At 41.7% G+C, this 108,955-nt stretch overlaps 6 protein-coding genes and 1 long non-coding RNA gene across 33 annotated transcripts; 3 read left to right on the plus strand and 4 right to left on the minus strand.

The window, feature by feature from the left end:
• Positions 1–650: 650 nt before the first annotated feature.
• On the minus strand, positions 651–9,081 carry LOC117202465 (uncharacterized). Of its 2 annotated transcripts, XR_004484822.2 has the most exons (3): positions 8,771–9,080; positions 7,370–7,445; positions 651–3,403 (listed from the first exon to the last, which is right to left on the minus strand). It is a non-coding gene; the product is annotated as an uncharacterized LOC117202465 (long non-coding RNA). The 2 variants fall into 2 exon arrangements; XR_004484821.2 differs by lacking the exon at positions 651–3,403 and having other exon boundaries at positions 7,320–7,445; positions 8,771–9,081.
• A 162-nt stretch (positions 9,082–9,243) lies between these two features.
• On the plus strand, positions 9,244–39,889 carry RBM39 (RNA binding motif protein 39). 14 transcript variants are annotated; one of them, XM_049698899.1, is made up of 19 exons: positions 9,444–9,742; positions 10,363–10,426; positions 10,653–10,725; positions 11,643–12,217; positions 15,526–15,601; positions 16,875–17,066; positions 19,672–19,737; positions 19,833–19,886; positions 23,195–23,312; positions 23,835–23,987; positions 26,368–26,505; positions 28,786–28,851; positions 30,987–31,191; positions 31,733–31,810; positions 35,532–35,582; positions 37,646–37,727; positions 38,207–38,312; positions 38,749–38,827; positions 38,916–39,889. In XM_049698899.1, the coding sequence occupies exons 4-19, from the start codon at positions 12,199–12,201 to the stop codon at positions 39,014–39,016; spliced, it is 1,584 nt and encodes a 527-aa protein (XP_049554856.1). In that variant the 5' UTR covers positions 9,444–9,742; positions 10,363–10,426; positions 10,653–10,725; positions 11,643–12,198; the 3' UTR covers positions 39,017–39,889. The 14 variants fall into 14 exon arrangements, with proteins under 14 accessions (XP_033289511.1, XP_033289512.1, XP_004272835.1 ...); XM_049698900.1 differs by having other exon boundaries at positions 12,168–12,217; XM_049698903.1 differs by lacking the exon at positions 15,526–15,601 and having other exon boundaries at positions 9,445–9,742; positions 12,168–12,221.
• Positions 26,950–27,680, minus strand: LOC105748134 (60S acidic ribosomal protein P1-like). The gene is made up of 2 exons (XM_049699164.1): positions 27,674–27,680; positions 26,950–27,377 (listed from the first exon to the last, which is right to left on the minus strand). Exons 1-2 carry the CDS (start codon positions 27,678–27,680, stop codon positions 26,965–26,967), a joined length of 420 nt encoding a protein of 139 aa, XP_049555121.1. The 3' UTR covers positions 26,950–26,964.
• Positions 39,890–41,986: 2,097 nt separating the features above from the next.
• Positions 41,987–43,616, minus strand: ROMO1 (reactive oxygen species modulator 1). 2 transcript variants are annotated; one of them, XM_004272786.4, is made up of 3 exons: positions 43,483–43,616; positions 43,165–43,295; positions 41,987–42,174 (listed from the first exon to the last, which is right to left on the minus strand). In XM_004272786.4, exons 2-3 carry the CDS (start codon positions 43,293–43,295, stop codon positions 42,066–42,068), a joined length of 240 nt encoding a protein of 79 aa, XP_004272834.1. In that variant the 5' UTR covers positions 43,483–43,616; the 3' UTR covers positions 41,987–42,065. The 2 variants fall into 2 exon arrangements, with proteins under 2 accessions (XP_004272834.1, XP_049554871.1); XM_049698914.1 differs by having other exon boundaries at positions 43,165–43,311; positions 43,483–43,614.
• Positions 43,606–59,433, plus strand: NFS1 (NFS1 cysteine desulfurase). Its single transcript, XM_004272784.4, has 13 exons — positions 43,606–43,740; positions 44,357–44,466; positions 45,182–45,298; positions 46,286–46,369; positions 49,441–49,593; positions 51,788–51,881; positions 52,569–52,703; positions 55,222–55,379; positions 55,787–55,892; positions 55,972–56,053; positions 56,694–56,777; positions 57,192–57,281; positions 58,687–59,433. Exons 1-13 carry the CDS (start codon positions 43,641–43,643, stop codon positions 58,748–58,750), a joined length of 1,377 nt encoding a protein of 458 aa, XP_004272832.2. The 5' UTR covers positions 43,606–43,640; the 3' UTR covers positions 58,751–59,433.
• Positions 59,434–64,140: 4,707 nt separating this feature from the next.
• LOC101287059 (RNA-binding protein 12) lies at positions 64,141–102,573 on the plus strand. 12 transcript variants are annotated; one of them, XM_033433615.2, is made up of 18 exons: positions 64,165–64,322; positions 69,684–69,736; positions 72,372–72,514; positions 93,502–93,630; positions 93,729–93,908; positions 94,062–94,136; positions 94,235–94,306; positions 94,445–94,525; positions 94,695–94,784; positions 94,906–94,992; positions 95,124–95,210; positions 95,304–95,363; positions 95,443–95,576; positions 95,682–95,736; positions 95,977–96,028; positions 100,132–100,265; positions 100,409–100,645; positions 100,857–102,573. In XM_033433615.2, exons 4-18 carry the CDS (start codon positions 93,502–93,504, stop codon positions 100,995–100,997), a joined length of 1,614 nt encoding a protein of 537 aa, XP_033289506.1. In that variant the 5' UTR covers positions 64,165–64,322; positions 69,684–69,736; positions 72,372–72,514; the 3' UTR covers positions 100,998–102,573. The 12 variants fall into 12 exon arrangements, with proteins under 12 accessions (XP_033289503.1, XP_049554846.1, XP_033289504.1 ...); XM_012534166.3 differs by lacking the exon at positions 72,372–72,514 and having other exon boundaries at positions 64,164–64,322; positions 69,652–69,736; XM_012534165.3 differs by lacking the exon at positions 72,372–72,514.
• Positions 102,574–103,598: 1,025 nt separating this feature from the next.
• On the minus strand, positions 103,599–108,649 carry SPAG4 (sperm associated antigen 4). The gene is given in 13 exon segments (XM_004272778.3): positions 103,599–104,138; positions 104,226–104,315; positions 104,753–104,920; positions 105,255–105,370; positions 105,498–105,573; positions 105,839–105,947; positions 106,050–106,075; positions 106,409–106,452; positions 106,704–106,765; positions 106,950–107,016; positions 107,359–107,460; positions 107,961–108,005; positions 108,008–108,649. Coding segments are annotated over 13 exon segments (1,317 nt in total). The 5' UTR covers positions 108,270–108,649; the 3' UTR covers positions 103,599–103,988.
• Between the last annotated feature and the right edge of the window lie 306 nt (positions 108,650–108,955).

A 108,955-nucleotide genomic window follows, 5' to 3' on the forward strand; every position in this document is an offset into this window, starting at 1 on the left:
ACCTAGAGGGTATTATGTTAAGTGAAATAAGTCAGCCAGAGAAAGACAAATCCTGTATGATTTCACTTATATGTGGAATCTAAAAAACAAATGAACAAACATAACAAAGTAGAAACAGAGTCATAGATTCTGAGAACAAACAGGAGGTTGCCAGAGGGGAGGGAGATCAGAGGTAGAGAGAAATAAGTGAAGGAGGTTGAGAGGTACAAACTTTCAGTTGCAAAATAAATGTCATGGGTATGAAATACACAGTGTGGGGAATATAGTCAATAATTATGTAATATCTTTGTATGGTAACAAGTAATAACTAGACTTATCATGGTGAACATTTTGAAATGCATTGAAATATTGAATCATTATATTGTGTAACAGGAGCTAACATAGTGTTGTAGGTCAATTATACATCAACAACAAGCAAGCAAACATAGGAAATGAGATCAAATTTGTGGTTACCAGAGGTGAGGGGTTCCGGGGAAGAGGAATTGGATGAAAGCAGTCAAAAGGTACAAACCTCCAGTTGAAAGATAAGTACTGGGGATGTAATGTATAACATGATAAATATAATTAACACTGTTGTGTGTTATATATGAAAGTTGTTAGGAGAGCAAATCCTAGGAGTTCCTCTCACAAGGAAAAAATTTTTTTTATTTCTTTAATTTTGTATCTATATGAGATGATAGGTGTTCACTCAACTTATTGTGGTAATCATTTCATGATGTATGTAAGTCAAATCGTTATGTTGTATACCTTAAACTTACACAGTGCTGTATGTCAGTTATATCTCAATACAACTGAAAGAAAAATAAAAAGGTGGCTTTGCATGGTCTGGATCTTCACAAGCTTCTTTCCTATAGCCACATGGCCTCTGGCAGGTCCTTAAAGACACCATACTCCCTGTTGCTACAAGGACTTCTGCAGATTTTATTCTTTGACTAGAATGTTCCACCTATTAAATACTCTTTCTCGCACTAAATATACTTTCATAACACCAGAAATCTCTCTTGTAGCACTTGTCACAGTTGTACATCTTCATTTACTGATACAGTCTTTTGATCAAAGCCTGCCTCCTCCAGCTAGATTGTAAGGTTCAGGAGGACAGGGACCATGACAGTTTTTGCACTCCATTGTTTGTTTCCCAGTGTCTACTTCAGTGACTGCCACATAAAAGAAATTCAATATACATTTGTTTAAAATTATTTCAATATCCTGAAAATAGTGAAACATTAGATGTGTTCTAGAAAGCAGGGATTTGGGGGGCTTTTATCTCCCTGTAGCATCTTGCTCTAGATTCTGGAGGTCCTTAGAAGACCCCTATCTTTCTTCTTTCCCCTTCCTTCCTTCCTTCCTTCCTTCTCTTTTTTTTGAAACTGAGGTAAAATTCATGTAACACAAAAGAAAATTAACAATTAGCCATGCTAAACTATCCAATTTTTGTCATTTCCTGCATTCACAATGTGTGTAACCATCGCCACTAGCTAGTTCCAGAACATTTTCATTATCCCAAAAGGAAATCTCATACTCATTAAGTAGTCATTTCCCATTGCTCCCTCCCCCTAACCCCTGGAAACCACTAGTCTGCTTTCTGTCTCTATGGATTTATCTATTCTGAATATTTCATATACATGGAATTATATATGACATTTTGTGTCTGGCTTCTTTCATTTAGTATAATGCTTTTGAGGTTCATCTATTTTGTAGCATATATCAGTACTTCATTCTTTTTCATGCCTGACTAATATTCTATTGTATGGATATACCACATTCAGCTCATATATTTATCACTTGATGGACATTTGGGTTGTGTTCATTTTTGGTTATCATAAATAGTACTGCTATGAACATTTGTTTACAGATATTTGTTTGAAAATATATTTTCAATTCTTTTGTGTTTATACCTAGGAGTGGAATTGCTGGGTCGTATGGTTAATTCTATACTTATTTTTTTTAATTTTTAATTTTATTTTTGGCTGTGTTGGGTCTTTGTTGCTGTCTGCGGGCTTTCTCTAGTTGCGGCGAGCAGGGGCTACTCTTCATTGTGGTGCAATGGCTTCTCATTGCGGTGGCTTCTCTTGTTGTGGAGAATGGGCTCTAGGCGCGTGGGCTTCAGTAGTTGTGGTGCATGGGCTCAGTAGTTGTGGCTGCAGGCTCTAGAGCACAGGCTCAGTAGTTGTGTGGCACATGGGCTTAGTTGCTCCACGGCATGTGGGATCTTCCTGGACCAGGGCCCAAACCAGTGTCCCCTGCATTTGCAGGCAGATTCTTAACAACTGCTCCACCAGGGAAGACCCCACACTTAACTTTTTGAGGAACTGCCAAACTATTTTCCACAATAGTTGTACCATTTTACATTCCCACTAGCAATGTCTAAGGGTTCCACTTTCTCCATATTCTTACCAAAATCTCTTGCTTCTTTTACAACCACTGCACGCAAGTCATGTTCATATTGCACATATTCCAACTCTGATGCTTCATTTCTATCTTGAGTTAGGACCTGGTTATTTGGAGATGTTTGTGCAAGTCATGTCTCTTTGGGCCTCCTCCAGAAAATGATTGTTAAGGAACATTTTTTCCTGCTCCAAAACAAAAAATTCTTTTTGAGTCTGTTAGAAACACACTTTCAGAGATGCTGCCTTTCTGGGCTATTCATTTTCATTCACTCGTATCACAGAATCACATGCTTTTCATTCAAAATCACTGTGGGTTGATGCTTCTTTTGTTTTTCATCCGTCATTTTCAAGGTATATCTCCATCTTGTGATGCCTTGTCAGCAGGATCTTCCTCTCCATTGCTAAATTTGCTTAAATTCGAAAACTTTTGCAATGTTATGTTTGATTACATTTCTTTTTGCTTCCGTTAGCAGATGTTTTAAAACAATACTCTGCCTCCTAATTTGCAGTGCTTTATCCACGTCTCTTGTTGTCAAATCAGAATATTTTGGAATAAAATATATTGCTTTCTCTGGTCCTCTAAGCTTGCTTATGCCATTCGTTCACTTTAAGTAAAATTAATATTACCCAATTTGTATGCATTTGTCAAAACTCATATATTGGTAAAATTAAGATTTTTGCATTTCACTGTATGTAAAATTTACCTCATTAAAGAAAAAAAAAGAATTGTGAACTAGTAAACTCAGTTTAAAATATGCAATGCTGAAGAGTTTAGGGATGATGTGTACTGATGTCTGTAATTTTTAAAAGAATTAAAAAATTAAGCTGGGGCTTCCCTGGTGGCGCAGTGGTTGAGGGTCTGCCTGCCGATGCAGGGGACGTGGGTTCGTGCCCCGGTCCGGGAGGACCCTGCGTGCTGCGGAGTGGCTGGGCCCGTGAGCCATGGCTGCTGAGCCTGCGCGTCCGGAGCCTGTGCTCCGCGGCGGGAGAGGCCATGACGGTGAGAGGCCCGCGCACTGCAAAAAAAAAAAAAAAAACAATTAAGCTGGATAGAAGGATGGAAAGAGGGATAGGTAGATGAATAGATACGTGGTAAAGCAAATATTGAAAAATGTTAAATTTAAAATAATTGGTAGGCATACATTCTATTCTCTCAAGCTCTCTGTTTTATAATTTTCATAGTAAAATGTAAAAAAAAAGCAAACCTCAACTGCTCTGATGACCTATGTCAATCAGCTCTTTGCAGAAAATTCTGTGATCACTTCCACCAGTCTGATCCCATCGATTTATTTCATCCAATTCAAGTAAACAAACAAAATTTAGAGGAATAAATGGGATAATGTATAAAAATGGTTTATACACTGTGAAGAGCTATATAAACATGCTATTATTAGTTCTATGACAGTCAAGGCACTGAGCTTGCATAAAATCTTAATACAAAACACTATCTTGAACATAATTTTGTTCCTTCAAGAGTTCTCTAACTAATCTAGAAACTTTTGAAGGAAAGAGACTGTTTTTTATTTATTTGGTACTCGCAAATTGTCCACTGAGTGCCAAAAATTCAGAGGGTACTAAATAAACAGAGAATGAATCAGTAAATGGTACATTTCACAGATCGAACTTTAAAAGAAGAGGGGAGGGGCAAGATAGGATTAGGGTATTAAGAGGTACAAACTATTATGTATAAAATAAATAAGCTACAAGGATATATTGTACAGAACAGGAAATATAGCCAACATGTTATAATAACTGTAAATGGAGTATAATCTATAAAAATTTTGAATCAATATGTAGAACATGTGGAACTAATATAATACTATCAATCAACTATACCTCAATCCAAAAAAACCCCACAAACCTCTAAAAGAGTATTTTATTTATTTATTTTTATTTTAATATTTTAAAAATATTTTCTAATTTTAATTATGCTTTATTATTTGACCTACATGCTATTTATGATTGTATTAATTTTAAATTCTTTTTTTTTTAAACCCCACATTTATTTATTTTTTTGGCTGTGTTGGGTCTTCGTTTCTGTGCGAGGGCTTTCTCTAGCTGTGGCAAGCAGGGGCCACTCTTCATCGCAGTACGCGGGCCTCTCACTGCCCTCTCACGCGGGCAGATAAAAGAGTACTTTAAATTTTAAGTCATATTTTATTGAATTTCTGTCATTTTTATTTTCAATCTAAAATAGTGTTTTGCGGGACTTCCCTGGTGGCGCAGTGGTTAAGAATCCGCCTGCCAATGCATGGGACACGAGTTCTATCCCTGGTCCGGGAAGATTCCACATGTCGCGGAACAACTAAGCCCGTGCACCACAACTACTGAGCCCACGAGCCACAACTACTGAAGCCCGCACGCCTACAGCCCATGCTCCACAAGAGAAGCCACTGCAACGAAAAGGCCACACACCGCAACAAAGAGTAGCCCCTGCTTGCCACAACGAGAGAAAGCCCATGCTCATCAACAAAGACCCAATGCAGCCAAAAATAAATGAATAAATAAATAAACAAATAAATAAATACATTTTGCAGGAGTTCCCTGGTGGCCTAGTAGTTAGGATTCCAGGCTTTCACTGCCATGGCCCAGGTTCAGTCCCTGGTTGGGAGACAGATCCTGCAAGCCACATGGCACAGCCAAAAAATAAATAAAATAGTGTTTATTTATTTATTTATTTTTGGCTGCGTTGGGTCTTCGTTGCTCCGTTATTTCTCTAGATGCGGTGAGTGGGGGCTATGGTGCGCGGGCTTTATTATGGTGCGCGGGCTTCTCGTTGCGGTGGCTTCTCTTGTTGCGGAGCACAGGCTCTAGGCGCGGGCTTCAGTGGTTGCGGCACACGCGCTCGTAGTTGTGGCTTGCGGGCTCTAGAGCACAGGCTCAGTAGTTGCGGCACACGGGCTTAGTTGCTCCGCAGCATGTGGCATCTTCCCAGACCGGTGCTCAAACTCGTGTCCCCTGCATTGGCAGGCAGATTCTTAGCCACTGAGCCACCAGGGAAGCCCCTTGCACAATCCTTCTGTTCATCGGATGGACGGGGGGACAAATAAGTGGCTGGTGATGTAACCCTGCAACGGCTCATCTTTTAATGACTAACCATTTACAAATTTATGCAAATTCCTTTTGGATATGTCACTACAATGACACTGACATTATGGCCAGTAGACAGGCAAGTATTTGAAACAAATGCCAAATTCAATCTCTAAGTAGATTTATTAGAAAATCAAGCACAAAGTGGGGGTGGGGGGAGGGGCATGATTTGATCTGCTCAAATCAGGCAAAAGTCATATGGGTGGCAAAATTACCTCCATCAGTATGAAACGGGATTGAGTTTCTCATTGTTATGGAAACTTAAGGCGGGGCGGGGTGGGGGGAAATCTCATTGTGCCCTCAGTGGCTCAAGAATTGCTGGAATCTGTCTGGGAAACCATGCAAACACAGTGTTTGGTCCAGGTCAGAAACTCTGGCCCATCAGGAACCTTGGTCCGCTAAGATAATATCTGAATTCTCTTGGAATGTTAAACTCAAAAATAGTAAAACCCTTCTATGTCCTTTTTATACAGGTAAGTTTAAAGTCTTAAAACTTTCATATTAAGGTTAAGAATAGTTTGTATGTATCTGTATTTAAATTGTAATGTTTAGGGCTTCCCTGGTGGCACAGTGGTTGAGAGTCCGCCTGCCGATGCAGGGGGCACGGGTTCGTGCCCCGGTCCGGGAGGATCCCGCGTGCTGCGGAGCGGCTGGGCCAGTGAGCCATGGCTGCTGAGCCTGCGCGTCCGGAGCCTGTACTCCGCAGCGGGAGGGGCCACAACGGTGAGAGGCCCGTGTACCGCAAAAAAAAAAAAAAAAAAAAAAAAAAAATTGTAATGTTTAGGAGCTTCCCTGGTGGCGCAGTGGTTAGGAATCCACCTGCCCATTCAGGGAACACGGGTTCGATCCCTGGTCCTGGAAGATCCCACATGTCGCGGAGCAGCTAAGCCCGTGTGCCACAACTGCTGAGCCTGCACTCTAGAGCCCATGCTCTGCAGCAAGAGTAGCCACCGCAATGAAGAGTAGCCACCGCAGTAAGAGTAGCTCCTGCTCACTGCAACTAGAGAAAGCCCGCACACAGCAACGAAGACCCAACCCAGCCAAAAATAAATAAATTAAATAAATAAATTTAAAAAAATTGTAATGTTTAAGGGAACTTGGCATACTAGAAATTCAAATAAAAAATGTGTGATTGAGTAATTGACTTGAGATTTGTGATTTTAATTGGAAAGGCATGAGACTACATTAGAATAGTTTAAGAAGTTTTAAAACTCACTTTGTGATTTTAATTTTTTAGATTTAGAAGAATTGTTTACATACTTCGGAAAGTTTTAAAATACTAAAAAATAATACATCATGTTAAATTGATAGCATACTAAATTTGAAGAAACTTGCCTAACATAAATGGGACTGAGTTTTTGAAGGGAGTTTAGTCCATTCAACTGGAATTTAACTCAATATTAACAGAAAAAGTGAAGATGATTCTAAAATTTTATTTAGTTAGATTCATAAATAAAACAAATTTTCTAAGTCAGTCTTAAAGACTCAAGGAAAACTGGATAAAATGCACTTACTATATAAGTTGAATATTAGTTTTTAAAATGCAAGTGTGAAAAATAGCATCCCCTGTCCATAAAAATCATACGTGGACATTAAAAAACTCACATTGGCAAAGTATATTTAATTTTCAGCCAAATTCTCAAAATTATCTGTTACCTCCCTTATCCCTGGCACTTAGTTATGCTGTGGTCTCCTCTTCATAAGTTTTAAGATAGAATGATATTCTTGGTGCTGGTGATGATTTAACCCAATGACCTTCACTGCAAATGACTCGAGAACAAAATGATGAAAGGGCAATGAGTCCATGAGCCAGACAGAGCGAGAGAGGTTTTGCAAAGAGAATGAAAAGCATATTATGTTTTTAATATTTTCTTTTAAATATATAAAAATACTTTTGTTTTAGAGACTGAGTTTTCCAGCAGATGTTTCTTGATTGTGTGCTCACTTGCCAGGTTCACTCTGATATTCCTGGAACAGAAAACAATTTAAGGGATATTCAATACTCAAGTGACTTAGAGCTTAAATCCTTTCTCTTCTCAAATAAGAAGTCTAGAGGTTAAGGTCGAATTCTGTCATGTTCCCAAACAAAGAAAAAAATTAAGAAGGGGCTACCACCTATGCTTTAATATTGGCACAATTAACAAGTCACAACACTTAAAGGGAAAAGAAAGGCAAAGGCTAGTTTGTCTTTTCTGATATATTATGCGTCAATATAATGTGGTGATTTTCAACATTTAAAAAACGGACTTTCCTGGTGGCGCAGTGGTTAAGACTGTGCTCCCAATGCAGGGGGCCCGGGTTTGATCTCTGGCCCAGGAACTAGATCCCACATGCATGCCGCAACTAAGAAGCCCACGTGCCTCAACTAAGAAGCCGGCAAGCTGCAACTAAGCAGCCCGCCTGCCGCAACTAAGACCCGATGCAACTAACTAAATAAATATTAAAAATAATAAAATAAAAAATGAAAAGAGGATCTGAGTTCTTAGGAAAAGAAGGGAATATTACTAATTATGCAAAATCTATTAACCCTCTTAAAGAAACACCTGAGTGGAAAGTTAATCCGAAATGGAAAGCCTCTCTATACTTTCCTCTAAATAATTTTGTTTAGAAATAACAGAAGTTAACTGTTTTGAGGATTAAATATTTGCCAGGCATTTTACAGCTATTACCTCATTCAATCCTCACTATACTATTAGGCTTTCATTCATTCATTCATTTATTACGTGTCCACCCGGCTGGGTATGTGGCTAAGCGCTGAGAATTCACTAGTGAGCATTATCGGCCTATGTCAAGATCAAGAAGTTAAGTAATTATACTATACTCTTCACAGGAGAAAAGGGAGGGTAGGCTCTGAGAGGTTAATTTACTTGCCCACGGTCACACAGTGCTGAAGCAGTTACAAACTCATTTCAAATCTTTGCCCTCAATCATTAAGCTGTCAACAGACTTCAAGATTTTCTCCCTTAAAAAAAAAAAAAAAGATTTTCTTCCTCAAGATTTGTTGCTTTTAAGTTATCTTTCCAAATTTTTTCAAGCATTTTTATCTTAGAATTAAAAGTCTTATAGTCAATGATCTCTCTGCCCTCCGCTTTTTCACCGTGTAGACCAAAGAACAAGCGGTGAATGTACACTCTAACTGCCAGGCATCTGGGAGACTTCAGGGGCGAGAAGCCAAGTTCCAGGGGGATGGGGGACATTTTTGAAGAAACAATAGCAACCCCGACACAAGGCCAGACTATAAATTCGAGGGTCACAAAGCTGGTCCACTGCCAAGAGAAGCAGTGTTTTTTCACCTTCACTTTGCCTTTTTCCACTACTTCCAAGGCTGTTTTGAAGCTCGACAGTCGCCGCAGTGCCTAGTCCACCGGCTCCACAAGGCCGAGAAATCTAATTTTTTATTCTACACCCTTAGCTCCCTACGCCTGTACGTCTCTTTTCGACTTCTCTCTCACATGTTTTTCACTCCATCTTCACCCCGGCGGATAATCTATACATGAGCGTCTTCGTTTTATTCTATCGCCATATGGACTAGGTTGCTTTATGGCGACCTTGACAGACATCTAGATGGGAGGCTCGCGGGAGGGGTAGAAAGCCGTCAACGCTGAGGGAGAAACCTTCTGATAGTCGCTGGGAGGTGCCACGAGGGGGCGGTGACCACCATGCTCCACTCAACGGTGAGTTTTCTAGAAGATTGACAGGAAACGTACCAACCGTCTTTGCGCTAGCAACTTGAGCGATCTCGCGAGATGTAGACGCCAATCTGGAGGGGGGAGTCAAAAGCGCCTCTCTGAGTGGGGGATGGGAATATCCGTGGCGCAATCATTGCGCGAGATTAGGCCACGGTCGCTGGGCCCTACGGCTAGATCTCGCGATATTTCCGCTGCTCCGGACTGAAACTAAGAGCAGCTTCTCGCGAGAGCCCGTGCTGAGGGCTCTGTGAGGCCCCGTGTGTTTGTGTGTGTGTATCTCTGTTGGTGAATGTTAGTACAGGGAAGCCGCGGCCGCCATTTCAGAGAGCTTGCCGACGCTGTCGCCGGGGTGGATCCTCCGCTGCCGAAGCCGCCTTCCTGAACTCCCGCGCGGGCTCCTCTAATCCCATTGTTTCTTTTAGATTCTCTTGGGCCTATCCGCCCTCGGAGCCCGAAATTTGGGCTGGGTGGTACTGCGGCCTGGGCCTAGCGGCTTAACAGTAGCAACAGCGGCGGCAGTAGCAACCCCCCTCTTTCCGAATACGAGCACCGCTGGGGCCCCGAAAGCCCGCACAGGTAAGGAGGCGTCGCGGACCCCCGTATTTGCAGGGCTTTTCTGAGGTGTGGTTCTTTTCTGGGTTGAGGGGCACTCGTTAGGCGGTCTTAAGCGACGGGGTGGGGGGGGCAGTCTTTCGAGAAATGGGCTTCATTTCGAAGACCGCGCCCTTCTTTTTCGGTCGGGTAGATTTCAGGGTTTTCGGGTGGCATGGGCTCCAGAGAGGCCTCGGGCAGATGGCGACCTGTCCCTTCGAGGCCTGCGACGACCGCGACCTCCCAACATGGCGCCAGCCGAATGCTGTCTTGGCACCGAACTCCTCCCAACCGAGGGAGTTTCCCTTTGCCCCTAAAATGGCAGCGCGGGTTTTTGCGCGGAAAGAGGAGCTTTCGTTCGATGCTCTCGGGTTGTTTTTTGAGGCATTACAGGCTTTTTGAAAATCGGATGCTTAATCTGCTTTAGCGTGTTCGGTCTTGGGGACATTTCAGGTTTAATTGTCAAGCCTACTAAAGTGCGTCGTCCCACCTTAGTCGTTTTGTGGGGCGTCTCGGAAGTTTTGGAATATGTCCGGTAAGAAGGAAATTTAGCAAAATTTAAAATTGTTTACTCATTGAATTTTTCATTCTTATTCTTTACCTAGGCGTTCAGAGAAAATGGCAGACGATATTGATATTGAAGCAATGCTTGAGGCTCCTTACAAGAAGGTGAGAAAAAACAAGTCGGTGAGGTTTATCTATTTCTTAATTTAGCATTATTCACGAAACTACTGCTGAAATGTAAACTAACCTCCCCGGAGCCCTCTTGATTTATCTTATCAGAGATGCATTAAGTGTAACTTACAAAAGTAAATATATGCTATTGATGTAATAATATTGTGCAGTAGTTTCACTTCAGCGTGATGAATAAATGCCCATCTATCTCTCTTTGTAGACTTGCCTAACGATATCTCACCTCTACTCCCATGAATTCACCTTTGATTCCAGTGTGAACTGTCAATCATAAGGTAGTAATTGAGTGACTTATCGCTGTACCGTGGTCCCCTAGGTAAAATGACTCAACTAAGAATTACCAGCTCCAGTTTGGTATAGCAAAAAGGTGAATGTAGTGGTTTGGGAAAGCAGCAGGGGTCCAAGAATAACACAGCATAACCAGTCTGTGGCAAGCAAATCTTTAAATAAGACAAGTCTTACAAGAAGAAATGGGTGAGATTTAAAAATTTATCCTATACATGAGACTGGTAATAGTCAATATTAAAACAGGCAGGTGATGATCTGCTCAGTTAAAAATTACCAAAATTCTTGGATCCCTGAATAAAACAAATTCTTAAAGCAAAAGAGGCAATATCACAACTTGAGTCACTTGATGACTGTTTTAACTGTTCTCCATATTGTTTTATTTTTAATTAGTCCCTGTCATATTTCACACACAAAACTACAAAGGAGTTATTTTGACTAATAATACAGTCTTTGACCCATTTCAGTATCACAGTAAAAGTGTCTTTTCATTCTTTCACCAGTTGGTGGTGAAAATAGCAGTATGCATGCGTTATCACTGATGTCACAAACTGTAAGCTTTGTAAATTAGCACTTATACTCCTATAACTGATGTGATCAAACTTTAAAATAAACATTGCGCTAAACCTTTTAAAAATAATACATTTGTTTTTGGAGTGTATAGCTCGACCATGTGGTACCAATTTGGATGAATTCTTTAAAGCTTTGAATAGTGTATGTAGTTTTGCAATGCTTAGACTCTTGAAGCGCTACTTTCTATTTTAATGTTAAGATTCTGTCTTAGTTTAACATGGATGTAATTCCATGTAAACAGGTATGGAAGTAGGACTGGTCGATTATTAATTGACTTTCTTGGGTTCTTGGGAGTCAACATTACTAAAGCAGTGTGAATCCCTGTTTGCTTCAGGGCGAGATGTGTGACAGAGGTGGCATCAAGCTCTTACAGTCCCAACCCTCCAACGGAAATGGGCGAAGATCTCAGGAATGGCATCGGTCACAGGAAATCGATAGTGGCTGGCTGCTAGCATGGCCACATGGGGCTTAGGCAGAAATAGAGCCATGGTACTGACCAAAGGGGCCATAGCACATGGAATAAAACTCAACAGGACTTCATTCATGTTTTATAGAAATTCTATTTAACCACTTCAACACTGTAAATCTGGATAACTTACTATCTAACTATGTAAGAAAATAAAATTTGACGTGTTAATATGCATTTTTATTTTTGTATCTTGATGACTTAATTTGTAAGCAACAAAGTGGTTAAACACATATCCATCTAAATTTTTTTATAGCCTTCCATGTTAAACTGTAAATAAGTAATTAGTTTTAAAATTGTTTTGTATTTTCTTATTCCTATTCCCTTTACCCTTTGACAACTTGAAATGTTACCACTTCGTCCTCATGATGTTCTTCTATCAACCCTGCTTAGGATGAGAACAAGTTGAGCAGTGCCAACGGCCATGAAGAACGTAGCAAAAAGTAAGTTTTAAGAAGGGACTTGGGTTGGGGGGAGCTATATGTGATTGATTTTTTAAGTTGTATTCCTGTGGCTAAAGCATCAAACCCAAGGTTCTCTCCTGAAGGGTTTCTTTGCCTTTTTTAGAAAAGTAGGTTCTTTACTTTCTGGGATGAGACACTATTTGAGGATATAAAACTGTGGACTCTTCCCTTAATTTCAGGAATTGGTGTCAGGAACTTTTTGGACACCTTCCCCTCCAAGTCCATCCATGACAATCTGCATAAGAGTTCTAGTGTTAGAGCTCGTCTTTTGTCTTAAATTTATTAACTTTGGTTTAATATTATTTTATCAATGTTATCAGTAAAACTGTTATATCCACTGAAGATAGTTAGAAAGAAGAAGGTAATAACCAGGCTGTGGAGAAGTATTGTTTGTCCTAAATTACTGAAAGAGTCAGAGCTGTGAATTATTTATGCTCCTTGATGCTCCTAAAGGTTCTTTTTGTAGTAATGTTGTAGCACACTTAAGTACTTCTTAATGTTCCTCTTACATGGCTTTCGTCCTCTTAAGCTTTTTAAACTCTGACAGACTTAATAGTGAGAATGGAGTTTCAAAAAGCTATGAATATTTATGCGTGTCATTTAGGTTAAAGAAGTAACCCTTAATAGGAACTCTGATACAGCCTAGTACAGAGTATGGTATACAAGAAGTCTAAATAGGTGTGCTTTATAAAATTTGATCCTGTTCTTGGAGTTTTCCTTCAGCTCTAAAATCATTTGAGTCTTAACATCACATGCTCTGTATTATAAGCATTAAGACGTTTTATTAGCCTTCGTGATGTCATATTCAAACGTTCTGTCATGTTTATGACCCCATAATGCATAATGAAAAGTGATGTAGAATAAGCCACTTATTTGGTTCTTTTTGGTGCTTCCTTCTAAGAGCTCTAAGTGCTTCATAATATACTACCTCAATATCCTCACAAGGTAGGATAGGTTTGTAAGGTAGGTTAATATAATTTCATAAAATAGATGAGGACATAGACTGGATTGTCCAGGTTTTGCTACACCGATATTCTTACCCCTAGAATATTGTAATGGATCAAAATGATGCAATTTGTAGGACATGTCCTATATTTATTCTGTTTGGGTGGGAGTCTGTTATAGCTCCTCACTAATCATGTTAGGGGTATTGGGTTGGGTTTAGTCTTGAATTGTTATGATTTGAGGCAGTCAACCAATCTTTGCGTGGTGTAATGTCCTCTGATTTTAGACCTTTTACCAAAGTAAGTTTCCTAATAAATCGTTGTGATTTGCAATTCTGTAATCAAAAGAAAACCCAGGAAGGGGTAACCATATAAATTGAAATTATTCAGTCTCTAGATATCAGGCCAAGTGGATGGATAAAGATCTCACTCTAAGTGCCAAAAGAATGAGGACCTACACTATAGGGCACATGCCTTCTTTGTTGTACCATTCTTACATGTCATTTCTTGCTACTAATACCATCTCCAGTTTATATTTGTTAATCATCCTACAACTAAGCTCATTAAGACTACCAGTCTTTTACAAGGAAATTTAGCATTAAGCTCTCAATGACTGGTGCTTACTTAGTGGTGTTTATATATATGATGTAAAGAGTCCAATGGGACTAAATAGAAGAATGGACAATTTAATTGGCCATAGGATTCTTTGTTTAAGGGAAGAACCTTTTCAAAACTACAGCTATCATCTAGTTTCTTTTTAAATGTACATATTATTTCTCTTGTCAGACTTCTCATTCTCCTCATTCTCAGTTAAAGCTGATTAAATAAATGACTCCCTTGGTCAGTCAGTAACTGTTCACCCATTTTTTTTCTGAAGGGAATTAATCTTTCAAATTAATTTAAAAGTTACCTAGAAAAAAATTTTTGTATTTAGGCATAAATTATAAAACAAGCAGAATGTTCTTGTGTATTAGTTTTTAGTATAAATTAGGTCTCTTAACCAAAGGAACGTGCCATGTGCATTTTTCATCCTAAAACTTCATTGTTTTTTTAAAAGCCATTGAGTATTGGGATGTAGTTTTAAGGTAGTAAGAAAATGCACATTATGAGAAATTGAGAGTTGACTAGTACATGTTTTCTTTTAAAAAATAGTAATTCTCAGTACATACACTCAATTGATTTCAGGTAATAGTAAAAGGAACTGAGTTTAATATTAACGCAAATTGGTTGTCTATTAGCCTTCTTTCTGAAAAGCTATACTCCTGAGCTTGGCAAGACCTCAAAGTATGCCTTTTTAAGTACCCGCGCTTGCCTTCATGGGAGTATTATTTGTTAGTATAACCAGTTTTGCAAAGTCGCAACCAGCATCCATTCAGTTAAGCTCTTTTGGAATTTCTCAAAAAAGGATAAAAAACAATAAATGACACAGTTGAAATATATTGGCTACTGTGGTGTGGATTATCTATAAATTTTGGAATAAATGACTTTTCTATTTTTTTTTCTTATTTTCCAGAGTACTTTGCATTTAAAATTTAGATCTTCTTACATGGAAGAGGTCAAATCCAGTTATAGCAAAACACCTTTACAGCAGAGGCCATATAACCAAAAAGTCCAAAGGCCCAGCCCAGTGGACCATTTACTTCAATGATGTTCAGTACAAAATTCCACTGCCACTAAAGACTTTGGAAAGTCCCTTTTAAGTTGTAACAGGATTTGACTATTAGTGTGGATTTTGATAACCCTTCTTTAGTTAACTTAATAAATGTTCTTTGAAGCTTCATCTTGTTATAGAGAAGTACACTGCTTTCTTGCACCCTTAAATTTTTGTCTGGGCTTTATAAAGAGGATTATATTTCTGAATGTCTTAGTATGTTGCTGTCTTTTTACCTGTCTGGGGTTGCCTTCAGATGTGGGTGGGGACTCATTTATAAAAAGTCCTAGGAAGACCTTAAGTTGAAATTAGCTCTCCAATTTTCGAGTCCTTTCCTTTGGCGCAATAAACTTTGGGCCTAAAAAGAGGTAATTTGGGAGGTTGGCTGCCTCTCTGCAATGGGCCATTATAAGCAGAGCAAAATTTTATTTGTCCTTTTTGTGGGGGATGGAGTTTTTACTTTGTCCCCTAATTGATAATATTTAGGATTTTTGATTATAGCTATCTCAGAATTCTTTAGTCTAAGAGATAGTTTCAGGTTTTTAGGCAACAAAGTTGGAATGTTATCTGTTGCCCTTCTGGGCATTGCTTTGATGACTTCTGTATAAGTAATGAGTGTAGCCTAATTTTCTGTCATGTGCTACCTAGCATATACATTTCTGACAGTCAGGTGGATTATCTTGAAATTTTAGACAAAGTTTCTGCCTCCTTGGAAAGCTCTACATCTCCTTGTGATTGGAGTGTGGGTTTCAAGATTCCAGAAGGTGGGTGTCTTCATTTTCTATTTTCAATGCACTCTAAGATGACCTGCTTACAGGTTCTCTGAGGCAGACTTCAATTGCTCTTGTGCTAACTTTGCTTTGATAAGGACTAAACAGTTAATTCAATTTCCAAATGATGTAGTTGTCAAAATGTTTCATAATCTTTTAGCCACTACAAAATGACATTTAAGTGGATAAGTTTAATTTGAAATGTCTTTCAATTTATATTGAAATATCTGAAGGCACCTCTAAAATTTGGGTGATGACAGAGGTACAGATTATAAAAATTATGGAATTGAGTGGGTGGTATGCTGTGAGGAATACAGAAATGAACAGGAAGATACACGACTGACTGGCTTTTTTACCTTTCAGAGCTTGAGAATTTATAAAGATTTATAAAGGTGTTGATTCTTCCTTTTGGTTGTACCCTACAGGCTTGTATAAACTGGCATAAAGATGGCATATTTCAATATCTGGTGTACTCATTGTAACTTGAAAAAGAAAGTATCTGAAGTGGTCACATTGAAGTCTGGGAGTGTCAGATTGCATTTTACGGCATTAGTTTTATTGTCCTTTGTCATTATTTGCAATAATTTTGCCCATAAAAACCGAAATAGTGATGCCTGTATGGCCCTTTGAAAGTATATAATATTAATATGTGCAAATTGGGTCAAAATTGGCTTACTTAAGAGAAATTAGTGTATTTAATGGCAACTTTTTAATATGATCCAACACTAATACTTAAAGTATTCTATTGTAACTTTGAATCTATTACTGTATGTTTTGGATTACATTTATACTTAGTTGGCCAGATATGATAGAACTTTTAAATAAAGTTCACGGGACTTCCCTGGTACTCCAGTGGTTTGTGACTCTGTGCTGCCACTGCAGGGGGCATGGGGTTCGATCCTTGGTCAGGGTTAAGATATATCCTGCATGCTGTGCAGCATGGCCAAAAAAAAAAAAAAATTTAAAAGTTCAGGTTTTGATTTATACCTACCAATAAGTTCTCTCCTTGTTAAAGCTTTAGCTGACTCTCAAGAAAGGTCATTATAGTCCCTCTCACTCAAATGATTCATTGTCAACTGGCTGCTGATTTTCAGTAGTAGAAGGCAAAGGTGGGGTGTTGTTTGCCTTACCTAGGAATTATTTTTCCATAAGTGATTATGTATCATTGTATGATAGTAAAAATAGCAAAATATATCTGACTATAAAAGGAAGTATATTTTTTGCATATTCTTAAATCAGCAAGATAATGGTGACTTTTTTCTTCTCAGGAGGAAAAAAAGCAAGAGCAGAAGTCGTAGTCATGAACGAAAAAGAAGCAAAAGTAAGGAACGGAAGCGAAGTAGAGATAGAGAAAGGAAAAAGAGCAAAAGCCGTGAAAGGAAGCGGAGTAGAAGCAAAGAAAGGAGACGGAGCCGTTCAAGAAGTCGAGATCGCAGATTCAGAGGCCGTTACAGAAGTCCTTAGTATGTAACTATAATTATGATCATATTGGTTTGAGAGATTTTTCTGGGTCTACAGATAGCAGCGTAACAGGAGTGACTTGAATTGTGGAATTTTATTTTTCAATATGATTAGTTAAAAAGTATTAAATAAGGATTTTGGCATTGAAAAGTCCAGTAGAAATGCATTGTGTGGACAGATACATGTTTGTTTCACTAGGCATGCAGAACATTTTCTGTTACTCCATCTAAAAATATTACTGTGTGCCAATTCAAACTAAAGCACTAAAGTGCTTTTAAAAAAAAGATTTGATATTGTAGTGCCAAATATGTGAAAGCTTAAAGGTTTGTGAGCTATCACAGTATCCTTTACTGAACATAAAGTTTTTAAAGCTCAGATGGATACAAATTGCAAATATGTATAGTCAGTCAAATACATAGTTAACAATCTTGTCTGTGTGGCTGTTTTCAGCTGAAATGACAGACCAGTTGTGAATTTAGTGCATGCTTCTTGATAATGATCACACATCTTTGTATTTAAGGTGTTTTAATAGTAAGAACGCACTAAAACTGCTTTTGAAGGTTGAATCACTATGGAAATTCTGATGTGGTTAAACATGTTGGAAATGTTTTCGTTAATAGTAATTTTTAAAAAGCTAAAATGTATTAATGACTTTGGAAAGAGCTTTCTTGCAACTCTTCAAGCAGTTCAGTCTAACAATCCCTAGTGATTTATGATGGTCTTTCCTGTTAGTAAATATACTGTTGTAAACTGTGGGATACGTTAAAATTAACAGTTTTAACGTTAAAACTTGAATGGATTAAGATTGAATTCAAAGACAACAGTCCTGAATCAGAGCCTTGGCTCTTTAAATTGGTTAAACACTCTAAGAAACATTCTTAAGCTTTAGTTTTCTCATCTTTTAAGAAGGAGGTAACCACTGACAGGCTATTGAGTCTTGAATGAGAAGAGAATGTAAATTAGAGCACCCACAATACTGTTATTGATGAAATGTTTTGTTATTATTTGAAGCCAATAAAGTTAGTAATACTTGGAGTTCTGATTCAGGTTTTTCAATAAAAAGGATTCCACTCCTTGTTCTCTAAGGTCCTCTTAGCTGACTATTTTATAAACTTTTTAACAGCTTAAAAAGGACCACAATGTTATTTTACGTCTGAGTGCTTTATTAGAAAATATTTTGCTTTTTGTCCAATTGATCAAAATTTACTGCATTCTTTTTTACCAGAATGAACTAAATAGGGGGGAAGGATTGCTTTAATAAATTCTGAATATTATTATCTCTGATCAGTGATGAATACTTCAAGTCAGCCTGTGATTCTGGTCTGACTTAAACTCACTTGGTTCTTATGTTTGGTTTCAGGTGATTTTTAACTACCAAGGCAGTAACTGAAACTTTTATAATTGAAGGGGAAAGGAAATAGCTTATAGACTCTTATTTGTCCAGTAAATATATATTCTTAATGATCACTTTTAGTGTGCTTTGCAAAGGACCCATTTAATACAGTTTTATTTGGAACTGCTTGGGTGTTATACGTGCACGTAGAGTCCATGAAAACAAATCCAAATGTGGATTGAAGACCACTATATATTTTCATTTTGCTACCCATCTGGTAAAGGATAGCAGGATGAGCACTAAGGGACATCTGATCTGACCTTTTAACTTAGTTTGGTCTTTCAAAATAAAAGGGCCATAAACTACTGGGCCATTTTAGAATATTGTAGACTACAGAATAAAGCTTTTTAAAAAGTTACTGTTGTGATCTTTTTCGAAAACACTCCTTTAATAATATCAAGTCCCGAAAAAAGAATTTTCCTGAGGGATTGATGAACTTCCTTCCTTCACATCTTTACCATGGACTATTTTGTCGAAAAGAACTGAGGTGTGTGACATGCTACATATGCTTATATGCAGTCTTGGAGACTTACTGTTAAATGAAAAAGTTGGGAGTTTCATGATTATGGAAAGACTTAGTTCCTTTATATTTTAAAAGAAACTCCTCAAGGGAATTCCCTGGTTAGCACTCTGCGTTTTCACTGCCTGGGGCCTGGGTTCAGTCCCTGGTTGAGGAACTAAGATCCCACAAGCCATGCGGTGTGGCCTGAAAAAATAAAAATAAAAAAAGAGTTCCTCAAACAAGAAGATATACATGAATATTGTATATGTATGTATATATGAGCACATGTATATTCCTTAGGAAGGATCTGCAAAGATGCACACCAAATTGTTAATTATAGTTAGTCCTGGTGTGAGGGAAGTTCAGGATAATTTTCACTTTGTGTCTTTTTTTTCCCCCTAAATCTCAGGAACGTATTCATAAATATGTAGTTCAAGAGAACTAGACTGAAAATTGAGCATTTTCAGAATATTAAAAATCTTGAGGCTGTAACCTTTGGTCTTGGCACCTCTCAGTGGTCCAGGATGGATAACTGTAAGAGCAGTTTGCCTGGGATAGAGTTAAGAGAAGAAAAAGTCTCTTTATTTCCTCTTCATAATTGAGGTGGAAAACAAGCAGCCTAAACAATGTTAAACTTGCTGGAGAGCGCATGAACGCGATCTTAGCAAGACCCTAACCCTGTAACTAGTGTAATTTTGTGTTTCCTTTTTAGCTCCGGACCAAAATTTAACAGTGCCATCCGAGGAAAGATTGGGTTGCCTCATAGCATCAAATTAAGGTTTTTAAACATACTTCTGAATTGTTTAAATTGTTTTTCAAGGAACTAACGTGGTGTACTTGTTTGGGTAACTTTTGAAACTTTTTAACTTGCAGCAGACGACGCTCCCGAAGCAAAAGTCCATTCAGAAAAGACAAGAGCCCAGTGAGGTAACTGTTGTCCCTATTTCTTTTGTTTTGTACTTTTAGCTTTTATAAAGTTTTTACAACTTATGTTACTGCTAAATTTAATGACAAATAGTAATTTGGATCATATTAAATCTTGATTCATTTTGCAGTTATAGTATTATTAATTTTTAAAAGATTTATTTATTTTTGGCTGCGTTGGGTCTTCATTGCTGCACGCGGGCTTTCTCTGGTGGGGGCAAGCGGGGGCTACTCTTCGTTGTGGTGCACGGGCTTCTCATCACGGTGGCCTCTCGTTGCGGAGCACGGCCTCTAGGCGTGAGGGCTTCAGTAGTTGTGGCTCACGGGCTCTAGAGCGCAGGCTCAGTAGTTGTGGCGCACGGGCTTAGTTGCTCTGCAGCACGTGGGATCTTCCCAGACCAGGGCTCGAACCCATGTCCCCTGCATTGGCAGGCGGATTCTTAACCACTGCGCCACCAGGGAAGTCCAATTCTAGTGTTATTATTACTATTTTTCTTTTTTTTTTTTTTTTTTTTTTTTTTTTTTTGCGGTACGCGGGCCTCTCACTGTTGTGGCCTCTCCCGTTGCGGAGCACAGGCTCCGGATGCGCAGGCTCAGCGGCCATGGCTCACGGGCCTGGCCGCTCCGCGGCATGTGGGATCTTCCCGGACCAGGGCACGAACCCGTGTCCCCTGCACCGGCAGGCGGACTCTCAACCACTGCGCCACTAGGGAAGCCCCCAATTCTAGTATTATTAATGTGAATTTCTAAGTTTTCAATAACTTGCATGTGAGAAGAACAGAGCAGAAATTCCCACTTTAATGTGTAGATGTTACATGTGCTTTTATTTCCCTTTTATAGTAGCTAAAAATTTTTTTTAACATCTTTATTGGAGTATAATTGCTTTACAGTGGTGTGTTAGTTTCTGCTTTATAACAAAGTGAATCAGTTATGCGTATACATACGTTCCCATATCTCTTCCCTTTTGCGTCTCCCACACTCCCTATCCCACCCCTCTATGTGGTCACAAAGCACCGAGCTGAACTCCCTGTGCCATGCAGCTGCTTCCCACTAGCTAGCTATTTTATGTTTGGTAGTGTATATATGTCCATGCCACTCTCTCACTTTGTCACAGCTTACCCTTCCCCCTCCCCATATCCTCAAGTCCATTCTTTAGTAGGTCTGTGTCTTTATTCCCGTCTTACCCTTAGGTTCTTTGTGACCTTTTTTTTTTTTTCCTTAGATTCCATATATATGTGTTAGCATACGGTATTTGTTTTTCTTTTTCTGACTTCACTCTGTATGACAGACTCTAGGTCCATCCACCTCACTACAAATAACTCAATTTCGTTTCTTTTTATGGCTGAGTATATTCTCTTGTATATATGTGCCACATCTTCTTTATCCATTAATCTGATGATGGACGCTTAGGTTGTTTCCATCTCCTGGCTATTGTAAATAGAGCTGCAATGAACATTGTGGTACATGACTCTTTTTGAATTACGGTTTTCTCAAGGTATATGCCCAGTAGTGGGATTGTTGGGTCGTATGGTAGTTATATTTGTAGTTTTTTAAGGAACATCCATACTGTTTTTCAATAGTGGCTGTATCAATTTACGTTCCCACCAGCAGTGCAAGAGTGTTCCCTTTTCTCCACACCCTCTCCAGCATTTATTGTTTCTAGATTTTTTGATGATGGCCATTCTGACTGGTGTGAGGTGATATCTCATTGTAGTTTTGATTTGCATTTCTCTAATGATTAATGATGTTGAGCATTCTTTCATGTGTTGGCAGTGTGTCTAAAATTTTTTAATGGTAGCTGTAGAAAACTTTAGCCTTGACTCACCTTTGGAGTTAATAAATTTTAAGTTATTGAAATAACTTCTTGTGGGAAAGTAGTTGAAATAGTCATGAGTTTTATCATTTGGCTCCATTACTTGAGAAAAGTATTTAATTTCCAAAATCGTAACCGAGTTGACTTGATTTCAAGTAGTAATATTATGTTTTTGAGTGTTTCTGCGAGATATTTTACTCTTAAACAAAGATAAGACTGATCTATCCAGTCTACCATTTTGGTTCAAGGAATGTTTTGTTAACATGATAGCATTGTTTTTTTGTTCTGGCTTCCCTTAAAAGGTACCTTTTAACTTTTGAGTCTATCTTCTTGTTTGACGTATTCTAACCCTAGGATTTAGTGATAGCCTTAATGTTCTTAAAGGCGCTCTTCGTAACAGATACTGAGTTTTTGTTTAATATTTAGTTTTCTTTCATGGGAAAACTCCCGTTTAGTTCTCATTCTTTGGATATAGTCAGCTTTGTACCGCTGTGTTACGGTAATAGTTTAAAATTACTTGCAGATTTCTCAAGGGGATGTAACGTGAGTTTTGTAAAGTTCTTCCGGAGAATGTCCAGGACATGGTTAAGGAAGAGCATGTTTATGCTTACATTTTTAAGGATTTACTTAGAACCTTAATCTTAGTAGAATTATTTATAATAATGTCAGTAGACAATGTTATTTTTCCTTGACGTTCATTAAGTTAAATTTATCTCTTGTGCTCTTTTACTTTTCTCACATATTTGGGCACTTTTAGTTTCCTCTGTAAATTTAGAAGTGTACACCATCTATTTGTAAGCATGAGTAGATTAAATCCCAGTATTGTTATTCGGCTAGATAATCTCTTGCTTTTCATTTTTGACTTGCTAATTGTTCCTGTCTCTGTATTCTACAACCATCAAGTATTTTTTCGGGTATTGAATTTGTAGAGTCTTAGTAAGACTGATCTAATTCTGATAAACAGCTGCCTCAGTATTCCATGTATCTATCTCAGTTTGTGAAAAAAAATTCTTAGAGTCAAATAGTTTTCATCATTTGGGGTTTTACTCTCAAGTTTGTCATTTGTGATTATGAAACTTAATTTTATTTTATGATTTCCTTTTGGGGAAACATCCTTTCTACTAATTTGGACCAGTCCAACATTAGTGTGGACTCAGGGGTTATTACTTGTGACTGTCATTAAACTCTCAGGCTTCTGATTGGCCCTTTATTATCCTGGAGAGAGTACCATTTGTAAGATTGAGAGGCCAGTGGACTTTGGTCCTGATAATGTAAGATACTATCAGAAGAAACATTTAGAAATTATCATCATATTGAAGGCATTGAGTCACACTGAATTATTTTATGGACATTTTATATACATCATAGTTAAAATGGGCTTGGGAGTAATGACAAACTGGTTTCAGGAAAGTTTATTCTGTTTACTGAAAATGTGCATTAAGAGTTATTTTAAAAGAATAAATTATAAAGTTAATTCTATATTCTTTACCCCTGTTAGGGAGCCTATTGATAATCTGACTCCTGAGGAAAGAGATGCAAGGACCGTTTTCTGTATGCAGCTGGCAGCAAGAATTCGGCCAAGGGATTTGGAAGAGTTTTTCTCCACAGTAGGAAAGGTAATCTAAGCCTATTTACAGAGCTAATTTAAGTAGAAACTGCAAACAACATTTTAGCAATTGTCAGTGTGACAGATAAAATTAGAAAACATCTAAATACATTTTTTTGTTTGGTGGAATTTAGTTAGGGAATTTTTTATTTTTTTTTTTAGTATTTATTTATTTGGCTGCATCGGGTCTTAATTGCGGCATGCAAACTTAGTTGCGGCATGTGGGATCTAGTTCCCTGACCAGGAATCTAACCTGGCCCCCTGCATTGGAAGTGGAGAATCTTAGCCACTGAACGAAGTCCAGGGAATTTATTTTTGATACCATTTCTTTTTGCCTCACTTGGAAGTTAATAGTGTTGGAATTGATGTATGTTGATAAATGAATTGGGCCTACAAATTTACCTATTTAAAAAAATCTTTTTAATGGCTTGCTTTGCAATATCATTGATATGCCTCTTTTGTCTTTTGAAATTATTATACTTACTGTGAATGGTTGCACAAACAGAACCTAAAGTGTGTGTTTTCTTTTTAGGTTCGAGATGTGAGGATGATTTCTGATAGAAATTCAAGACGTTCCAAAGGAATTGCTTATGTGGAATTTGTCGATGTTAGCTCAGTGCCTCTAGCAATAGGATTAACTGGCCAGCGGGTTTTAGGAGTGCCAATCATAGTACAGGCGTCACAGGTAACTTTTTTCTTGGTTAAGAATTTGATCATTGGTAGTGTTAGAAACTTGTTTCTTAGAGTTGTGTTGTAACGCCTTGAGCCTTACACAATCACCACTTCCTACCATAAGTCAGATGTTCTCAGGGTAGCTTTTTAAAAAAAAATTTGCCTTGATTTCTTTGATAATTGTGTGTTCTTAATAACATCCTGTTCCATTTTAACGTAAGTTGTAAATACTTATTTCATGGAAAAGACTTGGGAACTTGTTCTAGAATTTTACTGATTTGTGATGACTTCTTATTTGGGGATAGAAGCATCTAAGAACATGTTTTCCCCTTCCGATCTTTTAAATGGAATGGTTTTGACATTTTTAGTAAATTTAATACTTTCACTGTTTTAAAATACATACTTGCGAAAGATTTTATATAATGTTAAGAATAGTTTGAACAGCTAGCTGTTCTAGCATTTCTTGAAAGTAAGATGTTTCAGACTAATTTGGAGAATGTTTTTTAAGATAATCCAAATTATGATTTAATTCCTCTTTGCTGATGCTCCACAATAAATGAGTGTTGCCTTTGTAAAAATGAAATTAGTGTTAATATTTTAGTTCATTTAGTTATGGAAAAATAGGGATATATCATTCTACTGAGTATATATATATATTTTTTTTTGTGGTACGCGGGCCTCTCACTGTTGTGGCCTCTCCCGTTGCGGAGCACAGGCTCCAGACGCGCAGGCTCAGCGGCCATGGCTCATGGGCCCAGCCGCTCCGCGGCATGTGGGATCTTCCCGGACCGGGGCACGAACCCGTGTCCCCTGCATCGGCTCTCAACCACTGCGCCACCAGGGAAGCCCCTTTATTGAGTATATTAACGTGAAAGTAGTTTTTTGATTTTTCATCAGTACCTTTTTGTACTAAGAAACAAGTTGATTTCTGTGACTACCTGATAACTTAGATTTTTTAAATGGAGAATATAGGATTTAAAGAATTTATTTTTGGCCTTGCTGAGCGGCTTGTGGGATCTTAGTTCCCCCACAAGGGGTTGAACCCGGGCCATGGCAGTGGCAAAAGCGCCGAGTTCTAACCACTGGACTGCCAGGGAATTCCTGAGGATTTAAAGAATATTTTTTGAGCGATACAAAATAACAGTTGTTATGTTCGTTCCTTTTCAAACCCCTGAAACAAATACTCCTTACAACTCCTGAAAAATCTGGTTACTCATCAAGCTTTTACATCATTTTGTAGTTAGGCACAAAATTTGTAACCAGATCTTAAGTGAAATTCCAGTTTCACTGTTAAGCTGTAACTGTGGTCAGATTACTACCTTCTATCTCTAAAAGACGATGGTAGGTCCTACATAGTGTTTTAGCAGTATGTAATATTGGGTACTTATCATTTGATCATATGTCACAGTAAGAAAAGAATTGTTAGGAAGCAGGCTGGGGGGAATCATTGCTCAATTCATTTCCCATGATGGAGGACAAACCTAATAGTGTGTACGTTGGCCTGGCAAAGGGCTCAGAAGAATCACATTGATAAATGAGATTTTGAATTCATTTAACTTTAACCTCCTATTATGCCCCAGTTTGTTAAAGGAGTTTGTGTTAGAGTATAAATTGAGAACTGTTTCCTTTGAGAAGTACTTGGTATGGGAAAAAATGACTGCTGAACTGAATGGTTTACTTGGTTTGATTTATATTGATGTTAATCCTTTTAAGATGGACAGCCAGTTGGTGTACTGTACGTTGAGTAACAGTGATATTGAGAGCACATGAATAATGAGTGTATTTAACACTTCCAGGAGATAATCTTGTATTTCCACATTTGGCATATCTGTTACCAGGATGCTGCTTTAGACTGGCATAATGTAGGGTTTTTTTAAATTTTTTAAAAAATTTTATTGTTTAATTTTGGCTGCATTGGGTCTTTGTTGCTGTGTGCAGGCTTTCTCTAGTTGCGGTGAGCGGAGGCTACTCTTGGTTGTGGTGCGCGGGCTTCTCATTGCGGTGGGTTCTCTTGTTGCGGAGCACAGGCTCTAGGTGCTCCGGCTTCAGTAGTTGTGGCACGTGGGCTCAGTAGTTATGGCTCGCAGGCTCTAGAGCAGTGGCTCAGTAGTTGTGGCGCATGGGCTTAGCTGCTCCGTGGCATGTGGGATCTTCCTGGACCAGGGCTCGAACCCGTGTTCCCTGCATTGGCAGGCGGATTCTTAACCACTGCGCCACCAGGGAAGTCCCCAATATTCTTTTATGTATGACTTACACTTAGCATAATTTGATATCAGTTGTCATTAAGCAAACCTAAGGTATGAGTGGGATTTGCTACTCTGCTCAAAATGGTATTTATTCATTCTTAAGTGGATGTGTGATGTGCCTTATGTGTTGTCTTAACTAACTTGTAGGCAGAAAAAAACAGAGCTGCAGCGATGGCAAACAATCTACAAAAGGGAAGTGCTGGACCTATGAGGCTCTATGTGGGCTCGTTACACTTTAACATAACTGAAGATATGCTTCGGGGGATCTTTGAGCCTTTTGGAAGGGTAAGTCCCAAGTTTTTTAGTGGATCCTAAATCTTGAAACAAATGTAACTGCACAATAATTTATTTGCTTTGTCATGTTTCTAAGAGATTAATGTTAGGATTGGAGTGGTTCTATAAAGTTTTTGAGACAACTTAGATCAAGATAGTTTCCCTGAAGATAGCATTTGAAGACAGAATCTGTCAACATTTGTAATGCTACAGTGAAATGCATAGTATTAGCTTCAATTATTAAAAAATCGACCTGAATGATAAAATGTACTGTGCATTGGAGCAAGAGATTTTTTTTTCTTGGTTTGTTTCTTAGGATAGTATTTCTTACTGAAAATTTAAGGGTATATAAGCTTCTCTGTACTTAATATGTAAGGAATTAGAATTAGACTGTTTATGCCCATTTAGTCCTCTTTTTTTTTTTTTTTTTTAAAGAACTCAGCTTTTTATTGAACGTGCTACTAAAGAGGTTTAGTCAAAAAGACCAAAGCTCATGTCATCATCAGACTCTTCAGATTTCTCTTTCTTTGCTTCCACTTTGTTCTCAGCTGGGGCAGCAGTGGTGGAGGGGGCAGGACCTCCTGCTGGTGTAGCACCAGCTGCTGGGGCAGGTCCACCTGCCCCCATATTGCAGATGAGGCTCCCGATGTTGACATTGGCCAAAGCCTTTGCAAACAAGCCTGGCCAGAAAGGTTCAACATTTACATCGGCTGCTTTAATGAGGGCATTGATCTTATCCTCCGTGACTGTCACCTCATCGTCGTGTAGGATGAGGGCCGAGTAGATGTAGGCGAGCTCCGAGACGGTGCGGGCGAGGGCTAGGCAGGGTCTGCCGGGCAGGGTGCTAGTTGCTGGATGAAGTGAGGGCCTCACCCCAACGCGGCCTTAGCTTCCTCGGAAGGACTGAGCACCTTAGTGGAAGCTGAGGAAAAGGTTTTTCTTTTTTTTTTTTTTTTTATTGAGATAAAATTGACACAGCATTGTCTAAGCTTAAGGTGTACAACATAGTGATTAAACTTACATGCATCATGAAATTATTACAATAGGTTTAGTGAACATCTGTCATCTCATACAGATACAACATTAAAGAAATAGATAACAAATTTTTTTCCTTTGTGACGAGAACGTTTAGGATTTACTCTTGAGCCTTAATTTATGGTATACAGCAGTGTGGTGATACACTGCATCCCTAGTACTGATTTATAACTGGAAGTTTGTACCTTTAGACTACTTTCATCTAACTCTTCCCTCCGCCCTCCACCCCCGACCCCTCACCTCTCTGTTAGCCACAAATCTGATCTTTTTTTCCATGAGTCTGTTTTTGAAGTACAGTTGAATTGCAACACTAATAGTTCCTGGTACACAACATAGTAATTTGATTTTTTTATGCATTTTTTTCAAAAGAATCACCAGGGTAAGTCTAATTCTCCTCATTTTAGAAGAGATGTTAGAATAAATGTTACTAGTAGGCTGTGCTCTGGTTTAAAAAATTCATTGTGTGGCCATGAATAAAAAGCTTGGTTCCTGTCGTACCTTGTCCACTACTTAATCTTTATGGCCCTTGGATATACATTTCGTTGTTTTCTTTCACTACGCCACTCAACCCCTTTGTTAAACTGTTTTATGTGTCAATAATGATAAAGTTGGGGTGTTGAATTTTGTGGGTGCTTTATATTTATTGGAAATATACACATATTAATGGTGCACAAATCATAATTGTATGAGTTGGTCAATCATTACAAAATGAATACGTTCTTGAAACAACCAGAACATGAAATATAATATGTGGGTGCTGTTTTTTAATTGTTCATGCTTCCTTTGTATGACCGAGTTTGTTGGGATATTGTGATGTAGTAAATACAGTTCCCTCAGTTAAGGTGAACAATCATTGCTTTGTAGCATATTCACAGTGTTGTGCAACCATCAGCCACATCCCATTGTTCTTAGTTATTCCAACATTTCAGGCAATTTATTGTGTCTGGCATAATTGAGAATTAATATTTGGTGTATTTTAGCAAAGGGGAAGAAAAAAGATTGATTTAGTTTTTAACATTGTATTCTGCAAAGGATTTAAGATTTTTAGTGGGTTTTGATGCAAAAGACTCCCCAGTGCATAACTTCGTGTTTAGGAAGTTCCTCGGCCTCTAGAAAGATTTTTTGGGTATGAGGGATTGTGATATGTTTTCTATTATGTTTTAGGGGGAGCCATTTTAAAATCATGTTTCAAGGGGTAAAATACTTTTGCACCCCTTTTTCATTTATATAAATAATAATTGTGGTTTTCATTTTTAGATTGAAAGTATCCAGCTCATGATGGACAGTGAAACAGGTCGATCCAAGGGTTATGGATTTATTACGGTAAGCAATTAACCATGATTAACATGACTTAAAAGTTTTTGATTTGAATAGCGTAGTGTAAAGCTTTATTGGTTATTGATAGTGGGGAAGGAGGTAAGGTTAATATTTTCAAGTGGTTTAACTTATTTTGCTGTTAGTAGCCAATTCTTAGTAGCTAAAGGTGTCCACCAAATGTGAAACTTAAAGCAGTTTGCTATCATTCTGTTTATGGTCAGTTTGGTTAGCCAACTGTTCATGTAATTGAAGTCATTCACTCCTTTAGGATTTCTTCAGTCTCTTTTGTGACACAGGATGTTAGTTGCATAAAGGTCTCTTGGAATTCTCTTACTTTTTATATGGACACGTCGGACAACCATGACCAGGATTGCCTTATTAAAAGTGTTTGTAGCTGACCGTTGAAGCCCAGTGCCTGAATAGGGTATGAAGTGGCAGCTTGGAATAATTGTGAATAATTGTGAATGGAGGTGCCCTTTTAAAAGTAAATATTAATGTTCATGATGCAATCCAGTTACATGAGAACAGTTTTTCAAATTATTTTTTAACCTTGGAAAGTGCTGGAAACACATTTTTAGTTTAAAATACAGATAGTTGTCACCATTGCTGCCATTATACACAAAAAAATTTTAAAAATATAGAGATCCCAGATTTTATCAAGAAATTACAATTGTGTCTTATAACCAAATTTAGATAAAATTGAAACCTATTCTGTAGTGATAATACGTTCCACCGTTCAGTGGGATTTTATCTACCTCAGTGCGTGTTGGTGAAAAGAAAAAAGTTATAAAACACCAACATGCTAATTTGTTACTAGTAACATTAGCATGATCTCCCCTTCCCCCCAAAAAAAGGTGTTCAAGGGATTTTACATGCAACTTACAAATATTTTCTCCTACTGTCTAAAGTATTTAGTGTTCTATGTGCTAGATATAGTGCTTGAATATTTGTTCACTGGCCATATTTTCACTAGAACACTACTAAATGTCATGTAAACAATGAAGACATTTTGCAGAGCATTTTAATTTTTTAACATAAATCAAGTATGAACTGTTTCCTATGATTTACTGATTTGTATGCAAAGCTAGATTATGTAGGGACTTTCCTGGTGGTCCAGTGGCTAAGACTCCGAGCTCCCAATGCAGGGGCCCCAGGGTTTGATCCCTGGTCAGGGAACTAGAGCCCACATGCCACAACTAAGAGTGCGCATACTACATCGAAGCTCCTGCATGTGGCAACGAAGATCCCGCCTACCACAACTAAGGCTTGGTGCAGTCAAATAAATAAAGAAATATATTTTTTAAAGCAAGATCATGTAAATCTACATGGTTCTGTTGTGTGTGTAAATGTTTTTATATTTTGTAACTACTATCTGTAATTGTTCCCATCTCAATAATGGAAAAAAATTATTTTTAAACAATTCAACATTCTGATGAAAGATGAAGCTGTGGAATTAGAATATAGCCCGTTCTTCCATTATATTAAAACCAGATTGTGTGAATTAAAGTTTTATTGTGTCTGCATCCTGAAATTAAGACTAATACTTACTTAACTGGCAATAAAACAATGACTCAGAATTTTGTATTAAAAATTAAGTTTTGTATTAAAAACCTGAGTTGAACTTTTTTTCTTTTTCTTTTTTATTTATTTATTTTGACTGCATTGTGGTATGTGGGATCTTAGTTCCCTGACCAGGGATGGAACCCATGCCCCTGCAGTGGAAGTGCAGAGTCTTAACCACTGGACCACCAGGGAAGCCCGAGTTGAACTTTTAATTTTCCTGAATAGTGTACTTTTAAGAGAGAAAAGAAGCAACATTTTAATTTATTCCAGCATATTAAAAAGGGTTTTGATGTTTGAAAAACTACTTTTCACATTTTGTTACTGAGATTCTTTATTCCCAAAGACAGGTGTCATTACTTGATAATGTCTTGCCCTTTAAACCACCACATTAATAAATCTAATATGCGTAAACGTTGGTGGTCTGATAATTTAGGTTATATTACTTATAGCTTGAACTTGTTACTTTATTATCCTTGCAGATGTAATTATTGAATATACTAGCTTTAATAAGTAAGGGTTTCTTTACCTTGCATATGTAAATAATTGCTGGACTTTTTATCCCCCTCTCAATTGTATAGTTTTCTGATTCAGAATGTGCCAAGAAAGCTTTGGAACAACTTAATGGATTTGAGCTAGCAGGAAGGCCGATGAAAGTTGGTCATGTTACTGAACGTACTGATGCTTCCAGTGCTAGCTCATTTTTGGACAGTGATGAACTGGAAAGGACTGGAATTGACTTGGGAACAACTGGTCGTCTCCAGTTAATGGCTAGACTCGCAGAGGGTAAGTTTATCCTAGTGTTGTGAATGATTTGTTGATACCGTAATGAGAAAGGTAACCATGCAGACAAATAAATGGAAAATTATTTTTTCTTATTTTGGTGTTGACTGTTATCCTTGGGCGGCACATGTGGTTTCATAGGTGAAATTCATTGCCTTAATTATAATGGAATCTACTTTATGATGGTGCTTTTTGAGTACCACAGCATATGTTACAGGATTTCTTTTGCTTTCTATTATATCCTCATACTTCAGAATAAATTTAGTTGCAGTGCTTAATACTATGTCCTGCCTGTACAGTTGGCCTCCCATATCTGTGAGTTCTGCATCTGAGTACGGAGGGCAGACTGTATCACGCCACTTTATATGAGGGACTTGAGCATTTGTGGATTTTGATACCCGAGGAGATCCTGGAAAATCTCACCTGCCCTGCTACCAAAGACCACTGTAATTTGTTTTAATGAAGTGACTTTCGTATTAAGCAACCAGAAAACTAGGATTTTCCCACTCTTAAAGCAGGGACGTTAAGACCTATTCTTTTACAGGTACAGGCTTGCAGATCCCACCAGCAGCACAGCAGGCTTTGCAAATGAGTGGCTCTCTGGCATTTGGTGCTGTGGCAGGTAGGAATTGAATCTTTTCTATTTGAAATCATTGTTTTTTCACCTAATTCGAAAATTTGCCAAATTTTTGCATTTAAAAGGACTTACTGAGAATTCAATTCATCAAGTACTTTTAACTTACAGATTTCAAGAGTTCATGTAAGGAAGTGGTGATACAGGACATAATTATCCACTCATAATAAACTGTCAGGGTATTTTTGAACCCTGCATACCAATTTTTAGTTGAAATTGCTGTTGTATTTTGGGTTTGTTTTGATTGATTGATTGATTGATTGATTTTTTTGGCTGCATCAGGTCTTAGTTGCGACATACGGGATCTTTTGTTGCAGCACGTGGGCTCCTCTCTAGTTGGGGCATGCGGGTTTTCTCTCTAGTTGTGGTGTGCAGGTGTCAGGGTGTGTGGGCTCTGTAGCTTGCAGCATGCGAGCTCAGTAGTTGAGGCGCGTGGGCTTAGTTGCCACGTGGCATGTGGGATCTTAGTTCCCTGACTAGGGATCTTACCCGTGTCCCCTGCACTATAAGGCGGATTCTTTTATCATTGGACCACCAGGGAAGTCCCTGTAAGTTGTTAAGTCTCTTTAAATCTGTCACTTGTATTGAAGACCAAAAAGTTTATATTGTTTCAAAGGAAAAATAGTTTCTGTAATGTTTTTGTTTGGAAAGCTACCAGAGGCCTTTGAATCAAGCTTTATTTAAAATAATTACAGTGTTAAGAGTGCAGAGAATACTGCTTTCCTAATTAGAACATATAGTTGATCCTTGAACAACATGCGTTTGAACTGCAAGGGTTTTACTTACACATGGATTTTTTTCAGTTGTAAATACCACATGGTTAAATCCATGAATTTGGAAGGACTAAGGATATAGAGGGTCTACTATAAGTTACATATGGGTTTTCAACTGCTCAGATGGTTGGTGTCCCTAATCCCCAAGTTGTTCAAAGGTCAACTGTATTTTGAGATTTTGAGTTATAGAATGAAGTGCCTGGAGAGGTGAGGAAAAGAGGGAGAGAATTGATAGTTTCTTACGATTATGTAACAATGGGTTTAGTTTATGAATCACATTGTTTTCTTCTCTTTTGTGGCTCAGGTACTTGAAATTAACCCAAATCTATGAGCTAGGATAGTATTAAATTTTGAGATGTTGAAGTCTTGCTTTTAGAATATCTGAGAAGAACCGTTTGTAGTTTGTACTTTAGATGACAAGAAACACTAACCCAAGAAAGTATGGCAATATAAGATCATGGTACTGCATCTGAATATATAAAAAGTTCTGTGTGGTTGCTTCATGATTTCCTTTTCAATTGAAAAGCCATTAATAGAGAGGATCGTTTCTGCATCTGCATTATTCTTTATAGGGGGCACTTCTGTGTTTTCCTTTTTTTAGTGACTATTCGAAAGTTTGTGAGTACTTTAGGGTCTTGTGCTTCCTTTCAAACCGATATATTTTGAAATCTGATAGGTAGTTCTTTAAAATTACTGACAATCATGTTAGTGTATTCATATGAGGAGGAGAGTTATAACTATTAATGCATTTCTGTATTTATGAATAAATTATTGTTTTGATTTAAACAAGTATTAGACATTTAATTTCTTTGCAGTGAACACGTAGTCATAGAATGTCACGTACTGTAATTGAAGATACTAAAGGAAACCCATCACTTCAGAAATATATCCTAGTCTCTGGTTTGACAGTTAACTATTTTACCTGAAAACTGTATCCGTGTGTTGCTTCCCATTGTTCAGGTCATTCTTTCAATAATTTAGAAAAATGCTAGAGTGTTTACCATATTCTAGATATTTTACTAGAGGCTGGTGCCTTTAGGGATTTAATACAAATACATATGATTCATTTCTAAACAATCTTCTGTTATATCCTGGCTGCTGTATCAAATGTGTTGATTTGGTTTGTAAACAATATCTTCGCCTATAGTTTTTCAGTGTTAGACATTATTACTTCCCTAAGCCATTATTTCTCTTACGATGAATGAAGAATGACTGTACTTCCCTGGGCACACTTAACTGGGTAGTTTATATTAAGGCTGAAAATTCTAAATGTCCATGGATTGCTTAAAATAGCCATTTAGTTAATTATTTGTTATATTCCCCCTTTTTAGTGTTGATAGATGATTTTAAAGTTTCGTACTGTTTTCTTAAAACTTCCAGTAAATTGCTATTACTACTGAATTACTAATCAGCACTCTATTTTAAGGTAAATATTTACATAACTGGGTATTTTTCTTCTGTCGTTAAAACCTTACACATTCCTTGTTAAAATAAGATAAATCACTGGTGTTGATGTCAATATTTGAGGCCCTTGTTGCCGAAGTTCTTAAAAGTTGTTTTTTGAAACCAAGAGTGGCCTATCACTATATCCACATGTCTTTATTCTGGAAGTTTAACGGGTCTTTTCTAAGATAAGTTAGTTCTTATCTGTATGAAACCCATGCTTTGTTTCCTAACTTGTTACAAATGACCTGAAGAACCATTTTTGAAATTCTGATTTATATATACTTAATATAGCATGGATTTCTGATACCTATACATTTTTTCCCATTTTAGGGAAAAAAAGACAAATTGCTTTATAATTTAAAGTTTATTGACAATGTTCCTATGGTCATATCTTCAAGTTCCTTCAGTATACACCAGTTACATTTCTTCAGCTCCCTGGGATGCCAGTTTTGAGCACCTAGGACCCAGGTATTCTTACATCCCCATGTGACTTGGGCTGCAGATCCCTTTTCATTTTTGCTTATGTTTTATGATCATTTTGTATACTCAACAAGAAGCCCAAATGGTAATAAAGTATTGCAGTTGAATCACGTGTTACTGAAAATTAGGTTACTGAATTCAAACAATTTCTATGTTGTATATATATCTATAATTTTTAAACTGCAAGATACCTTTGGATACTGTGACATTTTCTTCACGTTTCACACTTGCTGCTGCTTTCACTTGATGGCAGCTTTCTCTTAATTGGCCTTCTCATGTAGAATTTTAATGATTATATGAGAAAATATATTGGTAGAAATCACCATTCTGTTTATTTTTAATACAGACTAGATGGTTAGATTTTTCTTGTACTACATATAGTAAATCTGATGAGATTTCATTCCTGCCTCATTAAATTTCCAGAATAGGCCAGGAAATCAGACCTAATAAAACTACCACCTTCTGGGCTGGACATGACAACTTAAAAGAACTTAAATAATATATACATATGGTTAGAATGGGGTTTTTCACTACTTAATCGGTAGATTATTGAAAGTGTTTGACGTGTACTGTTGCAGTATTTACTCTTTCACCATAAACTTCTAAAGTTTAAAATGCTTACTGACACTGATAGAACAATAAATAGTTGAATATCCCAAGTACTTGGAATTGAATTCTCAAGATCAGGGTTTTCATGCATTTTTCTGACCGGTGTGCTTCCCTTTCCCCATTTCCCATTATTCCCATGTGAAGAGTAGTATAGTGGAATGCCTTTGAGATGTGGAAGAGTTCTAGGAATAGGAATAGAGAGGCATAAGTTTCCTAGGATAGGAGGAAAGAAAAAGGCCCCACAGCCTTGTCAATGAGGAATGGGGAAGGAGGTTTGGCTGCCAGGTTTTACTATAAGTTCATTTTGATAAACCCTGCTACCATAGTCCTCTTTTATTAATGCTTTCCTGACATTTACCCTGTTAGTTGAGGCTCTTCATTGTTCCTGCACTGAGCTGTAGAATTCTCTTTTGTTATAGATTTGCAAACAAGACTTTCCCAACAGACTGAAGGTGAGTTGAGTTTTTTATTTGTTTTTGAAGTGGATGTTAATGTAGCAGGACATAGTTGTGTATATATATTTTATCATAATTATTACTGTAGTTTGTATTTTGGGCCCAGTTTTGTCAGAATGACATACAGTGTCATTAACAGTAAGCCAGAAGGCCTAATCCAAGTCATTACAATTACATGAATAAAGATGATAAATGTCCATGCTTTTTTTGCTATAGCTTGCTTAGAATTATTTTCAACTTTGTATGCCTATCTTTGTGTTCTGATTGTACATTTTATATAGATGTCAGAAAATGAAACTTGTCATTTTGGTAGACAAATCTTTTAGAACATGGAGTCTGTGAACTTAATATAAGGTTAGGAAAAACTAACTCCAGTGATTTGTGTAAGCAGTACCAAGCAATGAGATTATCCAGAACTAAATTGCATGCAGATTTCAGAGATTGTGAAACAATTTATAAAATAGGCTATTTTCTTAGTTTTCAATTATCAAGTAAATCTCTGCCACTTAATATAGCATTTTGTTGCAGTAATTTGGTATCTTATAGGATATACTTAAAGTCGTTTAGGTAAATGATTCTGTATGAAAAAGGTCTTTTCTTGTTCCTTGATAGTCAGGAATTAAATGTGTATCTTAATTTTTTCAGCAAAAGAGACAATTGTACTCAATCTTTTTTTTTTCCTAACAGATTTTTAAAAGTAGAACTGGTGGATTTTCCTCTTAGTTATATTTCTATGCTGAATTCATTGTGTTCTGCATTCATCTAGGTTGAGCTGGAATATTTCCATGATATATTTTCTAATATTTTTCAGTATTCATAGCATACAGTGACCTTCTAGTGTTTTTTCCAAGCATACTTCATTCCATTTGTTTATGATAAAGGTACACAGTGGGCTTCATTTTTTTATTGTAATATAAGCACACTTGCATCTTTAACTTTCTTCAGTAGAATTTGACGTTAGTTATCTTAGCATTTTTATTTTCATACAAAGTTTTATGAAAGACAAATACTTGTTTATTGAAGTAAACTATAAAGAAGCAAAAAGTACTTGTTACTCTATCAGAAACTATCTTTTTTATGATGTATTTCATGCACAGCCCTAGTTTTTATTCAGTGGAATGTTTCTTATACTTACTCAGGTTATTGTTCATTTTAATTACCATAATTTCTAATGCACTGTTTTATCCATAGCTTTGTTTATTATTGTTATGTATTGGAATGAAATTTGGTCAAATATTATGATTACGGTGAGTTCTGTAACAGCTACTGGTAATGTTTTCTAAGTCACATAAAAGCAATGGAGCAACTGTCTTGGAAAATGCACTTCAAACTTAAAACCAACATTGGTTTAAATTTGCTCCTAAGTATTAGTGTCCAGTAGTTTTTTATTTTTAACAATGACTATTATAGATACATATTACTCTTTTTAGTGTTTTCTCCTGCTAGAACAGACCTAATCATTTAAAAAATATTAATTTGATGTTGTAGGTTTTACAGTCCTAAGATGTTAAATCTTAAATACTTGGATGGTTTTATGTATATTATTTTTAAAACTTCATCCTTTTATAATGTTTATATATTTAAAAGAAAATATGTAACTATATATTCATAGGCAGAAACATAAATAAAACATGGTATAGATTTAGTTGGCATTTTAATATTGTATTTGCATCATCCCCTGCTTCTCAGGGTATTAACTCCAGCAGTCCTACGAAATCAGTCTTGTTTTTATTTTCTTGTTTGTATTATTGATATTTGTCTAATTGAATGAATTTTCACTACATTTAAGGTTTAACTTCCCTTCTAAAAACAAAAGTCCCAACTTAGGATCAGCTGTCTCAAATACTAAGTTGCCTTAGCTTTCTGGCAGCTAAAATGGGGTATTGTTATATACACTGATGTTTGATAGCATTATTGAATATGGTGAATTAGTGAAGTGACTGACTACCCTAGTTTCACCCTGTGGGTCCAGTGGTTATATTGGGCTTTGTTTTATTCATAGGGATATTCTGATGCATTTTCCATGAAACTGATTTCTCCCTTCTCTTTTTTTTTTTTAGCTTCAGCATTAGCTGCAGCTGCCTCTGTTCAACCTCTTGCAACACAGTGTTTCCAACTCTCTAACATGTTTAACCCTCAAACGTAAGTAATATACTTTGGTCAAGTTCAAAAGGGTATGCTGTGAAATCTTTAATGTTTAACTTGTCTAAGTTAACATTTAGCATGTTTTCAACATATTTCATAGTTCAAACACTGCCACAATTTTGATCCTTTTAGTATAATTATTTTTCTGCACATTATGAATTATTTCCCTTGAATGTGTTTGTAAGATTGGAATTCATTTGAAAACTTTGTAGATTTTATGTTTTCCATTTATATCTAGTAGTTTTCTGTGAAGTTTGTATCAGTATTTATTTGTATCACCAGTATACAAATATACTTAGTCCTATGAAATGGTGATAAACTTGGTATAAGTATCTTTGAAAGATGTCAATTAACCACTTAAATGTTAAGCAAATGATTTTTAAAATAACACACAAGATTTTTTAGACAGATTGGAATATATGTGTATCATTTTATAAGTTTGAGTAGTGTCTCATAGATTTAATACTTTGTTACAGAGAAGAAGAAGTTGGATGGGATACAGAGATTAAAGATGATGTGATTGAAGAATGTAATAAACATGGAGGAGTTATTCATATTTATGTTGACAAAAATTCAGCTCAGGTATTTTGTTACTTTCTTGTGTCTTAATTTTCACACACTTGGGGCATATTATGATCACTGTTTTTCCTTAGAGCGTGTTGGGGTTTTTTGTTTTCTCCTGAGAGAAGCTTTAGCATACTGACTAAATACACCCCCTACGAAATAAAGACACTTTTAAAATAGTTCAGGTCATCATGTAGCATTATTGTTGCTGGTTAGTGTTCAAAGGTTGCCATGAAATTCTGGCACCTTGATTTCATTCTTCAGCAGCTTTCACATCATAGAAGATAGTAACAAGGCCAGTTTTGGGGATGATGAAGTATTTTCAGTGAATTTCTAGGTTATATATATTAGCTAGTGGAAAAGTTATAGAGCAGTTTTTCTATAGGTAACTTGAATAAACCTATTGGAATCCATGTTGTATATCACACCTTTAACCTTTTTTGTTGTATTTTAGGGCAATGTGTATGTGAAGTGCCCATCAATTGCTGCAGCCATTGCTGCTGTCAATGCATTGCATGGCAGGTGGTTTGCTGGTGAGTTTGACCTTTTTTCTGAGTGATTGTTTTTAATGGTCTAATCTAAGTGAAGAAGCTAAACGACCATATGTGTTTCTTTTAACAGGTAAAATGATAACAGCAGCGTATGTACCTCTTCCAACTTACCACAACCTCTTTCCTGATTCCATGACAGCAACACAACTACTGGTTCCAAGTAGACGATGAAGGAAAATATAGTCCCTTATGTACATAGCTTTTTTTCTTTCTTGAGAATTCATCTTGAGTTATCTTTTATTTAGATAAAAATAAAGAGGCAAGGGTCTGCTGTCATTTGTATACAGTTCCTGTTACCTTGAAAAAATAAAAATGTTAACAGGAATGCAGTGTGCTCATTCTCCCTAACTAGCAAATCCCACTGTATACAAAGCTGTTCTCTTGTTCTGCCTTTTAAATGTACATGTAGAAAATTACATTAAGGATCTATAGGAATAGCTCTAGGGGAACAAATGTGCTTAACATAAAAAGGCAGACAGGGATGTAATGATGTTTTTAATGTTTCAGAAGCCTAACTTTTTACACAGCAGTTACATTTCACTAATGTTGATATTTGGTTAATGGTTTAGCAGAGGTTTCTGGAATACATAGTTTATGGAAATTCAAGACAGCTAAAAGGGCTGTTTGATTAACATCTCATCTTGCATTCTGATCAACTGGCAAGAAAAGGAGATTTCAAAATTACATTTCTGGATGGTATCTTTTCAATTAATGTATCTGTAAAAGTTTCTTTGTAAATATTATGTGTTCGGGTGTGTCTAAGATTCCAAACAAAATGATCCCTGCATTTCCTCAAGATGTTTAGTGACAGTCTGGTAAGCAAAGCAGTCTGAGCAAGAAATAGGAAATGCAGAAATAGGTTTTGTCTGGTTGCATATAATCTTTGCTCTTTTTAAGCTCTGTGAGCTCTGAAATATATTTTTGGGTTACTTCAGTGTGTTTGACAAGACAGCTTGATATTTCTATCAAACAAATGACTTTCATATTGCAACAATCTTTGTAAGAACCACTCAAATAAAATTCTCTTAAAAAGGCCACAAGAAATCTTCATTTTTGAAATGTTTTAAAGTCACAGAAACTTGGAAATAGAATATTAGTTTCTTTGACTTTTTAGTTGCCTCTTTGGGAAAATTCTTAGTGAAACTGTTGCCCTCAAGTTGTCCCTCTACATTCCTCTGTATCAGTCTTAGTACCGTACTACTTATTTAGGGTATTATATCAAAACTGAGGAACTTACCAAAAGAAAACCAAACTGATTTGACCAGGCCTCAAACCTGGGCATCCTTAAGTCTCTCCTACGTTTTCTGGACGTATTTGTGGGGGAAAAAAATGCCTTGTTATTTAAAAGCAAATACTGGAGAAAATGGTATAAGTTCAAACTGGTTTCCCAAATTGATTTAACTGCATTTTTGAGCTTTAACTTTACTTGGGCAGCAACCCTTCATGATTTGTACTCTGAACTCTGCTTCAAGTTTTTGTGTCTAGGTTGAATCTTTTGAGTAGGGGATGTTGCTGCTAATTGCTCCTTCCAATACTGATTTCCTCACCTGCCTGAATTTCTGTTACTACTGTATTGATTTGTTAGGGCTGAATCATAAGTATTACAGGTTTATTCGGATATCAAGATAACTCAGTTTGAATTTAGAGGCATCACAGTTTTCTACCAACCCTTTTGAGGGATGTTTGTAATTCCCTTACTTGCTTCAGTTATTTAACCTGAAGAAAAATTTCAAGATTCAACTTTATTTTTGAACACCAAGCAGCAGTGTTATTGGGTGGCAGAGACATACATAATGCCAACTTTTTTCTTTCCAGATTACCTCCTAGTAATTAAAAATGTATTCTTGGATCAAGTTACTATCAGGTTTGTTCTGTCATTCCTTTCTAGGGAACTGGGCCAGCAAAGGTGCCTTCAGATGTTATTTAATCTCATCTGTTAAGACGTGGCAAAAATTTGCCCACCACCAAAGAATGAAATTTGGGTTGTAGGGCTTCCCTGGTGGCGCAGTGGTTACGAATCCGCCTGCCAATGCAGGGGACACAGGTTCGAGCCCTGGTCCAGGAAGATCCCACATGCCGCAGAGCAACTAAACCACTGCGCCACAACTACTGAAGCCTGTGCCCCACCAGAGAAGATACGACAATGAGAAACCCGTGCAAGAGTAGCCCTTGCTCACCGCAACTAGAGAAAGCCCGTGCACAGCAACGGAGACCCAACATAGCCAAAGCTAGCTAAAAAAAATTTGGGTTGTAAATGATGTTCAAAGCAAATTTGTTAAAGAGTTCAGTCAAATAGAAGATAGCTCAAATGGCTATTCGGAGTGAGATCCTTTAATCAATTCCTGAGACAACATCCAATTTGGTTGTGAATTTTTTAGGTGCTGTAATTTCTGGGAGTGTCCTTGATTGCAGTTAGATCTGAGTGTCTTTATGCCCCCCAAATATTCCAGTGTAGTTTATTATAACATTTATTACCATCTTCTTAATGACTGAGAAATATTTGAGGGGAACTCGGTAATATCAAGGAATATGTTGCTTGTACAGGTGAGGGAAATGAAACTACCTTAAGCCAATTAATAGAATGGGGGGGGTCAGTTGGTAAAGTTTACATCTTCACTGGTGGCTGGTTAGAAAATTATCTGGGATTCATGAAGCTGAGAGGTTAGTTGGTTTGAATTTGTTCTTTTTTCTGATCAAGTCATATCTGAAGGACAATTTTTAGGTGAACAATGTAATAGCTAACCTTGTGACCTTAAGGAAAATCTAGACTTAACATTTTAAAGGTGAAAAACTAATAGCATCAACCTTAAAGGGTTGAATAATAAGGATTTATTAGAATCTATGAAAAGTCCCAGGTATGCAGAATCATTCTAAACTTTTTTTAAAAAGTACTTATGGCTGCGCTGGGTCTTCGTGGTGGCATGTGGGATCTAGTTCCCTGAGCAGGGATCAAACCCGGGTCCCCTGCATTGGGAGCACCTAGTCTTAGCCACTGGACCACCAGGGAAGTCCCCCCAACTTTGGATTAACAGAAAGGTCTTGTGAAACAAGACACCAAACCTCACTAGCTCACCTGCAAAGATCTCTAACCGAGCTGGGTAACAGGCTGAGAGAAAAAATGCTTCTAACAGAAACTCAGAATACTCAGACTTGTTTTATTATAGTACATGGGCTGGGAATGATGGGAGGGGGTGGATGTTGTGGGCAACCACTGCCCTGATTAGCACCGGATGCCCATCCCAATGGCCATGAATGTGCCAAAGGTGCCGCCACTCTGCATCATGGTTTTCCCGATGCCGCCCATCAGCTCCCGACCCCGCATTCCGATCCTGAGAGGAGGAAACCAAGATGGGGCCAATTGGGAACAAAAATGCAGGGAACATTAACTGCCCTTTTACAATTTGTGTTTATAATGGGCACTGCTGAAGTCTGGCAGGATATTTTCGCTTCCCATATGGGTTGTGTAATGCCAAGGAAAAGGGTCCGTTAGGGTCTCTAGGTGGATTCTGATGAATGTATCAACTGACTTCTGTTTGTGGGAGGCAACAGAAGCAGTATAAAGTACATGGACAGGGAAACCATTTTTTTGTGCTGGTTTATGATCCAATAAGACATCTGTCTTTTAGACGGTTTCCTAGTGTTAAAACAATGATAGGGATGTAAGACGTGGGTTCAAGAACTAAGAATGCAATTTACAGGCTGTGTCAAGTGTAAAATGAGGAGCACAGCATTCACAGCCCTGTCGTGATAACGGCATTTAGCACCGTGACTGACAGTAAGTGCTCAGTAAATGATAATTTACAATCTGGAAAAATGGGAATAGTCTCTTTTATGTGTGGAAATGACAGGGTGTAGAGTTTATCTGCTTAATTTCTACATCCTGTTCCCAGTAAATTTAATCGTTTGTTTCGCTATGCGCAATTGGAAATATATTAACAGCAGGAAGACGGTAAGAACAGCCTTTTATTGAGCACTTAACACGTGCCAGATTGTGTGCTAAGTGTGCTCTGATTTGAGCCTTATAACTCTATATGATGTAGAGGTTACTGACCTCATTTTACACTTGAAACCCAGGCTCCAACTTGCCTAAGGTTACAAAATGAGTAAGGGGCCATTGAGTGGTTTGAGTCAGAGCTCATATTCTCAACCATTTAGGCTTCCAACCTGTCCTCCCAGACTGAAGGTGGTTAGGAAATCAGTCTCGCTCGTTATAGGGCAGCGAGGGAATTGGAAAGAAGTAGGCTCTATTCCAGCGGCAGGCCGAGTGGGGCGGGAAAGTCCGGTAGTCCCGCCCAGAGATCACGGCCCATGCCCCTCACCTGAGACAGGAAAAGGTGCCGAAGAGCGCCCCGGCTGCCATGCCCACGGCGCAACCCATCACAAAGCCCATCTTCACGCGGTCGAAGCAGCTTGGCTGTGACTGTCCATAGGGGCCCACGGCCACCGGCATCTGCGGAGTTCGAAGGCTTGGGGAGTGTGGGCCTAGCCGCCAGCCCGAGTCGGGCAGGGGGCGTAGGAGGTGGGGCAGGGAGCAGGCCGGAGGGTTCGGGGAAATCCGGGAAGGAAAAGAAGGGTGTAGCCCGGCTCCATCACCCGCTGAGCGTTCGAGTCCCCGCGCCACGGTGCCCCCACCTTACCTTGCTCGCGGCCTTGGTCGCGCAGCTCCACGTCTCACACGGAACGCGAGGCGGAGCGCACTCGCGGCCAGAGGAACCGCTTCCGGGGCGCGGAGTAGTACTTCCGGGGGCCTGTAGCTGGGGACGGCAGCCGCTTCGGGCGCAGGGCTGCCACCGAGATGATGCTACTGAGAACCTCTTGGAGGCTGGTGGCCGCGGCCGCCCCCGCCGCTCTGTGGCCGAGGGCGAAGGCACCCACTCGGGGGCTGCGCCTGCGCGGTACGCTCCGGGGCTCGCTCGCTGCCACTTCCCCGGAGGCGAGGATCTCTCCCCTGGGCGTGGGGACGCACCTGCGTATTCAGGAGCCTCCCTCTTCCGCCCGCTACCCAGACCCTCTGACCCTTCCTCTTGGCTGCACCCCTCAAACTTTCTCATGCCGGCCCTGCGAACGGTTGACTTCGCCGCGCGCCCCCCTCCCGCACTTCAGATCCTTCCCTGCAGGCCCTCAGAGCCCTTGATGCTCGGCCTTCGGACCTTTCCTGGCCGAATTTTAGAGATGCCAGTCGTCCAGCCAGTAACCTTTGAAGGAGATCTTACATACCGTCTCCACATTCCTTCTCAGTGGCTTTGCCCTTTCAGAGGTCTCCTCACTCCCAACTATGCAATTTGAATGTTGTCTCAGCACCCCCCTCCAAGAACCCTGTCTCTCTCCCTTACCTCTTTTTACAGTTGGCTCAAGTTTTCTGATGTTTTGTTTCCTTTTCCACTGAGATTCGACCTCAGCACCCCTTAAATTTATCTCACCTCCATCCAGCTTTTACCTTCTGCTGTCTTGGATGCCCTGTGTGCAGAGTTGCATCCTCTCACGTGGCCACTCCGTTCTATTTTTTGTCAGTTGTAGACCATGCTCCCCAGTCTGCTGTTCCCTCAGATGCAGCCACTGCTCCGGAGGCGGAATCAGTGCTGCGACCTCTGTATATGGATGTGCAAGCTACAACTCCTCTGGTAAGGATCGAGGGGCAGCTTTCCCCAAGCTGTTTTTAGGAATTATATTGTAGAAGTGGCAATGCACAGAAATGGCTGAATCCCTGTAGAAGTAAGAGCCATTGAGAACTGTGTGTTGGGAAAAGCAATGAGCCAGGAGTCAGGAGGCTTAAGCTGTAATCCTCTAGAAATGGCTTTACTACTTACTAGCTATTGATCTTGGACACATCACTCAGTGCAGGCACTCTGGTAGTAGTTAAAAGCATAGGCTCTGGAATTAGCCGGATTGCTACTTACTACGTGAATTTGGGCAAGAATTAAATAGGTTAAAAGACATAAAGTAGCCCTTAGAACAGCGCCTGGTGCATGATAAACACTTGAATATTAATGCACGTTTTCATCAACATGTGGACTCTGTCATGTCCTGGGCTCTCGTAGATCACATTTCTTGGCAGGAGTGGAAACACCTGCAGACACGGCTATCAGAACAGGGCAATGTTTGTAGATTATCTGAGCAGATGGTAGAATAATCTGATTTAAGATGGGTTGGTAGGGGAGTATATTAGGCTAACATTTGGTTAGTACCTGAGGGGATGGAAGAATGTTTGAGGCCTAATCTAGGCAGGGTCTGAAGGGTTGGGAGTGTGCTGAGGCAGGTTGGGCAGGTCTCAGGGGATGGAGTGGGGCCCGAGTAAACTGTGGGCTCAAGGAGACTGATCTATTCTGTTATGCTCAGGACCCTCGGGTGCTTGATGCCATGCTCCCTTACCTAGTCAACTACTATGGGAACCCACATTCCCGGACACATGCTTATGGCTGGGAGAGTGAGGCAGCCATGGAACGTGCTCGCCAGGTTAGTACAGAGGACTCCAGGAGGTTCTGATGTCAGAGGGTCAGTGGCCTGTGGGAGGCATTTCTTTTTTTGTAGCTGTGGGTGGAGGTGGAAATGGCTTGGGGCTCTCTCAGGAAGAGATTCAAAGAACAGGCCTTTGGAGTCCCTCTGAAGGCATTTGATTAGTTCCCACATTTCCTAGCTAAGTGACCTTTGGCAAGTTATCTGATTTCTCGAAGCCTCAGTTTCCTCACACTGAAAATGGAGATTGGGAAGGGCCTGGGTTCGATCCCTGGTTGGGGAACTAAGATCCTGCAATCCGCCCAACATGGCCAAAAAAAGAAAGAAAGAAAAAGAAAATAGAAATTGTAGTAGTTCCTACTTCTTGGGGTTATTGGGTGGATTAAATCAGACAATTCTGGTGACGTGTTTATATATTTATTTATTTATTTATTTTTGGCTGTGTTGGGTTGTCGTTTCTGCGCGCGGGCTTTCTCTGGTTGCAGCGAGCGGGGTCCACTCTTCATCACGGTGTGCGGGCCTCTCACTGTCGCGGCCTCTCTTGTTGCAGAGCACAGGCTCCAGACGCGCAGGCTCAGTAGTTGTGGCTCACGGGCCTAGTTGCTCCGCGGCATGTGGGATCTTCCCAGACCAGGGCTTGAACCCATGTCCCCTGCATTGGCAGGCAGATTCTCAACCACTGCGCCACCAGGGAAGCCCTGGTGATGTGTTTATTAACATGATGCGTATACATGCTAAGAGCTCAATAAGTGCTTTTTCAAAAACACCAAAGTTATTATTTTGTATTGGGCTGGAAAAGAGCCTGGGATCTGGGATGTAGCTGAGTATATCCCCTTGTCTGATTCTAGTGGGTACAGAGCTGCTTCTTGAGCAGTTGATAGAATACAGTGGAGCTCTTCTTGCTCCAGACCTTTGTCTTAGTTGTCTCTGCAGCTGCATTCCTGCCTAGGGAACTGATGCTACTTATTTTTGTTTCTTGGCTTGCAGCAAGTAGCATCTCTGATTGGGGCTGATCCTCGTGAGATTATCTTCACTAGTGGCGCTACTGAATCCAACAACATAGCAATTAAGGTAAGAGAAGGGAACCAAAGGGCATATCTGGGCTTTCCTGACCTGGGAGGTGGTGTCCTGCCATCATTTAGGCTCATATATATTTCCCAGCTACCCACTTTCACCCTATTGTGAAGAAAATACAGACACATACTCTTTCTGATTTGTTGCTTCCTTCAGCCCTTTGCAGTCTACTCTATCTTAAGTCTTTGCTCCTGTTGAACTGAGTTCAGTGAGGTAGTTGGATAGGAAAGGAGGTGGCTCTTGGACCATCAACCATGTGGTGTTTTGGACGGCAACTACTTCAAAGAGTAAATAATGGTGACTCAACCCTTTTCCCCGTCCTTTTGATCTAGTCACAGTGAAGTCCAGAATACACTTGTAATTGGATATATTTCTCTGCTTCTTGTTACCAGCTTCACACATATCTGTGATTTCAGGGCTGCCTTCCTCTCAGCCTTCCCTTTCTTTCTGATGAGATCTGTCTGCAGCAAGTTCCTCCTGTTTTCTTTAGATGTCCCCGTTTTGTACTGGTTGCTGTGGTGCCTTCTGCAGACATTCACTTGATCACCCATTCTGAGATTAGTCACTCTATCCTTAGGACCTACCGATCTTCGGTGCTAACAAAAGTAAAATTCCAGTCTCAGTAGTCATGTCGGTGTTTCACAGAACATAAAAACGTCTGACTGGGTCTGGTTGCCAGGGTCACTTGTGTAAATACCAAGGCTCTGATAAATTGTGGGCTGCTGTAGGTTCAACTCTGGCTCTACCCTCTCTCACCACTGTCTCTCACCTGTGTTGCCAGTATGGCTTTTTCTGACCTTGGACTGAGTAAAGGAGGCCTAGACATGGGCCAGGTTCCAGAGTCATCAGTACTCTGCCTGATCCCTTTAGAAGGAAGGTATCCTTCCTTGGGACTGCAGAGGCCACAGAGCCAGGGGTGTGGTCTCTCCAAAGATGAGAATGGTTTCTGGAATGGGGAGCATTTTCAGAACTTAGAAAATGTTTGCTTTGAAGGTTTCCACAGATTCCCAAACCTAGAGGCCAAGGATTGCTAGAGTAGTTGCGACAGCTTTCCTCTGGTCTCCTGGACGGGTAGAGTAAATATCTGTCTGGTATTAGAGGATTCAACACTTTGGGTAAGTGAGATAGGAGGTGGGGAGGGAACTTCTAATGTTTTCATTTTTATGTTCCTTGTCCTCAAGAACATACAGTTTTTATGTAGTTATAATTTTGGCCTAATTAGTTTCATATTCTGCTTTTAAAGTAGTATTCTTATAAGCTCTGGGAGGGACTGGGTTGCACATTTTATTTATTTTAATTTTTTTAAAGGAATTCATGCATATGTGGTGAGATTTTTTTTTTTTAACCCTATGGAAAGGTTTAAAATAAAGTGTAGGTCTTCCACTTCTTCCTCCCCTATTCTGACCTCAAGTCTGTTTAGTATTGTTCTAGAAAACAAATTATACATACATATGAATTTGCTTTTAATATTTTCACATATTGTAGCATGCTACATTTATTCTTCTGTAACCATTAATAACATATCCTATGTTTTTCCATTTCAAACTCGATAGTTTTTAATATAACTAACTATATTCTTTTTCATGGAGTTGTGTTATTGCAGTTTACTGTTCATTTCTCTGTTGTTGGTGTTTAATCTTTCTATTTTTTTAAGGATTGTAAATATAACTAAAGCATATTTTGTCTCTAAAGCTTCATCTATCCTTTGAAATATTTCCCTAAGGCAGGGGTCCCCAACCCCTGGGCCATGGACTGCTACCGGTCTATGAACCAGGCTGCACAGCAGGAGATGAGCGGCAGACGGGCGAGCGAGTGAAGCTTCATCTGCCGCTCGCCATCGCTCTCATTACTGCCTGAACCCTGCCCGCCCCCCCCATCCATGGAAGAACTGTCTTCCATGAAACCGGTCCCTGGGCCAAAAAGGTTGGGGACCGCTGCCCTAAGGTAAATTCCCAAAAGAGGAATCACAGTAAAGAGTGTGAATTCAGCTTTTAAGACATCTTTGTAAATGATTTCTGAAGAGATTATAGTGTAAATAATGCTATCAGCAAGGAATGCGTCTATGAGTTTCACTTCTGCACTGCCAGCTTTGGGTATCACCATATTTGCATGTTTTGTATTTAAATAGAAATAAAAGAGACAGATTTTTCCTGGGATGCAAGGATAGCAATGTTCCCCATTTTCCACCTATGGTACAATAAAAAATATATTTGGTCTTTGTCCTGTGTTCCTGGCACAGGGCTTCTAAAACCTTGCAGTTTCCTGAATGCTAGGAATGTGTTTTGTTATTCATAACAAGCCCCTTTGCCATACCTGAGTTTCTGGTGATGAAGTGATTCATGGTGGGCCCTTAGATAGTTTCAAGGGACATGCTGGCCACTCCAGAAGGACCAAGAATGTGATTAGAGAGTTGTAACTTTCATCTGGGGAAGAGAGGGGGGCTGGAGATTGAGTCCGGTCATATGGCCAATGATTTAAGCAGTTGTGCCTGTGTTATGAAACCCCCATAAAAACTCTGGAAAACAAAACTCAGAGGAGCTTCCAGGTTGGCAAACTCATGGTTGTACTGGAAGGTGGCATTCTTAGATTTACGGGGAGAGGGCATGGAAACTCTGTGCCCCTCCCTGCCCCAGAACTCACCCTGTGCATCTCTTCCATTTGGCTGTTCCTGGGTTGTATCCTTTGTGATAAAGCTATGATAGTAATATAGTGTTTTCATTGAGTTCTGTGAATCACAGAGAATTATTGAACCTTAGGGGACTGTGGGAAGCCCTGTATTTGTAGCCAGCTGGGGAAGTATGGGTGGGTGACTTGTGACACCCAGGCCTTACGGCTGGCATCTGAAGTGGAGGCAGTCTTGCGGAACTGAGGCCCTTAACCTGTGGGATTTGCGCTAATTTGGGATAGTTAGTGTCAGAATTAAATTGAATTATAGGACATGCAATTGGTGTCAGATAATTGATGTTGGAGCATACTGCCCTTGTCCACTTACTCCCTACAACTAGGATGGAAGTCACTGCTGTCTCTCTGAGTATATTCTTCTTCCTTTCACCACTGCCAATTTCTAGGGGGTGGCCAGGTTCTACAGATCACGGAAAAAGCACTTGATCACCACGCAGACAGAACACAAATGTGTCTTGGACTCCTGCCGTTCACTGGAAGCTGAGGGCTTTCAGGTCACCTACCTCCCAGTGAAGAAGAGTGGGATCATCGACCTGAAGGTAAGAGGGACAAAATAGGAGCCTGGCTTCAGCCTATAAATCTATCTCTTCAGCCTCAGCTGGAGCTTGAAGGACTAGATCTAATGGTGACGGAGGGGTTTAGAGAAATATGCCTTGCAGTGTGACTCAGAGTATGTTCCCCTTGAGTGTGTACCATCCTCCTTTTTTGCTGAAGATTTGTTTCTCAGCTTTTTTGGTGCTTCCTGGTCTGTGTGACAGCCATCGCGGGAAAGCTCTGGCCTCCTTCTCCCTGCACTGATGTTTCTCATCCTTCAAAAGAGTAGGTGTAGTTTTTGTGAATAATATTTCCCTTTTTGGCCCATATCTTTATATGTCAATTTTGGGTCCGAGTATCTTCTCCACCAAATTTTGGATATCAGCATCCCTAGACATCCCTAGACAAATCCATCCCTGGACAGATCCCTGTGATGTGCAAATAGAGATAATTTTACTATTTTCTTTGCAACCTGGAGGGCTTTTATTTCTTTTTTTTGCCCAGTTGAATAAAAGTGGTGAGAGCAGATACCCTTGTTTTCTTCCTGATCTTAGATGAAAGCTTTCACCATTAAGTAGGATGTTAGTCCCTGCCTTCAAGGAGCTTATATTCTAGTGAAGGGGACAGTTAACATGTAAACAAACACATAAATGAAATAATTATGAATTGGGATATATGCAATAAAGGAAGTAAACAAGAAACTGAGAGAAACATAACATTGAGAACCTACATTAGACCAGTGTCAGGGAAAGTATAATAGATGTTGGGAGGTTGATTACTAGTTTCTTTAAGATAAATATTTTAGTCAAATGTGGTCCCTACCTCAGTGTTGAAAATAGTAGCCTTGTTTTTTTACTACTTACTTTGTTCTTTGCTGCTTTTTACTCTGACAACCTTATGTAGGAAAGGCTCCCCCTCTTTTTTTTTATTAAACTTTTAATTTTTAAATAATTATAGATTCTCATGCAGTTGTCAGAAGTAATACAGAGAGATCTCATGTACCCTCTATCAGTTTCCCTTAATGATAACATCTTACAGAAGTATAGTATAATATTACAACCAGGATATTGATGTTGATAGAATCTATCCATCTTGCTCTGATTTCCCCAGTTTTACTTGTACACACTTGTGTGTGTGTTTAGCTCTATGCAGTTTCATCACATGTGTAGTTTCATTGTAACTATCACTACAATGACGCTTCATGGTCTTTTTTTTTTAAAGATTGATTAATTAATTAATTATTTTAATTTTGGCTGCGTCGGGCCTTAGTTGTGGCACGCAGGATCTTTGTTGAGGCATGCAGGATCTTTTGTTGTGGTGCGCAGGCTGTTCATTGTGGTGCGCGGGCTTCTCTCTAGTTGCGGCCTGCGGGTTTTCTCTTCTCTAGTTGTGGCACGCAGGCTCCAGGGCGCGCGAGCTCGGTAGTTGTGGTGCATGGGCTTAGTTGCCCATGGCATGTGGGATCTTAGTTCCCTGACCACGGATCAAACCCAGATCAGATCCGCCTGCATTGTAAGGCGGATTCTTTACCACTGGACCACCAGGGAAGTCCCATGGTCTTCTTTTAAAACCACTAATTTGATCTCCATTTCTTTAATTTTGTCTTTTCAATAATGTTACGTAAATGGAATAATATAGTACGTAACCTTTTGGGATTGGCTCTTTTAATTTAGCATAAGTCTTTGGCGAGTCATTTAAGTTGTTGCATGTCTCAGTAGTCTGTACCTTTTTATTGCTGAATAGTATTCCATGTAATGGAAGTACACAGTTTCTTTAACCATTTACCTGTTGAAGGACATCTGGGTTGTTTTTAGGTTTTGGCTATTATGAATAAAGCTACCATGAACATTTATGTGTCGGTTTTTTGGTGTGAATTTAAGTTTACATTTCCCTGAGGTAATGCCCAAGAGTGCAACTACTGGGTCATATGGTAATTTCATGTTTAGTTTTATAAGAAACAAAAACTACCAAACTGTTTTTCAGGTGGTTGTACCATTTTAGGTTCCCACCAGTAGTATATGAGTGATCCAGTTTCGTTGCCTCCTCGCCAGCATTTTGTGTTGTCACTATTTTAATTTTACCCACTCCGGTAGGTGTGTAGTGAAAGGCCCCTTTTCATCAAGACTAAGCTTGCATACATTCTGAGTTAGGGAGGACTTTGTTGGTACTATATAGTTTCCTTACTCCTGATGTTCTTAGGAACTAGAAGCTGCCATCCAGCCGGATACCAGTCTGGTCTCAGTCATGACTGTGAACAATGAGATTGGAGTGAAGCAACCCATTGCAGAAATAGGTGAGTATCATGGGTGGACCCTGACGCTTGCCCACCACTGAGATCCATCTGAGGAGCAGGACTGGACTAGAAGCTGTAACACTTTATAGAATGAGGTAAGGAAACTAAGAGAGAGAGAGCTTCAGTTCCTTGATCAAGGACATATTGTAAATAGCACAGCTAGTATTTGAATCCAGGTGTAGTACCCTTTATGTTGTTTTCATTTTATTGCACTTGGTGCAGAAAACAAAACAAAAAACGTCCACCTTTTTTCTCTTCCTCTTTTACCTTTTTTGTTTTAGAACATCTCTTTACTATGCTCATAGAGCCAGAGGCACTCGCCCTGTAACCTCTTAGGTACATTAGCAAATAGATCTGTTAATCTTTGCTTCTTTTAAATCAAAAGGATCTAAAAGTTAATCTGATATATTGAAAGGCCAGTGTTAATGAGGTAGGAAGAGTCTTATGAATCAGAATATCGGGGGTGTTTTGATTGGGTGTTTTGCACTTGCTCTTTTTTATTCTAGTCAAGGACACTAGAGCTGAGAATGAGAGACAGAGACAGAAAGAGAGAGAAGTGATTTACTATGTGGCTAGTGGCCAATGCCATGTATAATTTTGCCTTAGATCTCATGGTACATTGTGGGACCACTGCCAGGTTACTTCCTAACATTGTGCTCTGGTTCTTCCCCTTTGTTGTTTTCTCAGGGCACATTTGCAGTTCCAGAAAGGTGTATTTCCATACTGATGCAGCCCAGGCTGTTGGAAAAATCCCACTTGACGTCAACGACATGAAAATTGATCTCATGAGCATCAGTGGTCACAAAATCTATGGTCCGAAAGGTACTAGCCCCTCCTAGAGTTCCTCCTCTCTGGACCTCCCGGCAAACTCTTTGACAGGTGTTCCTGGGACTCATTGGGCACTCGCACTGCTCTCAGAGGAAATTGTATATTCAGAGTGCCCTGCAGAATGCAAGTGTCATTTAGCAATAGCTAGGAACATGTGCTTATTGGTAGCTTCTAGCAGTTACTATATAGCAGGCCATTCTTCACTGGTCTCTAGAAAATACTTTCATGTAGATGTTAATTTGGTTGAGGAACAAAGGTTTTGTCATATCAAATGAGCTGGATAAGTCCAGTTATCTTGTCTACCCCACTGTGATTTGCAGATCAATATTCTTTGAGTTCTTCATTCCCTCGTGTCTTGCTTTAGCCTTAGGGGAAGATTGTATGGGCTTTTATGTTTCTTGGTGTTTGTTCCTAGTTTTAGTAGTCTTTGCTCCTATTAATCTCTCAAGGATACTTGTCTGTTTCCTGTGGTCCTATTGGCCTAGGAATGTTTTCTAGCTGGAATTCTGCCTCTGCACCCCAATCTTTGGGAAGAGACTATTGTCCTCTATTTTATGGAGGTAGCCATCCAAAATGAACAACTCCTTCTCTGTCTCTTGGGTGAGGGCCTGTGGTGGTTGGTTATGCCAGTACGCTTGCTGTGTCTGCGGGGTGTGTCATCTGGATGTACACCTTGTGGAAAAAGGTGTGATAACTCCTGGAAGTATATAAGAGGGGCTTCTTCTAAAGGCCCCCAGAGGTTGTAAAGAGTGTTTTTGTAAGCCCAACTGGTGTTCTATCTTTAACTAAAATTGGCTTATTGGCTTTTTTGGTACATAAATCTGTTTTGATAAAATTAACTCATATTGAGCAGAAGCTCTGATCAGCACGTAAATGTGTACAGGTATCCCTCACTATCCAAACTCTTGCTTGTTGAACTCAGGATCTAAATAGATTTAGATAACATTGTATCCTTCACTATCCAGATGTAGTATCTGAGCACTGACTCTCTGAACCTGGGAACTGCAGAGATTCAGACAGTGTAGGATACTTGAATTTGATTTTTTTTTAATGGGGAAATGAAATATTTCTTAATAAATGCAGTTTGGCACATAAATTATTTTAAAACTAGGGTCCTTCATAATAAATTTGGGAACCATTGCCTTACTTGCTATGGTACCTGTAGTCTCTGCCTCAATAAGTCAGTAGTTGTTCTGTGAGGGAGAAGGTGACCTTCAGCAAGTGCTCACTCTATTCAAAACCCTTGGCTACTTAGTGAATATCTTTGTACATTCATGCTCATATTTTGGTATGAAATTCCTATAAACAGATTTGCTGAGTCACAAGTTGTATACATTTTTAAGTTTTGATAGACCCTAGGAGATTATGCTAATTTTTACTTCCATTCTGACTTCTCCCCTTTTTTTCCCCTCAAGGTTTTAATTTTTTTTTAAATTAAAAATTTTTATTCTATTTAGACAAGGTAATATGGTTCAAAATTCAAAAGCTGCAAAAAAGTACACTGTGGAAAGTCTCTCACCTCTGTCTCTAAGCCATGCAGTTCCCCCTAGGGAGACAGTTTCTTGAGTATTTTTCTAGAACTATTTTATGCATTTATAATCACATATATGGGACTTCCCTGGTGGCACAGTGTTTAGGAATCTGCCTGCCAGTGTAGGGGACACGGGTTTGAGCCCTGGTCTGGGAAGATCCCACATGCCGTGGAGCAGCTAAGCCCGTGCACTGAAACTACTGCGCCTGCGCTCTAGAGCCCACGAGCCACAGCTGCTGAGCCCGCGTGCCACAACTATTGAAGCCCGCGCCACCTAGAGCCCGTGCTCCACAACAGTAGCCACCGCAATGAGAAGCCCGCACACCACAACAAAGAGTAGGCCCCGCCCACCGCAACTAGAGAAAGCCCATGCACGGCAACCAAGACCCAACGTGGCCAAAAATAAATAAATAAATACATTCATAATCACATATATACTTCCCCCCTTCCCCTTTTTACTCAAACAGTAGCATACTACACTCATTGCATCTTCACCTAACAATGCATCTTTAATTTTTTTAAACTGAAGTACAGACATTATCACATTTCACCAGTGTTCTAACAATGTATCTTGGAGATTTTATAGTGGTAGTACAGGAGCTTCCTCATTCTTTTATACACCTCCTTTGAATTTCAGGCATGGATGTACCATAATTTATTTGCCCATTTTCCTGATTATGGACATCTAAGTTGTTTCCAATTTTTTGCTATTATGAATAATGCTGCATTGCATGATGTCATTTTATACATGCATAGGGAGCTACTTTAAACCATTTTGGCTGTCACTCCTTCTGGTACAAAATAATTTTGATAAATATTATGCTTTTGCTGCTGTTTCTTCTTTTCCCCAATCTTTTTTTTTTGAAAAATGTCAAGCTTACAGAAAAGTTGAAAGAATATTTTGACCCCTTTGAAAAGTGATATATTGTTTCATCTGCATTTTCCTTTTTCTCTTTTTTTGTAATAAACTTTGTTTCCCAGGGGTTGGTGCCATCTACATTCGCCGCCGGCCCCGTGTGCGTGTGGAGGCCCTGCAGAGTGGAGGGGGGCAGGAGCGGGGCATGCGGTCTGGGACAGTCCCAACACCCTTGGTGGTGGGGCTAGGGGCTGCGTGTGAGGTGGCACAGCAAGAGATGGAGGTATGCAGAGAGCAGTTCCCTCCCACAGATTCTTCCCCTGTGCTGGGTCTCCTGTGTTGAGGCTTCTGGGCATGACTGGGTCAGATCTTTGCCAGAAGAGGAGGTTTAAGAAAACCATCTTTGTCCCAGTGCTGCTGGCATCTTATTGAGGGAGGTGTTATGGGCTCCAAAATCCAGGCCCTTCAGTAGTTATCAGCTCATTTATTCTGGGTTATTGAAACCATCTGTCCAGTTATTGAGCATCTCTGTGCTCAGTGCTGGGGATACAGTGGTCTCCATGAGCAACACAGGGCAATAGGTGGGTCAGATGCCCAGTCACTTCTGGGCACCGGGCAGGGCTCCTCGTCCTGTGTGTTTCTGAGCTGTTAATGGTCACTATGCTTAGTCCTCCCTTGCCTGCTCCTCAGTATGACCACAAGCGGATCTCCAAGTTAGCAGAACGACTGACACGGAAGATAATGAAGAGCCTTCCAGACGTGGTGATGAATGGGGACCCTGAGCACCATTACCCAGGTACAGACGTGCCCATTCTGTCCCCATCTGGAAGAGCTGGAGACTCTGAGCCTTCTCTCATAGTAATTCACTCTTCCAGGCTGTATCAACCTCTCCTTTGCATATGTGGAAGGGGAGAGTCTGCTGATGGCACTCAAGGATGTTGCCTTATCCTCGGGAAGGTGAGTTGGATTGGATAGACAGGGACTGTGGCAGGACCAGTTAGTCTGGCTTTAAGTGTTAGGTTAATAAGCTTCCCATTGTGGAGATGACAGGCACAAGAGCTCTTAGTTGAGAGTAAAAGTCATTTTGTAAGCACCTATTTTTAGCTGACTGGGCACAGGCTAAAGTTTGCCACCCTAGGAGGGCCTCCTGTGGTAGAGTTTTGTGCCTTTTGTGGTCCCAGGAGATGCATGTATCTGTTCTAGTGTTATTCTGGTAGTTCTGTTACAGGCCTCCAGAGTTCAAGGATGCTTCAGAGGCCACCAAGGGTTTAGCTGCTGTCCAGGCCTGTACAGATAATGCATTTGGTTGTAGGGGAGTGAGCACCTGGTGCTCTGCTGGTGACCTCTTGGTGTCACACCTAGCTCACGTGGTATCATGCTCTGTCATGCTTTGGCAGTGTCCTTCTCAAGGAGGTTATCCTTCACAGGGGCCAGAGCAGCTAGCAGCGTCTGGCCCTTTCGCTGTGTCAGATTAGAATGTCTCTTTTGTCTCCATGGTATGACTCCAGGGGTCTGGGGGTGGGAGCAAGACTGGAGGTTTGTGGCCAAAAGCAGATTTATTGCTGAACTGAGCAAGGCTCTGTGTCTTTCTCCTCAGCGCCTGCACCTCTGCATCCCTGGAGCCCTCTTACGTCCTTCGAGCAATTGGCACTGATGAGGATTTAGCTCACTCTTCTATCAGGTCAGTCATTTGAGCTGCAGCATTTATGGAAGGCATCCTCTTTTGTATTATTCTTCTCCTGTTAGAGTCTTCCTCAATTTAGTTAAACTTATCCCTTCTTCATTCTTCATGAAAGTTTCTCGAGCAGTGTTTTGCAGACCTTATTGACTGTCACCTGGGAAGTCTGTGAAAGATGAAGAGGTCTGAGTGCCACACTAGAGATTCTGATTCATTAGGTTTGGAGGAGGAGTAGGAAACTTCTAGAGTGATTCTCAGGTGGCGCACAGACCATGTTCGCAGAAACTCTGCCCTCTAGGGGAAGGACAATGTTCTCTCCATGTCTTTTGTGGAGTAGATCCTCATTGAGTATTTGCTGAATGAATTTACCCTGGTGCCACAGGTCTGATGCAGAGCTCCTCTCTGTGTCTTTTTCAGGTTTGGAATTGGCCGTTTCACTACAGAGGAGGAAGTAGACTACACAGTGGAGAAGTGCATTTACCATGTGAAGCGTCTTCGAGAAATGAGGTATGCACTATTGCACCAGAGACCCTTTGGAAGAAATTGCTGTGCTGGCTCCTCTCTTATCCTTAGGCTGTGTATTCACACTGCCAGAAATTAAAGTTTGAGAATCCTTGAATTTTAGGATTTAGAGATACCACAAAGCAGGAAAGTGGATCCTCTTGGCTACTTGTTTTCAGAGTATGAAAAGGTGTCTTTAAAAACTAAAGAACTGGACTTCCCTGGTGGCGCAGTGGTTAAGAATCCGCCTGCCAATGCAGGGGACACGGGTTTGGGCCCTGGTCCGGGAATATCCCACATGCCGCGGAGCAACTAAGCCCGTGCGCCACAACTACTGAGCCTGCGCTCTAGAGCCCGCGAGCCACAACTACTGAAGCCTGAGCGCCTAGAGCCTGTACTCTGCAACAAAAGAAGCCACCGCAGTGAGAAGCCCGCGCACCACAACAGAGCCCCACTCGCCACAACTAGAGAAAGCCCACACACAGCAACGAAGACCCAACACAGCCAAAAATAAAAATAAATTAAAAAAATTTTAAATAAATAAATAAATAAAATAAAATAACGGGGAATTCCCTGGCGGTCCAGTGGTTAAGACTCTGCACTTCAGGGCTTCCCTGGTGGTGCAGTGGTTGAGAATCTGCCTGCTAATGCAGGGGGCACGGGTTCGAGCCCTGGTCTGGGAAGATCCCACGTGCCGCGGAGCAACTAGGCCCGTGAGCCACAACTACTGAGCCTGCGCGTCTGGAGCCTGTGCTCCGCAACAAGAGAGGCCGCGATAGTGAGAGGTCCGCGCACTGTGATGAAGAGTGGCCCCCACTTGCCACAACTAGAGAAAGCCCTCGCACAGAAACGAAGACCCAACACAGCCAAAAATAAATAAATAAATAAATAAATTTTAAAATAAATAAATAAATACTCCTGTTCTCTGTTCAAAAAAAAAAAGAAAAAAAGACTCTGCACTTCCACTGCAGGGGGCATGGGTTCAATCCCTGGTCAGGGAACTAAGATCCTACAAGCCATGCAGCCAAATAAATAAAATTTAATTAAATAATGAAAAACATCTGAATTTATTCAGTTCTTTAGGGGTTTTTTGGTTGTTTTTTTTTGGCCGCGTGGGGTCTTCTTTGCTGCGTGTTGCCTTTCTATAGCAGCGGCGAGCAGGGGCTTCTCTTGTTGCGGAGCACAGGCTCTAGGTGCACGGGCTTCAGTAGTTGTGGCATGTGGGCTTCAGTAGTTGTTGCTTACATATAGCTGAGAAAGACTTGATAACCTCTTGTGTTGGGGTCTGTCAGGGCAAGGAGGTAGAGGAGAGACAAGAGCAGATGGAGGCAAGTCAAGGCTTACAGCCTAGTAGCCAGTGCTGGCTGCTTCCTAAGCCTTCACTCATCCAAATACCTCTTCTCTTTGGCAGCCCTCTCTGGGAGATGGTGCAGGATGGCATTGACCTCAAGAGCATCAAGTGGACCCAACACTAGAAGAGTGGGCCTCTGACTTTGTGCTGGCCTGGTGTCTCCTGCCTCATCAACCCATGCACAGCCAGGTACCTTGTTACACCCAGTGGCTGCTCCATGTTCACACCAGAATTGGTATAGCCCGGTTGACTTCAGCATTGGCCTGCTTCCAAGACAGAAACATGAGAAAACTATCTTTCTCCAGCCTCAGCTCCTTTGGTGGGGAACACTACCCATTTCTCTCCAGGAGTCCTTCTGTAGTCTTGTAGTGAGTGGATGTTCTCATCCTGAAACAGGAGGGACATTTGCTATGAATGATATTGCTACTGTTTGGGGAGCCCATACCCTTGGTGGGGGGAGCCCGAGGAACCAGAAGAAGGCTCTTTGTTCAGGGACCCTGATGCTCTACTTGGACATTTGAGTTGTTGCTTACTGCTGCTCAGAGAGATTGACTCCTTCAGAATCAAGCATAATCATCTACGATTTCATCTTTTTCGTGGCTCCAAAGGCTACCTTTTCATATTGACTATAGACTGAACAGCAAGTTTCTTAGAAGGCTTGTCTCCTTTGTGTTCTTGTCCTTCTTTTCTTTTGACCTAATGGAGCCAGAAATACGTGTATGACTCTACCTATTATTGTACTAATTTGTTTCTTTTAAAAAAATTGTTAATTTGCAAATTAGAGAAATAAAATCACCTTCCTCTATTTATTCTGTGACTTTATGAGAGGCTCAGGGAGAATTCCAATCTGTACTTGGGAATTGTGGAGTAAGACTACCACTCCACTTGATTTCCATAGCTGAGTCTGCTTGCCTATCTCTTCCGTCAACAATGTGCATGCCTCTCAGGTGCCTGACATTATTCTGGATATTGGGGATAAACTGGTTAACAGGATCAAAAAGGACCCTCATTGAGCTTTCATTCTAGTAGACAGAAAGTAAGAATTAAACAAAAAGGCTATTATAGATTGTGATGAGTGCTGTGGCAGAAATAGAGTGGTAAGGGGAAGTAATGGAGAAAACCTACCATGCTGGGTGTACCAGGAAAGATTTTTTTGAGCAGGTGTTAAGCAAAAAACATGATTTCTAGCCATCGAAAGAGCTAGGGATGAGTGAGGAATAAGAAGGAACAGCAAGAGCAAAGGGCCTGAGGCATAAAGAAACACGGTGTGTTTGAGAAACTGAGAGAAGGCCAAAATAGCTAGAGTAGAATTTTTCCATTTGTGGGTCTGAAACCACAGGTGGGATGTTACCAGCACTAGAAAGGGTGAGAGAAAAAATTTTAGAGTACATCACACAGATATTTTTAAAAATTTTATTGAAGTATAGTTGATTTACAATGTTGTGTTAATTTCTGCTGTACAGCAAAGTTACTCAGTTAAACATATATATACTCTTTCTCATATTCTTTTCCATTATGGTTTATCACAGGATATTGAATATAGTTCCCTGTGCTATACAGTAGGACCTTGTTGTTTATCCATCCTATACATACTAGTTTGCATCTGCTAATCCCGAACTCCCAATCCTCGCCCCCCCACCCTTGGCAACCACAAGTCTGTTCTCTATGTCTGTAAGTCTGTTTCTGTTTCGTAGATACGTTCATTCGTGTCATATTTTAGATTCCACATATAAGTAATATATGGTATTTGTCTTTCTCTTTCTGACTTACTTTGCTTAGTATGATAATCTCTAGGTCCATCCATGTTGCTGCTGATGGCATTATTGCCGTGGAGTGCGGCGATGGGGCTGGCAACGCAGGTGATAAAAGAATTTACTGGGTCAGAAGTGAGGGTAGAAAGCGAGATTTATTGAATACACTGCAAGGGAGCAGCAGGCGAGACCAAGAGGGGGTCTGCTGGGGGAGAGAAACTGGGCTTCTTTTATGGTCTCTTCTGGTCACCCTTGGGCGTCAAGGGCATTTGTCCCTGGGAAGGGGCCCTTGGGGCTTGGGGACCTCCCTGTGGCGCATGGGGCCTTTGAGTGGGGGATGGCCCTCCCCCTTGAGGGAGAGAGGGACAGTCGCGTTTCCAGTGGCCACGTTGCTTGCGGTTGAGACAAGGCCCTAGAGGCTTGGAACATTCCCAACTGAAGAGCCCTGGTTGGCTGCAGTGGAAGCAGGAATGGGCCAGGGCGGCTGTCCCCTTTGGTTGGCTGGGACAAGCCATGGGGGTGCCCGAAATGGACAGCAAGCTAACAATTGCGGTTGCCATGTATTGGGCCTGCTGTTTGTTTACCTCTTTCATCTTCCCATTTAGCCCTTTGGACTCTCGAGGCCTCCTCCCGGTTATTAAAGACCTTGAAGGCCGTATCTAATAGGACGGCAAAGGGAATTTGGGGTCCCTGTTCAAGTTTTTGGAGTTTTTTTTTTTTTTTTTTGTGGTACGCGGGCCTCTCACTGCTGTGGCCTCTCCCGCCACGGAGCACAGGCTCCGGAAGCGCAGGCCCAGCGGCCATGGCTCACGGACCCAGCCGCTCCGCGGCACGTGGGATTCTCCCCGACTGGGGCACGAACCCGCGTCCCCTGCCTCGGCAGGCGGACTCCCAACCACTGCGCCACCAGGGAAGCCCAAGTTTTTGGAGTTTTGTCTGATATCAGGTAAAGCTTGGCTGGTAAAGTGAACGGCCAGAATAGCTAGTCCCTCTGGACTCTCAGGGTTTAGGTTTGTGTATTTATGCATAGTTTCAGCTAAGCGGGCTTGAAATAAGGTAGGGTTTTCAGAGAAGTCCTGGGTTATTTCATGAAGTTTGTTGTAAGTTACTGGCTTGATGACAGCCTTTTTCATCCCCTCAATTAGGCAGGTAATCATGTAATCTCAGCGGCCTTGTCCTTATGTAGGCCCTGTGTCGGTGGCCTGATATGTCCAATTTGGTTCTGTGTCAGGGACAGCCCCAGGTGGATGGGCATTGTCAGGGGTGCAGGCATGTGCTTCATCTGCCCAAGCCCACCCTAGGGACCAAATACAGGACTTTTCCTCTAGGGTACAACAGGTGGTCAAGACAACATAGATGTCCTGTCAGGTCAGATCGAAAGCCACCGTGAGTTCCTCTGAATTCCCGAATAAAATTGGTGGGGTCCCAACCAAAAGATCCCAATTTAGTTTTGATTTGTGACAAGTCAGACATAGGCAAGGGGATGTGAACTTGAATAGTGCCCTTTTCTCCATTGGCCACCTCATGGAGAGGCAAGAGATTTTCAGGGGGTTGAGGGTGTTCAGATATGAGGCACCTGAACGGGGGTGGGAAGGTGAGAGGGTGTCGGGATAGGAATGGGGAGCGGTAGGAGGGGAGTGGGTTAAGAGGAGTGCGTGGGAGATTAAAGGAGGGATGTTGGAGAGTATCTGTGTCAGGCTTCGAGGGCAGAATCTGGAGAGGCATATGCGACAGGTTTGTCATAATTTGGGGTTTTGTGACAGGGCCATGAAGGCCTGAATGTAGGGGACCTCAGAGTCCTTCCCGAGTTTTGACAAAAGAGATCAAGCTGCAGGATGGTGTTATAGTTTAGGGACCTGTTGAGAGGCCAGACCTCCTGATCCGGAACCAAATGTCGGAGAGAGTTTGGAAATCAAATTTAATCCAATCTTTTTTTTTTTTGGCCACACTGTGCGGCTTGTGGGAGGCTTTGGGGATCTTTGTTCCCAGACCAGGGATTGAACCCGGGGCCACAGCAGTGAAAGTGCGAAGTCCTAACCACCGGACTGCCAGGGAACTTCCAAGTCCAATTTTTAAGAATACATCCCAAAGGTGAGTCAGCAAGAATAGAGGGTGTTAGACCCATATTGGACCTTAACCAGGCACAGCGTCTACCGAAAAGGCATCTCTAGAGACTTACTGGTAGCGCAGTGGATAAGACTCCACGCTCCCAGTGCCGGGGACCCAGGTTCCAGCGGCAACTAAGGAGCCCACGTGCTACCACTAAGGAGCCAGCGAGCCGCAACTAAGGAGCCTGCCTGCTGCAACTAAGACCAGGCACAACCAAATAAATAAACATTAACAAAACAAAACCAAACAACAAAAGGCATCCCTAGAGGGAAACAGGCCTCATGCCCTGTCCGCGAGGGACCTGAGGTTGCACTCTAGACTGGGGCTACCCCCGAACAGAGGACCTCTTGAGGCGCCTTCTGTCTGACAGAGGCTTCCTGAGGCCCGGCCGATCACCCCAAGACCAGGAAGGGAAGTGGGTCTCGGGCCAACCCAGAGGGGGAAACTCACTGGTTTTGTGGCGACTCGTTTGAAGTACCTGGAGATGTTGGCGGATCAGGATGGACGGTCGTCAAGGGAGGATGTAAAGAGAAAGGGGATCTCACAGTGTGCCTGGATTCGCCCCAACGAGCTGCTGCTGCCGACTGCGCCAGCCGTTGGAAGTGAGGAGTCCCAAGGCTAGGGCCAAAGGACACTGCCACCCCATCCGGCAGGAATGGTCGCTCAGTATGGGACCGGGTTTTAGGTCTTTGGAAGAGTCGCCTCGGCCAGGACGCTTTAATCCCCGGTCTCCAGGGACCTCAGACCATAGGCAGTGTTGAAGAGGCGAAAAGACCGTTTCCAGAACGTACCCCTTAGGTCGACAGCGAGTCGGAGTCCCGTCCCGCAGGCCTTTACCTCCCGCCGAGGAGTAGCCCAGGCTGGGGACCTTCAATTGCCTGGAGTCAGTAGGCTGATCGCTACGTGGTGGAAGACAGATCGGAAAGGGCAGAGAGAGCACCCTACCCGCCACCAAAATGCCGCGGAGTGTGGCGATGGGGATGGCAACGCGGGCGGTAAAAGAATTTACTGAGCCAGGGACTTCCCTGGCAGTCCAGTGGTTAGGACTCTGCGCTTCCACGGCAGGGGGCAGGGGTTCGATCCCTGGTGGGGGAACTAAGACCCTGCATGCCGTGGTGCGGCAAAAAAAAAAGAAAGAAAAAAAAAGGAATTTACTGAGCCAGAAGTGAGGGTACAAGTAGTTGTGGCACACAGGCTTAGCTGCTCCTCAGCATGTGGGATCTTCCCGGACCAGGGATCGAACCCGTGTTCCCTGCATTGGCGGGCGGATTCTTAACCAATGCCCCACCAGGGAAGTCCTGGATTGAAATTTTTAAATGGGAAAAAAAGAATCAGATTTTGGTTCTTCTGTCAGGGCATCATCAGTAGAACTAGGCACCATTTTGTGGTCCATTTAATCCTCAATACAATTCTGCGAGGTAGGCAGTATTTCCCTCCTTTCGCAGAGGCTCGAAGAAGTGAAGCAATTGCACGAAGCCCAACGCCAGATACTGTTCGGATTCCAACAAGCAGCTTCACTCCCTTAAGGCGGAGCTAGCAAGCAAAAGTCGCCGAGCTCCTCTGCCACAAACACAAGCAACTTCCGGGAGCTACCCGAGAACCTCCGCGCGCTTGCGCCGCCCCACCCCGCCCCGTGACGTCAACCATTCCATCCCGCCCTTTCTGGAACGCGGAGCTGCGGAGCGGGCCGGCGGCCATCTTGTGAAGCGGCGAAAGAGGTGGTGGCTGCTCTGGGCTCCGGGAAGCCGTTCGGGCTGGGGCTACCGACCGCGGGGCGGAGGCACTCGCGCGGGGGGTAACTCGGGTCTGGGTTCGGGTGCCGCGCAGCTCTCCCCGGTAAGACTCCCGCAGCCTCGGAACGGGCGGGGCTGTGCGGGGCTCGAGCCGCCCCTTGGTGGCCCGGGGCGGGGCCTTCGGAGGCCTCGGAGCCCGCCGCAGTGAGCGCCCTACGCTGAAGGGTCGGGGCATGGCTGCGAGGGGCCTGGGGCGCCGCTTGTGCCTCTCGGTCCTGAGAGGGTGCAAGTAGGACACAAGAGAGGAGGAGCCTGCCTACCGAAGAGGGGACGAGGCCGTAGCGAGGACGCCCCCGTGGTCTGAGAGGGAGGAGGCCAGAACTGGGTGGCCCAGCGGCCTGCGAACGAACGGGAACTGCAGTGAAAATACACTACATCCCGAATGAGCAAGATTCTTTATGCCCCCACGTGGGGCAGAGGTTAACTGTGCCCCGAAGTGAGGAGATAATCGTAGTGAGGACACTCCCTCCACCGGAAGTGGAATGGAGGCCCCGGTGGCCTACCAGAAAAAGGGGACTACAGTCTCTGGACACACGTGGGGGAAAGGAGCTGTAGTCGGTGCTCTCCCGTGAGTGTAGGAAGGAAGTCGGAATTGGCCGCCTTCTTGGCCTTAAGGTGGAGGCGGTTGCAGTGAAACGCTTCCAAAGCCCAGCGTTGGGGCGGGGCTTACCCTCCGGGGTGTCGTTAATTTGAGAAGCCGGCCCCGGTAGCGTGGGGTGAGTCCGCCTCCCGGGCCTCTTGGTCCCGGAGTAGGGAGGGGGCTGCTAAGAGCATCACCTTTACGCGTCCCTTGGGAGAGAGCCTCCAGCATCGAAGAAGGAGGAGGTCCAGTGGGATGTGGAGGCTGAGTGATTTTGATGGAGAGTGAACTGAGTTTCTCTTTTGAAGGCTGGAGGTGGTAGTTTTCGGCCACGTGAAGTGGGTGAAGGGGCTTTGAGAATCTGCAGGTAATGACGGGGATGGTCACTAGTGCAGGAGGCTTAGCTGCTAGATTGTAAGTGCATGGACTGTATGTGTGCTTCCAATGTGTGATTTATAGTGAAAAATTTGAGCTCCGGTGAGGGTTACTCTCGGTTATTCAGCCCTGAACCTGTCGAGAGTTGTATACTGAAAATAGCAGGCTCCGTAAGAGAGGTTTCTGGACTCTAAAACCCTCCTTGACTCCGGATTCCCAGAGATGACCTAATGTAAATTGGGATAGTTGGCAGGAACCATTTTATATTATTTAAGACTAGAGTGATGCCAGTCAATATAAGCTACTAACAAAAAAATGTGATTGCAACTGAAGGTTTTGTTGAAGGAGAGACTTGTGACGAGTATTTCTTTTAGAGCTTCTTGCTTGAATGGTTGTAAATGGTATAATTTTTGTAAAATGCAGTACTAGCAACATGAATTGCCTTGGACTTTGTTATCTAGTTTACATTGTTGATGCATTTCAGAGCCTTTGCAGTTGAAGAAAAAAATCCTAGAAGTCTGGATGTATAGGCCGTTCCTGTTGAATTTTGTTTTTTAATTATAGAAATATAATACAAGACTGGTTGTATTTGTTTTGAAATTTGGTAGTTTTGATAGCGTGGAGGATTCTGGATTTAGTGGAAGGAAATTGTGCTCAGGCATTTTCCAAGAATATTAAAACAATTGGGAAGAACTGTTACAGGTGGTTAAAAAAATTTATGGTAATTAATATTTGAAGAAAAATGTTTGGCGTGTTTATATAAAAGTTGAGGATGTGCTTAGTATTATTGCTGGAAAAAATGACGCAGGGAATGCATTTTTATATCATTTATATGCTTGATTATATATTGATTATTTTGTTTATGGATTGTGATGCATAATTTCAATTTTTCTTATGTTCATATCTGTTAGGTGAAAAATGTGAAGCTTTAGAAACCATTGTGGTAGTTACTTGGAACATACTGTTATGTGCTAATACCAGAAAACTTCAGGCTTCTTTCACTTTCTTTGACATACCAAATGACTTGATTTTTGCGTGAGTTTGGGGGTTGTTGGTACAATCTGTGGATGTGAAACTTGATTTTGTGGGCCAGTGTGTTCCAGGTGCTGAAATCCACCGACAACGTTCATGCTGTTTTTATTCCATTTTGTAGATGGTCACTCCATCATTTCAGTTGAATATTTTCTTCTGTAGATGAGGTAGGAAGAACTGTCAGTAACCGTTGCACAAAAGATGTTTTTAGATATCCCTCCCTAAAATGCAGGGACTGTCATCCATTTCTGTAATCTTCTGCCTGGCCCATAACTGCTTGATGAATATTTGTGAATAAGTGAATATTGTTAAGTGTTTTAGGTCAACTAAGAAAAATCAATCTTTAGTTTTATCAGATTTTACTGCCACCACACATATACATTTTGGTTTGCATAGAGTTTAGTTCATTAAGTTTAAAGCCTTAAAACCAGTAGTGAGGGTGAATGTGGTTGGCTAGGTTAGAAGAAATATTGTTTCTTTGAAGTTTAAAGCAAGTAAACATTTTTGTTGGCATTTGGGGGGGATTGAAAAATAACTTAATATTGTAGTGTTTTTGGCAAGAGAATAAATATCTTATTTAGAAATGTCTTTTGATTTGCTGTCTTTGAGTACTGACTGGAGGTTAATGGGAAAGTTGAGCAACATGCTATCAAAGGTTTATATCTCCCTCAGTGTCAGAAGAATTGTTTTATTAAGAATGGTCCCAGAACCTGAAATGTGTTCCATTTGGGGATGGGGACAAAATCAAGTTGATGAAGGTGTGTTTTTTTCCATAATGCATACCATAATATGATTATGCTGCTTGTAGCATTGTGCCCATTATGATTGGTTCTCTGTTGCTCATCTCTGTGGTGAACATTTGAAGGGTGATTGTTTCTTTTGAATGTGAAGAACTTAGGTCTGCTGTACCCTGGTTCTTGTTGATCAAAGACTTACTATTGAACAAAGTTAAAATTCACTTTTGGATGTTTATTACCAAATGAAGAGTGGAAATGGTCAAGTTCTGATTTTTGCCTTGGCTTCCTGGTAAAGAGGATTGTTGTCAGACATTTTATCCTGCAATTCCAAGTTTCTGGAATGGCTAGTATTTAAGAAAATCTGTCTTGTCATAATAATATGCTAAACTTTTGTAGTAGCTTTTTGTAATTGTGCATATATCTGGAATTTGTAAGAAACAAAGCCACTATGTGGCTTAATTTTCAAGATAAAGTGCAAAAGTATACTAAAGCTTCTTGTCTTCGATCTTCTGAAGTACATCAATGGATTTAATGGCAAATCAAGCCCATTTTCTCTTTCCGTTATGCTCTCTGAATAGGTAAAACATGTATTTTAGGTGTTTTGTTGCTTAGGATTGTTTCAGTCTTATCTTTCTAAAACTCACCAAAGTTTAAAGGTGAGTGGAGTGAATTTTTAAAAGTCACTGGAGTGACTGGTATCCTACATTCAGTTGCTAGCTGACAGAACGCAGGAATAAGTAGGTTCCTGGAAAATAGTGATACTTCTATTAAATTATTGTGCCCCTTTCGTTGAAACAAAATACTTTTGTTGAAAACAAAAGTATTTGAGTTCTCAATTTCTATTTGAAGGAAGAGCCATAACACCAAGAGTTGTGAAGTTCTGGCTGCTAACCTGAGCTTTCTGTGTACTTTCCTTTGGCATGGGGTGAGGTGTATCTTCCCTTGTGCTGAAATAGAAAAGATTAACAAATTTATGACTAGATTGATTTTGTACTTTAAATTGAATGAGTTGAACTAGGGATTTGCTGAATTCAGCTGGGCCTTTCACCTTTTCTCCTTGTTTAGTAATTTCTGGCAACCCTGTAAACATTTTAGGGAGTAGACCTAGAATGTTTTCTTTGGGCTTAACTGGCTGACCCCGAACTTGTTCCTCTCCAGTGGACATATGGTACCTTCTTGGATCTGGAAGGAAAGGGGCTGAGGAACCTGTTTCCCTTACCTTCAGGCCATGGGTCCTGGCCCCACACCAGACCTTTTGAATTGGAATCTTCAGTAGGAGTCATCACAAGTGTTTAACTAAAAAATTACCCTGATTCTGAGGCTCATAGAGTTAAACTTGTACATTTAGAAAAAAAATATTGCAATAATTTATGCTCTTCCCTGTTGAGTGTAAACTTTATGTAAAGCAACTTTTTTCTGTTTTACATTTCCCTTTGTGACCCATTAGATAAACTACTAGATGTGGCTTGTTTTTAAATGAAGACTTAAAATTCTAGATTTAATTTAATTAATTGATCTAGAGGATCGATTGTACAACATTTAAAAGATTAACACAATGCTCTGGGCTTCTGAAGGTGTTGCTTATGATATACAGCATAGCTTTTTGTGGCAAAACACACTGTTCTTTAGTAATTTGAGTGGTTGTCCAGGTGATGTTTAGCTTGTTCTTTAGAAAAAGTTTGGAGTAATGCTAAAACGTTTGAATATGTCTTTCTGGTGATGAATATTAAGCTCAATGGTGGTATCTTGATCTTGAAAGATAGTTAAAAATAAGCATCATCATTCTGAGTAGGTGTCTATGGGTAATCTTATACCTAACAGTGACAATTTTCTTCTACTCTTTTGAATATAGTTGTCTAATCATTTGGTCATATAAATTGCTTGTAAATTGTTCATAACTTCACTAGTTTGGGAGAAATTCCAGTGAAAGATGAGTGACCTGTTTTTACTTTGGAAGGACTCTTAATATGCCGGACTTTTTTTTTTTTTTTTTAATAAGTTTCTTGGAACCATTTTGGTGTTAGAAGAAAAAGCACTCTTCTTTAATATATTGAACTCTAGTGGTTTTAGCCAGGAATTAGTCCTTATAGGCCAGACCTTTCACTTCACTTATGTTTTTTTTGTTGTTCGATTGCTATTTTGGTGCAAAGGAAAATATGTTGAAAGAGTAATTGCAGTAATTTCCATGAATATCCTTGAATTGATGACTTAATTTGTCCAGGAACTGTTACTATGTGAACTTGTGCTTTTTCATCAAAAATTTGGTGGGAACCTGAGGAAATAGGTCGCCGTTGGACTTGTGTTATGGAATTTTCTGGACTGGTTTAATCATCAAGTGATTAAAGCAATTACCAGCTGTGAAGCCGATCTTTATGACTGTTTTAGTTTTCGATTGATTCTTTCTTGGGCTAATTTATGACACATTCTTGATGTATGTAAATATATAATGCTTTGAGAGAAAGCAACTTGAAAGCAACCAAATAATAAACGTGTGGGATTTTGGTACGTCTTTTTTTTTTTTTCCTAATACATTGTAATGATGTACTCCAGTGGTTTCAGACTCGCCCTTTAATATACAGTTCAGTGTGGCCTGTGCGTGTTTTGTGTTTCCTGCATTGATTTTTGCCTCCATTTATTCTCTATTGCAGTCTAAAAGTTGGTTTTAATTGGTTGCCCACAGGATTGACTTGGCCTCTACTTCTTGTTAAGAAAATACATCTCTTGTTTTATCAGGTAAGAGATTTTGAATAGAGGGTTTATTTTTATACAAAATAAATTGAGATAGCTTATTAAATAACATGAAAATATGTATAATAACTAAATTGTGGGTTTTTGTTTGTAATAAGCTTACTTGAGGGATGGGAGAGGGGTGGACTGGGTGTCTTGAACAGTTGTTGCTTCCTTTGGGAGTCAGTTTTCTATGGATGCATTTCTTCTGCTGAATTCCTGATTATTAGGCAGTAAGTAGCTGTTTTTTTTCCCTCAGTAGCATTCTAGACTAACTACAAATATGGGTGCTTGTTATTGGTACGGTTTTTTAATATTCCTTTGCGGAATAGGTATAGAAAATGGGTCATGTTTTAGAGTACAAATTGACTTTAGATGGAACCTTAGTGATTGGAACCTAACTTCTTGTTAAATAACTAAGGTAGACTCAAGCAAGATAGGTTGAAATGACTCATCTGTCAAACAGGTACTTTGTAGCAGAATAGCATATCTTACTTCACGTTTTTCAGAACCTAAAAACTCTTCCTGTTTAGATGACTTTATGAATAAATCTTGTGCACTGCTTTGGTTTACTCAGCCCTTTTCTAGATGGTAATTTGGGCAGACTTTCAATATCATGTTTTCACATGTACCTTGTACAGACTTTCACTAAATCCCTTCCCTCAGCTGCAGATGGTTTGAAGACTTAATTGTGTAGGTCACTTTAGCCCTGTGCTTAATTCTTGGGACCATATCAAATTTCCATTTTATTGTGCTAATGCAAACTAACATCTCTCTCTCTCTTTCTCAAGTTTTGGGGATCTAGATTACCCATGATGTTTCCCCCAGTTAGTGATTAAGTGATTTTTGAAGTTGAACGGAATGCTATCTCATCTTTGCGTACAGCCAATATTCTAGAGTTAGTAAGGAGTGAGAATTTGATTCAATGAATCGGAACCTTCTTGATGAACTTCTTAAAGACTGCTAAATAGTAAATAAGGGCAAAAGAGTCTGTTGGTATGACGTTTTTAGTATTAATTTTTCTTGTTGACGCTTGCAGACCAAAAATGGAAAGCTTCCCCCGCCCCTTCCCAAATTTCTAATGTTTTATACGGTCTCGTTTTCTGTTTGCCAGTCCATTTTTCTGGATTAAGTTTGAAGGTGGCTTTTATTTTTGTGTATGTGTGTGTGAGAAAAGTGTAAAAGCCAAACAATATATTACTCTTTTGTGTGCAGCAAGTGTAATATTGAGATATAATTGCAGATTTTGTTGCCTTAAATTAGTATTCATGTAATATTTGACATTGAAAAACTGCTTTCACGGAGTTACAGAATTCTTGGAGCAGGAAACTTTGCTCTTCTAATGTTCTCATTTGAAAGTGATGAAACCAAAGCTCAAATAATTCATAATTTTGCTAAGATCACAGAGCCAGTTTAATATAGGTTTATATTTAAAAGTTGATTTTAAAAATGGCTTGGATAACACCCTTTGTTGTTAACCATATAAATTTCAAATTAATTTTTTTTTCAGTCGCAAGAGTTTGTTTTGGATTACTTTATACATGGCTGCCCTTCCATTTACTCTTAGAAACCATATGAATTGAAATACTGAAATTGTATTTAAGTCTGGGAGAAACTTTTCTTTTTTGATTATATCAAAATGGACATTATCTACAGAGATTAGTGAGTACCCAGAAATTCCACAGGAGTTATTTTGGGTCACAACCACTGAATAAAGTTCGTACACTAGTTCAAAAATAAAAAAATCCCTCTTTTTCATTATCAGCCCTCCCCTGTGGGATAAACAAGACTTTTTATTAAATGGAGGGCATGAGAATGAGTCTTTGGACCCGGGTTTTAATTAAAATAGCCATGGTGAATGGCACTGTAACCAGGTTCTACTTTTTGGAATGATGACTACAGGTAACTGATATTTTGGCTGTTTTACTCAGTATTTCTTCTGGATACTTAGTATGTATTAACCTTATATGTAATACGTAATTCCATATGTCATTTTCTTTAATAAGTAAAGCTATTTCTTTAATAAATAAAGTGGTTTCATCCTAGGATGAAATATGAAATCAGTTCTCATTTGAGACTTGAATCTGCTTTAGTGTTAAGTATTATTTGAAATTCAGTATTATTCCCGCTTTGTTTCTGTTGTTTTGAGATTAAGCCATATAAAATGATACCAATAATTCTACAAAGTTGTCAAAAGTTTATAAGGAAGATGCTGAGCCAGTTTTAAATATTAACTTTGATACATCCTTTGTATCTTTTCCCCTGTAGATTGTTAAACTTTGTTTCCTGATTTGACTTACACATTTCTTTTAAATCTTATTGAATAATTAGTGGTCTGAATGATGATATAATTGGTGATTTTCTTGTCCTATGGTTGTTTTTTCCTGAAATTTTTGAGTCTTGGGGCTGAACTTCTAAGTGTTTTCAGAATTAATGCCTTTTGGATGTTGAAATTGGGTTTTACATTGTAAATGGCATATAATATTCAGTTTTAGAATATCCAAATTTAAAAAACGACATTGCTCGTGATAGTTTGAGGGAATACTTGAGGGCCTAATACGGTAGATGGTCATTCTTGTAGCTGAAAACTTGGTGTGATAAACAGGAGTCTGACCTGGCCGTTGCCTTTTCTCATCTGCAGGTGTGTGTGGTTTCAGCGCAGCATGGCTGTGGTCATCCGTTTGCAAGGTCTCCCAATTGTGGCGGGGACCATGGACATTCGCCACTTCTTCTCTGGATTGACCATCCCTGATGGGGGCGTGCATATTGTAGGGGGTGAACTGGGTGAGGCTTTCATCGTTTTTGCCACTGATGAAGATGCAAGGCTTGGTATGATGCGCACAGGTGGTACAATTAAAGGGTCAAAAGTAACACTATTGTTGAGTAGTAAAACGGAAATGCAGAATATGATTGAACTGAGTCGTAGGCGTTTTGAAACTGCCAACTTAGATATACCACCAGCAAATGCTAGTAGATCAGGACCTCCACCTAGTTCAGGAATGAGTGGCAGGGTAAACTTGCCTACGACAGTACCCAACTTTAATAATCCCTCACCCAGTGTAGTTACTGCCGCCACTTCTGTTCATGAAAGCAACAAAAACGTACAGACATTTTCCACAGCCAGCATAGGAACGGCTCCTCCAAATATGGGGGCCTCCTTTGGGAGCCCAACGTTTAGCTCAACCATTCCGAGCACAGCCTCTCCAATGAACACAGTCCCACCTCCACCAATTCCTCCAATCCCAGCGATGCCATCTTTGCCGCCAATGCCGTCCATTCCTCCAATACCAGTTCCTCCCCCGGTACCTACATTGCCTCCTGTGCCTCCTGTGCCCCCAATACCCCCAGTCCCTTCTGTGCCACCCATGACCCCACTGCCACCCATGTCAGGCATGCCACCCTTGAACCCGCCACCTGTGGCACCTCTACCTGCTGGAATGAATGGCTCTGGAGCACCTATGAATCTGAACAATAACCTGAACCCTGTGTTTCTGGGTCCATTGAATCCTGTTAACCCTATCCAGATGAACTCTCAAAGCAGTGTGAAACCACTTCCCATCAACCCTGATGATCTGTATGTCAGTGTGCATGGAATGCCCTTTTCTGCAATGGAAAATGATGTCAGAGATTTTTTCCATGGGCTCCGTGTTGATGCCGTGCATTTGTTGAAAGATCATGTAGGTCGAAATAATGGGAATGGATTGGTTAAGTTTCTCTCCCCTCAAGATACATTTGAAGCTTTGAAGCGAAACAGAATGCTGATGATTCAACGCTATGTGGAAGTTAGTCCTGCCACAGAGAGACAGTGGGTAGCTGCTGGAGGCCATATCACTTTTAAGCAAAGTATAGGACCTTCTGGACAAAACCATCCCCCTCCTCAGGCACTTCCCAGGTCAAAATCGCCCAGTGGGCAGAAAAGGTCAAGGTCAAGATCACCACACGAGGCTGGTTTTTGTGTTTACTTGAAAGGGCTACCCTTTGAAGCAGAAAACAAACATGTCATTGATTTTTTTAAAAAGTTGGATATTGTGGAAGATAGTATTTATATTGCTTATGGACCCAATGGGAAAGCAACGGGTGAAGGCTTCGTAGAGTTCAGGAATGAGGCTGACTATAAGGCTGCTCTTTGTCGTCATAAACAATACATGGGCAATCGCTTTATTCAAGTTCATCCAATTACCAAGAAAGGTATGCTAGAAAAGATAGATATGATTCGAAAAAGATTGCAGAACTTCAGCTATGACCAGAGGGAAATGATGTTAAATCCGGAGGGGGATGTCACCTCTGCCAAAGTCTGTGCGCATATAACAAATATTCCCTTCAGCATTACCAAGATGGATGTTCTCCAATTCCTAGAAGGAATCCCAGTGGATGAAAATGCTGTACATGTTCTTGTTGATAACAATGGGCAAGGTCTAGGACAGGCATTGGTTCAGTTTAAAAATGAAGATGATGCACGTAAGTCTGAACGCTTACACCGTAAAAAACTTAATGGGAGAGAAGCTTTTGTTCATGTAGTCACTCTAGAAGATATGAGAGAGATTGAGAAAAATCCTCCTGCCCAAGGAAAAAAGGGGTTAAAGATGCCTGTGCCAGGTAATCCCGCAGTTCCAGGAATTCCCAGTGTGGGAATGCCCAGTGCGGGAATGCCCAATGCAGGAATGCCCAATACGGGAATGCCTGCTGCAGGAATGCCCGGTGCTGGAATGCCCGGTGTGGGAATACACAGTGCGGGAATGCCTAGTGCGGGAATGCCTAGTGCAGGAGGTGAAGAGCATGCCTTCTTGACTGTAGGATCTAAGGAGGCCAACAATGGGCCTCCATTTAACTTTCCTGGTAATTTTGGTGGGTCAAATGCCTTTGGACCACCACTCCCTCCTCCAGGATTAGGAGGGGCCTTTGGTGATGCTAGGCCTGGAATGCCTTCAGTTGGAAATAGTGGTTTGCCTGGTCTAGGACTGGATGTTCCAGGTTTTGGAGGTGGACCAAATAATTTAAGTGGACCAGGATTTGGAGGGGGCCCTCAGAATTTTGGAAATGGTCCTGGTAGCTTAGGTGGCCCCCCTGGCTTTGGAAGCGGCCCTCCTGGGCATTTGAGTGGGCCTCCAGCCTTTGGCCCTGGCCCAGGCCCAGGCCCAGGCCCAGTCCATGTTGGTGGTCCTCCTGGCTTTGGATCTAGTTCTGGAAAACCAGGACCAACAGTAATCAAAGTACAGAACATGCCCTTCACTGTGTCTATTGATGAGATTTTAGATTTCTTTTATGGCTATCAAGTGATCCCAGGCTCAGTGTGTTTAAAATACAATGAAAAAGGTATGCCCACAGGTGAAGCTATGGTGGCTTTCGAATCTCGGGATGAAGCCACAGCTGCTGTCATTGACTTAAATGACAGACCTATTGGCTCTAGGAAAGTAAAACTCGTATTAGGGTAGCTGTTCACATCAGTTCTTCATAGGGTAGATATAGTCTTCATAGTGCTGTGATTAATGCATTCAGATTGTTTTCCTAGTGTTTCCAGGTTAGAGCCTGTGGATTGTTTCAATTGCATATAGATTGGTTTCCATAACATAGAGCATTGGTTTACTGTTTACAGAAGACTCACTACCAGGATAAACATTGCTGTATGTTACAGTAAAGCTTTCCGGAGAGAACACAAAAATGATTTTGGCATACTATTAGAGAAACCATTTGTAAAACTCAAATGACCACATAAAGCTTATCCAGGAGTCTAGATTGGTTTTGTTTTATACCATATGGGGTGAAGAAAATAGAAATGTCAATAGAGCTCATTGAGGGTGCTCTTACCAGCTGCTGAAAAATAGAAGCTGGCTACTCTTGGAATTTGGTTTAAAGCTGGACAGATTTGCTTTGTTATAGGGTCAAAGCTTTGTCTAAAGTCCTCATTTTCTTTAAAAATTGAATAAAATCTCTGTGTACAGATTCACTGTATGTACCTTTATTGCTTCTTGAGGGTTCTTGCTGTATAGACAGTCCTTCTGAAGTTGCTGCTTTATTTGCCTAATTGACTCATTTGTAAATGAGCAGAATTGTTTTGTTGATGTTTTTCTAATATAAAACTCCACACTTGGTTTGTGCTATAACCTTCAACTTTGATTTCTAATGTCAGTCACACTTAAAACTGTGTGGAATAAGACGTTTGCCACAAAAATAAAATATGGAGTCCTCTACCTACCAGAGCCTTTTTGGTTTGACCGCCAAGTTTTAGTCAGTTTAAAAATTGTTCATGTTGTTTGGATGGCATCAAAAACCAGAAACCACTTTTAATGGTCATTGTTTAAGATGCCTGATTTGAAGTCTTGCCCAAGATGGACTAATGTTCTGGCAATTTCCTTCTGTCCCAAATTTATGTGAAATTTTGACCTGTAACTAAACAAAAAGGGTCCATTCATAAGAAAGCATTATTATATATAGGTCTTTAAAATTGTAGTTGAAATTGTTAGCTTTGTTAGCAGTAGTGTTAACAGAATAAAAGATCCATAAGCTGGTCCATAGATCAATATATATTTAATCCTGTTAATTGGAGGCTTTTTGGTCTAGTTGTTTGATCAGGAGCCTGGTTACAAAAATTCCTTATACAGAGTACAAGTGCAGCTGCCAGAGGGGAGAGAATTGAGGCTCCTTGCCCTTTCATACTCTGGCATTCAGGACTAAGGCAGGAGGACCACGTGGGTTCTGGTTGGTGAATGTCCTTGTCACGAAAACATTTGCCTTACAACGTCCTGCTCACTGCCACAAAAGGCTCTACTTATAGTTACTTTTCTTCTTAGTTAAAATGCTCTAAAGATGTGTCACATTATATTATAAACATGGAATGGGAGATTGGTGAGATATCATGAAAAACAAATTTTGTCTTTTACATGGGCCTCTGTCTTGGTTTGAAACATCCCCAACATTTCCTACAAATCAATTTACTTACAAAGGGGTCAGCCTTTTAAAAGAAATATTTTCTATTTAAGAAAAATAGTGCCTTTTGGGTGTTGCAATTCAGTGGAACACTGAAATACAGCGTCGTGTAATTTAGAGTTAAGAGTGGCAACAGTTCATTTGTGTGCTAAGATTTGGAAAGCTTTTTCATCACTACAATCTTAGAGGATTGACAGTACAGGATATTTTGTTTAGGGAAAGGATTATTTAGACTTTCAAAGAAGAAATGGCTGTGTTGTGGGTCTTTTGCTAATGCACGAATACAAATTTGCTTTGACAGATAACTAGGTATTGCCTCCTCAACTAAAAAAGCAATATGATGTTTGTATATGCTGTTCAATTTAAGTTTTCTGTTAAGTAATCATTTCTCATTCCAAAGACAGAGTGCAAAAAACTTCAGCGCTTCTTGGGAGTCTTATTTCAACTGCAGATTATTTTCCCCATTGGAAAGCTGACTATTTTCATTTTAGAAAAATGGGTTGTTTGAAGATGAAAGTCTTCTTATCTTTTTTCACAGTTTATTTTGGTTATGTGTTCATACGTTCTTATTAAATATTTCATATACTTTATTGCAACTACTTTGTTATTTCTACGTTTTAGATTAATGCTGAAAAGGAAAACTTGATTTCATTGTTCATCAAATTAAATAAATTAAGAAAATAGTGGTTTGTGTAGAAATTGGAGAGAATTGTGTTTCATATTTGGTTGAATCACAACAGTGCTTCTCTTGTTGTGAAATGTAATTAAATGCTTTGCCCTCTGGTACTTGATTTTTGTGTATCTGAGACTTATTAACATAGTGCTAACTGCTAAGCATACTGTTCATCTTGTTCTGGGCATTGGAGTTTGACTTTTTAAAAAATTCTTGAAAATATGTTCTGTGCAACTATTCATACCTCTCTTACCTGCAAATTTTCTCGTAAGAACTAGGTTTGGGGTGAAAATTTACATTATTTTCTCATTTGCTTTGTATGGTATGAAGGATTTGTAAAGCTTCACTTAAAGTGGTGTGTATTTGTAAACACTATCATGATATTTTCAATCTTATGTGTAAATTTTATTGCCTGTTTTTGGTGACTCTGACATTAATAGAAGAGAAACTTTTCCATTAGGTTTAAACCTTCCTCCCCACCCCCCATTTTTTTGTTTGCTTGGTTTTTTTTTTTTAGCTTAAAGGGTTAGAGAGATCTACAAAATGTATTTTATAAATAAGCAAACTTGTAAACTTTTCCTGAACTTTAGTGAAACAGTTGGTAAGCAAAATTTGGAGGTGTGTTCTGTGTTTCCACTGCAGTTTGGATGTATAATTATTAGTGGCTTTTTTTTTTAATGCAACACTGTTAAGTGAAATGTAGTTTCTAGCTTTGTGCTCCAAGTTGTCAAAGCATTGTTAGTGGAAATTCCATTAGGAAACTTTATTCAGAATTTCAGAGAGGTAACAGTGTAATTAGGTCAGTCTTAACCCACTGGATGAAAATCTAGGGCTGTGTATGGAAGTAAGCAAACATACATTTTGGGTGGAAATAGATAAAAATAAGGATGCACGAAAGCCTTAATCAAAGTCCCTTTTATTGGATTCCGTCATTGTGTAGAGGTGTGGGTCAAGGTTTAAAAATAAATCCACTCATCAGTTGAAGAACACTTTAAAAATGTGTAAAGAAAATGTAAAATTGCTGCTAGTCAAATCTTCTGGAAAGAATTTCTGGCAGTGATCACTTTTAAAAATTATTTCCCACTCTTGCAAACATTTAAATTGTTTTACTGGCAGTTCTGTAGTAGTCCAAACTTTAGAAACCAAACACAATAAAATAACTCATTGCCAATGTGGCCACAACAGTGCCAGCAAATACTGCCTTGGCTTCATTCAGCAGAGATTTTTGTTTATATAGATAAAGTCTTGAATACTGTTCAATAAACTTGTCACGAAATAAAACAGGCTGATGCTTTTAATGCTTTAACTGTACACGAGTACTTTACTGAGCTATACCATCAGGTATTTGGGTTTTTTTTAAAAACTCCTGAAAATATTTTGTGCCTTTGGAAAGGTGGCTTTGGTGATCTTGGAGGTAACAATTGTTGCTTATCCTTGTCTGCTAATGCTGAAGTGTGGAAAGAAGAGGATACCTGGAACTGCAGGGAGGAATCTTGACTCTAGGTCAAATCTGTGGTATCCACCTTTTCAGACTTAACATGAGTTTTGCTAGCAAGTCACTTTGTTATGTGGACTCAGAAAGAACTGAAAGCCAGATACTCCTTTTCACAAAAGGAGTTTTAAAGGGGGCTGTGAATTGTTTTTTTAAAACTGATTACTTTAGGAAATGGGAAAACAAATTTTCAGAATACATTGTCAGTTGCACATACCTCTAAAGCTTTGTTTTTCTTTTTTGTTTACTTATTTGTTTTTGCATTAGTATGTGAGGTATTTGAGGTGGGGAAGAGGGGAGAGGAATCAAAAATATAGCTGCTCTCCGACATTGATGCTCTGGTTTTGTCCTTTCCACATTGGTTCAACTTCTACTGAAAAAATTAGCAAATAAAAAGTTTCTGTAAACTCCGCAGAGTCTCTTTAAAAAAAAAAAAAATCTGGATTGGACTTGCAGAGAAATTAGTGGGCTGTTCCTTTTAACCAAGACTCTTGAAAAATGTTTGTAACTTTTATCTTTATCATGAAAGTTTTAGCCTGTATTTGAGTTTGAATACCCAATTTGTTTTAGAGAGGTTTAGACTAGACATAATTAATTCCAGGTAGTTGCTGATCTGTTTTTAAAATTACGACAGTTTGACTAAGCATTTGAAAAATCACAGAGTGAAATCGGCTGCCTAAGGATATCCAGAATGGCGTTTACCATCTTAAAAGGGTGGACTATGTGCTAATATGTCTCCGTTTATTGCTCAGGAGTGATCACTCAACTTCTGTAATGCATTGTTGTCTGCTTTCCATTGTTTTACAGCAAGTAATAGTCTATCAATTTTGTGCATCGCCACCGTTCTCCTTACCCCCCAAAAGTAGAGCTTTTACGGGATATGGTAGAATCCAAACTTATGGCTATCCTTTTTAATTAAAAAAATTGTTTGATATCAGTTTTGTCTTTTTAGCATAAAATCTTTAGATCACACTGACTTACTGTAAAATGTTCTGGAAAGAGTGTACTCTCGTGGTGGCACAGTTCTCTGATGCTGTAGTGACTTTTCTGGGAAAACTCTTCTGTTCAACAAACAAGCAAGCTCATCTCTTATTGGTGCCTGCTCATGTAAATCTTAATTCTTCACTGTGCTGTTCCTTGGTGCCTTGAGCTATTTTGTGCCAGAGGATCTCACAAGCATCCTAGAATATGGGTCGTTTTCTGGATCAACATAACTAGCAACAAGCAACTAAGGTGGCAGCTGCTTTTCTACATATTGCTCTACTACTGAAGGGGCAAAAAGCCACCTGATGCAAACATTCCAGCCCCAGGGACAGAGGGCAGCACTCTAAAACTCTGAGGACAGGGAAGTAGTGTAGTGCTCATTAACCATATTCCTTGAATTCTGTCAAGAGTCCCAGGAACCTCTCCCCAGCAAAAATGTTGACCATTAGGTCATAGAGACTAAGCAAACACCAGCTGTAGAGAAGTGGTTAAATAGCACAGCAGAGCATTGGAGTTGGCACCCTAGCTGTTCCGGACATCTGGACTGTGATTTCAGTGACTTAATAGTTTCATGTCATTTTTCCTAGTCAACTGATGGCCTGCCATTTTATGTTGAGAGAAGGAGGAGGTGACTATTTGGGGAAAATAGAGCTATGAGAACATAATTAAATATGGACAGAGTTAAAGATGTTGAATAAGCATAACACATCCCAGTATTACAATATAGCAAGCTATGCTATGTTCAAACAGACTGCCCCTTGGTGTTTGATTCCCTCTCTATTTTGATGCTCTCAGTTTTCCCCTTTTACCTGCTTGTATAGTAAGCCTGCTGGTAACCAGCACTATGAGTTTTATTTAGACTGAAGCCCCCTCACTGGTGTCTCTGTAGCCCTAACCTCCTAATTGGGGTGGGGGTGGGTGTGAGTTCACTCACAGCTCTTGATTAGTGAAATAAGATTTGTCACGCGTTTGTGCTACACATCAAATGTAACAACCACATTGTACTGCAAATCACTTGTTAGTCCTCAAAGAGTGGGAACGTCTTAAGAAGGGTAAAGAAGTTCAGCTACTTAAGGGGTCTTAAATGGTACTAACAGGTGCTGTTGCTAATTTCCTCATTTTTCTTTTGTTCCACACTTCCCCACACGTTGGGGCGTCATGTCCTTTATACATAACTCCTTTCTGTAGTGTGGGCCCAGCAGGATCCCTTGGCTATAAATCTGGCTTAAGTGGTGGAAAGACAAATGCACCTCTTACTGAAGTAGATAATGCTGATTACCTTTGCTTCTGTGACCATTGAATTGACAGGTTGGAATTGGAAACATCTGTTAACTCCAAACTTTTAAGACAGTTTCACATGGATATACAGCTTAGCCATAGCTGTAACCCATGCTAATTAAATGTTTTGAGTGGTGTTGTGCACCTAGCACTTAACACATTGTGTTGGAAAAGGAAGTTTAAAAAATGTCTGTTCTTCAAGACTTTAAAGTCCTAAATGATGCAAGTAAGTGCTCAGTTGTACTTATACATGTTCAGGGTATACTCATGACTCACAGGAACTAGATAAAGGGTTTCCTGGCCAGCTGCTGAATGGTCAGACAGAAATAAGTGTAATGGAATCCTTAGGTGTAAGCTGAGGGAAGGTGCGATCTCTAACCAGTGTTCTTGGGGACACAATACTGTTAGTTTAGTAAAATGAAATGACTGTGTGAGGGAGCACAGTAGCAGTATCTAAAATTGTGCCTGTCCTGAAAGCTCTTAAAGTTGTCCCATAACAGCATAGCTTGAGGTTCTGGCAGCCTAACTGGTATGACTGAGCTGAATGGTCTACAGAGCAGGTAGGCAGGCAAGGCAAAGGTTGGTTCTAGGGATGTCCTGGCCTAGCAGAGGGACAGAACCTTTTATCTTTTTAATACTCTTTTGACTAGCCGCCAGATAACAAATGCTTTAATACGTTCATAAACAACTCAGAATTAAGTGAATTTCCCCATCAATTTAACCACGTATATGCATAGTTGTCTACCTGAAATTCATTCCTTTGTGGTTTTAGATCAATTTGACACAGAGTTTTAGCTTTTCCGTCTGAGATGTCCACCTTTTGGTTCTTGTTCTTCTAGGCCAACACTGTCCAATAGAATTTTCTCCAATGGAAATGTTCTCATGTGTACTAATATGGTAATTAAATTTTAATAGCTATGTGTGGCTAGTGGCTACTGTATTGAACAGCACAACTGTAGATTCACAGTGCAGCAGCAGATTTCCTCTCCCAGGTCTGATCTTTGGAGATCTTGTTAGGCAGCACTATCCAATAGAAATAAGAATCACTTGACATCATTTAAAATTTTCTAGTAGCCACATTTATAAAAGGTTAAAAGGAACAAGTGAAATTTAAGAATACACTTAATACAACATTGTAAAGCAACTACACTCCAATAAAAATTAAAATATATATATATTTAACCCAGTAGATCTTAAATGTTACAGTTTCAGCTTATACTCAATATAAGATTATTGAGCTATTTTACATTTTTGTTTTTGTACTAAGTTTTCAAAATTCAGTGTATATTTTACAGCACATTGTGATTTGAACTAAGCGTTATTTCAAGTACTCAATAGCTGCATGTGGTTAGGGGCTACCCTTTTGGACAGCACAGATTTAGAATATTAAAAAAGTTATTCACTGCCATTTCTCTCCTAGTTTTGCTGCCTCTTTCAGCTGTTTCTTCACTTTTGAGTATTCAAATTTTGTTGCATTCCTCCTAACCTTTACCCCTCCTGTTTTGTTTGCAGGTTAGTTTTGCTTTTGAGAATTTGCCTCAGTTACCTTTTTTATGGGCCACACTGGAGGTTAACTAGGTGACAGTTTTATATTGTAACATTACTAATCCTGCACTAGAAGCAGCCACAGTAGAATCTCTCCCCTCCACTCTGTACGCCATCCACAATGGCAAGTGGGCAAGTCATTGTGTGTCTGTAACGTAGCGTCTTTATTTTTGAAATCCTCTCTCTAATTTCTCAGCTTCCCTAACATAATGAATTCTGAAGATCAACCCATCTTAAGATTTCCCATGTATCCCAAGTAAATTTATTCCAGTGAGGGGGCTTGCGTTATCAGCAGTAGGTTGGTTTCCTTTCCAGGGGCTCTGGTCTGCTGCTTTTGTTCATTAACTCAACACCTTTTGTGCCATTGGTCACACTGCACACTGGAGATGCACAAGTTCTTGTTGATGCCCTTGCCCTGGAGATGGTAAGGAAGGTGGTCCAGTACTGTTGTCTTAGACACTCTGCAGGCAATAGAGAGGCAGGTGTCTCATTTAAAGAACATAGATTAAATATATAGATTCCACCAGGGCAGGATGAGGGCAAAGGTGGCTGCCCAGTAGGTGTTCTTTGAAAATTTTGGTAGAAGTCACATTTTCTACTTTATTTGCTGTATCCGTGCTTGTTATTTGAAGTTTATTCCTTTGATTCCTTTGCCTTGGCAGACAAATAGGGAGAATGTGTGGTGGGTGCAGAATTATTTTTGATCTGTGTGCAAGATTAGTGTAGATCATGGGAAGAGGCCACATGAGCCTCACTGCTCTTTTAGTGGCCAAGTGGACTTCAGATTGAACTGGATTACACAAGGTGTGAGCTGTTGGTAAAATGGATGGAAATGACATCCTTAGGGAAGCGAGTTGTGGTTCATCCAAGTTACTGTGTGTCCCAGGGCTAGTTATTTCCTTTCTCTGTCTTTAGTAGTAATGGGATTAATTAACAAAATGGGGTTAAATTAGATAATCTCATTATATTCAGTTTTAAATTTCTGTGATTCTGTGAACCCAGCTATTTCATTTCTTTCTGGAAATCTGTAGTTAATTTGAACCTTAAAAGAGAGGCCAGTGGAACTAAAAGTTTTGATCTGGCTACTGCTTGTGATAGCAGTTCCACACTTAAGCTTGAGAACTTCATTAGGAGAGAAAAGAGGGAAGGGTCTTCATTTCCCTTTTTGGAGGCTGTTCCTTTCCTGCCATTTAGGTCCTCTGGAGCAGGTAGACCGAGGCATTCCTCCTGGGTGTCTCGTCAGCCAACAAGTAGATGATACCATACAGTAAAAGGATCCGTTTATGAGCACTGAAGAGAGGAGCAGTTAACACATGTAGGGCACTTAAACTGGGTCAGGCAGGGGGCACTTTCCATGGTTAGCCCCATTTAATTCTCAAAATAATCCTCTAAAGTTGACACTATTATTATCCCCACTTTACAGATGGAGAAATCCAGGCAAAGAGAAGCAAAATAACTTGCCCAAAGTCTCATTGATAAGGGGTGAACAGAGATTATTCAGTCATCATCTGTCTGCATGACTCTAGAGGCAGCGCGCCTCCTTTCCTCGTTGTTTCCTTCCTCTCCCTGACTTTTGTGGGGGAGATATGGGAGGCCAGTGGCAGCACTCTTCTGTCATGGGGCCCGAGCTGGCTGGGGAAGGGGCTCCAGTCTTGTGCCAATGCTCCAAATGCTTATTTTGAAGTAAGAAGGTGGCGGCTTTGTTGAAGCACATTCAAAGTCACGAGGGGAAAAATGTCCACTCAGATACAGTTCTATCTTGGTGGAAGGCCATGTGTTCCTTCTTGGTTTGCTTCCTTTCCCATATCTAATTCTCTTCTCAAGCTAGCTTCCCTTTGGAGAGTTGCACACAGGTTGGATTTGTCCATTTTTTGGATAAGTCTTTTTGGGACGTTGGAGCTGGATCAGTGGCTTCCAAACTTTTTTGACCATTGTAGAATACAGCAGGATGGGAAACCCTGTGACCATTTACTGTACCGTTATTTTCCCACTTTCCACTTTTTGTGTGAACATGCACATTTTAAGCTTTCTAATATTGCCAAATGCTGCATGGCAGCCAGACTTCCTAGTATTATATGGATCTAAACCAAATTATTGCTTAAGATTTTCGTTTATAAACACGTTAGTAGCTCTTAGTCAGATGTATGAATAAAGAATGTGTAGTTTTGTAGTAAGGATTTGCATATTGGATTCAGTTCGTGATCTAAGAGGACTGTCCTTGAGGCTGCTGATTTAATTTTGGGGAATTCCTGAGTTATAGAGGGAGAGGCAGGGGTAGAAATACTTTGTCTACCTTCATCATGTCCCTTGAGGCAGAGAGGGAAAAGAAGAGTGGTGGTGATGGGTGTAGTTTGTCTTTTTCAATCTTATGAGAAAAGAGTACTCCGTTGGGTGGTGTTCTCCCATTGGGAACTTATGGAGAATTTCCTGTTGGGTTTTCAAGATTTGATCCAGCATCTCAGCTGCTCCAGTGTGCCAAGGTAGGCAACAGGAGTGAGAGCGTGGCTTTGGTTTGTGAATGAGTGATCCTGCCATACAGATGGGTGCTCTGTTCCTTCTCACAGCCTGGAAATGGGGTTGAAGTCTGGTGCCTTGCCTTGTTAGGCTTTTGGGAATGGAGGAAGGCAGTGTAACTCCTGAACGTGAACGACTGAAGAGTTTCAGCTCAGTTGGCACTGAATTGGATCCAACTAGATCCAGGAGGAAAGATCTGTTCTTGGATTTATAAGAGCCAAGATAGAATCTCCCGAGGCAGGAGAGGGGAAGCCGAAGAAAATGAAGGGTGAGTTACTGCCTATTGGCAGTGAGATTCCCTATCAACAGTCACGTGCTAGTCGGGCAAAGGGAAGCCCTGATTTTTAGCATTTGCCCAATTTCTGTGGTTTAAAACTTAACGAGGCCACCTGCTTACAAATTCCTTTACAATTCTCTCTTGCAAACTGTACAAGCCTGCTCTGGCATGCTGCTGCAAGCCTCCCTCAGGTGTTTTGAATTCCCATTCTGTGCTCAGGTCTGTTCTGTGTGACATAGGAGATGCTGAAGCAGCGTCTTTTCTAAAGAACCTTGTTATTTCATTGACAGGAGCTAGAAACATTGACAGGGTACAATTGTGGTGCGGCTTGAGTATAGCAGTCCAGAATGAGAAGTTGTTGAGTGCTGGAAAGATCATGAAAAGGGGAGCATATGAGAGCTAGGCTTGAAGGATAATAATAGCTAACACTTACTGGTGATAATAGTATCAGACTCTGTACTAAGCATCTTGCATACATTGTTTATGTCAATCTTCAGAAATAGATAATATCCCTTACTTTACACCTGAGTAAAAATTTTGCCCAAATTACAGAGATAGGACATCATTCTGGTGGGTGTGTAATAGTATCTCATTGTGGCTAGAAAGGAGTAAAGCCAGTACTTGGAGCCTGGTTACTTCACTGCAGAACTCATACTCTTGCCCACTATATCAGATTGCTATTAAATATAAGAAGGGAGGTTATTTCAGTAGAGAAGGGTGTTAACTACAGTCTAAAGTCTTAAGACTAGGTGGGAGTCAGAATAAGCGTTCCGGTCCTCATTTTACTTAACGATGTATGTCTCCGTAACCAAATCACTTCTTCCCTCTCTGCCTTGAATTGAGGAACTTGGATAAGATGATCACTCAGTTCCTTTTAATTTCTGACATTTTGTGAATTTTAAGTTATAAAAATGAGAGTGTGTATAGCTTCTTTAAGGAATACTGGAGAAAGTGCCCTGCCAGGGTACGAGGCTTGGGAAGCACTAAGGTTGGCTGGCGATGGGGGTAAGCAGAGGAAAGCGGTCTACAAGGGCGAGTGAAGGGAATGAGACTCCAAGTGGTAGAAAGCAAAAGCAGGAAAGGTTGGTGCTGAATACTCAGTTGTTTCCATTTGCACTTTCCCAGATGGAAAGGTGTGGATTGTGGGTGCAAACAGAGATAACAAGCTGGCTTTTGTATTGAATATTCCTGGAAAGCTCACTTCTCCCTTGATGGCTTCTGCAGCAGGCCAGGGCTAGATTTGGGTTATTTCTGAGAATCCTTGGATTATCACTCCTTTCTTTTAGCATTAGTTCAGCAGTTATTTATAAAGCACCTGCTATGTATGAGTCACTGGAATGGAAATAAGACAGATCTGGTCCATCCCCTATTGAATTTATATAATCTGGTAGGGAAATAGATAATAAGCAAGTAAGTTACACATTTTGATAGGTTTATGAGAAGCTGGGTTTTGTTGGTTTGGAATCAGGGAAGATCTCTGATTTCAATATGGAAAAGAGATCGGCAGGGACTGAGAGTGGAAATGGGGAGACCAGAAGGAGACTATTACAGACATCCAGGCAAGATACGCTGATTCAGAAGAGAGTGCACAAAGACCTGGCGAGTATTAGCCAGATGTCTCTTACAAAAATAAATGAAAAAAATTTCTGAGACTCCTTTTATTGAGTCACTTAAATGTAATATTTAATAAACTGTAAAGCTCCAGTCCTATAAAGGATGCTGACAGTCCCATGAGATTAATGAGACTAGATGAAAGGTAAATGAGGCTGATGTAACGTATGTACCTGTTAAAGGGATAGGGGACAGAAGAGTGACATGAACTAGTTTTAATTACAGAAGATTTCCAAACAGAGGTAGGTTTGGAGGTAAATTTTAAAGGAGATAAACAGGGTTTAGGAGATACTAATAATCTCATGCATTAGATGATTTAAAGGGAATATGACTCAAAGGATAGAAAACTGCACATTATAAAGATTTGCTTATAAGAGTCACTAATTCCAATGAGAAAGTAGATTTGTGAAAAAACAAAACTGTAGTTATCCAGGAAGCTCTGACCTCTCAGAATGAAATCTAGCCCCGTGTGCTCCTGGGGCATATGTGGGCCCACAGCATTCTGGTTGGGGTTTTAGTCTGGGCAGAGAAGAAACTGAAAAAAGATAGAATAGGACCAGCTGTGGAGAAAGTGGTAGAAATGGTAACAGACTAGAAAAGAATAGTCTATTAGAAATAGAGGCTTAGCACAGGAGGAAGCTCCTGACCCTCTGCATGTATTTGGCCCCCACCAAAAGCATCTCTTTCTGGGATCTTTCAGAAGTTATGGAGTGAGGGGAAGGGCAGCAGTTCCAGTTGTTGCCTGTAATCTTACCACCACAGTTAATTACTGCTAATGCTCTCATAGTTCACAACTTTTTTTTTTTTTGGCCGTGCTGCGCGGTATGTGGGATCAGGGATCAAACCCGTGCCCCCTGCAGTGGAAGCTCGGAGTCTTAATCACTGGACCACCAGGGAAGGCCCACAACAAAGTCTTTATCAGGGATAAACCTGTAGCCCTCCATTTAAATTTTTCCCCAACATTTTATTATGAAAACTTTCAACATAAGAAAAGTTGAAAAAATGATACAGTGAATTCCCATGTATCCACCATTTAGATTCTACAGTTTATATTTTCCTATATTTGTTTTACCACATCTATCCATTCAGCACACCATTTTAATTTTCGGTGCATTTCATAGAAGTTGCGAGCATCAGCACACTTCACCCATAAATATTTCCGTATGCCTTATCCTGAGCTGAATATTTGTTTATGGGTTTGGGGTAGGGGTTGATAAAATTTACATGCAGTAGGATGTATATACCTTAAGTGTACCATTGGATGAAAATGACAAATTCACCTATGACTCACATTCCTACCTAGGTAAAGGACTTTCACATTCTCCCTAGAGTTCTCTTCTGCCTCTTCGCAGTTAATACCTCCCCCTCCCCTGGGGGACAGGGGAAGAACAACCACTATTCTGAATTTTTTCACTATAGATTAGTTTTGCCTGTCATAAAACTTTATAAAGTGTAACTATGCATTTTATGCTTCAGGTTCTTCCATGTTGCAGATATTAATAGTTTGTTTCTTCTTTTGCTGAGTAGTTTTCTATTACATATACAAACATTATGGTTTGTTTATCCATTCTCATATTGATGGACAACTGGGCTGTTTCAGATTTTTGGCTATTATGAATAAAGCTGCCATGAACATTCATGTACAAATCTTTTTGTGAACATAATGTTTTTATTTATTTTGGATAAAAATCTAGAGTGTAATTGCTCTTGGGCTAGATATACGTTTGGTTTTCTAATAAGCTGCCAGACCGTCAAAATGGTACATTTAGTGCCTTCACTAACAACGTATGAGAATTCCACATCCTTGCTAACATTTGGTATTGTTAGTTTTTTACTTTTAGCCATTGTGATGGGTATGTAGTAGTATCTCATTGTGGTTTTAATTTGTATTTCGTTGATAACTAGTGCTATTGATCACTTCCTTTGATTATTTCCAATTCATATGTTTTCCTTTATGAAGTATCAGATCAATTTTTTTGCCCATTTTTTAATTGACTATCATTTAACATTGAATTCTAGGAGTCCTGCATTGTAGAAGAGTACAACTTCTGCATTACTGCTGGACATTAGTTCAAATGGAAAAGGCATGAAGGTTTGAGTTGAGCAGAAGCACATTTACCATTTATTCAGTAAATGGTTATGAGTACCAACTAAGCATTAGTATTAGGGATACAGAAATAATACCTAGCCCCAGTTCCAAGGAGCCAAGATTATGAGGGTAGACAGACAAAAGTAAAAATTCTGATGTAGTGGTTTCACCGTTAAGTCACTAAATATTTACTGAGTACCTACTATAGGATAGGTACTGTTGTAGGTATTGTACATATAGAGGTAGGCGAACCAGACATAGTTCCTACTCTAATACAGCTTATTTGTTTTCTGGAGTGTATGTGGGGGAAGACAGTGCAGAGCCCCTGAGATGGGGAATGAGATTGATGTTGCGTGTATGTGGATCAGAAATGAAACCTGGCTGGAACGTACTTGCATGACTAGATGATTAGTTAGGTGATGGTCAGATCTTGCAGGGCTTTGTAGACCATGGTAAGAACTTTGGATTTTATTTTGAGTGTTTTGGGAAGCCATTCCAGAGTTTTAAGCAGAGAAGCGGCATGAGCTGGTTTCTGTTTGGCTAATAAACGCTGTGAGTGTGTATGTGTGTGTCCGCGCGCATGCACGTGCATGTGCAAACACACACATACAGAAAAACTGGTGAAGAAACCACTGCAGTCATCCAGAGGAGAGATAAATCCAACCTGGGGAAGGTGGGCAAAACTTCATATAAGAATAATGTCACAGCATAACCATGGATGACAAGGCATTTGCTAGGCAGAAAAGTCAGAGGTATCAGCGTGTGTTGTGTCTGTGTGTTTGAGAAACGAGAAATAGCTTTGGATGACTAGTTGGGTGGATGGTGGAACGGCAGGAGGTAGAACAGTCTAAGAAGGGCTTTGAAGATTGAATTACAGGTGCAGGGTCATCGTATTAGACAATTACTTAGTTCTGTATAGATGGGCCCTCTGGAGTTGTGCCACAAGGTGGCCATGCTAGGGAGTTAGGCTTTGAAACTAAGGGCCATGAGCAGCTACTATACAGGGCTTCTAGTTAGAGATTTTCTGGAAGCTGGCGTCAGGGATGACTAGGTAAGGCACTGGTATGGATGAAAAACCAGGGAGGAGGCAAGAAACAATGGGGCCTGAAGTTAGGTAGAAGTTGTTGAAGTGAAGGTATAGAGGCTTTGGGGTTAGAATGAATTGTCATGAGGACATGAGGTGTGGATTAGGGCAAAAAGCTAATGAGTCCCTTTAAAAAATACAAAACAAACAGTATAAAATATTGAAACAATACAGAAGTGTATAAGAGTGTGTAAAATTCTCACCTTTATTCCATTCCTCTGAGGTGTACCTAAAAGTTGCATTTATTTGGTGTGTCTTCCATTTTTTGTGTGTATTTATTTTGTATATGTATTTAAATCTATTGTATATACACATACAATTGAAGTTTAAAATGGGGTCATAGTCTTCTTACCATTTTTTTGCAACTTTATTTTTTCATATGATACCAGTATACTTCTGCCTTAATTGTTTATTTACCCGCTACTTGGCATTCCATTGACTAAGTACCGTAATTTACTTAGTCACCACCTAATTGGTAGACCTTTAAGTGGTCACAGGTTTTTTACTGTTCTGAGCAACGGTGAAATGATCATTCTTCTTTATTTGTCTCTGTACTATGCAAACACTGCCTGAGAGAATGTGTGAGGTGAGAAGCATGGAGTCGGATTATGACGGGGGAAGTTGTGGTTCTGTTCCCTCAGGAGTATGTATTGTGCTCTGGATCTGTCCTTGGGGAACCTCCAAAGCAGTGATCAGGCTGGTCAGAAGTCTAAAAGCCACATTCTAGTGGCAATATTCAAAAGAACTGGGGCTATTTCTCCAGATTTTAGCTTGCAGTTCACTGCTTCCAGGTATCAGATGGTTCTCAGAGGGAGACGGAATAAGGCTTTCTTGTGGAATTTTTGATGGGAAGAAATAGGAATAATGCGTAGAAGTGAGAATTCAACAGACTTGGGTTAGTTTGGGTAGGACTTTATGGAGCAGGACTTTCTGATGATTGGATTATAAGAGTGGTGGGTTTTCCATCATTGGGTGCATTCAAGCAGAGACTGAGGTGCTATGGAGGGGACAGTATGTGAAGCAAGTTGAACTCTAAGAATCATTCCAATTTTGGTTGATAACAGCATTCAAGACAGAGACCATGAGGCACTAAGATGGGAATAGCACTAACTGGGCAGGGTTGGGAGAGGGATTGACTGAGGGTCAGTTCAGGGGAGGTTGAGGCTGGAGGCGTCCTGGGGTATAGTGCTGGGAAACCTGGAATGCTGAGTGAAGCTGGGTAAGAGATCTGACTTCGTCTGCACTCTTGGTACAGATGGTCGCAGGCGTATCGGTCGGGGGGACATAGTGTTAGTGAGGAGTCTGAGGATAACTGTTATGGTGACTTAGGAGGCGGGGTTTATATGGGAGTCATGGTGATCCATGCAAGAAGGTAGTGTTTCTAGCAAAAGGAATGGATGGAGAACCTTGGTGCTGTTTGATTGCCAGTCAGTTTGGAGATGGCTAAGCTGGGAGCGGAGACTGGAGATGGCCTTTTGGATTTCATGCAGCAAATATTTATTAGGTGCTTGAGACAGAGCAGTGAATAGAACAGACAGATATCCCTTCCCTCATGGAGGTTACATTCTAGTGGGGAAGACAAATTACATAAATATATATAGTATATTAGACAGTGATAAATGCTAAATAGAAAAAACAGGAAATGGGTATGTGATGTATCAGTGGTAGTAGGGTTGAAATTTTAGAGTGGCCAGAAAAGGAGAAACTTTTCCTTCAAACTGGAGAAGATTATTTTTTTTTAAATTTATTTTGGGCTGCATTGGGTCTTCGTTGCTGCGCGCGGGCTTTCTCTCTAGTTGCGTCGAGCGGGGGCTACTCTTTGTTGCGGTGCGGGGGCTTCTCACTGCAGTGGCTTCTCTTGTTTCAGGGCACAGGCTCTAGGAGCACAGGCTTCAGTAGTTGTGGCTCGCAGGCTCTAGAGTTGCAGGCCCAGTAGTTGTGGCGCACGGGCTTAGTTGCTCCACGGTGTGTGGGATATTCCCAGACCAGGGCTCGAACCCGTGTCCCCTGCATTGGCAGGCAGATTCTTAACCACTGTGCCACCAGGGAAGCCCAAGAAGATGATTTTGAATAGAGACCTAGAGAGAATGTGAGGAACAGCAAGCCGTGTGGGTTATATGAGGGAAGAAAATTCTAGGCATTGAGGTAGAAACAAGCATATTTGAGGAATGACAAGCAGACCTGTGTTGCCAGAATGGAGTGAGCAAGAAGGTGTTAGGAGATCAAGTTAGAGAGATCTAGATCTTTCAAAACCTTGTAGGCCAATGCAGAGTTTGGATTTTTTCTAAGCAATGGGAAATCATTATTGGGTTTGGGTAGAGGTATGACATGACCTATGTTTTAACAGGATCACCCTGGTTGCTGTATTGAGAGTAGCCTGTTGGTGTGAGGATGAGGGAGTAGAGGTGAGGATGGCATAGGATAAGGGAGACCTGTAAAAAGAGGGTAATGCAGTAAGCCTGGTGAGAGATGATGATGGCTTGGACTAGGTAGTGCAAATAGTGAGGAGTTGGGGCTTCCCTGGTGGCGCAGTGGTTGAGACTCTGCCTGCTGATGCAGGGGACACGGGTTCGTGCCCCGGTCCGGGAAGATCCCACATGCCGCGGAGCGGCTGCGCCCGTGAGCCATGGCCGCTGAGCCTGCGCGTCCGGAGCCTGTGCTCCGCAACAGGAGAGGCCACAACAGTGAGAGGCCCGCATACTGCAAAAAAAAAAAATAGGAGTTGGACCTGAACAGCTGATTATAGGCTAGGAGAATCCGTGTGGGGGATCATAACTCTGCCTCAAGGTGTAGGGCCCCAGGGTTAGTGGGAAATCATTGGAGGAAGAGACTTTGGGGAGCAGAATCTAGATCATGGCTGTATTGGGGGCAATATTGGGCTTGGAACTTGGATTAGGGTCTGGTCTGGGGCCAGTAAAGGCATCAGAGTGAGATTCATTGGTCTGTGAGAAGATCAGGGTTGGAGTCTGGGTCTGGGGAATATTATTAGGATTGGGACCAGTTTTGGGCTGAGGACTAGTTTGGGGTCAAAGTTGTTGTTGGAGGCCAGTACACTTTTTCTGCATCTTCTCATCATATTCTTGGACCAGGGTTGGTTGTAACCACCATCTCCCATCCCATTGAGCTTACCCAGGGGGATTGGAGGAATATGGAAGCTATAGGGCCTTCTCTTCCTTGGGTGTCATGGGGGTAGACACAGGCTCAGCCCTGCCTGGTTGAAGCCAGCTGACTTTACAAGTTGGGACCTACAGTCACGGAGGGGTGAGGAAGGTGCTTGATTCAGGTCTTTTTTCCCCCCAGATGGCCCACTGCGTGACCTTGGTTCAGCTGTCCATTTCATGTGACCACCTCATTGACAAGGACATCAGCTCCAAGTCTGACCCACTCTGCGTCCTTTTACAGGATGTGGGAGGGGGCAAATGGGCTGAGGTAAGAAGGACTATGGGGGATAAAGTTGTGGAGGGAGGCTAGGACTCTTTTGGGTTGGAAGGTGCATGACTGTGATGCTTATTGGCTTCTGCCCACAGCTTGGCCGGACTGAGCGAATACGGAACTGTTCGAGCCCTGAGTTCTCCAAGACTCTGCAGCTTGAGTACCACTTTGAAACAGTCCAAAAGCTCCGATTTGGCATCTATGACATAGACAACAAGACGCCTGAGCTGGGGGATGATGACTTCCTAGGAGGGGCTGAGTGTTCCCTAGGACAGGTATGCAGAGCCAGGGATTAGAATCCTTCAGACACAGGTTAAGTAAGAGCACTGTCAGATAAACCAGACTGCTTGGAACTTGGAGGTTGGGGTCAAACAGGACCTAGCCTTGTCTGAGACCTTGGTACCCCACCCACCCCTGCTCTGCCCCAGATTGTGTCCAGTCGGATACTAACTCTACCCTTGATGCTGAAGCCTGGAAAACCTGCTGGGCGAGGGACCATCACGGTAAGGAGGAACTCTGCTGGGGTTTGTGGGTGGTTGTGTACTTATATCCATGAGGAATTCATGAGATGGTACAGTCTCCTGCTTCTTCCCCTACCTAGGTCTCAGCTCAGGAGCTAAAGGATAGTCGTGTAGTGACCATGGAGGTGGAGGCCAGAAACCTAGATAAGAAGGTGTGTGTGGAAGGAGGTCTTGGGAGTTCAAGAATTAAGCGGACAGGGATGGTGTGTTGGAAGGGGAAGGGTGGGAAGCTCTTTCATAGTGGTTGTCAGGTGCCTGAGTCTAAACTGCGGTCTCTGTGATATTGACAGGACTTCCTGGGAAAATCGGATCCGTTCTTGGAGTTTTTCCATCAGGGTGATGGGAAATGGCACCTGGCATACAGATCTGAGGTGTGAGACCCCTGGGATTGGGTATGATGGGGTAGGAGAGAATCTCCTGGGGCTTGTGATTACCAGGGTTTGGAGCACAGGGCTAAAGAGTCTGCATATGGGTAAGAAGAATGGCAGCTTCCCACATGCCAACGCAGAGCTCACTAGAGGCCTTGCCCTCCACCTTCAGGTCATCAAGAACAACCTGAACCCTACTTGGAAGCGCTTCTCTGTTCCCCTTCAACATTTCTGTGGGGGAGACCCCAACACACCCATCCAGGTGAGGAGCTTGCCTCCTGAGTGGACTGAGCAGGGGCAGAGAGCCTGGGGAGGGATTTATTCTCACCTGCCACTTGCCTCCTGGTCTTTATATACACACACACACACACCTTCCCTCCTAGGTGCGATGCTCAGATTATGACAGTGATGGTTCACATGACCTCATTGGTACCTTCCACACCAGCTTGGCCCAGCTGCAAGCAGTCCCAGTGAGTGCTGGCTCAGGGGTATTGAGGTGGGCCTAGGGGCTACAGCTCCAGGAAGAGAGGGAGGGCAGGGCAGCTCCAATCCTAGCTAATGCTCTAGAAGTTTCCTACTCTAATTTTTCTTTCCTTACCAGGCTGAGTTTGAATGCATCCACCTTGAGAAACAGCAGAAAAAGAAAAGCTACAAGAACTCTGGAACTATCTGTGTCAAGATTTGTCAGGTGAGACAATAGCCCATGTGACCCAGTCTCTGACTTCTAAGCTCCGTGACCCCAACCCCTTCACTCCAGCTATGACCATGGTTTCATCTACAGGTAGAAACAGAATATTCATTCTTGGACTATGTGATGGGAGGCTGTCAAATCAACTTCACTGTAAGTTGCTTCATCAGGGGCAGGAGAACAGATCCAGGGTGCAAGGTGGCCTTCAGCTCCCCTCCTCTTCTTCTCCCAGGTGGGTGTGGACTTCACGGGCTCCAATGGAGACCCTTCCTCACCTGATTCCCTGCACTACCTGAGCCCAACAGGGGTCAATGAGTACCTGACAGCACTGTGGAGTGTGGGCAGTGTGGTTCAGGACTATGATTCGTAAGTAACTTTGTCTCTTGCCCGTCCCCACTTCCTGCAGATGCTTTAGCCTCTGGGCTCATGGTCCTCTCACTGCTTCTTCCCCCATTCACTGTCTTCCCACAGGGACAAGCTGTTCCCAGCATTTGGATTTGGGGCCCAGGTACCCCCTGACTGGCAGGTGAGTGTTTTTTCCCCTCCCCTACTCCTGTTTTTAGTTTCAGGGTCCTGATTTTGGGGGATGTGGTAAATTTGCTGCTTGGCATCCCGGAGTTGCAGGGATGTATCCTTACAGGCATGTATATAACAAATGCTCAGGACTAAATACCTCCTGTATGTTGCTTGGTACATACCATAATGCCCTTTTTCTTAGCACAAAAGTGGTCATGGGGAAAGAACCTCATTTTTTTCTTGCCCTCAGGTCTCCCATGAATTTGCCTTGAACTTCAACCCTAATAACCCCTACTGTGCAGGTAAGTCCCCGATCCTCCAGCGTAAGGTATATCTGTCCATATCTAGAGAGGCAAGGGAGAAGGGGGGTGGGGAGATAGACACCTGACTCCATTGGCCAGAGGAGTGGATTTTAGAGCTAGGCCTCTGGAGTCAAATCTTCATCCTGCCACTTGCTAATCATATGACTTGGGGCCAGTTGCTTAGCTTTTGTGTGCTTTGGCTTCATAATAAGACTAAATATTATAGGATATTGAGTATTTAAGAAGATGCATATAAAGGTTGAAGCAGTAAGCCTGGCATATACTAAGTGTTCTCTAAACTATGAGAGCTATTATATTATCATTATTATCTTTGCCTAGAAGCTCACAGGGCATCAGTGGAAGCCTTGGTGCCTCCCTGCAGCTCTATTCATGGTACTTTTTGCCCCACACTCTTTTGTTTAGAGAGGGCCAAACCCAGTGTTTCCCTAGCACCCACACAAGAGCAACAAGCTGAAGTGGAAAACTTGACCTGACCTGATCTGACCTGGGTTTTTATTTTTGACATGGGTTCAGACTTAGAGAAAAGTTGCAAGAATAATTACAGGGATTCAGGTCACTGGGGATCCAGGGTCAGGGCCTGGGTCACAGGGGCTGTTGTTTACCTTCATCCAGATTCCTCAGACATGGACATTTTACCACATTTGCTGTGTCATTCTCTCACTCAGATTTTCTCTCTTCCTCCTCTCTCTCTCTCTCTCTCTATATATATATACATTTTTTTTCCAGAAATGTTTGAGAACTGTGGTGAATAATCCCTGCCCCAAGTTTGCCTCCATGGCCCCATCAACTTTGCACTCATCATCATCTGCATGGCCCTTTATCCCTGAATACTTCAGTGTTCCCTAAAATCAAAGACATTCTCTTACATAACCACAGTGCAATTCTCAAAATCAGGAAATTAACATCAATACAATACTATTACTCAATCTATAAAATTTATTCAAAATTTTCCAGTTGTCCTCTTTTATAGCAAAAGAAAATCTTGGATCACACGTTTCATTCAGTTGTCTTCCAGAGTTCTTCATGTCTTTCATGATATTGACATTTTTTAAGGTTAAAGGCCAGATCATTTGTAGAATGTCCTTCAGTTTGGGTTTACCTGATATTTCCTCATAATTAGATTCAAATTATGCATTTTTGGCGGGAATACCACAGAAGCCATGCTGTGTATTCAGGAGGCACATGATGTTGATTTATCCTCTTACAAGTCATATTAACTTCGATCACTTGGTTAAGGTAGAGTCTACCAGGTTTCTCTACTATACAAGTCTGTTTTTTTCTTTTTTTTTTTGCGGTACGCGGGCCTCTCACTGTTGTGGCCTCTCCCATTGCGGAGCAACAGGCTCCGGACGCGCAGGCTCAGCGGCCATGGCTCACGGGCGCAGCCGCTTCGCAGCATGTGGGATCTTCCCGGACCGGGGCACGAACCCGTATCCCCTGCATCGGCAGGCGGACTCTCAACCACTGCTGTTTTTTTCTTTATATGTAATTTAAAAAAATTCTTTTTATGAAGTATAGTTGATTTACAATGTTGTGTTAGTTTCCAGTGTACAGCAAAGTGATTCAGTTTATATATATAAATACAGTTTATATACACACACACACATATATATCTTTCTCATATTCTTTTCCATTATGGCTTATTACAGGATATTGAATATAGTTCCCTGTGTTACACAGTAGGACCTTGTTGTTTATTTTATGTATAGTAATTTGTATTGGCTAATCCCAAACTCCTAATTGATCCCTCCCCTATCCCCTTTCCCCTTTGTTAACCATAAATTTGTTTTCTATGTCTGTGAGTCTGTTTCTGTTTTGTACACAAGTTCATTTGTATCATATTTTAAAATATTTCACTTTTTATTTATTTGGTTGCGCTGGGTCTTAGTTGCGGCAGGCGGGCTCCTTAGTTGCAGCTCGTGGGCTCCTTAATTGAGGCCACCAGGCTCATTAGTTGTGGCCTGCGAACTCATAGTTGCGGCATGCATGTGGGATCTAGTTCCCTGACCAGGGATTGAACCCGGGCCCCGTGCATTGGGAGCTCAGTCTTAACCACTGTACCACCAGGGAAGTCCCTGTATCATATTTTAGATTCCACATATGAGTGGTATTATATGGTATTCGTCTTTCTCTTTCTGACTGACTTAGTGTGATAATCTCTAGGTCCATCCATGTTGATGCAAATGGCAATATTTCACTCCTTTTTATGGCTGAGTAGTATTCCACTGTGTGTGTGTGTGTGTGTCACGTCTTTTTTTTAATTCTAATTTTTAATCATTTTTAATTAATTTATTTTTATTTTTTGGCCGTGCCGCGTGGCATGCGGGATCTTAGTTCCCCGACCAGGGATCAAACCCATGCCCCCTGCAGTGGAAGCACAGAGTCCTAACCACTGGACCACCAGGGAATTCCGTGCATTTCTCTAATAATTAGCAATGTTGAGCATCTTTTCATGTGCCTATTGGCCATCTGTATGTCTTTTTTTTTTTTTAATGTATCTATTTTTGGCTGCATTGGGTCTTCATTGCTGCATGTGGGCTTTCTCTAGTTGTGGCAAGCAGGGGCTACTCTTCGTTGTGGTGCACGGGCTTCTCATTGCGGTGGCTTCTATTGTTGTGGAGCACGGGCTCTAGGCATGCAGGCTTCATTAGTTGTGGCTCGTGGGCTCTAGAGCACAGGCTCAGTAGTTGTGGTGCATGGGCTTAGTTGCTTCACGGCATGTGGGATCTTCCCAGACCAGGGCTTGAACCGTGTCCCCTGCATAAGTAGGCGGATTCTTTTTTTTTTTTTTTTTTTGTGGTACGTGGGCCTCTCACTGTTGTGGCCTCTCCTGTTGCGGAGCGCAGGCTCAGCGGCCACAGCTCACGGGCCCAGCCGCTCCGCGGCATGTGCGATCTTCCCGGACTGGGGCACGAACCCGTGTCCCCTGCGTCGGCAGGGGTACTCTCAACCACTGCGCCCCCAGGGAAGCCCGGTAGGCGGATTCTTAACCACTGTGCCACCAGAGAAGTCCCTGTATGTCTTCTTTAAAGAAGTGTCTGTTTAGGTCTTTTGCCCATTTTTCGATTGGGTTGTTTTTTTTGTTACTGAGTTGTGTGAGCTGTTTGTATATTTTAGAGATTAATCCCTTGTCGGTCGTATCATTTCCAAATATTTTCTCGCAGTCTGTAGGTTGTCTTTTCATTTTGTTTACGGTTTCCTTTGCTGTACAGAAGCTTGTAAGTTTGATTAGGTCCCATTTGTTTATTTTTGCTTTTATTTCTATTTCCTTGGGAGACCGACCTAAGAAAACATTGGTACAATTTATGTCAGAGGATGTTTTGCCTATGTTCTCTTTTAGGAGTTTTATGGTGTCCTGTCTTATATTTAAGTCTTTAGCCATTTTGAGTTTATTTTTGTGTATGGTGTGAGGGAGTGTTCTAACTTCACTGGTTTGCACGCGGCCGTCCAGCTTTCCCAACAGCACTTACTGAAGAGACTGTCTTTTCTCCATTGTATATTCTTGCCTCCTTTATCAAAGGTAATTGACCATAGGTGTGTGAGTCTGTTTTTTTTCCCTTTTAATTAATAAGTATCCTTTGGGAGGATACTTTGAGGCTGTATAAATATCCAATCACTCATCAGTTTTTACCCTCTAGTTTTAGAATCCATTGATGATCCTTGCCTGAATCAGTTATCTCTGATTGTCAAATGATTCTATAATTTCTCCTTCTACATTTATTAAGGAAGAACGTTTTCTTCTCTCCCATTATTTAATATCTCTGTGGATTCTTATGTTATTAAATGGGTTATAATTCATTATTTTATTAAGTGGGTTATAATCTGATGCTCTCAGCACTCCTAGATTTGTTCAGGGGATTCCCCCTAATCTGGGTTTACTGTGGGTTACAGGGATGATTGGGTAGAACTGATGTTCTACCCAATGATGTGGGATGATGTGGGTAGAACTGTGGGTTACAGGGATAATTGAATGAAATGCACCCAGGTTCCTAAATCTCCTTGGCCAGTATAGAGTGATGTCAGGACTAGCTGAACCCTGACAGGCCCAGTATTTTACAGTATTCTTTGCCTTTCTTCTCTAGGCATCCAGGGCATTGTGGATGCTTACCGCCAGGCCCTGCCCCAAGTTCGGCTCTATGGCCCCACCAACTTTGCACCCATCATCAACCATGTGGCTAGGTTTGCAGCCCAGGCTGCACATCAGAGGACGGCCTCGGTGAGGGTCATGGGAGGTAGTGGGTGGGGAGAGGGGATTTGGTCAGGGCCTCCCTTGTAACAGGAGGCTTCTTGTCAGTGTGGGAATATGTGGCTGGAATGTTTAGAGGGTCTGCCTCAGTATATGAACGAACTTGCCCTTAGCAATACTTCGTGCTGTTGCTGCTGACCGATGGTGCTGTGACAGATGTGGAGGCCACACGTGAGGCTGTGGTTCGTGCCTCCTTCCTGCCCATGTCAGTGATCATCGTGGGTGTGGGTGGCGCTGACTTCGAGGCCATGGAGCAGCTGGATGCTGATGGTGGACCCCTGCGTACACGCTCCGGGGAGGCAGCTGCTCGTGACATAGTGCAGTTTGTGCCCTACCGCCGCTTCCAGAATGTGAGTAGGGACAAGCTCGGTGGAGTTTGTCCACCGAGAGGTGGAGTTTAGTCTTCCACCTCTCCCTGATGTGAGTGGGGATACTTACCCTTTCATCTGAGCCTGGGGCAGGGTTGGGTGTTGGATTTTGTATCCTTTCTGGGGTATGAAATGTAGACCTGGGGAAGCTGTCATGGGTCATCACTGAACCTGCCCCTCTTCTCCTTGGCAGGCCCCTCGAGAGGCACTGGCGCAGACTGTACTTGCAGAAGTACCCACGCAACTGGTCTCCTACTTCAAGGCCCAAGGTTGGGCCCCACTCAAAGCACTTCCACCTGCAGCCAAGGGCCCTGCACAGGTCCCTCAGGCCTAGATTCCCTTGGAGGGGTAGACTGTGGCCAGTCCTCAGTCCTGTGTTCCTAAGGTCCCCCAACCCTGTTTTATACTTTTATATGTTTTATACTTTTATGCTTACTTTTATACTTGCTATAGCCACTCTTGATCTCACCTGCTTGTCCCTGGAGCCTCTCATTCAATAAAGATCAATGAAGACCACACTTTGCTACCACTCTGTGTTTCTGGGTGGGAATCTGCTATTAGCCACATTTACTTCTCCTCTCTGAGCTTATTTGTTGACCTTAGAGATTGTTGAGTGAAGGATTCATCTGATATAATAGCCCCACTCAAAGAAATTGGGTATTCCTGGTCACATATCTAGAGACACTGACTCTGTTTTTGAAAATGCAAAGACTGAATGTAAGCCAAACACCTAGCCTGCCCTGCCTCAGAGCAGAGCTGAGCTGTGAACACAGACAAGGTGGAAAGTGCTAGGGGAGGGGTGAGTTTTAAGATGGAGCAGGAGCTATGCTAGACTTCCTGGAGGGATGGAGCAGTGGTGGTTCTAGTCCTAAAAATGGGCTATAAGCCTAAATTTTTTAATAGCTAATTTTTTTCTTACTAGAAAATAAATATGTATATTCATTTTAGGAAAAAATAAATATCACCCAAACTCCTATGTCCCAATAAAATATTTGGTGCATATTTTTTAATACTTTATGCATATTTTTAGTGATACATGTTTTTTTGTTTTACAAAATTGGGATCATACCATACATACTATTTTAGTATGCTTTAAATGTTTTTAAAATGTGTGCTAGTTAGTACAAAATTATTTCAAATATAAATATTGTATAAAATAGATTATGGAGCAGGGTGTATTTTCTAGGTCTGACAGATTTTTCCCTAAATAGATATTATACTGTTTGCACTTTGTTTTTATTATATTTTGGGTATTTTATCCATTAGAACTTACTGCTGACCTCATTTTTTCTAATGCTTGTGTATTACTCTGTGTATGAGTGTACTATAGCTTATTTAGCCAATCCCTAATTTATCAAGATTTGGGTCCCTTCTAGTTTTCTTCTGTTATAACAAACAGTGCTGTAAGGAATATCCTTCTGCATTTATCTGTGCATTTACAGGAATGTTTCTGAAGGATTTATTCCTACAAGTGAAAATGCTCAAAAGATAAGAATATTTAACATTTTAATAGATATTATAAATTGCCTTTCATAACAATTTTTTACCCATTTTGTTAATCTGACAGGCAAAAAAAATCTCATTTTTAGTTTGAATTTATTTATGAAGGCTAGGTATCATTTTATATGTTTATTTGTCGATTGTATTTCTTCTGAACAGCCTTTTTATAGATTGTTGTTGTTGTCCTTATAGCCCTTATTCTGTTACAGTTATTCAGTTATTAATACATGTTGAAAATATTTCCTCCAAGGCTATTGTCTTTTCAGTTATAGTATCTTTTGGTCTATGTAACTCTTCGGATATGGAAATTAAAAATTTTTATGTATACCAACCTAGCTTGCTTTTTAAGAAATTATCCATATATCATTATTTACTTTTCATGACATTAAACATTCCCTTATATTACCATTTCTATTGTCTCCATATTATTTTTGTAGTGTACTTTGTCTTCTTAGATACTATTTCCAGTTTTTTCCTTCATGAACAACAGTAGGATGGACATCCTTAAAGTATTGACTTAGATTATACCTAGGTATCCTTTGGATCCATGCTTAGAAGTGGAATTGCAGTGATTAAAAAGTATAAAAAAATTTAAGGCTTGGGGCTTCCCTGCTGGCGCAGTGGTTGAGAGTCCGCCTGCCGATGCAGGGGACACAGGTTCGTGCCCCGGTCTGGGAAGATCCCACATGCCGCGGAGCGGCTGGGCCCGTGAGCCATGGCTGCTGAGCCTGCGCGTCCAGAGCCTGTGCTCCGCAACGGGAGAGGCCACAGCAGTGAGAGGCCTGCGTACTGCAAAAAAAATTTAAGGCTTTTGGTACTTACTATGAAGTTGCCCTCTAGAAAAGCTGTATTAGTTCATTAGTTAGAAAACCTTAGGCTTTAAGAGTAATAACCCCAAAATTTAAACAGATGGATGCATGTTCCACTCCCCCCACATACTCATGCATTCCACTTTCTAGAGGTGTAACCACTATTAATAGTCTATATATTCTTCCAAAACATGAACACACTACAAAGGATCCTAATAGTCAAGATGTTGCATGTTTCTTTGTTCACACTTGTTTTCCTTTTCTCCTCTTGGCCTGGGCAGAACTCATTAACCCTTTAATGTCCGTCTCCTCCCTCTTTTTCCCTCCCATTCTACTTTTGACCCTTAGAGTGAAGAGTTCTTGGATCAATGAATTCTCCCATTTTTCTGGAGCATCGTCTCTCCCCTATCAGGGTCCTTGAGGGCAGGGACTGGTAAATACTAGACCACCTGTACTGTGCCTAGCAAAGTCGTGCACTCAGGTCCCAGTAAAGACAACCTGAGTAAAGGCGACCAGGCCTGCATCAACTCTGACTCAGATGCTTCCTAGAGGTTCTCAAGTCTCCCTAGTTTTTACCTGAAGGGGTAGTTCCTCCTCCACCTGCACCTAGCAAGAGTTGGGGTGAGAATTGAGGTGCACAAGCATGGCTTCATGCTGACTGGCAGCTCTGCAAGAGGGTGGTAGGCTTGGGGTCCTGCTGTGTTTGAGCTCTTCGTTAGCTGTGTGACCTTGAGCAACTTTCCTGACCTGAGTGGCTTCCGCCTCTGTGGCTGTGAAGATTAGTTAGGGTAAGGCATATAACGTCCAGAGTACTGTCTTGTGCACATGGTAAACACTCCATAAACATCATCTACTGCTGCGCCCTCAAAGAGGGCGTTTTGGTAGACCCCCCCAACCATGTTTATATACCAAAGGCAACTAGAGCGCCACACACCCCTCTTCCCGCAATAGCCCTCCCAGCACTGATCCAGCTTCTTTCAGCATAGACCTCCACTCTACTCCAACAATCAGCATGTTTAATGGGCCCCCCCTGTGGCACTGTCCCCTGCCCCCTCTGAGGTTTGAATGCCATGGGCTCGGACTCGATACAAGCATGTGAAATGGGGGTGGCCCCAGTTGCTTAGAATCTGGATCTTCACCTTGGGAAAGGCAGCTGGGGGGTCATTCTGGGGAGACAAATGGATCATGCCAAGGCCTGGTCTCCCAAGGACTGCCTTCCTCCCCAATATTCCTTCACTGTGAGACAAACATACCTCTAGGTGGAAAGTCTGAATCTCAGATTTCTCCACATCGAAGGTGAATTTCCCCAAGAAAACTTCAGTCTCATCATCAACCTGGAGGCCCTAGTAAGTGAAGAATGAGTGGAGGAACAGTGAGGCACAGGTGGAGGAGGGAGAGTAACTGTTTAGCACCAACTCTGTTCAGTATCTGTATGCATATTCTCATTTATTTTTTGGTGTTAGGATAGTATAGTGTGGAATGTGGGCTCAAAGAAATCAAGTTGCAAATTTTAGTTCGACCACTTGCACTTCATAGGTTGTTGTGTGGATGCAAGGATATATAATCCATGTAAAGTACTCTGCACAGAGTAAGCACTCAATAAACCATAACTAATATTTGAATATGGTTATAATTATAACCTGCAGCAGCCTTGAGAGGCAAGTGGTAGTATCTCCATTTTATGGATGAGCGAGCAAAGACTCAGTAGTCTCAGTTTTCATGACTGCCTTGTGCTCTCTAGGCAAAAATCCCCCACCTCCTTGGCCTCAGCCCCACTTACATAGACTGCGAAGTCACGCGGGGCGCTCTTGGCTCCCCGGGTGTGTGCCACGCTGGGCGGTGGATGCTGCAGAGTGATGTCGCTCAGCTGCACACGACCCGGCAACTGGATCACCACCTGGCCCTGGTCGCCCTCAAAAGCCCAGCAATTCCCAGGGAACACATCTGGCTGCAGGCGGGCAGACAGACACACAGCCCATCAGAACCACAGGACAGGTTGACCCCATCATGGGCCCCGCCCAGTCCTCCAACCCCAGCCCGGTGTCTGCCCAGGGCCCCAGTACCTAGTAGGGCCAGGTCTCTTCAGTATCACGTTGTTCTCGGCCTCACCCAGAGCCTCACCCCAAACAAGCCAGGCCCTGCCTCCAGGACTTCTGCCCAGCAGGGCTCCGCCTGGCGCCACGCCCTCAGTTCAGTCAGGTCCCACCCCAGGGGAGCTGCGGGGGTCCTTTTCCCAGAGTCCCGCCCCAGGTCCCGTTCAGGGATCTAGGTTCCAGGCCCACCTCCAGGATAACCGTGGGCGGTCGCGCATAGTTCCAGAAGCTGAAGCGATTCCAGAAGTAGGCAGTGTTCGCATCCTCGTAGTCGGGGGACGTCTTCTCTAGGTCGATGGAGGCTCCTGGAGCAGGGAGAAGCAACCACTCAGGGGCTCCTAGGCCTGACTGACAGCTGGGGCAGGGTCTGTTTGAGGTTGGTCTCCTGGAGCCGCTCATGTGCATAGTTCTGCCTGTGTCTCTGAGTCTTACCCACAGAGCTCAGCGCATAGTCGGGTTTCCGCACAAAGTCCTCACTCAGCCTCTGGAATACGAGTTTGGCCACTCTCTGAAAAGAGAGAGGGCGGGGCCTGGAGGGGCCGGGCTTGCGGGCAGCTTTTATAGTGGGGCAGAGTTCTCTGGGGATAGACTTTGTGGGCCCCGGGAGAAATTCCAAAGGCGGGGCTCTAGGCAGGGCCTTAAGGCTCAGGACTCAGGGAGCAGAGCTGCAAGGTGGGCCGGGACTGTGCAATGGGCAGAGCCACGGGGCCAGGCTCCTGGGGCCCGAGCTCCTGGACCTGGTTCTGAGAACAGGATGAGTCTGCGGGGCTCACCTCGCTGTTGGCTGCGCGAACGCTGGACACCTCCTTGTGGAGTTTAACCAGCTCAGCCCGGAGCTGCTGCAGCTGCTGCTCCTGGGAGCGCACGCGCTCGTGGTATTCGCTGCAGACAGAAGGTTGGCACGGTGCAGTTGGCTCCCTGTCCCCCTGGACACTTCAGCACCTTTGAGGCCCCCAACTCCCCACCCCAGGTGCTCTCTCTCACCTTAGAGTCAGTATCTCCTTAGGTTCCTGTTGGAGGGAGGAGGGAGGGACAAAATACAGTGCTGCTGAGCTCCCACCCACCTCTGTTCCCACCTCAGTGTGGGAGGCCAGACTCAAAAGGCCTTGCTTCTGAGGACTGCCAACCCCTGCCCCCCTGCCCTGCCCTTCCAGGACCTCTCAGAGACAGACCCTCAAGCACCTCTGGGCACAATCCTTCAGAAATCTCCTGTTTATATCCAGCCTTTCCTTAGGGTTATAGCTTCCAGCACTGCCCTGCTCCCAGCGGCCCAGGGGACTCCACACAACCTGCAGGTTCACAGCCTGCCAACCACCCACCCCGGGACAGTCTCCCCGACTCACATTCTCCAAAGGAGGGGCCAGGTACCGGAGTCCCCACCAGAGTGCTGGAGAAAGAGGGGGCTGGTCTCAGGGGAAGAGAAGGGAGAGGGTTTCCCTGGCATAAAGGGGACAGTGGGGAGAGAAGAGGCTTGAAGGGGCTGAGTCTGAGGGGGGGACTAGAAGGCTCTGAAGGGGACTGTGAGGAGCTGTGAGCCTCTGAAGAGACTGAGTGGGCTGAAGGGTACAGGAGAAAATGTACCACGTTTGCCTCCAAAGCAGCCAGGGCTAGGGCCTAGGGAATTCACCGCCCTCTCACCTGCCAGAAAGAGGCTCAGCAGTGACACAGCCGTGAGCAGGAAGCGGACGGAACAGAACTCCCTAAAGAACCGGAGGGAGGCTGAGGCCCCGATACCCTAGCGAACCCCACGGACCCCACCCCAGTGTCCTAGACCCAGCTCCTGTGAACACAGGTGTGAATCGGCTCAAGCCGCAGCCGGGTCTGGCCCTGCTCCCCACCCCCTCAAGGAGCAGCCCCTGGGGCTCCCCTTTCCCTCCCTCTGACCTGTACACACTGACCAGCACACCTCCTACCAGGGATAACAACACGCTCAGCACCTGGAAGAGTGGGCCTGAGGAGAAGAGAGGGGGCTCAGAGAAGGGACTAGGCTTAGGGAGGGGGAGAGGTGAGGGGCTCACAGAGCGTGGTGTTCGAGGTTCAGAAGGGGCTTAGGAAGGGGGCTCGGGGATAGGGACTCAGGAACAGCGGTGTGGGCTAGGAGAATTAGATGCGGGCGAGGAGAATGATTTGGATTCTCATTCTCAGGGAAGATGGATCGGGCTCAGAGAAAGAGCTGGAGAATCAGACACGGGCTGGGGGCTCAGAACTGAAACCAGGGCCCCAGAGGTGAGAAATGGAATTCGGAGAGGGGGGCCAGAGGGTCAGAGGGGATCTGGGCTGGCCTGGCCCGTACTCAGGAAGCTCTTGGACACTCGCGGGGGAGGTATCTCCTGCCTCGGATCCAGAGTCGAGAGGTGGAGCTGCTCCTCAGGGACACCGGGAGAGCCAGCCGGTTCTGCGGGAGCCCAAGGGGCTCCATTGAGGCCTTGCGCACCGCAGGCCCGCTGTTTCCCCGGCACCTGGCCGCAGGTTCCCCAGCCCAGAAGCAGAGCAGCCTCAGGGGCTTTGGTCCCAATGCAGCCCCATCCCGGGTCTCTCGCAGCACTCTGACGCCCCCGCGCCCAGAAAGCTCAGTCTAGACGTGGTCTCACCTCCCAAACGGTGGCCCCGCCCCCAGCCTTAGGTCTTGATACGGCCCCATTTCCCTGGTAGCCAATTCATGCTAACACCGAGGCCGCGCCTCCTCAGTGGTGCCCAATCACAGGACTTTCCCCGCCCCTCCCCAGGACAGTCCACCACACCGAGGCCCCCCTTTGGGGCATCTTATCTAGTACCTCCTGTTTTCACCCTACAGGTCCCGCCCCTTAGGAGGCGCCCAGATAGTTTTATCCCGCTTCCGCGCCAAGCCCCACCCCTTAGGCCCCTCCTCTCCCCCGGTTTCGACCCCGCCCGCACCCGAGGCCCCGCCCCTCACGGTTGCCGCGCCAGAGGCGGTCGGCCCCTGTGGCTCCGAGGCGTCGGCTTCAGCCGAGAGCTTTCAGCCTTTGTGGTTCTTCCGGGCACTCCAGCGCTCATGGCGGGCTCACCGCAGCTAGAGCCCCGGCCTCTTCTGCCCTCGGGCTCCCCGGGCTCCGGCCCAGCTGACCGGTGCCCGCAGCTTTCCCCCGAGGTGATGCTCATAGAGCTGTTGCTGTTGTCGCTGTAGAAGTTGGGCGTGTGCTTGTGCGGGAACGCGGCAGAGCCCGGGCGGGGTCTTCGCTGCATCCTGACCCCGGGCTGCCCCCCTCACGGACGCCAGAATCACCGCCTGAGCCGCCAAGGCCCTCGGCCCTCCCTCAGCAGGTGCGCGCCGCCGGTACCCCAAGGACTCTGCGTGCAGCCAGCGTGCCCGGCGGCCTGACCCAACCCTCTCCCCTATATCTGGGCCTGGCTGCTGACTTCATAGAGGAGACCAGGGTCTCCGCCGAACGCTCTGGTGTGGAGTCACAGAGCTAGTCGTGACGTCACTGGGGAGCCTTGGCAGTCTCTCTTATTCTTTCCCAGGTTAAAGCAAGCAGTGACATCACAGCACTTCCCAGAACACCCCGTCCAAAACTGCAGTCTGCGTAAAAGAATTTCTGTCCCCCTTCCTGATTTGTTTTTCTCCTTAGCACTTATTACTGACATGCTATGTGTTTTCTTTTTCTTTCTCTTTCTTTCTTTCTTCCTTCCTTCCTTCCTTCCTTCCTTCCCTTCCTTCTTTCCTTCCTTCCTTCCTTCCTTCCTTCCCTTCCTCCCTTCCTCCCTTCCTCCCTTCCTTCCTTCCTTCCTTCCTTTCTTCCTTTCTTTCTTTCTTTCTTTCTTTCTTTCTTTCTTTCTTTCTTTCTTTCTTTCTTTCTTTCTTTCTTTCTTTCTTTCCTTTCTTCCTCTCTTTCCATAACCTGTTACTCCCAGTACAGCAGTAAACTTTA

This window comes from Orcinus orca, chromosome 16 (genome assembly GCF_937001465.1).
Source record: "Orcinus orca chromosome 16, mOrcOrc1.1, whole genome shotgun sequence".
NCBI lineage: Eukaryota > Metazoa > Chordata > Mammalia > Artiodactyla > Delphinidae > Orcinus > Orcinus orca.

Bases quoted from the DNA above. Each gene is read 5' to 3' on its own strand.
- RBM39 (XM_033433620.2), top strand. From the start codon at position 10,376: ATGGCAGACGATATTGATATTGAAGCAATGCTTGAGGCTCCTTACAAG. The intron at 19,738-19,832 runs GTTTTTAAACAT...TTTAACTTGCAG, and splicing joins CCTCATAGCATCAAATTAAG to CAGACGACGCTCCCGAAGCA. The intron at 31,192-31,732 runs GTAAGTTTATCC...ATTCTTTTACAG, and splicing joins AATGGCTAGACTCGCAGAGG to GTACAGGCTTGCAGATCCCA.
- ROMO1 (XM_004272786.4), bottom strand. From the start codon at position 43,295: ATGCCGGTGGCCGTGGGCCCCTATGGACAGTCACAGCCAAGCTGCTTC. The intron at 42,175-43,164 runs GTGAGGGGCATG...TCCTCCTCTCAG, and splicing joins GGCACCTTTTCCTGTCTCAG to GATCGGAATGCGGGGTCGGG.
- NFS1 (XM_004272784.4), top strand. From the start codon at position 43,641: ATGATGCTACTGAGAACCTCTTGGAGGCTGGTGGCCGCGGCCGCCCCC. The intron at 43,741-44,356 runs GTACGCTCCGGG...ATTTTTTGTCAG, and splicing joins TCGGGGGCTGCGCCTGCGCG to TTGTAGACCATGCTCCCCAG. The intron at 56,054-56,693 runs GTGAGTTGGATT...CTTTCTCCTCAG, and splicing joins GTTGCCTTATCCTCGGGAAG to CGCCTGCACCTCTGCATCCC.
- LOC101287059 (XM_033433612.2), top strand. From the start codon at position 72,394: ATGGCTGTGGTCATCCGTTTGCAAGGTCTCCCAATTGTGGCGGGGACC.